We start from the raw sequence: 144,179 nt of genomic DNA, 5'->3' as shown, positions 1-144,179 counted from the left end.
GCGGGCACTTGCAAATACCTATGGACGTCAGGGAAGGATGTCAGATCTCCTGGAGCAGTTGTGAGTCACTCAACATGTGTGGGTATGGTGGACTGAACTCTTGTCCTCTCTATGAGCAGCAAACACTCTTTACTGAACCATCTTTGCAGTCCCTCGAATATTCGTTTAAAAAATATACTCCCTAGGTGTCTTTAATTTACAGCAATGGCTAGCTATCTCTGGCAAAATACTGCTGACAATTGACTTTCTATTGCCAAAATCTGGCAAACAATTGTGCTTTTCTGTAGCCAGAGATTGAATCTCTCCCACCTGCGGGCCTGCAGCTGCTTATAAAGTAAACACACAGTGGCTTATATTAATTACAAACTGTATGGCCTATGGCTCAGGCTTCTTGCTAGCTGGCTCTTACAGCTTAACTTAGCCCATTCCTATTAATCTATGTTTTGCCTCATGGCTTTGTGACTTGCTGGTACTTTCACATCTTCCTTCTTGGGTGACTGGATCGTGTCTCCTCAAACCCCCACCCTTCTTCATCTCCATCTTTAGTTTGAATGTACTGCCTAACCTTATTCTGCCTTGCCATTGGCCAAACAGCTTTATTTATCAACCAAGGAGAGCAACACATGTTCACAGCATACAGAGAGACATGCCACAGCACTTTTCTTTGGAGGTGTCTGCTTGTTCATCTGGCCATAGCCTCCTGCTTCATTTGTGGGACTGTCCCTACCACTTCCTATCCACATGGTTTGAGATGAGTGCATGCCATGATTGCAAGTAAAAGGACTTGTGGGTGTCAGAGAGCATCCATTAAGACCAATCAGATGTCAGGGCCACATACTTGGATTTGTCCCTGGTAGGTCAGAGGAGCTGGGACTAGCCAAGATCCTGACAAAGGAACATGTATCATAAGATAGGACTGAAAGACAGAGAGACTATGATCATTAATATCTCTATCTTATAGTAGACTGAGTTGTTCCAAATTCCAAAGTCTATCAACAGAAGAAAGGAGGTTTACTCAGAAAGGTCAGATATAAAATTAGCTTGAAACAATTTTCTATACATTGCTCACCGTTTTAAGTAACAAATACCTTGAAGTTTCCACCTCTCTGTTCACCTGAGTAGTCATAAGTTTTAATACTAGTAGAGATAGCTAGGCCTGGTAACACAGGCCAGTTACTCCAGATTGCATTCAAGGCCAACCTGGGCCATTTAGTGAGCATTCTGTCTCAAAATTAAACATGTTGGCACAAAAGGATGGAGATACAGTTCAGTGGTAGACTGCTGCTTAGCATGCACAAGCCCCTTGGCTCCCAGCACCAAGAAAATCAACAAGAAACCAACTGGTGTAACTTAGAGTCTGGTGAGAGATTTCTGGTTCTTTAGACAATGCTTATATTCCAGACAACTAATGCCCAATCTCCATTTTCTAGGATAATTCAAGGTTTTTGTCTGGACTGTTTCTTACTTTCAACAAAAAGAATCCATACTATCATAGAAATGTTCATTCCAGGACCTCTATAATGTCATCTCCTGGAGGGTTTCTTTGGATGTGTTCTCAAGGTCTTCAAACATCAATTGCATAGCTGGTAGCAAAAAAATTCTAGAATGCTGTAGAAAGATGAGAAGAAAAAGCAAGAACTTCAAACAGTAAAACACAGACCACACTTGTGTGTGTGTATGTGTGTTTGTGTATGCATTGTTGCACACACAGGTGTGTGCATAGGGGGCAGAAGTCAATCTCCAATTGCTGTTCAGGGGCAGTCCACCGTGAGTTTTGATGCAGTCTCTCACTGGTCTGCATCCTGCTAATTGGCCATCAAACCCCATCATTCTATCTATCTCTGCCTCCCCAAGGTTGGGATGATTACAAGCCTATGCCAAAACACATAGGTTTTTCATTTGGGGTCTGGGGCCTACTTTATCAGCTGAGCCACCCTCCTCTACACATAGCCTTTTAAGCACTGGTGGCTTGGACTTTTGTAGTGCATTCCTGCTGAGGTCCTGGCCTGGTTCTGGAGAGTAGCACCTAGCCCTAATCCTTCCTTTGTTTAACCACACCTTTTGTTTCTCTTACCTTTTGTTTCTCTTATTGCCCTATGTGAATCTTCTGAAAGTCAAGGATCCAAGAGTCCCCCAGGGATCAAAGACCTATGCAAAACTTGGTCCAGGAAACCCGGAAAACTGTGGTACCTGATAAACCAAGTAATTTGTGCTTGGCATTTAGTCTCTGGGAGCTCCTTTTAGGTTGCTTTGAAGGTATGGAAATTAACTGGATAAATTGTAAATAGAGGGTAAATAAAAATGCCTAGGTGAAGGCAAAGTGCTTTAGTTCTTTGAGGCTGGACCCCCCTGCAGCCATGAAAGGCTATATTCATTCTTAAGTTGACTCTGAATCTTCATTCCATGGACCCGCGTAAACCCACATACCCATGTCGAGACACACAGTTACAGACTTTACTAGAGGCATTTCCCTGGAGCCATCACAATAGATTTGCAAAGTAATCCTGATGGACAGATGGACATAGGATGAGTGTGAAAACAAGACATAAGGAAGGAGGCTTATAGAAGGAGAAGGATGGAGGAAGGATATAAATAACACTAAGGATGTTTGAGAAGGCCATAGGGAATCATATTCCTTTCTGTGTACTTAATCATACATGTGTAATGTGTGTGTGTGTGTGTGTGTGTGTGTGTGTGTGTATGTGTGCGTTTTAAATGAAGTTATGCCACTTGAGATGATAAGAGCTATAGACTATCTAAAATCAAGAACTAAAAAATTTCTAGTGCCAGATATGGGAAATATCCCCTTAAGTTATTGGTCTGGTAGCAGAAGCGGGGGATGGGGGAGAGGGAGTAAGGTATGGCCTAAGAGACATTCATAACAATACAGGCATTGCCCTTGATTACTTCCCAGAAACTTATGTTAGACCCATACTTTGGACACAGGATTTGGAGAAACTGAGATGGAACTGACCTGAAAACTCCTCCCTGAGGACTAGCTCTCATAGTATCAGAGGTGCTATGCAAGCTGTCAGTGGAGAAAAGCACTTACAAATCCTACCCAGTTGTAAACCTATGAACCACAGCAGTAGCCAGCCTGGCAAGACAGCCCCAAGGGTACAATAGCAGCACTTATATCTTAAGGTTACCATAGCTGTCTAATTGGGCTTACAATGCACTCAATAGGAGAGGATTCAAACCCAAAGAAATACCCATGGCTGCTGAGGTCATGAACCCTGGAGGAAAATCTACTATTGCCACTTTCACGAGTGCATTAACTGCATTCTCAATACTCATCCTTATACCCACAGATTAAGTGCAGAATTCACCCCTCATCAAAGAAGTTTCTTCTTGCAGCAGACCAAGAACATTACAGAGATCCACAACTCACCATGGGGTGCCCAATGCCAGCTACCACATACATCTGCAACACCAGCCTGACACTTATGGCTCAGGGAACACCATGAAAGAGGGACCAAAAAAGACATGTGCTATGAGGTAGTGTCTTCTAGACATGACAGAGGCACTATACCCGTGATATCTCAACAATATGACAACTTAAATGAGACCCATACAATGACAATACCAGCTAGCATGCCAAAATAAATGGGGGGAAAAATCTCACAAGGCTCTATCCTTAGATGAAGAGCTACAGGCAATTAATGGCTGTTGGGAGAAAAAGAATGAGTCTTCTCTAGGGATGAACCCCTTAAAAGGTTATTCAGCCCCAAGCAGTCAATATTAAACATGTGTAAATACAAGAAACTCTAAATAGGCTTGGCAAGTTGTATTTGTGTGTGTGTGTGTGTGTGTGTGTGTGTGTGTACAACAATAATAATTGAAGAGGTTATGAATTTGAGAGGTAGTGAGAACATTGGAAGGGTTAAAGGGGAAGAGAGGAAGGAGTGGGAATGAAGGAAGTACAGTACTCATGAATGAAGTTCTCAAAACATACCTAACATACCTTGTGGGAAGCCCTGACAATTGAGCAGTGATTGAGTGGCAAACGCAGGATTGGATTGCTACTCATGGTGCTCTCTGTGACTCTCCATAACTAAGAAATGCTCCCTGTCTCCCAGTGGCCACTTCCCTGATAAGCAGAGGCACTAGGGGTTTTAAGACCACAGGTTACCCAGAAGGTTATCACCTGGATTTTCTGTTCTTTGGGTGATGTTTATCAGCCCAACCTGAGAACCACTTGGACATGGAAACAGAGTTGTTCTCAGAGATTAAGACTAAGGCAAGCTCGAATGTTTCTTTAAGTTGGGGAAAAAAATCCAGTTCTGAGAGTTTCCAAGCTTTTGCAGACTCATTGTGTCTAATTCCAGCACAGACTCAGATACAAAGAGAATATTTTGTTTTCTGTCCCAGCAAGTCCTTTATTGGGCTCATCTGGTATTCTATAGGAATAGCCTCCACCTGGGATGATCCTAAGCCCAAACCACTTCAGAGAGGTTGTTATTAAAAGTCAGAGGCAAGTAAAAGCAATAGAATGCACTTACAAAAAAAGAAACCAATTTAATTAACATGGGTAGTCATGGGAAACTTCATACCAGTAGCTGGTCAGTAGAACAGCAGGAAGCCATGGTTAGCCAAGGATGTGGGCAACTCAGACCTGGACTCCAGGGGCCGAGTCTCAATTCCCAGCAGCGAGACTGCTTGATTCTTCAGGTCTAATTGCTGCCATCAGTTTAATCCTTAAAGAATTAAGTCCAATTGGCTTCCATCTGTCTGCATTTGTAAATGTCATTCCACCCAGCATGTGTTATAAAGATTAGCTGTGCCCCTCCGTTTTGTTAGCATGAATCAATACCGTAGACTTCTTGGCTTGCTGGATTTTTAAGTCATGTGAATCGATGTCAGCTATTTGTGCAGCACCCCTTATAACATGCTAATTTGATATTGGATAAAATGCCTAGTTTGGGAAGACAATTATTGAAAATTTTCAGATTCACTTAAAGGTGAGCTGAAGCTCTTGTAGAAAAGAGAGATTGTGCTGGTTTGTTGGTACTCATGCATGCCTGGGTTTCATTCCTAAGGGAGAGAGATTCTGCAAATTGAAGCATGGGTCAGGAAGATGCAGAAGAAATGCCTTCTTGTGGAACCTTTGTGGTAGACCCTGAACATTATCCATTCGTGATTTGAGAGTACTGGGTATGTTCTTGAAAACATGGCAATGATGCTAGGAATCACATCCTAGGTGGAAAACGGGGAGCATAATGCATTTCCTGGAAACTGCATTGTTTCCAGAAAAATGTAATCTCCTTTTTCCTCAGAGTACAAGAAAAGTAAGCAGTACCCATGCAGCAACAAAAGTTACAGCCAGAGTACCTAAGGGCCTGTGTAATGAAATAGCCCAACTCTTTGTCCTCAGCCAGTGGAAATGGACATTGATAGAATGATGTTATTAGTCAGTCAGAGGACCCACAAAATCACTCCATTTCATTAGTTATGAAAAGCAGCAGTAGTCTCTGTTTCTCTGCTTTTCTGTCTCTCTGTCCCTCTCTCTCTCTCTCTCTCTCTCTCTCTCTCTCTCTCTCTCTGTCTCTGCCTGTCTGTCCATCTCTCTCTGTGTGTGTATTACACACATGTGTACATGTTCTTGCATGGGTGAGTGTGATTGTGGGGTACATGGGCACAAGTGTACATGTACAGGTGAGAGGTCAATGTCAGGTGTCTCCATCAATTCTTTTCTACCTTATTTTTAAAGACAGGGTTTCTCGCTTAACCTGGAGCTCCTCCATCCTCAGCACCAGGTTTACAGCTGTGCACCACCATGCTGGCTTTCTATGAGAGTTCCAGAGATCCCGACTCAGGTCTTTGTGCTCATGTAGCAGGCACTTTACTCACTGAGCCATATTCCCAGCCCCCTAAAGCAATGATTTTTCAATTTTACCTACTAAATTAGTAAATACTGAAAATATACCAAAGCTTATACATATTGATTGGTAGGCAGTTAGAAGGTATGAAACCACTGCGCTCTTTCTGACAAGTTTTGATAAAATGTATCTGGTAACTTAAAGCGATCTTACCCTTTGAATTGAGTAAAATCAGTTTTAGAACATTTAAAATGAACAATGTGCATGCTTTAGTATATTTATTGCTGTCTTATTCAAATAACAAAAATGTGAAAAAATCCAAATAGCAAAATAGACAATCAAAATATTTGGAAGATGATTAAAATATTTGGAATCTCTCTATGGTGAGTTCTCTTGGGTTGATTAAAAAAGAATAGAGGGTTTGTAAAGAATGTTTCCTGGGGAACACTTAAATAACAATCCAAGATAATGTAACCAAGAAGCAAGGTTATGTACAGTCCTGTACTGCTGACCAATGGGGAGAGCCTCTGAGAGGTGTGTCCTTAGGCGATCTGTCACTGTGAGGACATTCTAGAGTATATGTCCACAGACTAAGCCAGGTTGTTCAGGCAGACCTACTGTTGCATTTGCACTCCATTGCTGACCAGAATGTCAACATATAACATCCACAGCCCATGACCTCATCCCACCTCTGTAAAAGTACATGTGGGAAGAGCACTGGAGATAACTGTTCAAGGGTGTCTCTTCAATAGTTACTGTCACCAGGCACTGTGTCTTTTCCTGGTGACCTCAAATCTTGATGTTAGCATTGTCTTTTCCTTTTGATTAGTACACAATAAACTGTATACATTTATGGAGTATGCTGTGGCTTTATGTGTCTCTGTGTGGGTATATGTGTATGGGTGCGGGTACATGTGTGGTAACCACAGGAAGGTTCTTCAGGTTTTCTGTTCTATCATCCTCCTTCACAGTATTCCCTTGTGACAGGGTCTCTCACTGGACTTAGAGCTAGGCTGCCAGTCAGCAAGCCCCAGAGATGCCCCCATCTCTGCTCCACCACAGCTCTCGGGTCACAGATGCCCACATCCACACCTTGCTTTTTATGTAGGTCCTAAGGATTTGAACTTGGGTCTTTATAATGTGATCTTACCAGTGTCTTCTGTGAGGTATTGATACATGCATACATGGGTAATAATCATATCAGAGTATTTACCATCTCTGTCACCTCAGACAATGGTTATTTTTTTTTGGAGTGATAGCATTAAAAATATTTTTGGAAACATGTAATATTGCTAACTGTGGCCACTCTGCTATATTGTAGAACACCAGAACTAAATTCTCTAAGTGACTGTAGCTTTGCACTCATTAGCCCATTTTCTCTTCTATAATGTCTCTGCTACATGCCTCTAATATTCACTGTTCTATCCTGTTCTGTGAAATTGGCATTTTTTAAGATTTCATAAAAGGGAGATGTCATTCTGTATCAATTACTGTATGCCTCACTTACTTTACTTGAAGTAATCTGACACATGAGTCCTTCCATGTTTCTTCAAATAACTACAGTAAATCCTTCTGTGGCTGAATGGTTTCCTGCTAAATTACAAATATGTAATATTTTGTCTATATATGTGGAGAGATGGATATATAGCTGTAGATACACACATATTGCATTTCTTGTATCTATTCATCAGTTAATGGGCACTTAGAGAAATTCTGTATTTTATGTATCAAAAATATTTTTGCAATAAATATAGGAGTTCAGATACCTTTTTACCAAATGGATTTCATATCCCTTGGATACATACACAGTATGTATGGATATACATATGGATTTTTGGTAATTTTATTTATAAGTTTTTGAGGAAATTCTATAGGCTAATCTAAGTTGCATTCTTAGCCATGTACCAAGTGACCACTCCTCATCTGCATTTGCCTCTTTTCTTGTCTATTTGATAATACAGGAATTAGTTTCTTCAGCAGCATTCTAGAAATAGATTATAGGAAGGAATAGAATTACTGAAAAAATGAACATAATAATATATCAGGGTGATGTCAGGAGTGAGGGGGTATTGTGGAATTCTTTTAGAGGCAGTGATCTTTAAGTTAATCTAAAGAGAAATAAAAAAATAAAGGTTGTAGCAAGACAAATCATCATAAAGGCAAAGAGAGTTGAAGTGTTCTAGAATATGAAGATCTGAGTGGGGGCCAAGCGGACACAGTCTAAGCAAGCAGGTTCTGAGGGCCAGAAGGAACTCTTGAAATTCCATGAATCTACAATTGAAGTCACTGGAGAGCTTTGAACTGGGCAGCAACTAACTTTACATTAAAAGTCACCGCCCCACTCCCACAATGGTGCCTTTTACATGTTCCCTTTGACTCAGAATCCTGCTGTGGGTATCTTATCATCTGCAGATAATGGCATACATGAGACAACTGTAGAGACAAGGGAATCATGGGTTTACATGAGGCACATGACTAGAAACAACCCAAGTGTCATAGAACAGATTATTGCTTGAATACAAATTTTTATATTGCTGTAACAGAATACTAAACACCGAGATGAGATAGAAGTTCTCATCTCATATCCTATGGGAAGAGATGCCTCTTCAGATGAGAGGTACAGAGAACAGAACAAAATGGAACACAAGGTGATACTTGTACAAAGACTAAGAAGGTGCCATATTGTTTGATTGAATAAAGAATACAAAGGACACCCCACAAATCCTAAAACTTAGTTACCCTGAAATGTGAGGGTGGGGCTTATTGTATTGGATAGGAATGTACATATTTCAACATGGGTTGACTTTTATTTTAAAAACTTTTATTGATTCTTTGTGGATTTTACATCATGTATTCGGATCCCAAGAGAGAGAGAGAGAGAGAGAGAGAGAGAGAGAGAGAGAGAGAGAGAGAGAGAGAGAGAGAGAATATTGTTATGGAAGCTGTAGTATGGTCCATTGATTCACACAGTTTATCTTAGTCCATCTTTACATACGAGTGTTCATTGCCAGGAGTCATTGATCTGGCTCAAGGCCTCTGGCTTCTACTACACCACTGATAAGGGGCTCCTCTTGGATATCCTGTTATTGTCTTGCGTCATGGAGATCCTGCTGTTTTAGATCTGTAGGTTCATCCCCTTCAACAGTTTTTAGATGGGGTGGACATGTTAAGTTGATTTTTGAACAAACATAACCTAGCCACATGTGACTGAAATAGAAACTAGGGATTGACAGAGGTCTGTGGGAGAGATGGAGATTCCAGGGTATTGACCTTGAATGTGGTAGGACATGGATAGAAGCAGGCATGCTTTGTATGTTAATCTGTGAGAGCTGATGCATGGTGGCTAGAATTCTGACTTGAGAAACAAGCTGGTTGTGTTTTCTTCTGTTTGAAGGAAGAACCCCAAGTAGGAGAAAGCCCTGACAGGAAGCCAAGAACCCCTTCTTAAATCTGTTCACAGCAGACTTCAGAGAGGAGACGGGGATGTGAGCAGAGCAGTCTGGAGATCAAGGTGAATGTGAGACCTGAGATCTGAGCTGCAGCGGCTGCATCAGCACGTGGATGGATATGGAGCCCTGAGCTTGGGTAAGATCATCCAACAGGTGAAAATGAAGTTAGGATTTTGATAGGACTAGAGCCCGAGACACTAAATAAATGTCTTAGGCTGAGCAGAAGCAGAGCATCAGAAGATGGGGAACTGCAGCCAAGGTTGCCGAGTGAGGAGGAAATAAGAGCGCTGCAGTATCCCCCTCACTGTACCATCACTGTGAACTAGCTGCCCGACACAGGCAACTCAAGCAGGGCAGGGCTTGTTTTGGCTTGCACTTTCAGATGGGGCCTGTCCATCACGGCAGGGAGAGTAAGGCGGAGCACAGCAGCTCACATCATGACAGACAAGAAACAGAAAGCGGCGCACAGGAGTCAGAGCAGGATATGGTCCTGGCAGCATGATGCCTGCCCAGTGACCTGCTTCCTCCAAGGCCACACCTGTTTTTCAGCACTTTCTGACATTGTCAAAGACCTCAGGGTCTGCGCTTTTCCAGAAATACCCTCATAGACATACACAGAAGCATTCCTCTGTGACCTCTGGGTATCCTTCAGTCCAGTCCAGTGGACAATGGAAGTTAACTGTTAATATCCTGACAACATAGTCAAGAAAAAAAAAGAAATGTGATTAAGGATGAGGGGGGTGGTTATTGATGGCACCATCTCCTGGAAACCAAAGCTGGGGCTCAGAGGTACACATGCAGGATTTACTGATAGGACGGCCACAGGGGCTCAGATAGGGCCACTTGGTGGTGATTAGGTGAAAGAATGTAGACATCCAGATTAAAATGGAGAGAGTGACCACACACACCGCTTTGAAAAAAGAAAGAATGAGGCCATGGTTGAGGACACTGAAGGCCGAGGGCTCTGGTTACTTTGCTATCAGATGAGAAACATTGGACCGTGCTTGTGCCAGTGGGTTGTGTAGTAGAACAAAGGTATCACAATTAGGAAGTGGGAGGAGAGTTGTAGGATTTGACCCGTCAAGTTTCCGAGGCTGCGATGGAGCTTTGGTAGGTGTCCTTCTTCTTCGGGTGGTCGTCATCAGAAGCCAGGCTGCTGGTGTTGCCATCACCTCGGTTTATCAGTGACCTCATCTGATAAATGAAGAGAGATGATACATACCTCAGAAGATGAAGCCAGGAATAGCGCCAGGAAACAGCACTCAGGAAACAGTAGTCATGTTGGTCTTTATGTCCATCGTGTGCCCCTGACCAGATATTCTATATTAAGCATTTGCTCCAACATCTGAAAGGTAGGAGTGCCCTGTCTCTGTTCTCTGTTCAGTGTGAATCGTGGAAAATGGAAGTCACGCAGATGCTCTGCAGTCTGAGATCTCAGGACTAAAAACAGCAAAACTTAGCAGAGAAAACACACACACACACACACACACACACACACACACACACACACACACACACGATTCCAGGTTCCTCTGGGCCTGTCGTTCTCATGAATGCATAAGGGAGAAAGTTTGGACAGACGCTATGGGAAACACCCCTTCTTGTTTGTGAAGTGCAAAGCTCATCCTCTTTACAGTGTCTCTACCACCTGCACGTGGTTAGAACTGTGAGTGTTGCCCTGCCCATTCCTGGTACCCAGTGTGTTTGTATGGGATTAGAGACAAGGGAATAAAGCTCTGGGAAGCAGAATCTGCATTTCTGAGCCAGGCTTATGGGACATCTGTGGTGGGGAGAGAAGGAAGATTATATGGGGATGAGGTCTGGGCCTGAGACCTATCTTTTAATATGTGTTTCATTAGGAGTCAGCTCTGCCCACGTACCTGGCAAACACAATGCCTTCTCCCAGGCCTCCTTGCTCTTTAGTAGCCCCATCAGCAGAGGCAGCTTCACAGCTGTATCTCTTATTAAAAATTACCCATCTGTGACTCTGGGGAAGGGATTAGAAATGCGAAGGTGGAAGCAGAACAGAACCGAGTGTCACTGTGCTCTTGTTTGGTGTCAGGCCATTCCCATGGCTCAGCTTGTTTAGTTCTTTTAGTTACTTGTAAGGTAGGCATCAGCCTTACCCGGACCCCCAAGAAAGCTCAAAGAGGCTCTGAAATTTACCCAAAGCCACACAGCTACTAAATAACCTGCTAACGTGGGAACTCCCGGCTTTCTTCTCGTGTTTAGCTTGTGTTCCTTCCTATGTACCAAGACTTTCCATCCTGGGTACCATCACTATTGCTAGTTAGGTAATTATTGTGCTGCAATTGCACAAAGGAGTGCAGCCCTGTGAGTTATAGGGTATTTAACACACCATCCCGAGGGCAGGATTGTCACCTCCCTGGCTAAGATAACCTCAGATATCTCTGGCTATTGCTGGTTGATCTCAGGGGGCCAAATCTCCCAGGGTACAGAACCACTGGCCCTCATCACATCTTTATATCCACAGCCCAGCAGTTCTTCTAGAACGCCAGATTTGCAGTTGCCTTGTTTATTCATTCTCCCTTACATCCCTTCATTCGTCTCACTGATGGTGTGTCTGCTCTAAGCCGGGCCCTCTGCGGGCATCTGGAGAAAGGAGATGCATGACGCACAGTCTCTGAACCTGAAATATACAGTCCAGAGAGACTGGCAGACACAGAAGGATGCAGCCTGGCAGTTCAACGCCAGCAGCACCTCAGGGCAGGTATTAATGCCAGCCTTGAGATGGAGATTTGGAGAAGGAAGAATCCACTTGGTACCCAGGCTTCAGAACTGATTGAGAAGACAGTCTTGCCCGTGGACTTACACATAGGGATTGGTTATGCTCAATTCTTAGCAAGTGCATTCTTAGTGACCCAGCTGGCAGGATTAGTTCTACATTTTTTATCATATGTATTTAGAGAACAATATGCACGTTTACTTCTTATTGTGTGTATACATGTTTGTGTGTGTGTGAATATGGGCACATGCACAGCAAGTGTGGGGAGGTCGGAGAACCTTCCAACTTGTTTGAAACAGCCTTTTTTGCTTTATGATGCCCATGCCAGACTACCTGGTTCCTGAGCTTCTGGAGATTGTCCTGGCTCTGCCTCTCCTCTTGCTGTAGGTGTCCTGAGGTTACAAATGTGTTTTAGGGAGCTGAATTCAGGTCCTCATGCTTGCACAGCATGTGCTTCCTCTACTGAACCGTGATGCCCCAGCCCCTGTGTGTAATTTTTTAAGTGGAAAACCTAATGAAGTTTTACACATCAGGCCTCTAGAGATGCCATTCAGTGTCACGCTGTAGAGTTTCTTCCCCACCTCTTGGTAGTTAGCATACAACCCTCCACAACAAAACACACAACGCAACTTCTGGTCTTCCAGAGTTTTTCAGCATGACCAGATGCTCCTCAACTTACTGCAGGGTTATGTCTCAGTCAATCCATTCTGCCAGTGAGGTAGTTCAGAGGACAAAAACTTGTCACCAATGCTGACAAGACAACCTGTGTCCAGTCCTTGGAACCCATGCAGTGAAAGGAGAGAACCAATTTCCACAAGTTGTCTTCTGACATCCACATGCACGCAGTGGTACATACATACACCCTTAGCGTGCCTGTGTGCGCGCATATGCACGTGCACGCGCGCACAGCGCAGCGCAGCAGGCGCACACACACACACACACACAGAGAGAGAGAGAGAGAGAGAGAGGAGAGAGAGAGAGAGAGAGAGAGAGACTATTTTTAAAAACCTTAACTTAAAAATTCAAATCAAATCTTATGTCTTTTGTACCATCATGAAGTCAAAAAGTCAGCCAGGCATGGTGATGCACACCTATTATCCCAGCCCTTTGGAAAGCTGAGTCAGGATGATTGTCAGCTCCAGGTCAGCTGGGCCACATAGGGATACTCAGTCTCAGTCAATGAATGAATGAATCAATCAATCAATCAAGTAAACAAGCAATCAATTGATTGATCAATTATTCAATCAATTCAGCATGATCTGGGAAACATTTTCAAACAGAACACACACTGTTGTGTTTTCTGTCTGCTTTGATTTCCTTACCGTTACTATATGGGATGGATCTGTACTATTGACTGAAGCCGTATTTTATTCATTTTTTTTTTTACTGCTGTATAAAATTCCATAGAGTGAATATTGCTGTAATAGATTTATCCATTTCTCAGCTGATGAGCATAAAGGTCACACTTTCTGCCTGTTATTAATAAAGCTATCGTAAACCTTTTAAGTTCTGCATTTGGGTGAACATAAACACTCCTTTCTCCAGAACATGTACCCAAGAGTGGAAATGCTGGGTCACGGGCTCAGTATATATTTGGTTTTAGAAAATACTGTCAGGTATCTTCCCCATAGTTATTTGTAGCCACAGCGGTGGAGTCCCAACTGATGTCCAGCTTCTTAAGACAGCATAGGGTGGTCACTGTCCAAAGGCAAGGTACCCAGCAGGGCTGCACTTGGAAGAAAGGCTGTATTACTTCTGTCTTTCTGTTGTGATCTCTGTCACAGCACCTACATCTGGCCACCCAAATGCAAGGGAAAAAAGACAATTAGCAGACAAACCCCACTGAGGAAGCATTGGACAGCACCACTACCCTGATCAGGGAGTGCTGGTAAGTAACAGCTGGAATATGGGTTGAAGAGAGAAACCGCAGAAACCACACCCACCAGCCCAACCCCCTCTGGTCTGAAAGAGACACCTACAGTTACACGTTCACCTTGACAAAGACACAAAGCTCTTAGGGATACAGTGGGGCTCTACAAACTCCATGGTCATTTCTCAGCCCAGGCAAAGCAAGGATGCCTCTCTCAAGTTCTTTCTTTATTCAAGGTGCCTGCTTGCCTCCCTCCCATGGTGCAAAGTGACCCTAGGATAATATGACCATAAGGAATACCGTTCCTGGAGAGGTGACTGCTTTTCATAGTTGTAGCCTAGTCTTCCTCTTGTTGGCCAAAGACAATGGGCTGTGACATCCCACACAGTGTTGGACAGAACAGGTTAGGAACCAGGACCACCTCAGCTGCTCACAATGGGGAGTTCTGCTTACTTGATCCTCTTTTCTGGTCTTTATAACCTCCATCCATGCAATTACATTTTGGACCAGATCATCTCAGATGCTATTCCAGGGGGTAAGCCAGAGTACAGATGACTTCAGTCAATCCCATCCTTTTCTCAGCCATCTAATAGCTTGGATGGTATTGCACCTTATGAGAAAGATGCTACTCTTATTCCCATCTATCTGTGTGGAAACTGAGGCACAAGGAAGTTAAATAAAATCCATCCAAAGTCTCAGAGGTTGTGAGGTGAGGAGAACGCTCCATCCAGAGTACTTTCCAAGCTACGTTCTTGTGACTATGTACTCTGGCACTTCATCTTACCGCAAGAGGGGCAAACTGCCTTGCCATGTAGTGGCCATGTTAGTGTCATAACCCAGCATGGTTTCAGTTTCTCCAACACTAAAATGAGGATCGAATTTCCATCTCACAGGAATAATGCATAGAGCTAACAGACTGGCTAGCACCACACTGAGGAGCTACTGACTACACTTCTATCACCGTGTAAGCCCAGGTAGAAATAAAGGATGATGTGGGAATGACCTTGCCTTCCATATCTTTTCCACAAGACAATGTTCTTGGAGTTGTGCCAGGCTAAAGGCTGAAACCCTGTGTAATACAACCATTTAGAAAGAAAACATGCGTCAAACTAGACTTTTATTCTTTATTAAATCCCCACACCGTTCCCTCCCCACCATAAAAATAATAACTGCTCATTTTAGGAAATTGGAAAATACAGAAAAAAAGGAAAGTAAAAAAAGTATTGGTGATCTTGGCATCCAAAGCAGTGGCTATTGATATTGCTGCATTTCTTTCCAGTGTGAGTAGATGGGGTCATTTTGGGTATGAAGTTTGTGGTTTGCCTTTTCTCACTAAATAATCCTACATAAGCATTTCCCCAGGATAATGACAATCTCTGCAATCATCATTAAGTGCTGTATAATGCTTCATTGTATCCATCATGATTTAGTTGCTCCCATAATCTTCCTAAATTTCTCAGTATTATGACAACAGTAAAATGACCGCCATTGTGAGCATAAAACTTTTTATTGGAGTTTTGAGCCATTTTCCCTAGATTCGGGCATTTTTCAAAGTTCCTGGTGTAAACTGCCAAATCGCTTTCTAGAACTGTGCAACCACGTGATGCTTTTGCCTAGAGAACAGGATTTCTCACTGCCCTGTGCAACCAGAGCTATAGGGTTTAACATCTACATTAAACCACTGTTAAATAAATGCTATCAGGTTATTTAAATTTACAGTCCTTGGATCCAAAACATTATTGAATGTTTGTTCACATCATCACACAGTTTGGATTTTTCTTTTTATCTGTTTCTTCTTTTTTCTGTTTTTCAATTTTATTGTGATATGTGCCAAGAAGACACACACACACACACACACACACACACACACACACACACAGAGAGAGAGAGAGAGAGAGACAGTCTAGACGACAACATAGTAAACTAATTGTACTACCATCCAGCTCATGAACTAGAATACTCCTATATGGGCTGGGAAGATGGCTCAACTGATAAAGTGACAAGCATGTGAGGACCTGAGTTTGATCCACGGCCGACAAAACAAAAGCGGGTGTATAACGCCTAGCACTGGAGAGGAAGAGAAAGGCAGAGACTGCTAGCCAGTCATCCGAGCAGCAGCAGTCAGCTCCAGGCAACTGAGAGACCCTGTGTCAAAAATAAAGTAGACCGAGACAATGGCTCAGTGGGTCAAGTGCTTGCCACACAAACAGGAAGACTAGCGTTCCATCCTCCAGAACCCGTGTAAAAACTGAGCATGGTGGTGAATGCTGTAATTTCAGTGTTAGACGGGCAGAGACAGGTGGACTCTGAAGACTCACTAATCAGCCAGATTAGCAGAAATGGTGAGCCCCAGGCTCATTGAGGGACCCTATCTCAAAGCACACTGCGGAGAATGGTGGAGGAAGGCATTTAACGTTGACCTCTGGTTTCTCCACACACATACAGAGGTGAGTACACTTGCATACACATGTGCACGCATATGGGATCACACACAATGATAATTTCAAAAATAAGGTATATGGCTTTTTTGAGGAATGATACCTGAAGTTATCTGGCTCACCTCCCTCCCAACACATCACCATCATTTGGATATGCCTCCCATCTTCTCCCTTCTGCTGTAACCACAATTCTGGCATTATTTAATCAAATATCTCTATGGCTTTACCACCCAGTCATGTTTGCCTGAGTAGTTGTGGGTTCTTTTTTCAGTTTTGGAACTTAAAATAGATGGAATATCATTATAAATTTCTTCTGTGACTTACTTCACTCAACCATTGTTACTGAGATCAATCTCTTGTGGTTTGATCCGAAATGTTCCCATTAAAGTATTTTATGTTGAGGACTTGGGTTCCAGCTGATGGTAGTGATGTTGGAAGGTGCTGGAACTTTTAGGAGATTGTGTCTACGTGGCAGAAATAGGTTATTAGCAACATGCCCTTGAAGAAAGAATACTGTGACCCTAGTACCTCTCTCTCCCTCCCTCTATCCTTCTCTTCCTTCTTCTTTCTCTCTTCTTCCTTGGCCATCAGGAGGTAACATTCTCCATGCCATGTGGTCTCACCATAAATTTAAAGGCATCAAAGGCAAATGACCATGGACAAAGAACTCTGAAAGCATGAGCCAAAATGAATCTTTCCACTTGTTAAAATGTTGATCCAGATGTTTTTCTGTCATAGCAACACAAAGCTGATGATCACATCCATGTTGATGTGTGCACTAAAGTTCTTGTGACTTCCCTCCTGAGTAGCATCCTATTGGGCAGACATGCTAAGCCATTTGTGTGTGTACAACCCCACCTTTACTTGATAGTCTGTTGGGTTTTAAGCTTATTTATATTAATTAATTTATTTATATTAATATATTATTTTGGTTCTTAATCATGTTTCTGACCCTTGTGGCAGTTTGAATGAGAATGGCCCTCATAGGCTCATATATTTGAGTATTTGGTTCCCAGTTAGTGGAGCCTTTGGGGAAGGATAAGAAGGTGTGGTCATATTGGAGTAGGTGTGGTCTTGTTGGAAGAGGCGTGTCACTGGGGGGTGGGTTTGAGGTTTTAAGAGTCCATGACAAGCCCAGTGTCACATAGAACCTCTGACTGTCACAACTTGCAGATCAGATGTGAGTGCTCAGCTATTTCTCCAGCACCATGTCTGCCTGCCTGCTGCCATGCTCCCTGCCATGATGGTCATGGACTCATTCTCTGGAACTGAAAGCAAGTCCCCAATTAAATTCTTTGTTTTATAAGTTGTTTTGGTTATGTAGTCTCTTCACAGCAATAGATCAGAAACTAATACAACCCTCTTCACCAGATTCTGTCTATTGGATCTCAGTTCTGTGCCTTTTCTGGTATATGATCCACTTAATAACACAGTGAGATGCCTGAAAACTACATTTCCCAGAATCCTTAGCAATGGGGTGTTAGCTTTTGGCAGTGGAACTGTCACATGAGATTAATGGGTGGGAAAATATAGAAGCTGCTTTTCTGTTCCTGGCAACATCAAAGGGAATTCAGATTCCCAGTCTCTGGATAATATCACCTTCTGCATTTTAATTCTCTGGGGTTGAAGGCAGGCGTTAACTCTGGGAAGTACAATCCTGCCTCTTTGTTCCTCTTGTTTACCAGTGTGTTTATAAACAATCGCCTGAGTTAAGTCCCCTGTGTTGAAACACCTAAGGTGGTTTCTGTTTTCCCAAGTCTATCCTGCTTAATAAGCATTGTTTTCTTAGTTGATTTACAACAATACATTTCCTGTGTACACATGTGTTCATGAAAATGTGTATGTATGAATGCAAAAGGAGAAAAGGGGAGAGATCAAACGAGAGAATGATACCGTTTTCTTTAACGTCATATGCTTTGATTCATTGACCTTTCTATTCATCTTATACACATGTTTCTCTTTGTAACTGCTGCAGCTTGAGCATGCATTTTTCAGGACCTGGCATGGCCAACATTTCCTCACTCCTTTCCCCATGATGCTCGCTGCTCTCACCTGGTCACCATTTTGAGATTTTTATGAAAAAAGTCTTTTCAAGGAGAATAGCTTGTGCTGTGTCTTTTCTGTCTTTTCCTCTGCATCTTGGTGAAGCTGAGAGTATGTAAGATGAGCTGACCTTGCTTCATTGGGGAGTCATGGAACCTCCCCCCATCACCTCTTCCCCTGTGGGTACAGTGGTGATAATGCACAGGTGATGAAACTGCTGTCCCTTCACACTGGTCCTTCCTGCCACTTTAGGGTCATTCTGTTTAGAGAAGGCAGTGCAAACTGTCATCCCGGGATGAATGGGGACCTTGCTTCCTTCCTTCAAGTCACTCCAACTAACCACAGCCAAGGTCAGAAGAAACATTTTGCCCATTACGTTACAATTTCCCAATTATTCTATTTGGACTAGTTGGCTGAACAGGCTGCAAGAAAATGACCACCAGGTCATAATTTTAAACACTCAGGCAATCATGTCAGGGGCCACCCCTGGAACACACACCACCTCTTCCGTGGTAACAACTGCAAGGGGGAGAATTGAGGACAGTGCCTTGTGGCTCCTCTCTTTTTAACCTTTGAGAAGAGACTCTTAGAGTCTGAAAATGCCCTCAGGATCGCCCAACTTGCCTTCTCTTAAGCCTGCTTAGTTTGAAGACAAAGGCTGACCCCATTTTGGAAGTTCAGTCCTGGAGGGAGCCTCTGGCACTTGCCCCCACGTGTATGGCTTTAAGTGTGAACCGCTTTGGAACATGAAAGCTGCACCTTGTGACCCTCAGGGCTAGGTGCCCTGGGGAGTCAGGCAGGTTGAATGTGAGGAGTACAGAAGCTATTTCAGAAGAGCATGAGCATAGGCCCAGGCTCACCTGGCAGAGAAAGCAGAGCAGGGGGGCAGGGTGACTTTGCAAGGCTCAGAGCAGAGGGGACTTTGTCCCTCACTTCCCATACATGAGTCTGAGAGAGTCAGTCATGAGTCTGAGAGCCAGTGTGCCCAGCTTTGAATTTTGCCTGATTCATCTTCAGTTAGGTGGGCATTTTTTGTGCCTCAGTTTCCTACCCTGAAAATACTATAGAGAAAAGTCACTGCCTAAAAGGCTAGATTAAACCAAGTAATCCATAGAAGGGCTATAGAATAGCATTTGGATACCACAAACACCTAATACAACGTAATACCTGACCATCCTTATCCTGTACTCTACTTCTGGCCTTAATTGATTGGTAGTTCCTTATGTTGATACAAAAGCCAGATGACCTAGTTCACACCTTCATTCTGCTGAATCCTAGTTGTGTGGCTTTCAGGGGGGTACCTAATCTCTTGGAGTGTCCCTGGGCTCATCTATACATCATACAGATTGAACAATAGTACATTCTTCTAACACTGTTGTGAGGATTGAATTGACTAATTCATAGCAAAGGATTGGGCTAATGTTTCTCAGTGGGAGGACACACAAGTCGTTTTAAAGGGACCCTTTGGTCACATCTACAGGCATTTTGTTTGTCCCACTAGTGTGTGTGAGTAGTGTGTGGGTAGAGGTCAGGAAGGCTGCTAAACATTCTGAAACGATAGGACAGGCTCACAGCAAAGAATCACCATTCCCAAAGTCACACCTGCCAAGATGTAAATGTTGGCTCTTGTCACCTGGGCAAGTTTTACATACTTGTGCTGTCCCAGGGTCAATTCCCTGAGCTGGGACTGGGAGGATGAATCTCATGTGGATTCCCTATGCCTCTTCAGGCTTGGTCTGGAGGAAGGGGGTGGGGTGGGGATAAGGCTTTGGGATCAGGTTCAGGATTGGGATCAGAGAGAGCATCCAAGCTACACATCAACAAAGACACCTACTTCTTATTTAATTATTCTTCTCATTATCAATGAGCCAAACCCCTGATGAGATAGAGGGAAACAGAGGATTGGACTGTTGATAGTAAAGTGATTCTGATAGTGAACTCAACAGAAGCTAGAATTGCCTAGAAGATAACCCTCAGGGCATGTCTGTGATGGGACTGAGTTAACTGAGGTGGGGATAGCTACCTTAAATGTGGGTGGCAGCATCCTGCGGGCTGGGGTCCCAGACAGAGTAAGAAGGAGGAGAGTTGAGCGTCAGCACTCATCTCTCTCTGCTTCCTGACTGTGGGTTCCATGTGAGTGGCTGCCTGCTCTCTCCCTGCCACGCCTTCCCTGCTGTGATGGACGGCACCCTCAGGCTGTGAGCCGAAACAAACCCCTCCTTCCTCGTCATTGTTGTCAGCTGTGTTGTCACGGCAGTGAGACAGTAACTAGTACAACCCCCATGGTGAAGAGTGGGAGGAGGTAAGGACAGGAATTCCAAAAGGAGGCTACCTCTGCACCTGCCACCTCCTCGTGAGGGATGGAGAGTTAGGGAGCACACGTGGGGGAGAGCAGGGCAGAAGGAACCTCACACTGGGGCTCCTGTACAATTAGTACTATTTTATCAGGCACCTCAGGTGACAGGCCCCATTCAAGAACAGGAAGATAACAGTGAATCAAAATCTACCTCCCGGTGGAAACTCACAGTGAGACGATGAGCAGTTGATGCTTTCCTATAAATAAATAAAGCACAGGGTGTAGACTGATGTTTCTCTGTCCCGCCAGGTCCCACCCAGGCAGCAGTGGTTTTCATAAAATAATCACTCAGAGGCTTAATATTAATTGCAAACTGTTTGGTCTATGGGTCAGGCTTACTGATAGCTAGCTATTTTATCTTAAATTAACCCATTTCTATTAATCTATGTATTACCACATGTCTCGTGGTGCACAGGTTCTACCTGTGTTCTATTACATCTTGCTCCCCAGCAGCCCACAGCAATCTCCCCTGGCTCTGCCTTTCTTCTCCCTGTTATCTCTCTTGGATTTCCTGCCTGGCTCTAACCTGTCTTGCCATAGGCCAAAGCAGCTTCTTTAGTAACCAACGGTAGCAACACATATTCACAGCGTACAGAAAGACCATCCCGCAGCACAGAGGTGGGGCAGAGAATTCCTGAACAAGGGCTACAATGCCAGATGGGAATGTTGAGGAAGGCTTTGCTAACCTTTCCCCAGCAATGGCATAAAGCAAGCCAAGAAGGGAGCCACGTGTACATCTCTCTTCCTTGTTGCGGTGGCTCATGCCACAGTCCCAGGGCTCTCAATCTGAGAAACAGCAAGAAGACAAGTAGGGTAGAGAGAGGAACTGGACTAAATGAGAGCACTAGCCAGGCCAGGCGATTGTTTGGATACCACAGTAAGGAAGGCAGAGTGTCCTCAAGGTTTTGGAGAACCTCTTTAGCTTCAAGGGGAGCCCAGGCGTTTCCATGTGACACTGACTGCCTGGGGTATGTGATGCCTCCTGAGAAAGTAAGTGATTTTTTTATGAGAACTGTGTCCTTTGAGCACTGCTCTGAGTACCCAGGACAAACCCTGGTACCCATAACCTACAAGACATGCTCAGCATCCAACTCTTCATATCCCATTCCTGTCAAGTTTCATGGTGGCATCTGGGCTCCTATTTCCAGTCTCTGTAACAGGGCTTCAGACACATCACCCTGGCCTTTTGAATCTCATTTCTAACTCATGAAGACATCCTGGGATCCACAAATGCTGTGAAGTTCTCTTAAGATGCTTGGGCATGGTGTGTGTGTGTGTGTGTGTGTGTGTGTGTGTGTGTGTGTGTGAGAGAGAGAGAGAGAGAGAGAGAGAGAGAGAGAGAGAGAGAGAGAGAGAGAGAGAATGTATAGTTGTAACTCCTTTACCAAACATTTTAGGAGCTAAGTCAATATGATTGCTTGAATTCTTCTCGGCAAGACCCTGGTAGCACCCTGAAAGGTATTTGATATCCCCATATGACAACACTCTTTTCTCCGAGATGAGGCAACAGAGACAAGAGGGGCTGAGCAGCATGCCTGAAGCCACACAGCTTGCACAAGTCAAACAGACCCATGGCTGTCTGGTTTCCTGTGAGCTTATGGGTAAGGGGAACAGCAAGAGAGAGAAGTTCCCACCTGGCCAGAGAAGGCAAACACTCTGCTTCTTCTGCCCGCAACTCTCTCACCCTGCTCTGTCGATGTACCTCAGGGCTCAGGAAGACCTGGGCAAGGGTCACTGGGGTCTTTCTGACAAGGCCATAGCTAGAGCATTGAATAAGAGCTGTAGTTTTACTGCGAACTCCGTGAAACGACAGCTTTGAGTTGAAACCAGGGGGTTATACATGGGGACACATGGGGCACCCCAGGCCCCAGTTAAGGGTCAAATGGGACCAGCCTTCAGCCCCAGACTCTGAGAGACTCAAACAACAGGACAGAAAACACAGGCTGACATGTTTGCCTTCCTGTGCAGGGTTGCCTAGCAACCACAAGTGACAAGCTGCCAAGCCTGTGATACAATCACAGCAGGCAGATCAGAGTTAGCCAATTAAAAAAAAATTTTTTTTGCATTTTCCTTTTTTGTCCTCATAATTTCATTTAGTCCTGACTGCCCTCAGACATGGATTAAAAAGCCTGCCAGAGGAGGAGCTCACACATACGACACAGTCAGAAGATACACCCTTATCACACACTGGTGATGAGTGGAGTGGAGAGACATTCATTAAATGAAGGTGGGGGGGACCTATCAGAGTTAGCACCTCTCTGAAAGGAAAAACCTGCCCTGGAGTTAGGGTCAAGGTTGATGTCTATCACCAGGTAAGGTAGTACTCAGGATTATGTCTGGCATGGAGGGGACACTCAGTAAGTGACTGAAGAAACAAGTGATCTTGGGGAAAGCATCAAAGCCAACAGCTACATCAGTGAGCCAATATCCCGGGATGATAAGAAGACAAATAAAATTGTAGTAACTTTTTCTTATTTGATCCCCCTCTTCCCTCTCTTCCTCTCTCCTCTATCTCCCTTCTCTCCCCTCCCCTCCTCCCTCTTCTTTTCTCCTCTCCACACCTCTCTTCCTCCTTCCCCCTCTCTTCTCTCATTCATTCTTTTAGACAGGACCTTTCTATGTAGCCCAGGTGGGCTTCAAACCCACGATATTCTTGCCCGAGCTCCTGAGTGCTAGGGATTACAGCCACGCCCTGCTTCTCCACTTTCTTTTGGGTGTTTTCTGCTTTCTCTCCTTAGCTTTCTGGGTGGTTTTTAGTAGCAACAGCCAGAGTCCTGGAATAACGGCTGGTTAATTAGAAAGAATGACCATTCTCTGATCCATAACATTCCCCCCTTTTTCTAAGTCCCTCAATATACTTCCACCAATGGCAAATCTCTCTGGATGTTCTGTCTCCTCCCACTACAGAGACAGAGACAGCAAGACAACAAATCCTGTCTGGAAGATCCCAGTGGTGTGATTCTGTCCAAGCACAACACCTGCTTCAATTCCGAAGTGTCAGCTCCACAGGGATATGAGTAAATGAGACTCTCAGAGACAGAAGCTTGGCTCACACATTTTTTAATGTAAAATGACATGTAAAAAAGTCCTTGTCTGTCTAGCCTCTTTCCTAAAGCCCTGATGCATCTGTTGGGCAGGTCTGAACATCAGGGTCCTTAGGGTGTCAATCATCAGGCTTTGGAAGGTGTGCTTACTCTCTTATCTACAGCCCTTTGTGGTCTAAGAATTTTTTTATTTCATAATTTTTCCCCTTGGAGTTTTACTATTCTAAGTTACTGTGTGTATTAGCACATGTGCACAGAGGGTGTGTGTGTGTGTGTGTGTGTGTGTGTGTGTGTGTGTGTGTGTTTATGTATTAGAAGAAGTCTATGTCTGGTACCTCCAACCTGCCAGGAATCAGCTTTTACCCACTCGAGGATGGAACAGCCTCCTTTGAAAACACAAACTATAAGACAAAAGCTCCCATTTTGGCCTCTAACTTGTGGCACGTAGGCAAACAAAGCTGGCCACTCTGTGCTTTAGAAGGCAGACTTCCTGAAAAGCAGTGAGGAAGGCCTTCCTGATTTCTGAGGACAAGCTCCTTGTTCTAGGTCTGTGGCCCTGCTGCAGAGTTCACCATGGGGCATCCTGGACAGTATCTCCTTTTTATCTATCTGCACTCCAAGTTAAGTACACCTGGCTCACATACAGAGCCTGGTGACTTACCTCATGCCCACTTGACTGGGCTATGGGCTGCCAAGATATCTGCTTGTTACATGACTTCTGAAGAGACATAAAGAACATCATCTATCCATTCTATATGGAGAGGACATAGGAAGACCAAAAACAGGCTTCCATCAGAGACCACATGGTGAGCCAGTACATTTGTTGGGGTTACTTACAGGATCAAGAGCAACTGTGGACCAGATGCACCACCAGAAGTCCCACCCCAGAGTGGGTGACTCATGCGACACTGCTCTGCTGAAGAGTCCACCCTCAGTCAACCTTTCATCTCCTATATAACTCTCATGCCTTCCAAGTCCATGAGTAGCTGGGGTAGGAGGCAGTGGTGACTGAGAAGTCAGGGGAGAGTCTTCTGGGCCTTCCCACCTCCTTCCAGGATGTGATGTTAATAGCCTCTTACCATTACCACAGAGCTGGCTGTCACCTGTGTATTCTGATTTGGGGGATGCTATGACTAAGGACTAAGATCTTCTGTGGGTCACCACAGCTACTCTGCTCTGTGACACTGGTGGTCTCATTACACTCAGATGAATCACTCTATCACCAAGCTCCATCCCCAACTTGTTTTGTATCATTAACACCAACTAAAAATTGTCCTGCATCATCAACAGTGATTGGTTTTTTCTTATTGTTCTTCAAAGGCATAAAATACAATAAAATAAGTTTATACTGCCCTGAGGCATAACATGCTCTGGTTATAGTTGCCAAATAAATTATATATATTTCATTTCACTCTTCTATAATGTGAATTTGCTTACTACCTCTCTTCATCCTTACTGCAGTATCTGAAATAATACAGCAGTAATCAACCATAGCATGTCCTTACCAAACAGTAGCTCTTTCTCATGCAGACCTGGTAGGGCCTACCATAACTCCCTCTTTTGTGGTGTGTGTGTGTGTCTGTGTGTCTGTGAGTGCATGCAAGTTTACATGTGTATACATGGAAGTAAAGAGGACATCTGGAACTGTTCCTCAGATACTGTCTGCTTTCTTTGTCCTTTAAATACAGGATCTGTCACAGGATAGGCTGACTGGCCAGGAAGCCCCAGGGACCCTCTTTCTCCAACTCCCCAGCTCTAGGATTATACCACCATGCCCAATGTTTAAAATGTAGGTTCTGGAGATTGAACTCAAGTCCTTGTGCTTAGAAGACAATCTCTGACCATCTCCTTAATCATCCTCTTATGTGATGAGTTAAGAATGTATTATAAGCTGGGTATTGGTGGTATACACCTAGGCAGGAGGATCTATGAATTCAAGGCCAGCCTGGTCTACAGAGTGGGTTCCAGAACAGCCAGGGCTACACAGAGAAACCCTATCTTAAAAAAAGAGAAAGAAGGGAAGAAGGAAGGAAGGAAGGAAGGAAAAAAAGAAAGAAAAGAAAGAAAGAAAGAAAGAAAGAAAGAAAGAAAGAAAGAAAGAAAGAAAGAAAGAAAGCATTAGATAGCCAGTAGCTTCTTGTTTTCCAGGGAAAGCTCAGAGCTGTGATGACAACCCACCCTGACAAGAGTTGACAAATATCTATCAAGACCATAGGGAGCAGGGAATCTTCTTTGACAACTCTATTATTTTTCTTTATCTCTAAATCTTTGGGGGTCAACCTTCCCTGCAGGGAGATCAAACTCTCCTTCTTTTCCTCACTCTACGTGAGGAAATAGGAAAACACTGGACAATTTGTAAAGATCTTTCCAGGTACAACTCTCTAGACAAGACTGTAAGGCATATGCCATATAAGAAAGTCCTGAAGCCGTCACTTTTTAATTGTGAAACATCCTGCATGCCCACAAACAGACGGCCCTATTAAGGAGTGCTTGCCATTTCTCAATAATTAGATTCCCCATTATCCAAAATTTCTTGGCCAGCTTTCAGTTAGTTGTGGGATATAGATAGCATTGTTTCATATCTAACAATTATACTGAATTTGTTGCTTAGTTACATATGCATTTTAAGCTAGAATGTAGTTTTTAATTTTTAATTGTAATTTGTGGGAGTGGTATGTGTGTTTTGTGTGGAGGCCGGAGCAGATAATTGGGTACCCTGTTTCATCACTGTCTGCCTTATTTCTCTGAAACAGGACCTCTCACTGAACTTGGAGCTGACTGCTTTTTAGCTAGGCTCACAAGTAGTCACCTCCAGCAATCCTCTTATCAGTGTTGTGGTTACAGAAGCATAGGGCCCAGCTGTTTTTGTTGCTGTTGTTGTTAAACATGGGTTCTAGGGATCTGAATTCAGGTCTTCATGCTTGCACAGTATTCTTCTACACACTTAGCTGTCTCCCTAACCCCTGGGGTTATAATTTAACAGTGAGAATATTTAAATTAATTAATTGATTATTTTGTGTGTATTTATGTGTGCACGTGAGTATATGCATGTGCGCCAGATGCCTGTAGGAATCTTCAGGTCAGAAGAGGGGATCAGATTTCCTAAAATTGGAGTTATAGACAATAGCTGCCATGTGGAGGCTGGGAACTGAACCCAGGTTCTGTAGAAGAGCAGCTAGTGTTCTTCACCACTGAGCCATCTCTCCAGCCCTCAATGAGGATTCTTTACATTCACATTTCAAAACATAATTTCATCTAAACTTTCCATATACATTTTCATGATTTTTCTCTAGCAGGGAAATGCCACTTTTTGAAACACTACGCAGTTTTCCTGAGTATATCAGGCTTGCTTCCACCCAAGATCTGAGACTCACTAGCTTTAGAGATCACAGATGATGCCTCAACTAGAAATTTTATTCTAAGTCACTAACAGTAAATCACACAGCTTGGTACATTACTTTATCAAAAAAAAATTTAACAAAACACAGAGATGTGTGTAATGAATATGTGAGTGGTTCAATGGAGAATAATAAAGTGTGACTACCCAAAGGCATAGGATGTTACAGGGTCTCTCAAAGGACAAAACTCTTTTCTCCTCACTAGAGACACCACTGACCTCACTTCCATGTTAAGAAGAGCAAAGGCTCTTGATGCCAAGCTGGACAACCTAAGTTCAGTCTCTATGACCCACATGGGGAAAGCAGAGAGCACGCACACACACACACACACACACACACACACACACCACACACACACACACGCACATACACACAGATGCACACACAGAGAGACACACATACAGGCACACACAGAGACACAGAGACACACACACAGGCACACACACAGAGACACACATAGACATACACACAGGCACATACACAGACATACACAGAGACACACACACAGAGACACTCACAGAGACACACAGGCACACACACAGAGACACACACAGGCATACACTGGGATACACACAGAAAAACACACAGAGAGACATACACAGACACACATACACACAGAGACACAGACACACACACAAAGACACATTGAATAAATGGAGGAGGGAAGGAAGGAAGGGAGGGAGGGAGGGAGGGAGGGAGGGAAGGAGGGAGGGAGGAAGGAAGGAGGGAGGGAGGGAGGAAGGAAGAAGGGAGGGAAGGAAGGAAGGGAGGAAGGAAGGAAGGAAGGAGGAAGGGAGAGGGAGGGAGGGAGGAAGGAAGGGAGGGAGGGAGGGAAGGAGGGAGGGAGGGAGGGGGGGGGAGGGAGGGAGGGGAGGGAGGGAGGGAGGAAGGGAGGGAAGAAGGGAGGAAAATAAAAACAATGGGAGCACGAGCAGGTTTTGGTTCATTTGATCTTTGTTGCTTTAGCAGCGTTTTGCCTATCTGTTCATTGATGATAAAATGTGAGCCCCTCATAAGGTGTGTTGTCAACTGACTTTATAGGTTTTATTTTATAATAATAAATACTTGGCATGTCAAGGCCACACTCCCAGGAATGATGGCTAAACCTGTGTTAAATTTCCTTGTTTACCAATCTGTCATGGAGCCTCAATAAATGCCCACAGCTAGCATAGATTGAGGTCATTTCAGGCTGATCTGTTTTCTCCCAGAAGTAACTTGTTCTTCAAAGAGAAGCAACTGGCTATGGGTCCTATAATTTAAGAGATTACACAATTAGAGGTAGGTAGAGAGCCTTACACTTTTCTCCTTCATAATTTTGACTTGATGTCCTACATGGTTGGCATGCCTCTCTGATAGTTATTTCTTAATTGAAATGTTGTATAATGAGAATATATTTCAAATGCATGAGGTAGAAAGAGTGCAGCACATGGACACACTGTCCACCCTCTTGTACGATAGCAGTGGAAAATAGACTGAGATCCCTGTTGTCTGGACTCAGGTGGTGATGAATGCCAATTTCTCTCTGAATTTGCTGCCGAGAGCTTCAGTGTTTTGCAAAACATTCTATATGGGGGTGGGGGGGAGAAGGTAGAGTCCTCACAATTGGGAACAAGGTTGCTGACCTGAAGACACCCATCTGCTTCTCTTCCGGCAGATGTGAGAATAACTCATTTGTTGCCCTATGAGATGCCTTCAGTATCTTTATTGTCTTATTGTCTTCCCAGGCAGAATAAATAAATAGCATGTGGAACAAAGCCAGGTCCATGTTGGACCCATGACTACCTTTCACCTGTGGGAGACATTACTAATCAATCCTGGAACTTAGCATAGCAGACCTGGCAAGGATTAATCAATCAGAGCTGGCATGTGTGATTGAGTTTTGGGGCAGAAATGACTGCTTGAGGGGAAAAGTCCACTTGATGCTTTGCCTTGGGAATTTTGACTTTGTCCTCAGAACTTCCTTGTAAATATATCTGCTAAAAGTAATAAGGAAAATGTGAATTGTCTCATACCAGAGTTAACATTTTTAAAAGTGAGTGGATGGTTGGTCATATCTCCTCATCAAGCCCACAGCTAACATTTCTGATTTTTTTCCCCATGAAATTCTGTCAACCAGGCTGACTCATTCGTACTACAGCGTGTCAGACTCTATCACCAGTAGATGTGAGTTGACACATGAGGTGAACCTTTGATGACCCCTGCGTCACCAGGCTCTGACTGAACAATATGCCTTCCCTGCATCTGTGCAAGTCTCATCCTTAAAATCAACGGCGACCAATTTTCTCTGAAATAAAAGTGGAGTTATGTGTTCTTATAGATGTTTGAAGAATTTATTCCTTTTTTCTTTAAGTCATCTTCTTAGGAGGGACTTTAAATCACTGGATTTAAAAAGGAAATCTTAGACACATGCTAGAAACAAGCAGAGACAGTGAAGCCTAATTACCTAGGATGACGTCCCCCAACAGGACAGAATAAGACTCAGCACAGAAAGAAATGCACATTGTCACTTCTCAGCAGTGAGGGTAGCAATGTGAAACAGATGTGAGAGGACACAAGACATCTGGAATCTGGGAGAGCTGAGGCTGAGCAAAAAGCTTGCCGATGTTGGGGGCTGAGCATGAATCCTTCTCCAAAGGGAGAGGCTAGCAAAAAAGATGGGCACATCTGGCCACCTTTTGGAACCAGACATCCCTTACACAGGCTGTCTGAGTGAACCTTTGCATTTCCTATGATGTTCACACATCTTGGATTGCTTCTAGAGCATCCTAAGGGAACGAAAGACAAGGGGAAGCATGGGACCCATGGAAAGTGAGGAGATGAAAGCATATACCATCAATGGGCTCTGACTAAGAGCTCAGGAAAGGCAAGCAATATAGGAGGTAAAAGATCATTGGAGATAGTCATTCAGCAAGAGTTGCTTCTGGAAATACTGGACCTGAGTTAAAGGGAAACCACCTATATCCATGCCACCCCAAGGCTATCAAGGACAAGAGGCAGCCAATGGAATTTCCTTAAAGCCTTTATCTTATATCCAGAACTGACAACTCAAAAAGGTCCAGTCTTAGAATTAGATTGAAGCATGGGTTCCTTCTTCTGTTTCTAGTTCCTCCATACTTCATGATGTATTTCTGGAAAAAAAATCCTATTTTAATGATGCCAACTTGTCTCCTTTCAGCACATTAAAAAAGGGAACGATTGGCTAAGGCTGTCACGCTGATGGGAATAATTTTGTCGCTGTGCAATTTGGCTCCTGTTCTAAAGTGAAGCACACATTTTCCTCCAGTGTATTTTAAGCCGGAGACTTCTAAGTAAATGGGAGGTGGCTGATTTTATTTCTGCATGCAGCCAGCCTTCACTGGCATGGGCTCTGATTTGGCCCAATCAATTTTGCATTCATGCTGAGAGGCGAGTTGATCAAGTTCAAGGAACATCTGTATCCATTTATCTGGGGTTGGATGGAAACATGGGAGCGTCTCCTTTCAGAAGGTTTGAATTCTTCCAGGGACTGATGCAAGACTCCTGGACAAATGACCTTTAAAACTTCAGCAACTTCAGGCCTGAGAATGTAACTCAGGTTGGTGAAGCACCAGCCCAACATGCACAAAGTCCTGCATTTCAATCCCCAGCACTGCATAAACCAGGTCTGGTGGTGCATGCCTATAATCCAAGCATCTGGGACATAGAAACAGGAGGTTAAGATTTGGGAAGAAGTTGTCCTTGGCTCCATAGCAAATTCAAGACCAGTATGGGATAAATGAGACCCTGTATCAAAAGACAAAAACTCTAATACAAGCAGTTAGATTTCATCTGAGAAGAGCTCTCCTGAGTCTTTAACACAACCTCATCTTTCTAATTTATAGAGTTTTCTTTAGGAGTCTAGCTTTGCCAAAATGAGGCATTTATTAACTGAATCTTTATTATCCAGTTAAATAGTCTCCAAAGAGTGACCTAACTGAGTACCATGAAGTGTATGAGCCAGAGTGTTTGAGCATCAGGATGCCAACTCATCTATCGAACCAGCCGTTCCTCAGTCACATCTGTCTTGTTCTCTCCACCCCCTCCCCCGCCTTTTTTTTTTTTTAATTTCTGCTTTCCTAGCTAGCTGTCATAAATTTTGTGTGCTGGCAACTCGATGGCTTGGAGAGGGTTGTAAACATTTTCTTGTTCAATTACATCAGGGTTTTTTCCCTTTATGTCAGCAATTAAATTTATGAGGAAAAAAAGAGTTCACTCTCTAAACCTAAGGAGACACAGTCAAGTTCAAAGTAAATAAAAAAAAAAAAGCAGAGCAATCAACTTGCCAGTGGTTAACTATAAACGGGGAAGTGGGTCTCAGAATCCGAGGGATGTGACTCTGAGCCCAAAGCCAGCAGCTGAGCAGCCAATGAACTGGGGTTGAGTCATCTTTACTTGCTAAGCTGTTGTCTTCTGATCTCTACCATGGGGTGACTAGGTGCAGTTGCATTTGTGGGAGCATTAAGGGAGATGAACGGCCAGGTCCTTCTCATGTTTTGCACAGAGAAACAAACTGACTCAGTGTGGGGCCTCTGAGGTATATGTCTTTGTTCTTCCAGACCCTGGAACATGAGGCACTGGATTGTGCTCTTACTCATGGGTTGGACCCACTAAAATCCTAGAATAATGTGGTTGTAGGAGATTATCTACTCTAGAGCAGTTTGATGGACACACGGAATGCACATCAGTCATGGGGACATAATTGAATTACAGAACGCTTAGTCCTACCGAGTCTGAAGCTGTGTGTGTGTGTGTGTGTGTGTGTGGGGGGGGGGGGGGGGGTGTGTGTGTGTGTGTGTGTGTGTGTGTGTGTGTGTGTGAGTATAGAGGCCAGAGGTTATTCTTGAGTATTTTCATTTATTACTCTCCACCTTATTTTTTGAGTCAAGGTCTCTATTGAACTTGGCCTTCATCCATCATGTAAACCTACTGGCCAATGAACCTCAGGGATCCACCTGTTTCCATCTCCCCACTCAGGTCCTCAGGCTTGTGCAGCAGGCACTGTACCCACTGACCCATCTTCCCAGTCTCTGGACACTACCTTTTAATAAGATCCCTAGAGATCCCATGTGTGCATTTAAGATTGAGCACGGCTGCATAGAACTTCAGGATAAAAACAAGAACATAAGTTGATCTCCTACATAAATCTAACCGTCTCTGATAACCATAGATGAACTTCATCTTGTGTTTGGACCTTGAGGAAGCCCAATGTGAGAACATGACTAATCTACAGAAACACGTGCTTTTTACTTGAGAGACTGGAAAAATCCGTCAAGCTCACCACAGACCAACAGCGTCACACTGCGTTTTTCATATTCTGCATGGCAACATCTTTTTAGATAGCACACCAACACCCCAGTCCAGCAGTATGAGCCAGTTATGGAGTTTATGACCACTGTTCACATAACCTTTGTTGCAACCTGGCCAGCAGGTGGGCTCTTGGAGGGTTAGTGGATAGCTAAGTCCACACTACTGGGAAGGAAGGGCTGAGGTTCAAGTTCAGGGTTCTCAGACCCTGAAGTGGTCTCTCTCAGCAGTTCTGCTACTTATTGTTTCTCTCTCTACCCGGGCACCCAGCTGGTGAGCCCTTCCTTCCAGCATACTAGGGAGAGGCTTGCAAAGTGCTTTTCCCACCCTGTTTCTCCCACATGCCAACCTTTGCACTGATCAACCCAGGCTGCACCCCTGGGTACTGGCTCCCTTAGACCAGACAAGTCCTCAAAGCATATCGAAAGTCATGAATCTGGAGACAGGACTGGTTTTAATGAGAAAGTGTTGATACTTATGAGAGGGAGGTGATGGGGGGCAGGGATCAGAACACACTGTACTCATGCATTGAAGTTTCCAGCTACAATATGTTGTCCCTCAGGAGTCATCCACCTTGTTGTTTCTGTTCATTTGAATTCATTTTGTTTTGAAAGAGAGCTTATAAATGGGGTCTGGAACTCACTGATTAGGCTAGGCTGGCCACCAAGAGAGCCCTAGGGACCTACCCATTCACAGCACCAGGGTGATGAGGACATGCCACCATACCCAGTTTTTTATACACAGGCCTGGGCATCGAATGCATGTGCTCATGTTTGTAGAGTAAGCACTTTACCAACGGAGCCATCTCTCCAGCCCTTGATACTAAATGTCTTGAGGCATGGTAGCACACAGCTTTAATCTCAGTGCTTGAGAGGCAGAGGCAGGTGGATCTCTGTGAGTCCAAGGCCAGTCTGGTCTACATAGAGACACTATCAAAATAAAACAACCACCACCAAAAAACTCTAGTAATTATATTTTGTTCCTTATCTTCAAATCCCAGTTGCAAATAGACTTAACACTGTTCACAATATGGTTTTCAGATGAATGAGCTAATGAACAAGGACCTTGGCATTGCCTGTATTGGCTCTTTGCACCAACAAACTTGAACTAAAACTTTCAGGATCGAAAAAAATGTTTGCAAAATTTATCTCCTCAGTACTTCTGATCTCTCTCTCTGATCTTCGCAACACCGGAGTCTTTCTTTTCATCCCTACACTCTCTCGCCCTGCTTGCTGATTAATGATGGTATCGGTGCATTCCTAGCCCACAAACCTCACATTTTCCTAAGTCTGTATAAAAACATGCAATTTAGCCAGATCCTCCCTCTCTCGGGTTAATGTCAGCACAGGCAGGCTGATGCATCCGGAATGTGTCAAGGCAGGTGTGGGGCGGCAGACTCTGGGGCTCCTGAAATAACAGACGCTTCTCGAGCATGTGCGCAGGTATCTCGCTTCACCGAACAGCTGGCCTTTCTTTCTGTCCGTTGCTGCCTCTTTTCATTTTGAAGGGAAGACAGTCTGTCAAAGCAAACCCAGGGAGTTTGGCTGGTTGTGAGCGTTTGAAAGGGCAGAGTTGTTTTTTTTTTTTAAAAAAAAAAATCTTTTTTTTCCTTTGCTTTCTTCTGGCTTCCAGAAGAAACAGAAGTCTTACAGTGTATGGAAATCAGCAACATAAAAGAGTGGTTATGTAGCTTGGAGGTAGGCACAGGCGCACACAGTGGTTTGAAACTCCAGTCTGTACTTTCAGGCACTGCAGTGTTGTTGAATGTTGGGTCTTTGACCTGGAGTTTTCCTTTCTCCTGAACTATCAAGGAATTCTAAGAATAGCAACTTAAAACATTGAAAGTCTACAAGCCCCATTCATCCAGAATGCTCATAAGTCAATCCTGTGATTTTCCAGACATATCAAAGTAGCTATAAGTTGTGTTCAATATCACAACTTTGATTTAAATAGTTGTCCCAGAGCTGAGGCTGTAGCTCCGTGGTAGAGTACATCCTTAGTGTGTATGCAAGCCACCATTCTATTCCCAGCACTGCAGAAGCCAGATAACTCTGCAGCATGGTAACTGCCACATATGTTTTCCAACAGGTGAATGGGTAAGTAATTTATTAAATAAATCTTTTTATAATTGTCTTTTGAGACAGGACCAACAGTTCAGACTTTCCTGGAACTCACTATGGAACCAATGGTGTCTTTGAATTCCAGGTTCTCCTGCTTCCACCTCCTGAGTGCAGGGATGGCAAGCATGTACTACCATACCTGGTTTATGGGGTTTGAGGGAATCAAACTCAGGGCTTCATGCATGCTTCCCATGTCATGCAAGCTGAGTGACATCCCTTGATGAAATAATTTTTATATATGATGAATATCATACTGTCATTCAGGATACACTGAGTTGTGCTGTGATAATAAGCATCTCCATTTCTTTTTAGGAAAGATCCATCAGAATCAGTTGGGAATCTGCTTCTGTCCCCAGGATCCAGGACATGAAGAATCCATCTGGAACTTTCCAGCATCACAGCAGAAGAGAAGCATGCACAGTAAAACCACCCTTCAGCTCAAAAGATTTTCTTTCAGCACTGATGTGATCTTTTTATGCCCATATTTTTTTGAACAGAACATGTCACATGCACAAGACACTGAGAGCAGGATGTCATATAGGCCCTTGGGAAAAATCAGCAACATTTAATGGATGCCTGTGCCTATGAATCTATTAGTCTGGTGTGCCTGTGAGACCTCATACTTATTTCTCCCATGGTTCTGCTATCGTATAGGTACTAGCCTTATATTACCCACCCTCAGATAACTGTATTCCACACACCCTACACACCATTGATAGGGACCAGTGACCCATGAATTGCTCTAGACCTTAAAGAACTGGAGAAGTAGGAAGTGATGTGAGAGTAACACATCGTAGCTATTTCCCTATGCAACAGCTAACACATCTCACCCACACACAGTCACCAGCACTCAGAGAACTCTAGAGAACAATAATAATTCAGCAGAAAATATTCAAATGCAGAGAAGGACAGAATTTGGGCCACAGAGTACTCAGGTTGAGGGAGAGAGAGAGGATCTAAGTTTTAATACTGCAATAGAATATGCTAGAAAGGAAGAGCATCATGCTGTTTTGAGGATATTCTGAAGCAAAGCTTAGAGCTTCAAAATCAAAGCAATCCTCAATCCTGACAGCATAGATGAAAACATCGGGGTCACTCAAGCTGGATCAGGTTGGCTGTCTTAGACACACTCTGATCAGCTTTGCCATCCTCAGCAAGGCAGTAGAGACTGAGATCAAGTTTGGGGACATCTGTTTAATCCCCATAACCTTTACAGGTGCCCACCCCTCTCAGACCTGATCTAGTAAACAGCTCTCTTTGGATGGCATGGTTCACTTTTGTGATTAATGCTGATAAGATCATGGATCTTGGATGAATCAGGTCCTATTCTTGGGTGAACTCTCTCTCTCTCTCTCTCTCTCTCTCTCTCTCTGTGTGTGTGTGTGTGTGTGTGTGTGTGTGTGTGTGTGCAAATGCAAAGCAAATATATACATTTATCTGTGGCTCATATAGGGTTACTTCATTCATTCATTCAATTCATGTTTACCAATTCCTAATTTGGGAAAATGGGTCTCTCAAATCATGAATCTACAGTTTCTATCCATGGCTTGTATCTCCTTCATAGTCTATTTTTGGTTATTCACAATATTGGCAAAATCAGGTGCATGGTTCGTATAGCTTGGACTCTATTATTTCTAATTTTTTTCCATTTTGATAAAATTTATGGGCTGGTAAGATGGTTCAGCCGGTAAAGGTGCTTGCTTCCAAGACCACCTTTGTCAGGTGACCACCGGGGTTTGATTTCCAGAATACACACAGTAGAAGGAGCGAATAAACAGCCAATGGTCATCCTCTAGCCTCCACACAGAAGCTGTGGCATGTGTGTACACTCAGTCTCACAGACATGTACAGGTGATCCAAAGGAGTAGATGGATGTAATAAATAAGCACTATTTAACACCTATAAATAATGAGATTTCTCTAGGTACCAAAGCCATCTTCTGTAATACTCCTCTGGCTTTTTCACTGAAAGTCTGGAGCAGGGAAAGGCCAGAATCTCTAGGGCACCTGCCTACCTCCTCTCCCAACTCTGTCTGCAGCGGGTTCATTTATACCTCTAAGTCTTGTGTTTCACATGGATGGAGGCCCTCCTGGGTTTGTATGTCTCTCCCTTCCCCATCTATCGCGAAGCACAATCAAACATACTCTTGGCAGATGCCTTCAGTGTGTGAGAAACACAGACAGACAAACACTAAATGCCACTTGTGTGGGAGACACTAGAGTAAGCCCCCACTGCATTGTCAACAGCTCCCATCTCAGATTTTCTGGGGGAGTTTCAACTTCAAATAGCCTGTCTCACTGTCCTCAGAGGCACTTGTATCTGGCAGACTGCATGTCCCAATTTCTAGTGTAGGAAATGCTCACATTATATATGCTGTGCACTCAATGGCACTCTGGAGAGGATCCAAAAGCAGCTGGTCACTTTCTTGGTGAGAGGCTTTCTGTCTTCTGAAATTCCATGTGCAAAATTTAAATAAATTTAAGGAAGAATACATGTGAAGGAAATGAATATGAGAGTTTGGCTGAATCGGCCTTCATGTTTTATTTATTTATTATTTATATTTTATGCATATGTGTGTTTTATCTGCATATCTGTCTGTGTGTGTGTAGTTTCAGCAGAAGCCAGGAAAGGGGAGACTCATTCCAGAGAGCTGGTAGCAACCATATGGGTGCTGGAAACAGAGCTGAACCAGGTTTTCTGCAAGAGTAGCAAGTACTCTTAATCTCAGAACCATATCACCAGTCCTACCTTGTTCATTTAATAATTTCCAAATCCTTAGAAACAATCATTCTGCAGGGACTTTGATATGATGTCTTCTTAAAGATGCATGATATTTCTACCTGATTAGTGTCTTTTATTTCAGGCTGATTCACCACTTAAAATATGTATGCTTAATGAGACACCTAGCAGCTAGAATCACCAAGGAATACTGTGTGGTATGTCCTGGCATGGTACACAAGAAATGTTAGTCTAAGGAATGGTGGGTGAATAGATAGCAAAGAATAAAATCAAAGGTAAGTCTTATAGCATGCCATAGCCTCCTTCCTTTACTTCCAATATGACCATTCTCAACTCTTGCTTACTCTTTTTAAAAAGATTGTGTGTGTGTGTGTGTGTGTGTGTGTGTGTGTGTGTGTGTGTGAGAGAGAGAGAGAGAGAGAGAGAGAGAGAGAGAGAGAGAGTTGTGAAATAATCTTTTTGTACACTGTGAAGATGTATTGCTCTCATTGGTTTAGTAAAGAGCTAAATGGCCAATAGCTAGGCAGGAAGAGGTTAGGCAGGACTTGCAGAAAAAGAGAGAGCTCTGAGATGAAGAAGGCACATTGCCAGGAGGTGCAGGGAGAAGCAAGATGAGCATGCAATACTGAGGAAAGGCACAGAGCCATGTGGTAGAGCATAGATAAAAATATAAAAAAATATGGATTAATTTAAGATGTAAGAGCTAGTTAGTAACAAACCTAATCTATCAGATGAGCATTTATAATTAATAATAAGTCTCTGTGTGGTTATTTAGGAGCTGGCTAGTGGGACAGAAAATTACATCTAAGAGAGAGAGAGAGAGAGAGAGGAGAGAGAGAGAGAGAGAGAGAGAGAGAGAGAGAGAATATGAGGGGGCCAGGAGAGGGTATTGGATTACCCTTGAACTGGAATTACAGGAAGTTGTGAGCAGCCCATGTGGGTGCTTGGGTCTTTTGGAAGAGCATCAAACTCTCCCAAGTGCTGAGCTGTATTTCCAGCTCCCATTCTTACTTGTTCTCATTGTTTCAAGACATTTTAAGGGATTGGAGAGATGGCTCAGTAAAACACTGGTTGCTCCTGCAAAGGGCTCAGGTTCAGTTCCCATCCCGTACATGGAGGTTAGCAACCTCCTATAACTCCAGTTCTAGGGAATCTGATAGCCTTTTCTGGCCTCTGTTGGCTTTTTTATGCATATAGTACCCAAACTCAAGCAGGCATACATACATAAATATACAAATGATAAATAAATATTTTTAAAAGGATCTTTAAAACACATTCTTGGGGTTCATGAGGAAATTTGAATTTGGATATTAGGTGTCATGGAATATGCACCTTCTCTTGGGTGTGATAATGATGCTGAGGCTGTATAAATGAGCCACATAAATAAATTTGAATTTATTTCTCTGTTTCCTCTTTGAAAGATTATATTTTATCTACTTATTTGTTGTTCTCTTGTTCTGGAGAAATGTAGTTAGAGGTAAAGAGTCACAGTGTCTTCAAATTTAAGTAGTTTATAAAAATATACAGAAACATACAAATAGATATGATAGATAAAAGCATAGATGATGGAGAAATAGATAGTATTACACTAGACATAATAGACTAGGCGGATGGATAGTGTTATACTAGATATAGTAGATGTATTAATTGATAGAACTGATAGAAAATATTATTTATGTACAGGTAGTTGAGTGAATAATGGATGGGGTGGATACTAGATACACAGATGGTTAGAAAGATAAGTGGATGATAAACATATTTATATATAGAAATAAGATAGATAGATAGATAGATAGATAGATAGATAGATAGATAGATAGATGGATAGACAGACAAACAGATAAACATATGTAGCAATCATACAAAATATGAAGTGTTGAATCTAGGTAGTAGCTGTCCCATCACTTTTACAACTTTTTCTGAATATTTGAGCAGCATTTTCCCGATTTTAACTTGGGGGAAGTAAAGCAGACTGCTACTAGCAACTCCACCTGCTCCCTAGTGTCAGAGATGAGCTGCAGTCCTCTGAGAGTCTGTGCTCTGACATCACCTTATTTACTACCTCTAGCTCCTTGGACATGTGGCAAGGCAGGGGTCCTGCAGATGAGGGTGTACATTTGGACTGCAGGGTCACCATGTCATTCCTTCCTGGAATAGGGACAACCCCAGCTCCCTGTTTGTTTGGGAGTGCTCAGAATTCTACCCTTTGGTACAGACATCTAACTTTCTGTGTTGCCTTAACCATCCGTGCATGTCTCTGTACCATCTGCATCCTGTGGCTGAAGGGTTTTCCTTGCCCCGCCCCCGCGACAGACCTCATATCTTTCAGCTGCCTATATCACAAGCTAGGAAGACTCAGAATCACCTGGACCTTACAGCCTCCACTCTGAATTACCCTTCCTCGCTTCCCCCTGAGGCACAGGAACCAGCTGTGACATTCATCTGTTGATAATATGCTATAAATCTGTCTTACCCAAGCCCCAGGGCAGTGCTGGGTGGCAGGTAAGAGGCGGGCATTGAAGGCTCTTGGAATTGGAAGTTAAGGCCTTGTGTCTGCAACCTGGATAGCTATCATGAATCTTCCTATCAGAAAGCTTTCTCTGAGATTAGGCTGTGTGCCACCAAGCATATGCCTCCCTGCAATGGCTGGATCAAAATCCAGCCAAGCATCCTTTGGAAGCCTCTGGTGTCTGCCATTCAGAATCCTGCTGCTGCCTCTGTCTGGGATCATGGTCACAGGTGCCCCCTATTTCAATAATAATCATTTTAAGATGTTTTCTAGCTCCCTGATTCCCTTCTCACCTGGGAGGTAGCTGTAGCATCCACAGCAAAGGTGAATGCTTACCTGATGGAAGCCATCAGGATGCCAGTGGTACCCCTATCCTAGCTTAGCCAGCAGCCCCACGGCTTTAGATACCATCCAGTAACCTTCATTCTTAGAGGGGACCTAAGCTGGACACAGATGCCTAGAGATCCATAGATGGGGACTAAAGATGGAGTCCCAAACCCAGATTAGAGGGGACAGATCACAGACCCTCCTTACCCAACTAGCTCCAGACACAAGGACCACTAGCCATGAGCAAGACCCCCGGACAGGAGGATGCTGACTGAACATGGGTTGTTGTCTATCTCTGTGGGCAGACAATCAACCCTCCATCTTTCCCATTCCCTCCAGAGCTCCTTCCTGCTGCCTCCCCTTCTCACCCCGCTCCACTGTGCCAGGTGATTCTTGCACCGCTTTTGGCTGCAGGTCACTCCCTGCAAAGCCCAGTCCTTTCCCTCAGCGGGATTCCTCTCTCTCTTGCTGGCATTCCCTTGTGCTCTACAGCATATCCTTCAGTGCACTGACTGTCTCCCACTTACTGTTCTACACACACACACACACACACACACACACACACACACACACACACACACACACCCTGCACTAGGTCTAGAAGACTGTGATTACACCTAGACTCTGTGTACACACGAATTCTCACAGGCTTTCTTTTCCACTTCTGTGAAATGGGGATGATGAGGATGAACTTCATTTCAGTGGGGCTGTATTGCTTACATTCACTGACACCGAAGACCAAGACACCTGCTAGACAGGACTGAAAGGAAGATGGGTTTATTGTGGCTCCTGGTTCCGGAGGGTCCCTCAAGATCCAGGTGTGGCAGGGTTCATGGCTGTGGGAGCATGTAGCAGAGACTCCTCATATCATGGTAAACTGGGAGAAGCAGAGAAAAGTAGACAGAAACAGAAGGCCAAAATGACTGCCAAAGGCTTGTCCTTAGTGACACACTTCTGCCAGCAAGGGCCCACTCTCTACAGGCTCCACAGCCTCCCCAAATCTCACCACAGTTTTGGAGCAAACATGTTCACAACATGAGTTAGAAGGGGGCCTTTCAGATCCAAACTATAACAGCCACTTCCAGGGAAGGGAGAGCTAAACAAGAGGCAAGGTCAGAATAGTAGCCACACTGAGTGCTCACTCATTGGATGCTGAGGAATTGTCTAGGCATGCTCGCCGGCCCATTGAATCTCCATCAGATTTCCTAGAACCGTTATTCCCAGTCTCCTAGGAGAGGAGGTGGAAGCCCGGAGTAGTTAACAGCAAACTTGAGGGCTCCTGGCTGTGGATGGCTCCTTGCTGTGAAAATCTAGGTTCCTCATCAATGCTTCATTTGTTTGTTCATTTGGTTTGGTTTGATTTGATTTTGAGACGGTGGGTGTCTCACTCTTTATCCCCTGCCTCAGCCTCCTGAGTGCAAGGATTCCGAGTGTGTGCTGGCACACCTGGCTCTTGTAGCTGTTTCAGAGAGCTACCACTGTGTCTTACCTACTTTCTTGTGGCTGTAATAAGACACCCTGACAAAAGCCACTTGAGGGAGAAAGAGTATATTCAGGCTTACAGTTCCAAAAGGATACAGTCCATCACGGCAGGGAGGATATGGTATCGGGTGGAGATAGCATGTGACAGGAGCAGGAAGCTGCGTGGCCACATTGCATCCACACAAAGGATGCCGAGTATGGACCGGAAGTGGGCCAGTCTATAAAGCTTGAAGGCCTGCCCCTTACTCTACCTCTTAAAGTTCCACAACTTTTCCAAACAGTGCCACCCACTGGGGACCAGGTGTTCAAACCCAGGAGCCACTTTCAAATCACAGTAGACTATGACTCAGGTTATTTGAGAAAGTTGTTTGAAGGGAGAGTCATCTGGAAAGACTGCTCAAAGGAGGAGCCAGTTGGTTTAAGAGCCCAGTGACAACAAGAACGCAGGGAGAGTGGACCTAGCAGAGTCAGCCCCGTCTGTCTGCTCATGTCAGGGACCCGACGGAAGGTTTTAAAACTGCCATGCTTTGTCCTCACCCCATGGCATTTCACTCCATGCTCTGTGTATGAGCCCAGGATTCAGCGTTTATATAAACCTCCAGGGAGAGCTTGCTGTGTAGTCAAGATAGAGGCGGGCTGATGGAGGGCAGGGTACTTCAGGGTGCGGGGACTCCCCATTTTTTGCTGGGAGCCACATTCCCTGTCTGACTTTCCCTGGTGGCCTCGACTTCCTGTTTTTTAGCAACGCTGTGCTGATACTCTAAAGGAAGACCAGGCTGGAAGGAAATTCTGCTGAGGAGAGAAGGTAAGGGCAGCTTTGCCTCCTGAGGTAAGGGAAAGGCCAGGAGGGGCTGAGTCCATGTCACCTTCAGGCCCCCAGCTGACAAATGACATTCTGAGCCTGTATCTCCTCAGAGGCCCCTAAGCTGACCCTTGCAGATATCTGAGGAAAGACCAAGCTGTCTTCTAAGATTAATGACTCTGAAGGAAGAATGAAGGGAGGAGGAGGGCTGGGCCAGAGTCTGAGAGATACAGGCTGCTTCTAGCCCCGCCCCTCCCCGCACCCCGCACTGACTGTGACTAGGCTACCTGGAGCTGCCCATCAACAACATCACTGTGCAGCTTCCATGCCCCTTGCACTCCTCTCCCCAACCTTGCTGCCATGCTGCCCACTCTTACGTTAGGAAACATTTAGGCAGCTTGTGCACCACCGAATGCTCACAGGCTACCTCCCTCCGTACAGCCTTACTGTGTCTTACTGCCGTTTTCCTAGCTGACTTCTCTTAGCTACAGGGTGCCCTCTAGGTCACCCATGTCTGTCCACTTGCATCTTCCCTGCCCACTGGCCTCCTTTCCTGCTGTGTGTGGGGCTGCTAACTCCGGGCTCCTTTCCGTCTTCCCATCATCATGTTCTGCTGCATCACAGCAACCTGTCTTTCCGTATCTCCTTCAGGGTGTGCACATGGAACTGGGGTTTCTCAGTCTCCATCCCGCCCTGTTGCCTTGTCTGACTGTATATCTGTCCTGGTCTCTCGGCTCACTGCATCTGTCTCATCTTTCTTTCTCTGATATCATGTCCGTGTCTTCCCAGAGGCCCTCTGCTTTCTGACACCCACGCTTCAGCATCCCCTTCTTTCCCTGCATCTTTCCTGAGACTGCATTGCTGTCCGGTCTTCCTCCTCTTTCCCCTTCTTGTCTCTCTGTGCATCCTCCATTTTTTTCTTCTTCCTGCCATGGTTATCATCAACAGTAGCTGTGTCTGTGAGGTATCAAGCGGTAGCCCAGGGCCCTGCTCATCTGCCTGTTGCCTGGTCAGGAGGTACCGGAGTGATGGAATGAGCCCTTCGCCTGCTCCCCTACTCCCCTGCTCCACTGCCCAACCTCTGTAGAACCCATCCCCCCGACTCTTAATTCTGATGTCTTTTTCCCACAGGGTCAGAGGATTCTCCTCATCCTACAACTTTAGTTTGCCCCAGGGTTATTGGGAGGCTGTGTCCACAGTTGAGAAACTGCAAACCATTTCTGAAGCTCATGCACTCATGACTTGATCGCCACAGCTATGATTTAATAAAGCTGCGTGTTCTGCATTCACAATGCATTTCCTAGACATCCTAGAAAGTAGATGTCAACATCCCATTTTCTTCCCAGAGGAGAATCAGAGAAGGAATCCAGGGAGAATAAGACACCTGCCCAAAGTCACACCCCCAGCAAGTAGTAAAGGCTAAATCCATGCCCATTTAGAGCCATGCTAGCCAGTGACACAGGCACTGGTTACTGTAACTATTTCAGTTACTTTAAATGCAGTAACATTGAGAATAGTTTCTGCATTGCAGTAGCCATATTTCAGGCACTCAATAGCCACCTGGGGATAGTAGACACCATATAGGATAGTATAAGGACAGGCTATTACCATCAGTGTGGGGACAGCACTGTGTTAGATTAACACGGTCAGGAGATTCTCCAAACAGCTTTTTAAGGGAAAATGGAAGCATATTGAAATAGCCCTGTGCCTTTGCTGGCTCCAGTCCTGTTACGTCTGCGGTTGCTCCTAAGCCCCCAAACAGCTACAAAGATCCTGTTTCCAAATACCTACAGACAGCCTCCCCTGTAACACACACCTGCCTTTACAACCCAGTTTGTGTCTGAATTACCACCAAGGAATGCTGTATTTTCATTACAGAAGAAGGAGAGTGGATGTATTATTCTAAACAGCAGGGGAAAAAGCACAGTCTTATGTCAGAAATTGAATTTTCTTATTTCATCTGGTATCCAGGGCTTTGAACCCTTCCACAACATGAACAGCTTATCTTGTTCCACTTGATCAAAAACATTTCATAATGCTGGCTCCTTCTACAAGGTCACCTTGAAATCTCTTCCCTGCTCGGAGCTTCCTGAATCTTCCTTAGCCTAATAGAAATATTCTTGAAAACTGAGTGAACTAGACTTGCTCAACCCTCTGCCCTCTCCAAGAAGATGGCATCTCATCTCTCTGTAACAAGCTACCCAAGAGAGGGAAATAACTCATGTGCTACACTCTAGTCAACATCAATACCCCAGCACCCACTGGTCTCACCTACTCATGTTGAAAGAACTGGCTGCATGAAAATTTCTCTGCAGGCAGCTGATTCTTCAGTGGTCTTCCTCAGCTGCTTGGCAATGAGTTCTCTCCCACAGCTTTGTGCCCTCCCAAACTCTTCTACACAGAGTTATTCATCCCTAGTGGTTCCCCGTATCCCACCTCCCACTGAGCTTCTGAAAGCTCCCCTAGTTCTGATGGCTGCCATTCTAAGTCTCTCAATGATCCCAATCACTTACCGTCAAGGATACCATGAAGGCTTAGCTTGGTAAACCATTGGGAGAAACCCAGAGTAGGCTGCAGAGATAGCTCATTTGGTAAAGTGCCTGCTGTACCAGCGTGAGGACTGGAGTTCAACCCCAGGGACCTATACAGGAACTCCAGTGTGGCTGTGTGTGTCTACCGCTGGGAAGTTAGAAACAGGTAAATCCCAGGGCTCCCAACCTAGCCAAACCAACAAGAGACCCTGTCTCTAACCAAAAATATGGACAATGCCTAAGGAACACCACCTGAGGATGACCTTAGGCCTGTATGCACACACACACACACACACACACACACACACACACACACAGAGAGAGAGAGAGAGAGAGAGAGAGAGAGAGAGAGAGAGAGAGAGAGAGAGAGAGAGGCATCCAGGGTGATAATACTGCTTTGTTCAATTAGTTGTCACATGAGACCTGTTCTGTGGGTCTTAACTTTAGCTTGGTGCCATTTGAAACAGCATTAAATAAAAAGAGTGTTTGGGACACTTGTTAAAGACATAAAGAAGAAGGAGGGGCATTAAAATACTGGAGCTTTGTAGTAGCATAGAGATTGGGCTAAACTAGAAATGCAAGAAGAAGTGAGTATTTATAGCCGAAGAACAGAGTGGTAGAAGGCTGGGTGGAAGCTAAGAATAAGCTCAGGTGTCTTGCTGAATGTAGAGCAGGTGACACAGTAATGAGGGTAGGGGATTTTCCAGAAATGGACTCTGCAGGATTCTTCCTGGAACTGGAACAAAAAATCCAGAGAAAGAACAGAGATCAGAGACCAATGTCTAATCAGAAAGAGGAGCTGGGGTTCTTCACTAGAGTGAGGTCAAAGGGGATCTTTGTCAGAGCACAGTATGATCCTAACTCACTTTCTGGTTGGGTGACCTGAGGTAAGATACTTAAACCCCTGTGACTCAGTTTCCTCAACTGTAAGGTGATTTTCTAAGTGCGGAGACCCAGTTAGAATTATTGTTGATGGTCTGGGACTGAGAAGTGCTCTGTCATAGGTTCACCCATAACCATGTTCAGCACTTCTCCAGACATGGATGACTTTGACCTTGATTGTCTGCTCCATCCGGCCTCTTCTGCCACGTAATCTTCCCCCCAGATGCCCCCACCACTTTTCCAGCAATGCCTAGACACATCTCTAGTGTAGCACAGGGGTAGAAGGGATAGTTTAAGTACATAAATTATCAGATCTCAGTCACGTGCTCCCCCCACATTTTAGGATTAGGGGAAATGAGCCTAAGAATTCTGAAGCAACTTGCTCAAGCCATCACAGGTGTTCAGAACACAGTATAGAACACAGCCCCAAGTCTATTTGAGTCCAGCACATTCTCTCCCTAGACCATGGATCTCTCCCTCAACTTGGTGCTGTGATGTGTGATACATCTTGGAATGGAAGCATGAACACACATGGAATTGCCTCAGGCTGTCATCTGTCCTTCTTGGCTGGGTCCTTCCCATCCCAGCCCTTCTCTGTGCATCCAATTTCCTCTGATGCTTGAAGCCCATGCCTACTTTACCTCCCTTCCCAGGTTTCCATCATCCACCAGAGATCTCACCCAGATCCTAGAACTCATATTCTTTTCCAACCTCCACTCCTTCTTGCTTGACATCCATAGGTCCTCATTCCCGCAGTCTGACCTCGGCCACTTGCTCTGGACATGAGAGCAGCATCCATCCTCTCCTAACAGCACAGCTCAGAAAGGGACTCTTGTCCCAGCCTGGCCCAGGGGTTGGAGCAACCAGCTCCATTTCTTTGACTTCTTTCAATTGAGAAGTGACAGTCCAGGCCTGGACACAGGAAGTCAGCTTCCAAAGTGTGCTCCTACCATACAGAGTACTGAGGACCTCATGGAGCTTTAAAATTGTTTTTAATGATAACCTCTAAATCCCTTTCCAGACTAGAGGGAGTCATAACTTTTTGTTTAGTATCTGTTCTCTCTCTCTCTCTCTCTCTCTCTCTCTCTCTCTCTCTCTCTCTCTCTCTCTCTCTCTCGGTTCACTGGCTTCAGACTTATTATCTCACATTTGTCTACATTACTCTGCCTTTCCCACTGACTGCCTGAGTCACCTGCAATAAACCAGGCCAGTTCTGTCTCAGGCCCTCATTGGGATGGTTGTGAGTACACCATGTTCCTAATAGCCTATCAGAGCCATACCCAGGACAAAGGAGAGATTACCACAAATCCCAAGACAGGTTGAGGAGAATAAAGAGGAGATCATTGTTACAGGGACTCTATTTTTCTACTCAAGTCTTGAATGTATAAAATTGGAGTAACCATTCATTAAAAGAGTGATGATGGGTAACTATGAGGAAGGGATAGTCCTAGAACCCTAGGACCCCACCACCACCACACCCACGGATACCAAAATCTGTAGGTGCTCAAATCCCTTAGGCAAAATAGCCTAAGATTTGCATGCAACCTATACAACCTACACTTGTATTCCTGTGTACTTGAAATCACTGATAAGTCACTCATAATGCCTGATACAACATCAGTGCTTTGGATGTAGCTACTGTGCTCTGTTGTTGAGGGAATAACAGCAAGGAAGCGTCTGTACATGTTCAGCACTGACATGGTTTTTATGAATATTCCAATCCGCTGTGGGTTACATCCACAGAGGGCACAAAACACTCACTATCAGCGTGGCTGTTGAGCGAGAAGAGAGACTACAGCCGATGAAGACCTGCCCTGAAATGTAAGAAGCAGCATGCTAATTGCAGCAGAAAAAATACTGTGGAGACTGCTAGGAAATCAGGAGGGTCAGAGTGCCTAGCACAGCTCTGATAAATAGAGAGAACCTGATAAATATTAGTCAAAGGTAGGTATTTCTGAAGGGATGATTAAGTAAAGGTCGACATCTCCTCCTAAACAGAAATCCACTTTCTGCCCAGCCAGACATGTTTTACACTGTTACAAACTCTTTCATTCTTTTACAGAAATGAAGTCACATAGCACACAATGATTTGTGAATTGCTTTTTATTCTCACCTATTTATTCCCATGCTGCTGACAACACTCAGAAGGATGTTTTGTTTCCTGGTTCTCCAGTGTTGGTGACATCAGATCAATGGCAAATTGGTGTTTTAAACACAAAATATTATCAACTGTTTAGTTCAAAGAAAAATACAGAATTTAAATTTTGAAAAGGTCTAGTAATAATAATAATAATAATAATAATAATAATAATAATAATAATGGTGATTATTGTGTATTTGAATTTAGTTATTAGTTTTACACTCACGTGGGCATATATACACACACATTCTCTTGGATATATGTACGAACTCTCATAGGTCCACAGGTAGATGCACATACAGACACTCATACAAACTGATCAAGACATATGCATTAATGCACATTAAGACGCTCCCATTCACATTCCTATGACTAAACATATACAGAGACTCACACTTACTCACATATACCTACCTAAGCCAATATTTCTGAACATAATGCATGTACACTCACTCTTCCAAATAAGCATGCCCATATTCGTAGTCCTAGGAGCATCACAATCTCATGCATCCTCTCTGTCACAGGTGCACACACATGCACACAGCCTTCTCTCCCCCTTATGCCTAGTGCCACTGTCCTATTTATTTCAATTCTCTAAATGTGCCACACTCTTGCTCCAAACCACATCCTTTCATCTGCCTGGGTGCTTTTCCTTTTACCTAGGCGTCAGAGTGATTTCTTCTCAATGCCTTTCCCAGTTCCCTGGACCACGTGGGAGTCTCTTGCCAGCGCTCCTCGATCCATTTCCCATCCATTCCATGACAGCATCTATGACTTTCTATAATTATTCTACAAGAGACATGTTTCCTGCAGTGTCTCCAAAACCCAAGAAGCACCTAGTATGCAGCAGGTGCACAAGCATATTTATTCAAGGAATCAATCAACTGAAATTCTGGGTGACTACAAGTATGGCCAATGAGCCACAGCAGCAGGGTTTGAATCCCCTGCCCTGACTCGATGTCCACATTCTTTATATACTCCCTCACTGAACCTTGCCTTTCCAGTTATTTCTTTGTCTGACTATAAATACACGTGTGTACACACATATACATCAGTCATGGGAAAGGTACTATGTGACCTTCCAGCTTGGAATTCCTTCGTTTAACAAATCTGTTAGTCCAAATCCCCCATGGACAAAAGGGACATTTTACCCTACACTGTGCCAGGCTCATAGCATCTGAAGTGTCAGGCAGTCAAAAGCATTTATGAATGGACAGAGGAAGCTGTTCAGTGAGCATCTGCCAAATATCTACATCCCACTAGGAGCCTGGAAGAAGTGCTAACGGGACCACCGAATAGATAACACCAGCCCTTGACCTCTAGTCTCTTCTTGTCGTGTTGGGGAAAACTAGTAAATAAATCTGTGCCATAAGAGATGTACATACAGTCTAGGTTTTTCCTGACTCGCCCTCTTGTGTACACACACAGCAAACAAATGCACATACATTTGCCTGTGTGTGTGATGGGAACACACCAAACAGGCAAGTTTCTAGGTGCCCTGAACTCAGGCTCCTATGCATCAAGGCCTCCAAGTTCAAGGTAAACAGGTTGTTGCAGTTAATGAGCAGTTGCATAATGCAGAAAAATATGAAGAAAATGACTTCATATTCACTAACAACAAAGGAACCCTCTGAGCTCAAAGGGGTTTATTAATTTGAGCTTCTTCATGGGAAATTTCCAAAGGCTTCCACAGGCGATTCCATAGCAACCATTAGAGGAGGAAGGAGCTAACCTTGGGAACCTGATGCTCAAGCTCCATGTCCCCCTTAGCACACTGGCAGTGATTAGTGGAATCTCTGAAACTGAGAGCAGCTGCCCTGGCCAGTGGTCAGGTCTTGGGTGTGGTGTGGGGGATGCTTCCTTCTTATGCCAAGGACCTCTGCCCTGTGTGGCTGATGCACAGTAAAGTGAGCCTGCTGTCAGCTGGTGTGTGAGCTGGAAGTGGACAAAAGGGCTGAAGTGAGGTGGGAATTGGCCTCTCCACTGCCCTCAAGCTGCAGGCTGAACTTTCTGAAATTGCCAAAAGGTCTCACTGTGGGTCCAGCTGCCTCCAAGTTGACCTTTTCAGTACAGAGAAAAGTGTTTAGTGCCTCCCATTTGGGTCCATAATGGATTAGTTCTTCAAGCCAGTCATCTATTTCTACTTTGCTCCTGACCTTGGGGAAACCACTCCTGTGTCCCTATTCCAATCTTATACATGAGATGATAAATTTATCCAGAAAGTACTTCTCAGCTAGGGTGGGATGTTGCATGAGCTACTTTTCCTGTTGATGTGACCAAATATTCAACCAAAGGGTAACATAGGGGAACAAGAAAGGGATCGCCTCAGCTCATGGTCCAGAGAAATGCATCCCATGGTGGAGGAGGTGGCGGTGACAACATCTTATATAGAAAATAGTATGAACCAGAAACCACAAAAGGAGAATGAGTGTTCATCTAGCCTTCCACTTTCCCCCCTTTTTATTCAGTTCATGTATACAACAACTCAGAAAATGGTGTCATCCAGGTTCAGGGTAGGTCTTCCCTTTTTAGTAATCTCTGGACACACTCTCACAAGTATGCCCACAGTATATATCTTAGGTGATCCCAAATCTAGTCAAGTTGACAATGGAGATTTACCATCACAGAAGCCTCCAGGATGCTGCCTGGGTGGAGAGAAATTGCCACAGATTCTGCTCCTGAAAGATACTTGATGGAGAGGAGAGCTTGAGGAAATTCGTAATGGATCGAAGAAGCTATGTCCATCTAATATCTGTTGTTCATCTCTAGTTGAATTTGTCTGCACTAAGCCTCATTTCTTCATTGACAGATGAAGAACGTAAAGGGCCATGCGTTATGTATCCTTTGGAGAGATGTGAGAAAATCACATGTGAGTGTGTTTAGATTTTGGGCTTACATGCACACATAAGTATGTGGCCCCTCTTCAAGAGGTTCCCACTGCCACCAAGGTACGTGGGAGCTACTAGCACCTGTTTGCCAGAGGCCAGAGTTTCTTGCTCAGTAGACTGGAGCCCATTTGTTCTCTTTGTCTTCTAGCCTCCTGTATGGACCCATGATAGACACTGATCCAGATGAAGTCTGCCCTGGGGGGCTCTGAGTTCATTACATCAGACAGATGAGCAAACACTGTCATGAGACAATGGAGGGAAAGGCACATTCTGCAAAGAAGGGCAGGGAATCTTCCCCAAAGAGACAGCATTAACATTGACCAGAAGTATGGCAATTAGTTGTACTAGGAGAAGAGTGTATTTCCCACAGTGCAGCATCTCTCGAGTGCAGCCAGTTTTGCCCCAGGGGACCTTTGAAGTATCTAGAGACATTTTGTCTTCTCATAAGTGGGGGCAGGTGCTGTTTGTATCTAAATAAACCAGGGATGGCACTGATATCCTATAATGTTAGTCCTTTCTCCAACAAATGCTCATTTCCAAATATTAAGGTAGAAAGTCCCTGCTAGTGGTAAAATACACCAGTTGAGATACAGTGGAAATGAGTACAGAGAATTCTCAAAAAAAAAGAAAGAAAAGAAAGAAAGAAAGAAAGAAAGAAAGAAAAGAAAACTTATAAATGCACTTATCATATGACCCAGATATACCCTGCAAGAATATTTGTCCAGAAAATGCCACGTCAACACAGGCAGTGACATAATGCAGAATATATATGAAGGGAATGACTACCACATCACTAACACCAAAGGAACTTCCATCCTGTGGTGCCACTTAACTAACAACAAAGGGATGCTTATCTGACAGTGACTTTCATTCACTTAACAGTGGGTATCTTCCCACAACACACTGAAAAGTATGATTCATTTTCATATATGCAAAACTAAGGGCCAGAGAAGACTCAAACACCAGAAGTAAGGCTCACAATTCATTGAACCCACACAATTCCACAAAACAGGGCAATCATCCTCAGGGAAGGTTTTAATTTGACTACACAGAACTTGTTTTATCATTACAGTACAAACTACTTGCCTCTGTGTACTAGAGACCTGGGACATTACTAATCATCCTACAATGCACAGGACAGCCCCAGTTACCCTAGGAACTTCTCACCCCATATGCCAGTTGTGGTGGAGTGTAGAATTCTGGACTCTACTTCAGAATCCCTTACTGAGCCATTCTGCTCAGAGCCAATTACCTCCTCAGCATGTGATAGGACTGACAATTCCTAAACTATGTTGAGTAAATGTTTATTTAAAAGTTTCCTACAGACACAGAATGCCTTGGCTCATAGCTTAAAGTATAAAGGAACAGCTTGAAAGTAAAAAAAAAAATCCATTTTTGATTCACTCTGACAACAGGATGACTTTTGTGACAAAATTCTTGAAAAAGCCAGGGCTGTGTGCATTGCAAACCCACCTGTTTATGCCAGGTGATGGAATTTTTTTTTTTATATAAGATGGAAATTGGGAAGGCTAGCAGTGCATCCTTGTGAAATATTCATGACCCCATCTAATTTCTAATTCAATTAAAAGGTGCTAATGTAGTTAACTGTGACAACAATTATTTTTGTTAATGAATATATTTAAATGCTTATCAGCAAAGGTGATAAGGAGTGCCCACAAGACCCAGGCACAAACTTGAATTTCAATTGGTTTCCAGAGTATGAAGGTTTTTTGACAAAGCTGTGGACTAAATTCTGAATTTACAAAATGGATAATTTCAGGATTAGCTGTTCAGTTACAACACTAGCCCTCTATTTTCTTGAGGATTCAAGATGGGATTCTTTTAAAGGAAAGTGCTTCAATTGCATTTGAAAACAGCGTTTGATTTATAAAGATTCAAATTATACTGACTTTGCAAAAACCCAAAGACAGGAAAGTGGGAAATTCCAATGTTTGTTGTTAAGTAGACAGCAGCATCTCTGAGGCTGAGATGTCAAAAGATTGTTCCAGAACATAAATTTATGTACTGGAAGCCCTTTGTAACAGACATCAAATAAAGTTTCTTCCTAAAACCTCATTTCTTCCCTGGATAGATGGTTGAACAGCATACAAAGTGTTAGAGCTGGTATACCAGATGTCTAGACATTGTCTCCTGTCCTTACACTGATATTTAAGTCAAGGTTTGGTAGTGCCCTATTTCAAACTCTGCCATTAAAATGTGAAATTACCTACTTTAAATTTTACAGTGTTTGCATGACTTTCAAAAAAATGGCTTTCTAGCTTGTGGATGAATAATGTCTCTTTTCATGTTCTTGAATCTGAATCTTTCTCTCTTCCATTAGCAATGAATAGCTGCAATGCTGAGTGTGAGCCCATTGTTCTAAGCATGTCTTGTTTTAACTCTTCACTCAACTACTTGTAAACAGAGGTTTGGGGAAAGTCATTTAATTTTATTGAATCAATTTCTTCATCTTTGAAGGGAGAGTTTTAATATCTTGCATAATTCATTAGGGTAGGCAATTAGACAAGTAACACATCTAATAGTAGCTTAATGTACATATGGTGATGGTTTGGAAATAGTAGTAACTATTGTTGTAGTAATTAGTTCCTAAATGCTTTAATCTTAAAATATCCTACAGAGTTAGTAACACTTTTTTATTTTTAAACTATTTATTTTTAATCTCTTTTGCAATTTTTAAACATTGCTTAAGAATTTCATACAGGCATATGTGTGTTTTGATCAGGTTCACCTCCCATTTCCTCCCCTACAATTCCTCCCTATACCTCCCACTACCTTTCCTTCTAACCCGATGTGCTATGTTTTTCCCCTTTTATTAACAATAGATTATTTTCTCATACAGTGTGTCCTGATAACAGTTTCCCCTCCTCTACTCCTCCCAGTTCCCCCTCTACCTAGTCCTTCATCTGCTTCCACTCTCTTTCTATCTCTCATTAGAAAAGAACAGGCTTCTAAGTGATAAAAACAAAGCATAACAAAATAAAATATAATAAGATAAAGCAAAGCCAATCACATCTAAGTTGAACAAGGCAAATCAATAGAAGGAAAAGAGCTCCAAGAGAAGGCACAAAAATCAGAGATCCACACACTCCCATAAAAATACTAAACTGAAAGCCATGCTGTGTACACAGGAGACCTGGTGCAGTTCTGTTTTTGAGCCCCTGATTCCACTCAGTGTTGGCTCTATGTGTATGGGTGTAGAACCATCTACTGGTACATAAATAGCTTCTTAGGGACCACATCACTGAAGAAAAATTGACCCTTCTTCTTCCAGAAGCTGCCAGTTGCCACCATCTCCTCAACTAGAGGTGGAACTTCATGAGTCTCCTCCAATCCATGCCAGGATTTTGACTGGCTTGATATCATACAGGTCTGGTGTGTGTAATCTGGGTGTTGTGAGTTCATGTGTACAGTGACCTTGCCATGTCTTGTAAACACTGTTTAACTACAGACATCCTCTGTGTCTGGTTCATGCAATATTGCTGCTTCTCTTCTGAGATGATCCCTGAGCCTTGGTAGGAAAGTGTATAGTATAAATATCCCATTTAAAGCTGAGTACTTATCACTCTCTTATTTTCTGCATAGTGACTAATTGTGAGTCTCTGTATTAATCATCACTTATTGCAAAAATAAATTTGGGTTCTTTATTTGTTTGTTTTGTTTTTTGAGACAGGGTTTCTCTGTGTAGCCCTGGACATCATGGAACACCCTCTGTAGGTCAGGCTGGCCTTGAACTCAGAGATTCTCCTGCCTCTGCCTCATGCATGCTGGGATTAAAGGTGTGGGCCACCCCTGCCCAGCAAAAATATGTTTCTTGATGAGGATTGAGATATGTACTTATTTAAGGGTATAAAGATAAGAACTTAGGGGCCAGTTTATTACTATACACACTTAGCAGAATAACAGTGTTAGATTCTTTCTAGAGGCTATGGCCTAACTAGTCAAGGTTTTTTTGATCCAGTACCAGGAATAAGCAACATATTGCAGAACTGTCTTAATTATTACCAATGCTCTTAATTACCCTCCAGAACTTGATGGTAAGACTGTATTGCTGAAGACACCACATACACTAGAGTTATAGAACATGGAGAAATCAAGTTGGTACTTACCTAGAAGCTTCATCTCTACTGATTAGCTTTCGTGTACTGGAATGTCCCATACGTACCACTAGGGGGCAATAGATTTGCCCAGCACTCTAAAACAATATATCCACTGGTATAATAGTGCCACAAATGCTGAGGGAGTAACTAACTGCTTTCTGTTTATTTATGTTGAATTTTTTAATTGAAAAGTTTTGGTTTGTGTGTGTTTGTGAGTGTATATTTGTTGTGTATGCACCTATGTGTATGAGTGTGTGTGTGTGTGTGTGTGTGTGTGTGTGTGTGTGTGTGAGTGAGAGAGAGAGAGAGAGAGAGAGAGAGAGAGAGAGAGAGAGAGAGAGAAAGAGAGAACATGTATTTTTGGTATATGAATCTGTGTGTATGAGTGTGTATTTGTGGTGTATGTGTGTGTGAGAGAGGGTGTGTATTTGTGGTGTATGTACCTGTGCACAAGTGTGCATGTTCCTGTTCCTGTGTGTGTGTTTATAGGTGACATATTGGTGCACACACCCAGAAACCAAAGAATAAGGTCTGGTATCCTGCTCTATCATGCTTTGCCTTATTCTCTAGAGACAGGGCCTCACACTGGCCCTGGAGCTAGGCTAATTGTCAGCAAGCCCCAGAAATCCTCTTGTCTCTGCCCTCTATAGGTCTAGGATTACAAGCCCCCAGACAACCAGGCCTAGTATTTTATGGAGAAGACGAGAGATATAAACTCAAGTTTTCAAGTGCTTTTATCCACTGAGCTATGGTACTGTCTTCTTAGCATTGTTTGATGTTTTGCTGGTGAGGAGACTGAACTTCTAGGAAGCTTGGTTACTTGCCTGCCATCATGCAGACAGATAGAAAGCTCTTCTCACACCTTGCAATGAATGTTACTTCAAGTCACTTGTGGGTTCTTAACAGACATCATTTGTTAGTGACTCGTTACCTCTGTTGCTTCAAGTAAAATTCACTCATTCCCTGTATTTTCTCTTCACATATTGCATAAAAACAGTACAAAATTTGTGATATTCATCAATAAGCATGCCCTTCTGGCTGTTTGGAGAGAGACTGGAGACACAAGCTTCCACGGATCTAGCTATCACTCTAATCAGAAAGAAGCTTTTGGATACCTGAGGTAACTGACTCTATTCTCAAGACTAAAAAGTTCTAAGTCCCTGAGATGAAAAATGGGCAGATTCAAATATTTGGCTGGTGGCCTCAGTTCTGTAAATCAAATAAGCCAACCTTAGCCAGACAGGATGCTGCTGGTGTCCTTTACCATGCCAAAGGAAGGCTCCAGTCATCAATTTGAAGAATTTTGCTACAGTAACCTGAGAGAGAGAGGGGACAGGGGAGAGAGAAAGAGAGAACACACTTTTTAAAAGACATTACAATCTCAACCTATGGATCCTAAAAATGTGCTAAATGAATGAAGTCAGTTGGAAAAAAAATTGACATTTTATGATGAAACCCCTGTAGACAGAAAGTAGTTTGTTGGATCCTTAGGGCAAGGAAATGGGAGAATGATAGCTGGAATACAGGCTTCTTTTCAAGGTCATGAAGTACTCTAAAATTGGCTGTGGTGGTAGTGGCACATGTTTGAAAAATTACAAACAGTACTGAACTATACATTTTAAATGTGAAACTTGTATGGTGTGTGAATGACATTGTCAAAGAGCTGTTACAGAAATAAATCCCAACAGCCCACTCAGATAATCAATTGCCAAGAGTAGATCTGGGCTCCTGCTCTCAATGTCCACACACCCAGTGTTTCCTCAAGGCTCTGTGTGGCCTTGCCTTCCCTTATCTTGCCATTCCTAGGCAAATTGATGGCATCCATATGGTCCCTGAGTGCACAATGATAAAGATCTTGGAAGCCAAAGAGCTTCTCTCTCTCTTTTTTTTTTTTTTTTTAAGAGCGTGCTGACTTTCTGATCACGCTAATTTGTTTTTGTATATTCAGGGTATACATTTGAAAGGAATTTATACATCACTACCACCCAACAACCATCTGCTCCCATGCGTTTTAGCCTACTCTGGAAGTGGCTGGAAGTTGGGAAAGGAAGTTATTTCAGCTTTCTGTTGAACTTCCTACTCAGAACCCTCAAGAGAGAATAGAATCCTACAGGTCCCAGGGGGGTTCATTCTGTAATGGAACTCAGATATTACCACCTATGAGATCTGAAGTAAATGGCTTAACCTTCCTTAAACCTATTTTCATATCTTAGACGGAAGATAATCATAATTGTGGTACCTACTGGGCTCATTGAGGAAATGAAATAAGAGAATGTCTCTAAATCACTTATCTTGACACACAGCATGCACTCTGTGGATCAGAGCTATTTATTATAATGGCTATGATTACATTACAATTGATTTGTGTGGATAGACTTTGGAAGATCAATCTTTTGTCTCTCCTAGGACCTCCACCCTAGAGAATGCCCTAAAAATACCCATCTTCCTGTAAATCCCCTATTACTTGAAGTGATTGCTATTCTAGCCATGACTAGGATGTAGGCTATAGCAGTTTCTCTGGTATAAATTAAATCCTGGTGTCCAGAGGGTGATATCCTTGTGTCATGGCTAGTTTTATGTCAACCTGATACAAGCTAGAGACATTAGAAAAAAGGTAACCTCAATTGATAAATGTTTCCAAAGCTGTAAAGCATTTTCTTAATTGGTAATTGAGGGCCCATGGTGGGTGGTGCCATCCCTGGAGTGGCGGTCCTGAGTTCTATAAAAATGCAGACCCAGCAAAGCCGTGGAAGCAAGCCAGTAAGCAGCACCCCTCCATGGCCTCTGCATCAGCTCCTGCCTCCAGGTTCCTGCCTTGTTTGAGCTCCTGTCCTGACTTCAATGGTGGATAGAGCTGTGGAAATGTAAGCCAAATGAACTCTTTCCTCTTCTACTTGTGTTTGGGTCATGGTATTTCATTGCAGTAATAGAAACTCTAACCCAGATACCTGGCATCTGACACCATACTTGAACCGTCTGTCTCTGCTTAGGTTCTCCAGATCCTCTGATCACTTGGCATCCCCTTTCATCTCTGAATCTTGACAGTGATTTCTAGAACAAACTGGGATTCTCTAAGGAGAAGAAATCGGGGAGGGGGGATTGACACACGAGTGTGTTACACACATAAGTGTCTCTGGGCACTAACTTGTTCACCAGTGGAAGTGAAGGGTCATACTTTTCCTGGTATCTGGTGTTCTGATGACCCTGGAAGGACCAAGTGCATATTTCTGCAGGGACTTAAGTGTCTGTCCCTTTAATAGGAGTGGGCCTGCTCAGGTCACTGTCACTGCCTTTACTGATGACTGACTTATGCTCAATGTCTCCACCGGAGTTTTGGGGCTCCGAGCTCAGCCTCTGTGACCCGCAGGAACAAACTGCTCCTACTAGAAGAGATGTCAATAGGCCTTATGGGTGTGCCTAGAAAACTATAACCCACAAGACCAGGCATAGCGATTAGAGGATTTTCTCCTGAATGCCATAGAAAAGAAACCCCTAGCTAGTGTTGAAAAAACCTTCTCAGAACCCCATGCTGGAGCTTATGGGGAAGTGTCTCCCTGCAGCAGCCGTGGCTATGCAGGTGCACAGCACGTTTCCAAGGCCCTCTCCCCTCTCCAATCCAGAAGCACAACAGGCTTCTAGAATCCCAAACAAGAGAACAAATGAGGTTTATGAACCATTAACCTTGGGCTACTTTTCTAAAGTCTCCAGAACACTTTAGAACAATTAATTACCGTCTTCACTGGAAGCAGACGTGATCAGTGCAATTAGGGAGATGCAGGGTTGGGAGGAGCTGAAACGGTCAGTGTGCTCCCACCCCAAAATTTTCTGGGGATACAAGAAGCATAGTTCTCACAGCCACCTGCCCCTGAAGTGCCCCAGCCATTCCTGGGAAGGAACCAGGGTATTTCTAGACTTCTTTCCATTATTTTATCATGTGACTCTTATATAGTTTGGAGAGAAAAAAAACAACAAACAAACAAACAAACAAACAAAACACCTGCATGAGCTAAGAGGAAGATTCCCCTTGGTTACACTGGCTTCTGTTGACAATTTCTTTCAGGACTATGAGTTCTTCCTCTGTCATTTTGTACTGGGAGAAGGGGGAGCAGAGCGCGATTACAGAAGAGCCGCCGCTGTGGTTTGGATGTGGTAAACGTCTTTCCCCTGGCATTTAAGGTATTTTACCCTGAAGCAAGTGAAGAAGGTTCAGCTGTGTGTTGTAAGCTTGGCTGATGTTGTGAGGCAGTAAGAACTTGAAGGATGCAGCTCAGGGTTGGGGAGTCAGTTCACTGTATAAGTGCTTGTCTTCTGAGCATGAGCTCAGTCCTCAGAACTGTTTTTAAAAAGCTGGGTGTGGCACTTACAATACCAATGCTGGGGACACTGGCTAGCCAGCCTGTTCTACATGGGGACACTTAAGGAATTGTAGGACTTAGTTACAGTAGACAAGGTGGACAGCCTTCACAAGTAACCCAACATTGACCTGTAGTGTCTATTCACACTTGTACATATAGGTGCCTCTCACACACAAACACACATACACAACTCAAAAATGAAGCCCAGGGAAAGGGGATTGAGTGCCTAGGAGTGAGGCTTTTAGAAAGAACTGATAGAATTATCGATGAACCCTCATCAGTGAGAAGAGAGTTCTCATGAGAGAGTATTAGCAACCTTCCTGCTCCCTGGCTTCCTGTCTTATTGTGGGATTTCCCTTTCTTGTAAACCCCCACCATGTGTTACAGATGGGTGGGTCCTGTGCTGTTTAAACTCTCAGTCCCCAAACCTGGGGGCTTGTTGTATGATTTTTTCCCCTGGGGGGATGAAAACAAAACAAAACACCACTGAAAAATTAAACAAAACAAAACAAAAAGGCCCAGCTACTCATCTCTGCGGGAGCCCAGCTACACAGGGCAAAGACAGACTTGCACTCTAGTCCACCTTGTGGAGCTGATGAGTTTGCTCAGGTCATGAGCACATGGGTGGCTTACAAGTATCTGCCACACTGAAAAGTCCTACTCATCTTGGGTGAGAACTCAGAAAAGCTGTACACTGAGGAGTCCAGGGTACCTACTGTTCCGGATCAGTGGTGTGTCTGGTCTGAACCTGAGTCCTTGTTCTCACTTCTAAGGGTTCATGGAGCCAAAGGTAAAGGTCTGAGCCCAGCTTGGGCAGTGAGCAACTCCCTGTTTATGTCCTGGCTTTGCAATTAGCATGCCATGAAGTCACTTCCCAATATGAATCTTATTCAGCTATAAAATGTATGGATTGGATAGATATCAGATTTCCTTTCGTGTGTGTGTGTGTGTGTGTGTGTGTGTGTGTGTGTGTGTGTGTATGTGTGTACTTGTGGAGGCCAATAGAGTTCCACATTAGGTGTCTTCCTCAGCTGTATTCCACTATGTTTTTCAAGGCAGAGTTTTTCACTGGAACTGTAGCTCATAGACTGACTAGCCAATGAGCTCCAGGGATCCAGTTCCCCTTCCAACACCGTACTACTGTACCTGACTTACACTTCAATAGTCAAGTCATTGAACAGTTAGGGTATGAACCTAAGGCAGGAATCTGGAAGCAGGATCTGAAGCAGAGGCCATAGAGGAACGCTGCTTACTGCCTTGGTTTGCTTTCTCTCTGGCTCATGCTCAGCTTTCTTATACAACCCAGGTCCCCGATGGGATGCATCCTCCTACATTAATGAACAACCAAGAAAATTCCACACAGACATACCCATGGATCTATCTGATGAAGGCAATTCTTCAACTGGGAGTCCATTTTCCCAGGTGCGTCAAGTTGAGTACCAAGATCACCATCACAGTGGCCCAGGAGAGAGAGCTGAGCACCTGCTCCTAGAAACTTGCTCTGACCACAGTTGGGGCAGAGCAGCATGACTCCTGAAGCTGTCCACAGCATGAGTGGTGCCCACATGTATGTGGCTCTTCTCTACTCAAGGCAGCTGCTACATACATGCAGGAAAATCATTTTGGTTGCCAAAATGACTCAGTCTAAATCAACAGTCCCTGGTGATGAATGTTCTCTAACTCTGTCTTGTCCAATATCATAGTTTCTGGCCATGGAAGCTCCTGGGTCCTTGAAATGTGGCCAGTGCACTGGAGAAACCAAATTACAATTTCATTTCATTTGGATTAATTTAAATTGAAAAGAGGATCACCAGAAAAGGCTAGCTGCTACATGTGGCTGATTAGATAGCTTCCATATTGGAGGGTACAAGCCTCCCTGCACTCTTCTTTATAAACAGCCACATCACAGAATATCTGAGCGAAGTAAATGCCATGGAAAGAGAGACATGAAGCCGAGCAGGCTGTGATCTTAAACCCTGCTCAAACTTAATGCAAGACACAGGAGATGGCTTGACGGAATACTAATTAGTAGTTTCAGAGCTAAGAGAATGCACCATGGGTACACAAACCTGGAGGGATTAAACGGAATACTTTAATAATGCAAAAGAAACCGTGGAAATTAAAATATGATTGGCAACATTAAAAACTAAATAGAAGCGCTGAGTGACAGAATTAAAACTTAAATGAAAAAATTGACTTTGTGATCTTGAATTATCTAGCCCAGGTATTCTCCCAATTCACAGAGCAATAACATAAAAATTACAACAGAGAAGCTGCCACATGAAGGGAGATCCAAGAAATACTAGGTTCATCAAAGGAGGAGTCTTCAGAGAACTTACTGGAGCTAAATGAGAGCCCAAGAAAGTACGGGGGAAAATTTAGTCATCGCTTACGATGCTGGACCAAACTTTCAATGCAGCTGTCAAATAAGGGTTAATTAAATAGAATAAACATAAGATCTTAAATGTCATAAGGCTCACTCATGTGTGAAATATTGACCTGACACTGAATTTTTATTTAATAAAATCTGGAACAGAGAGCAGAGGGTGGAGGAATGACATTATCCTACAAGGGTTGCCTTTTCCGAAAAGAGGCCTTAAGCGCTGGAATGATTCAAGGGCTGGTGAGATGGCTCAGTGGATAAAGGTGTTTGACACGGAACCTGACATCTGAGTTTGATCCCCAGGACCCACAGGGTGGGAGAAGAGAACTGACCTCTGCAGGTTGTTTTCTGACCTCCACATATACACAGTCGGAGGCGAACACACACACACACACACACACACACACACACACACACACACACACACGGAAAAAGAAAAGTATTTTAAATATATTGCTTGTAAAACTCTTACATACAAAGTAAAGAAAGAAGACACATGTGCTTCCCGAAGGATGAATACTTGATCAGCTAAAATCTTAAAAATCAAACACTTAAGAGATGAAAATAAGCACTCTATGAAAAGTTAAGATGAATGTTGGCTGGGAGATCCACAGCCATCCAGAACTTAGGAGGCTGAAGCATGAGGATCATGAGTTCAAGGCCAGTCTGAACTATATAATGAGAGTCTGTCTCAAAATAAAGCTAATAGGAATAAAGATGACACCCAATTACAGTAAACAAAGGAAACTTAATTACCTATTAGAAATAAACACTTTGGCTGAGGAAACGGCTCTGGTTAAGAATAAAGATTATTCTTGCAAAAGATCCAGGGTTCCCAGCACTTACATGGGGAGGTTCACAATTGCTTGTAACTACAACCCCAAGGATGTGTGATGTGCTCTTCTGGTCCCTAGAGGTGATTATATTCACATCTACACACATATAACTAAAAGTTAAGTTAAACTAAACTCTTTTAAAAATACTATTAGAGATTTCCTTCAGGGAAACTTGAGTATACATTGAGCAGAGACAGCAGATTCAGGCTAGACATGAAGAGCAAAGTATAAATGGTGAAGAAGGTTGACAACGATCTTTTCTAAGGAAGGATTTTCTTTGCTTAAAGATTATGTCTCATTGTATTTTATTCCTATTCTATTAAAATACTCTTGTTTTATGAAATGTTAACCTTAGGTCAGTTGCAAATTATTTTGAAAATTTCACTTCTGTTAAAAAAAATGTAGTCTAGCCTTGGGACATTTGAGTTAGCAAGATCAGATATAAAGCTCTTATCAGGAATTTTAGCAATTATAATATCTATGGTTCCAGAACTGTAATTACATTTAACCCAAATTTTTATATCACTCTTTTTTATATTAAAAAGTCAAACTTGATGGTTGAAAGAAATTCAAATGATTAAGGCTCTGTAAAACATATGGCACATGAACACACACACACACACACACACACACACACACACACACACACACACCTATTTGCCTCCAAACACTACAATGGTGAGTTGAAGCAGGTGCCCATGTCTCTTTCTAGAAGGAGTTTGTGATCCATTGTTTATGCTCTACCTACTTTCCCTGGATTTAGGCAATTCTGTCCATTTCCTCCTTTAAAATCCTGTGTTTAAAACAACAATACAGTGAACTACCCTAGAATACCCAAACTAAAGCCCCTGTTTCATCCAGCAACCGTACTTACCTCAGAAGTGAGGAAACATAGATTAGGACAGATAAAGAGGTTTTCCAAAGTCATGGTTGCCTCTTGGTGGGCTTGAAACAAAACTCGAGTGTAGAACTCTTGTTTTTTCCAGATGTTGGAAAACTGAAACCAAACTGTCCTGGACTCCCAGCAGTGAGAGCGGAAGGATGGGTGCCAGGCCTGGGTGTCATCAGAATAGAGTCTGCCTTCACTTGTTAAAACACCTTCTTCCCTGTTGGCTTTCTTCTTGACTCCCTGTGGTGGAAAAAGAGCATCTAGTCACCATGGTTAATAAGGACAGTTCAAATCTCACCATAGTGAAGCTGGACCTCTTTCATCCTTAGCATAAAGGAGCTCCTTGGCTCAGCTGGAGTTGTATGTCCCTCCCTGCACCATTTGCAATAAACATAGCAATGCATACTTCCTTATGGATGGTCTGAGCCTAGTGTCCATCCCCAGCACAAGAAGTGGATTTGACTCTGCCCAAAGCACTTGGCCTATGACCTGGAGAGAAATTAAGTAGAAAAATCTAGGTACTCCAAATGAGAAAAGGACAAATGTTCACTTATTGACCAATCCCAGCCTCTTGCCTTCTGATCTGATAAAAACACACATCATTGAAATGTGATCGGTCTTCCCTGTCCAAAGGTAACTACCAAAGCCTAACCTTCCTGTTCCATTGGGCAGGAGAACTTGGGTGCATTTTTTAATTTAAAAAAGATTTTTTTGTTTGAATGTTGCCTAAAAGGCCATGGCTGCCTGAATGACAACAGCAAAGTCACTGTTCTCTCTTCTGTCATCATTTATGGCACATTCCCCACCGACAAAAGCAGCCACCGCCTGGAGTGACAGCCTTTGATAAACGGAAGCCTTCCAGGTTCCCATGTGCTGACCCTGTTGCAATCATTGATTGTGAAAAATCAATGGGGACTCTGAGACCAGAGACAATAATCTCAACTCTGCACTCTTGCTGAATTGGCTAACTCTAAGCACTAAATTCAGGCTGTTGGGAGTGTGCTGCTGCCTTATGGAAGCCTTTAGGCCCATCTGGGAGAGATCAATCAGAAAGCTAAAGAAAGGATGCCCAACCTTTCTTGAACTTGGAATATAGCAGGGATTATGATACTCAAGGTGAAAATCTCAGCTCTGCACACTTTTAGAAGTAGCCAGGGCATCCAGTTCAGAAAGCTGCCGTCCCCGAAGATGTCACTAATGAGAAGTGTCACTAATGAGACATCTGGGTAGCACACTTGAGGAAGCTATATGGGAAGTTTAACATTTATGTGAGGTACCCTAGTCTTTCTTGGATGCAATACTGCAGTAGATTTCAATAATTCTGAAGACTGGACACTGAAGACTGTCATCTTCTAGGGAAAAAAAATCCTCTCCCATCACATGCTTTACAAGATTTATTTTTCCTGGACTACAACCTATGTAATTTATTTTTTCATTTTTTAATGAAATGTTTTTTCATTAAATGTTTTTTATTAAATTTTAATAAAATGTTACTTTGTTGATTTTGGATAATATTTGCATATTGCATTAATTGCTCTTCTTGTTACTGTGGCAAACTCCCTAACAAAAGCAACTTAAAGAATTAAGAGTTTGTCTTGCCTCCTGGTTTGAGGGGATACCATTCATAAAGCCAGGGAATGTGAGGATGCTGGTCATACTGTGTCCCAAATCAGGAAGCAAAGAGGTGAATGCTGATGCTCATCTAGCTTCCTCCTTGGTTTTGCCTCTTTTGTTCTGTCTGGGACCCCAGCCAGTAGCATGGTGCCACCCAACATTCAGGATGGGTGCTCCCCTCTCAATTAGACCTCCCTGGGAAAGAGCTTCACTCCATGCCCATTGGTGTGTCTCCTAGGCGATTCTGAATCCAATCACATTGACAGTGAAGATTAACGTCACAGGTCTATTATGCAATGCAATGTGATTTTTCTTTTCAGTGTATATATATGTCATGAAAAAGTTTTAAAAGCCTCTACCATGTATTTTAGGTGAACTTGAGTGGAATCACATCTTGGCTACCAAATAGGATCCAAGGTTGGACCACAATAAATTTCCATTCTTCCATGTCATGAGGATCAGATCCAAATGGAGCCAACTAAAATTGAATCCTAGGGTTTGTATATGGAACTCTGGTAAAAATATTAATATTTTTTCTCTTCAGAAATGAGTTTGCAGATACCTGTATCCACAGATTTTATTTACTTGTGGGGGTGGAAAGAGGGACAAGAACAACAAAGCAAGAAACAGTAGCATGATGCAAAGCATGTAGTTGAAGAACATGGGCACAGGTTTAAAAAGCTGCAAATTTCAAGAAGAGAATGTTTGTAAAATCTTTCACTATAGGTGGCTGAAGAGATGATTCAATGGTTAAGGGCACCTACTGCTTTTACAGAAGACCCCAAGCTTGATTATCCATGACTGGTTGCTCACACCGGCCTAGAACGCCCTCTTCTGGTCTATAAGGGTACTGCACACATATACACATGTTATTAACAATAAAACAGTTCTCTAAAAGATTCTTCAGTTATAGATTGGACTGCAACATCGGTTGTTAAATTCTGACTAATATCAAAGGAAGAGGTTATTTTATCTTTTACAATGTAGCTTATAATATAGTTTTAAAATTGGGGGAAATGCAAACTGGCAATTTTGAAAAATAATCTTTGAGTTATTCTTTCACCATTTCATATGTATATATGGGACTTTGATCACATTTACCCCGTTCCTGCCTCTCATCCTGCTATGGCCATTCTTCTAGGGGAAGCATGTTGAAGAACAGATTCTTGTCCCTAAAGAGCAAAGCTCTTCCTGTGAATGCAGGAGGGGCCACACTAAAGGGAGTTGCTGCCAGGAACCACCAGAGGGAGATTTTAAGTAGAGTCTCCAACTTTTTCTTCCTCTCTTTTTCTCTCCCATACTGAATGGCATAGCCATGCAACACCTTCAAAACCCACAAAGCTTCCCCCTGCTCCAGCAAACACCCTATAGAAACGAAACCTCCAGCTGATGGCTGTCACTGAAAATAACTCAAACCCTGAGGCCCAGTGAATTCAGAAACTCGGCCAATTAAAACTGTCTTCAGTCATGTCTTTGATTATCGTTTCGGTGCTAATCATTCAAATATTTTCTCCAGCAATTGTTCACATTTTTGGATGTTCTGTTCACCATCTGCTCATGTCCTTGTCATCAATTTTGCTGTTTACAGTCTAGTACAGCCTGTCCTTCTCCAGCATTCCTGATTCCATTTCTCCACGCTGTCAGTCTAGGGCGCTGCAACTTCAAATGTGATTTCAATTCTGCTCATGTGATTTTTACCATCTGCATTGTCTTTCTTTTAACTCATGGTGTCATTTGGTGTAACTTACTCTCTCCAAGCAATGCTTTACTTCTGCTTTGGTGATGTGGTTTTGTCAAATCGTTTATATGTTTCTGCTTTTCTTTCTGTAATAAACCCCATTAAAAAATACCTATAATTTTCTTCCACTTCCAAGCATTGGGTAGACATTTTCTTCTCTTTGTTCTCCACTGTTTTTATGGATCCACTGTTGGGTTTTCTTCATTTTACTTTCACTTGAACAGGAGACAACTTTCCACACTTAATGTTCGAAAACAGAGAATAATAGGAAGGCTTTCTGTGGGCGCTTTCTCTGGATGTGGGTGTTTTTCCTGAGAAGAAAGAACTACAGCTCTCTCTCTCTCTCTCTCTCTCTCTCTCTCTCTCTCTCTCTCTCTCTCTCTCTGTGTGTGTGTGTGTGTGTGTGTGTGTGTGTGTGTGTGCGTGCGCGCGCGCCGTGCATGCATGCATGTGGAGGCCAGCCTCAGATGTCATGACTCAAGGATCTGCCTGTCTCTGCCACCTCAGCACTAGGATTACAGGTGTTTGTTTTTGTTACTTTACACATGGGTTCTTGGGGTGGAATGCATGTTCTTATGCTTGCAAGCCCATACTCCTCACCCCTATTTCAATACTTCTAAAACATGTTACTGAAGTCACCTGGAGAGAAGCCCTCCAGCAACAGAGACACCCTTAGAAGGCAGGTTTCCAGGAAGTTCCCATCCAGCACGGCTGCTGTGGGGCAACACCTAGAGACGAGTGCTCTAACAGAATCTCTGACTCTCTGACATGTTGCAACAGGACCCATAAGAGGATAGATAACACAAGTAAGATGGCGTGGGGGACAAAGATCAACATGCCTGTCTGAGGCTCTCTGCCCCGGCCTGGAAGAGAAAACACCCGCCAGCCTAGCGCCTTGAAGGTCTTCATTATGGTAAGCAAATATATGGTGGGGTATGGAAGAGAGAGAGAGAGACAGAATGGTTTATGTCCTGTGGCGAGAGGCAAATCCAAAGAGGTGAAGGCAGTGAGGAATGGGCTGAGATGGGCCGGTTGCCTACCACTCGGGGCCACGGTGCCTGCTGTCCAGGCCTGAGCTTTGACCAAGGGCCATATTTAGGTCCATGGCCCTGTGCAGCGGTGATCTGTGCTAATGTCTGTGGCTCCTGTTATCACCAGATGTGGGTGAGCTGGCCCCGAGGGCATGAGAGCAGGAGAACTGGCCTCAACCCATGCTTCTTACTACATAGGGTGATCTAGCCAAGACAGTGCTGGAGAGCTCACCTTGGTGGTGTGGATGAGGGAGAGCTGGTGGGCTGACCAACCCAGCAACTGCCTAGGCCCAGAACCAGGGCTGTGAGTTGGCCCATCCCATCATCCACTTCATCTATGATCTGCTGGAGCATGTGAAGGAGCCAGTCTTGCAGACCCAAAGTTACAGGATCTCCATGACACAGGACAACAACAGGATATCCGAGAGGAGCCCCAATGAAGGCTCAATATCAGTGATGTAGCAAAAACCAGAGACCTTGAACTAAATCAATGACTCATTGCAATGAACACTAATGATATATGGACTCACTGTGGCCCACTATAGCTTCTATTACAAAAATTTTCTCTCTTTTCTTTTTTTTCTTTTAAATTTGACTTTGTTTTATCCCGGGGGGAGGTTGCAAGAGTAGAGGGTGGGTGGGAGGGAAGATACAGGGAGATGAGTGGGATAGAGATGCATGTTGTGAATTCCACAGTCAATAAAAAGTTAAGTTGGAAAAAACAAAGAGGATGACACAATTCCCAACATGCACTGCTGCAATGGATTGATAGCTCTGTGGTGTCTATATGTAGATGTACATGTGTGTATGCCTGTCTGTATGTACATGTGAATGTGCATATGTGTGTATGTATATGAGTATGTGTATATGTGCCTATGTGAATGTGTTTCTTTGTGTGTTTGTGTATGTGGGGTGTGTGTGTGTGTGTGTTGACAGCTCTTAAGGTGTCTCTGTTCTCATTTCCTGGCCAATATTTTCCTTGGAGCTGGATTCTGAGTTGTTGGAGGTAGGCTGGGTGATAACACAGCAATGCTTGTATTCAGTAGTGACCCTGTCTTAGTTCTCTGGTGCAGAGGTAAGAGTGTAGACTAGATGTGCAGGAGAATTCTGGTGCTTCTAGTGAGGGATCAACATTACATTTCCCATTTTTATTCATGAACCTTGTTAGTAGAAGCAACCACCTGGCTCTGGCAGGAGGTTGGTGTTAAGTCCTCATGGACTAAGGGGAGTCACCAAAGCAGACTTTTCCTGTCTTTAGCTGAAAGACCTGCCAGCTGCTCTTCATCATAGTGGAGGGAAGGGCAGTTTCCAGCATCTGTCTGTTCTGTGTTTTATGCAGGTAGATAATGAGCCCACCCTGGGATGGAAGCTGTGAGGAGGTTTTGGGGTTGGGGTTGGAACAGCCACCTACCTACTCCTCCTTGTTTACCAAAAGAGAGAGAGAGAGAGAGAGAGAGAGAGAGAGAGAGAGAGAGAGAGAGAGAGAGAGAGACTGGCACTAACTTTCCCATTGCTATGCCCCTGAGTGTACTTACAGAGGTCTATTGGAGAGGATTTGGAGTGGTGGGGGGGGGGGAGATCAGAGAATAGTCATGGAATATCCTATTATGAGAGATCCTGGACCCATTATCATTTCCTGCCTCTGACCTAGAAATAGAAAGGAGAAGCTAACAGTAGTTCCAGAGTCCTGAGCTGCCCAGACCTTAGTCAGGCTTCTCCAGTCAGTCTGAGGTTAATTTCTATCAGAAAGGAGCTAGATGTCAGCTGGTTGGTAGGACCAACACAGTGCACATGTTTATAGGAGATGGGCACAGAAGTATATACCTGTAATACCAGAATCAGGAGGCTAATGCAGGATGATCTCAAGTTCAAAACCAGCCAGGGTTACATAACAATATCCTATCTTTAAACAATGTGGAAGGGGACATCTCCCTGTGGCTTCATCATTGTTACAGAAAGCAAGCATCCATACACCTGGAACTTGGCCTCTATTAGATGCCTAGGATCTTCAGTTTGATAGTAATCCGAGAGTCCATCCAAGTGACAAGGCCCAGTGTGAAGACACATATAACTAAATATACAGGGGGAGGCTGGTGGTAGGTAAGGGAATTTAGGTCAGAGAACATGATGCTCTGTTCCTGATTGCATAACACGGTCCCTTTAAGTCCCATTCCATTATTCCAAGAGCAATGCTTGTTAAAATTCCCTAATGCGAACACCATGCTTTGCAGGGTCATTGGCTTCTATCTGAAGGCAGTGTCTAAATATGTGAATGAAATTGCTAGGGGAAAGGCTCTTGTGGGTGATGGCTGGCTGTGCCTGTGCCCTGTGAGCATGCCCCCTGTATATGGTGGCTGCACTGTGTTGGTGTCCTGTGTACATGGATCCTGTGGGCGATGGCTGCATTGTGTGGATACTCTGCGAGCATGGCTTCTGTATGTAAGGGCCCAGAGAAGAATGAAGGACCCTGCAGGCTTTGATTAGCAGGGGACTTTCCTCACCCCTCCTGCTCCCTCTCTCCTTCCCTCCTTTCATCTTCTTTTCTTCTTTTAGTAGCTGTAAAGGCAGGATGAGATTGCCCGTAAGACCCACAGAGATTAATTTAGGAGCTGGTGTTTACCCCTTAAGATCGCTTTCCTGTCCTCTTCCCATTTGGGGAACTAAACCTCCAGAGTGATTTTTATTCTAGTGTTACTAATGAAGGCAGCTAGAGTTTGAACCCTGAATCCTTTGAAGGTAACTTGTTAGCTTCTGCATTTCTCTAAATTTTTCTCTTGGTATTTTGTGTTCTACCCTCTCACTCTGATATATTAGAACAAGGCTTTCTAAACTTTTTCCACTCAAGACTCCTTTTCACTTCAATTTTTTTTACATGACCCTGTATATGTAAATGTATAAAACAGAATTATAAAATTGAACATTGACAGTCATAAATAAATTTATTTTAAAATAATCTTGTGGTATATGTATGATTTTGTCATTTGTTAAAGGCTAAGGAAAATTTGTATGCTAATGAGATGGATTGCTCACTTATTTCTATTTTAAAATTAAATTTTGACTGATTATTTGATATTACAGGATATAAGGCATCTTCAGTTATTTTCAGAGTTGATCTCTATTTTGACTTTATAACTGTTAATGCTGAGAATGCCACCTCACATAAAAGTGCTTTTCACAACAGCGAAATATATTTAGGGCATTTCAAAAATTGGTAGAAATTCTGTCCAAATGCCATCCTATCCCCAAACTCATTAAACTGCTTTAAAAAAAAATGAAACCAGCAACTCATATAGAAAACTTTAAGCATCAAATAATGTGATAGAATGCAATCCAAAGATGTCCTCATCTAAGGAGTGATGGTAGGAATATATTAAAAGTCTTTGTTTCTGCATGAGCAAGATGCAGGATCAGCACAGAGGATGTTCTCAGACCTCCGCTGAGCAGTCTCAGGCACAGTCCAGTGGTGTCATGTCAGGTGACGTCATGCAAAGTGGAAACTGCACTTGGTGTGTGTTCAGCACTGTTCTGATTAGATGTCAGACATTCTCCATCCATTGGTCATGTTCCTCAGCTGCTCTTTTAATATGTCTTGCCTCCCAATTCCTATAATTCTTTTTCATGTTTGTTTAAATTGCTGTTGAGACTGTTGATATGTTTTAAAACCAATCATTATATTTATATAATGAACTTATTGACGGGTTTTAATCTAAATGATGCTTGCTAGTTTATTATGATTGTTTTAAGAAATAAAACAATAGATTTGAAAACACAGATACAGAAAAACCACAACAACAAATTGTATGGCATACTTAACTTTTAAAAGATGAACATCATTCATGGAAAAGAATAAAATGAAAACTTTGAACTGAGCATGCGGCTATAGCATGCGGCTATACCATGAACTGGCTACAGCAGAAACAGAACAATGGTAACAACAAAACCTCCTTGGCCGTTCTTCCTAAGAGCTGTCCCATGTGCCCTGTTCCTCTTGGTCCTTCGTCTTTCTCCAAACACCAACCATCCTGTTTCCTTTCATTGTTTTCTTCAGTAATAGCTCCCTAGAGTTATCTTTTCACAGTTTGCCAGATAATGCCTATCTGAATTATAGGCACTGATTTCCCACAAATATTAAAACTTCATATACCGTTTAAGTATCTCTACTGCTATAGCTTCCTTCTCCATCCCTCCCCTCCTTTGTAACTTACCTGGTGCGGAACCCAAGCTGTTTGGCTTGCAGATTCTTCCACAGTCTGGAGAATCTATGGTTACTCTTGATAGAATCCAGGATTTTCTGTCTTTTGTATTTCCTACTATTAGAGGCAATCTCAAGGCTCATATGGATCTGATTCATAGCCTTGGTGGAGATGCCAGATGTAGGTGGAGTTCGACAAGATTAGGAAAGATGTGAAATACCTGGGTGAGCTCATTTTGTCAGATCAACAAGAGTTGATGGTTAACAGTTGGTACTATTATTGTTTATTAATATTATTATTAATTATTATTAGCATGGAAGCTCATCTTGTTCCCTTCCAGCTAGCCAGCCAGCATGCAATACACACACACACAAGCACACGTATCAGTATCAGTAGCTGTTGGTGATGAGTTGCCACAAAGCATGTAGTTTAAGACATCAAGAGTCATTCTCTTAAGCTCAAGATGGTTCCACAGCTTGAAATAAGGAATTAGTGGCCTCATGTTTTCAGGGAGAAACGTGTCTTCTGGCCTTTGCTAGGATCTGGAGCTCCAACACTTGTATAATGCTCCTCCTTCCATCCTCCAACGCTGCTTCCATTTTCATTCTGTCTTCCCCCTCCCCCTGGAAGGCTCCCCAAATCAAATCCCATCCATCAGAGAGCTCAAGAGACCCTCCCACATCAGTTGTTTGTGCATGTATGGTATGTGGTAAGGATCAAACCCAGGGTCTGAAGCATCCTGAGCACACATTCTGTCCCTGGACTGTACCAATTCCAGCACTTAAACAGATATGAAAGTCCTTTCCTTATCATGTACAGCTGCATTCCCTAATCTAGAGATTAAGGTATCGAACTTTGGGGGACTGTCATTCAGCTTAGCACCATGATGTCCTAATATTTTTGTTTGCTCTTTATTGTCCATCAATAACACTTTGATAATGAAACAACTTCATCTGCTGTGTGATCACCAAGATATTCACAAGGGGAGAGATGAAATAGGTGATTGTTTTAATTTATTTCCCAGTTTTCAATATAATGAACTGGTTTCCTGAAATGCCCAGAAGGTGGCCATTTTTAAAACATCATTATAAAATCATAGGCTTAAACATATTTGCATTTTAATCCAATGCAATTATTATCATCATTATTATTACTATCGAAGCTCATCTTACTCCCTCCCAGCCAGTGTATGACTGTTCACGTTTGCTTCTGTGACCCTCCTGATCTTGGACATCTCTGTTGCTGTATCTGGATAATGATAATGAGGAGGTCGTTTTCATTATTGTTAATGAAAACAGGAACAGTTTATATCACATGCTGCAGATGAAATGTGAGGTGCCTCCAGAGGCTCCCATGTTTGAATCCATGTTCCCCAGCCAGAGGTACTGCTTTGGAAGATTACAGAAGCTTTTGGAAGCGAAGCCTTGCTAGAGGAGAAAGTTCCTGGGCCTTGAGATTTCGTGACCTGGCCCCCGCTTCTCTGCTTCCTGGCTGCAGATCCACTGTGACCAGCTGCCTGTTCTCTGGCCGCTGTGGTGGACTGGAGCCCTTCTTAAACCCTGAGTGGAAATAAACCTTCCTTCCTTAAGCTGTTTTAGTCGGCTAGTCTGTCGCAGCAAGAAAAGTTACTAACAGAGTGCTCTTCACACCCCCTTCCCTTTCCAAGTTTATTGAGATAAAATTTACCTTTAGCAAAAGTACCCATTGTAAGTATACAAACACATGAATTTTAATATTATAAAGATCCTACACTTTCAATAGTTGTATTGATGTTATTCACATAAAACTGCTATATTACATACATATTAGCCATTTCACAGTGTTTTCTGCTTCTCTTCATTTTTCCCTTGTTCTGTTTGTCCCTGTAGCTATTTATTTGATGCTCATTAGTGGTCATTATGTCATTGACCCTGCAATTACTTTATTGTCTGCAACTCATTCCACAGTAGATTGCTCAGAAAAGGGCTTGTGGGAACAATATTGTTTGCGTTCATGTGGTTCAATAAGTTTATCTGTGGCCTTTGTACTTAAAAATCATTTTTTAACTGGATGTAAAATCTTTGATGTTCTCTCCCCTCCAATCTCTTAAATATGTTACTCAATGCCTGGTAGTAATCTAACTCTTACTCTTAAAGTCACACGCTCTGTTTTGCTAGACGCTGAAAGAGTGTGTTGTAGTAGAATCTATCTTGACATGGATTATTCTTGTCAACATTCATATGAACTCACTGTACTTTTTCTAAACATAATCTTGTTTTTCTTCTTTATAATAGCTTTCAGGAGTGAGGTGGAAGAGACAACTGAGTAGTTAGGAACACTTGCTGATCTTGTAGAGGACTTGGGTTACTTCCCAGCACTCATGTCAAGAGGCTCAGCCATTTTTAACTCCAGCTCCAGGAGATCAGACTCCCCTTGTGGCTTCCACAGGCTCCCGCATTCACACCCATGGACTGCCCCCACCACACAAATAAATCTGAATAAAATGATGCAGGAATGTTTTACTGCCTTCTGTTCCCTTCGTCTCTCTGTGCTTTTGCTTTTAACTGAAAAGAGGGACATTGGCATTTCTTCTGTCCCCTGGCTTTTATTTCCATCTTCAAAAATCCCTGGTATCTGTGTACTCCATCTTTTCTGACAACTGTTAATACTTGTCACTCTCTCAAAATTTTCCCTCTAATTCTTCATTATGTTTTAGAATTTTATTTTATTTTTTTAAAGATTTATTTATTTATTATGTATACAGAAGAGGGCGCCAGATCTCATTACAGATGGTTGTGAGCCACCATGTGGTTACTAGGAATTGAACTCAGGACCTCTGGAAGAGCAGTTGGTGCTCTTAACCTCTGAGCCATCTCTCCAGCCCCTAGAATTTTATTTTTAAGTGGGCTAAAATATGTACAACATAAAAATTGCCATTTATACCATATATTCTTTTTATTATTATTGATTATTATTATTTGTTCTTTTTATTATTATTGAATTTCATATGATTACAATCTATTTTAGCAAATCCACCCTTCTTTCCCCATCTCAATCTTTCTGTGTCCCATACACATCTTCCTCCCAAATTCATGTTCTGTTCATATATCTGCATGTTTTATATCTATACATATATGTATATAAATTGTGTGTGTGTGTGTGTGTGTGTGTGTGTGTGTGTGTGTAAAATCTTACTGTGTTCAATTAGTGTTGGTTGTATGTATATGGTATGGGTCTGACCACCTGGGCATGGGAAACCTACTGGGCACCTCACCCCTGAAGCCTGCAAATTAGTTACACTGATTAATGGCTTGGAGTTTTTAGACCTCGTGGGTACATCAGCTTGCATGTGACCCTTTGTGATCATTGAGGTTCTTATAGGAGGTGATGTCTTTCCAGCTTGGTCATCACTGAAACATTTTTCTTGAGACCTGGGAATGGAGCTGGCTGTGCTGTCCTTAGTTCTCATCACACTGATGTTTTCACTCTTGGAGTCCTTTATTCTAAGTGTCTTATGTTTAACATTTCACTCTGGTACAGCCTGGGTTTAGCATTTTCACCATGTGTCTTTAAAGATGTGGAAACTGAATCCTGTGCCATCAGCACTGGGAAAACACTTTCCAGAAATCTACATACCACCATGGATTTCTGCATTTCCTCTGATTGAGAACAGTAATTCCCCAGCCTCTGCATTTTAGGTGGAAGTTTGGTTTCCATCTGTCTAGAAATGGAAGTCTACCAGACCCTTTCCTATGTAGTTTTTGTAGACATGCTTTCATATTCTGTCGTAATGAGAACTATTCCCCATTCACTCAATTGCAGGTGCTCCTCAACTGGTGATGAGGTCATGTTCTGATGAACACATCTGTATTGGCTGGTTTGGTGTGTCAACTTGACACAAGTAGAGTTATCAGAGGAAGAGCCTCAGTAGAGGAAATGCCTCCTTGAAATCTGGTTGTAAGGCATTTTATCATTTAGTGATTGATGGGAGAGGGCCCAGACTATGGTGGGTGATGGCATCTCTGGGCTGGTGGTCTTGGGTTCTATAAGAAAGGAGGATGAGCAAGCCATGAGAAGCAAGCCAGTAAGCAGATCTCCTCCTGCAACAGCTTCTGCCTCCAGTATCCTGCCCTGTTTGAGTTCCTGTCCTGACCTCCTTCAGTGGTGAATAGCAATGCTGAAGTGTGAGCCAAATGAACCCTTTTCTCCCCAGTTTGCTTTTTGGCCATGGTGTTTCATCCCAGCAATAGAAACCCTAACTAAGACACCATCCTAAGTTATAAATATTCTAAGCTCAAAATGTGGTTTATATAGCGAACTGGCTGAGCACTGTAGTTTATCCACACAGTGCAGGGTGGAGCATCAGTTGCTCAACCCTATGGTCCAGTGCCCAGCATCATGAAAATGCTTCATTCCTCATGTCACTAGACTGAGAAAAATATCATAATTCAAAATCTGAAATATGGCAGCATGTCACTTTTGCACCATCACGAAGTTGAAAGATTGTGAGTCAAGCCCTCATAAGCTGGAACCCTCTGTAAATATTAAGTGCTATGTTAGGAAGGGTTGGTTACCTCACTCAAGTTGGTGTCCAGACCAGCTGTGGGCACTTAGGATTTCACAAGGCTCAAGGAAGCCAGTGTCTGCTAGAGCTCAGGGTCTACACACAGGGCAAGCCACCCTGAAACAACAATGCTTCCTGTTTTTCCTCTCATATACAGACTCTGACCACAGTGTCTGAGTTGGTAGAAAGTGGTCTTTTCTCTGCTTGTGGGACCTGAAATCAGACTGCTTGAATTTGAATCTTGGCTTCCTGTTTAAAGAATTGAGAAGTTGGGCATGTAATTTATTCTCAAATCTTCTTCTCTCATTAAAAAAAATAATTTGTTTATCTGTGTGGTGGGGAGAGGGAGGGAGGGAGGGAGGGAGGGAGGGAGGGAGGGAGGGAGGGAGGGAGGGAGACAAAGTGTGTGCCAGAGCATGCATGATGCATGTAGAGGTCAGAGGGCAACTTTCAGGAGTTGGTTCTCTCCCTCTGTCATGCGTGTCCTGGGGTTGAAACTCGGGTCACTGGACTTGATTGCTGGTGTCTTTACCCCCTGAACCTTCTTGTCAGCCTCACTGCTCTCATTTTTAATGACGATAAAAATAGTATGAATATCACTGAGATGTCCTAGAATTGTGATGTTGTGATCAACAGGCTGCCTCGTACATCTATAATCCCTTAGGAAGTAGTGGTAGTCTTTACATCCTCTGATGGGGACATTTCATGGCGCTCTTTTTTCTTTCTGACTCAGACTCCTCTGCCCACCCCACTTCTTCCCAGAGTGCCTGTTTAGCACACTTTCTCTCTGAAATAATAAAAATCCTGAACCAAGCTTAGGAATGGAAGTGGGAAATGGATGGGGAACTATGAGGATGAAGGGCAAAACTGAGCAAAGAATCCATACTACAGCGACCAGGATCCTCAGTGTCCATAAAAATGATGGCAGCCAGTGATGGAGGGGCCAGACGAGTGCAAGAAAGACCTGGGCACCTGGGAGACCAGACTGCTGGTTGATTAACAGTGTGGTGCCTTGGGAGGTGAAGTTCCATGTTTACTGTGCTATTAATTGCAAGGGCAGCCTGCAGGGAACCAGTCTGAATTTGTCTCTGTGTTTTCAGAGTTCTTAAAGTTCCCTTTGAGCTTTCTCCCAGTGTGTGTGTGTGTGTGTGTGTGTGTGTGTGTGTGTGTGTGTGTGTGTGTGTGTGTGTAGGCCAGAGATGGATGTTGAGTGTCTTCCTCAATCACACTCAACCTTACTTTTTGAAGCGTGGTCTCTTAGTGAATCAGAAGCTGGATGACAGTTTGTCTGGAGCTGACACAGATCTTACTGTCTCTATTTGCCCAACACTGAGATTACAGGTCTGTGTTGCTGTGCTGGCTTTTTTGTGAGTTCTGAGAGTTGAACTCAGGGCTTCATACTTTCCTGATGAGCACTTACTGGCTGTCCTAGCTACTTTCCTCTTGCTGTGTTTAAAAAAAGGAGACTTACTTGGCTCACTGGCTACCATCTTATTAAAAAAGGACCTATTTGCTTTACTGGCTACCATCCAGCAGCTCCATCCTTGAGGGCAGCGGAGCTGGAGGAGGCCAGGCTGGAGGAGTGCTGACCACTGGCTTGCTTCCAAGGCTTGCTCTGCTCACCTTGCTCAGTTTGCTTTCTTATATCACTAGGACCACCTGCCCAGTGGTAGAAACACTCTCAGTGGACTGGGTCCTCCCGCATTAACCATTAACTAGGAAAATACCCCACAGACTTACCCACGGGCCAATCTGATAGAAGCGATTTCTTCAATCGAGAGTCCTCCCAGGTGACTCTGGTTCGTGTCAAGTTGACAGACTAACTGCTACCCCCACGGAGTCATCTCCCCAGCCAACTCTCTGCTCTTGTTACCTTGCTGTAGGGCTCCAGAGTCCTTTGGGTAGCACTGTGGTAAAACTAAAAAGACCGCTTACTTCTGAGTTCTCTGTCCTCATTAAAAACTCTGTCTGCTCTGTGGTCTGCTATTTCCCAATGTTCACTGTGTTACAAGTCTATCCATTCCCGAATCATTCAGTTCTCCTCCATCTAGAAACATTTTCATGAGAATTTTCTAGAAATCTCAATTCTTTGGCCCAAGGATAGATAGCACATTGCCTGTAAGTCCCAATCCATGCTGGTAAGGATGTTAGGAAACAAGATCATTCACACATTGCTAATGGGAATGTGAAGAGACACAGCCACTCCAAAACAGTTTGGCAGTTCCCTAAATCATAAAACATGCAGATATCTTCTAACTCAGCAACCTCATTCCTTGACACTTATAAATGAAAACTTAGATTTACATGAGAAAAGTCAATCAAAAAGTGTTGGTATTTTTATTCATACTTCCAAACTGGAAATGACCCATACGTCCTTCACAGAGCAAGGTTAAATAAAATGTGATACTGCCTGCAAGCAGGTACAGCAAGAAACCACTGAACATAGCCACTCTGTGAGGAGAAAAGTTTAATGAAACAACAAGAAGAAAAACAAAACAAACAATAAATTGTCCAGCTGCCTCAGACAGCAGAGGCCAGCAATAGCTGCAGAATCTTTCTTTTTAGCCTTTATATGGATGACAGGGTGGGGCAGGGGGGCGGGGGATGCTGTAAAACTGAACAGCCATGAAGTTAGCTTGGGGACTTTTTCAGATAGACGGGGTGCTGACAGTTGAGGTTAGTGTATTCAGCCAGTTTTTAAGGGCTTCTGAGAAATGCTTTAGGTTTCTGTTTCCTGATAAAAGCTAGCTCTGGTTGAGGTCCAGCTGATAACCTAAAACATTTCCATCAGCACTGCCATTTAGGGACCAGCTTTGTGGATCTAACACTACACCTAGATCATAGAATACTATTTAGTGATGAAAAAGAGAAAAGTGCTGATGAATGCAGAATTTGAACAGATCTCTATAGTACTATGGATCTCTATAGTACTATGCTGAGTCGGGGGAGAGGGATGTCATTTTGGGGCCTGCTTTGGGGACCTAACATTCCAGCTGCTTATTGATGATCAGTGGTGGTGGTAGTTAAGGGGTGGTGGTAGTCTGCTCAAGCTACTTCTTTCTGAGTAGGGATGTTGGAAAAGCGAGGGCTTGGAAGGCTGGTCCAAACAGGGGCTTAACTGGCAGGCAATCATACGAGACCTGAGGGAGTTCTGTCAGAAGCAGCTGGTTCACTAACTGTAGGGTCAGCTCATTAATTCTTTCTGAAAAAAAAAAAAATCTAAAGACGTGGTGAGAAATCATTACTCTGAGGAAGATAAAGATCAGAAGGTTGACAAGAGACTAAGCCATAAGCCCACATGAGACCACAGTAAGAGTACAGTATTGAAGTTAGCTCCCAGGTCGGATTCTGCATGCCACCTTGTGTAGGTTTTTAATCCACTCTTACCTGGCCAGATTTATTTATACAGTAGCAGCATTCTTCTTTGAGAAAGAAACAAGTGCCTCTTTTCTTAGAAGTCAGCAAGTCAAGGGCCTTTTGGTTTATAGGACCACCTAGGCTAGCGAGGTGGGCTGATTTCAAGCAATTGTAGAGCTGAGGTTGATTCCTGAATGATGTCTGTCAGCTGAGTGGAAATCTTCTGCGACAGATATAGACTAGGAACAGAAGGTAAAGTTAAGGAGCTGAGGGGGATTGTTATCTTTAATATATCATCAGGACCACTATCCATAATCTGTACTGAAATCTTCATTGTAGAGAAAGCCATTAAATGCCTGTAAACAGCATGAACCTTGAGCCATAGCAAAACTAAAGGCTGAGAAGTTACTGCCATGATAGAAGCATGAACATGCATCTGTAATAAGTCAAAAATTTGCCAGCAGGAAAGAGAACACAGGGGAAGAAGAGCTTGAGGACCCAGAAGATGGTTCTGGGATAAAAGCATGAACACTCTTTCCTTTTGGGCAGACAACTGGATTAATATAAATTGGACATGGATTTCCCCAGCACAGTAAGAAGCATTTTTGAAGTCTATATTTAGAAAACAACTAAAGGAAATTTTAAAATTTGAGCTTGTGACTATGTTGTCATTCAAATTAATTTTTAATAATTAGACACTGTCTGCATGACCAGGAACCTGGATAGCCCAGAGACCTAGGTTTAAAAAAAATCAATAAAGTGATCCTAATGATATTCTGCTATACTCCTAGACCAATACCTATCCCAATTGTCATTGCAGAGGCTTCCTCCAGCAGCTGAGGGGGGCAAAGGCAGAGACCCATACCCAAACATTAGGTGGAGAGAGAGTCCAAATTCGGTATCTCCATAGGGTCCCTCCACTTGGAGCTCTGGAATCCCACAGAAGAGGGGGAGAAAGGATTGTAGGAGCCAGATAGGTCGAGATCACCAGGAGAACAGGACCCACAGAACAAATTAAGCAGGGCTCATAGCAGCTCACAGAGACTGAAGCAGCAAGCATGAAGTCTGCATGCCTCCGTGCTAGGTCCTCTGCATATGTTATAGTCGTTTTTTTTTTTTTTTTTTTTTTTTGTGGGATCCCTAACAGTGGGAGCTGGGGGGGGGGGGGTGTCTCTGATTCTTTCACTTGCTCTTGGGGCCCTTTTCTCCTACTGGTTTGCCTTGCCCAGCCTTGATATGAGGGTTTGTGTCTTGTCTTGTTGTATCTTGTGATGCTATGTTCTGAAAAGAAATGGAGGAGGAGCAGATCTAAGGAGAGGGAAGGTGAGGGACTGGGAGGAGTGGAGGGAGGGGAAAATGCAGTTGGGATGTATTGTATGAGAGAGGAATTTTTAAAAAAGCTTTAGTAGCCAATGCTTATATATAACTGTTACCAAGACTAGATTAATATAATAAATTATCAGAATTCCATTGATTAATATGTTAAACTTTGAAATTTTAATATCATATGTATCATCTTTAAATCTCCTTTGTACATATTTTAAATTGCTTTCTCAGACCTTTACAACTTGCGTAAACCTTTTTTTTTTCTTTTATTCTGGAAACATTTAATCATTTACCATGAGACATAGGTTCTTAATTATTGAGAATAGTCATTGAAAAGCAAGTTCTTTTAGAAATCATAATTGGAGCATAAAGGATAGTAAAAAGCAATTTTTAAGTCAGTAACAACAGCATGGTAGTTTTGAGAGGTTTTTTTATTGAAACATTTTTGTGAGTTCACCTATCTCAGCAGGAAGCCTGTTAGCTCTAGGAAAAAGCACGGCCTGACTTTTATACTTGAAACCAATTTAGGCTGGCAGGTAATTAACCTCAGTTTTGAAGCTTTTTCATTTAAGAGAGTCGGGTAATTTAAACTTGCCTTTAAAGCTCTCAAATGTGTACCATCAGCAAGCAACATGTCCATCCTTTGCACCCAAAGTTATTGCAAAGCCAGAATGTTTTGAAGGTGAAAGCAGACTTTTAACTTCAACAAATGAAGCACCAGAAGACTCTGTCTGTCAAAACATCCCTGAGGTTTGTCCACATGATTGGAATGATTTATTGACTTGATATAAAACAGGAAATATATTTAATTTGTATTTAAAAGAAAGTTGAACCAGAGGGGTTTAGTCCTTGGAGACTAGGAGAGGAAGAAATTCAGGAAGGAGTTCAATAAAAGAAAAGGGAAAATGTAATTTGGTCATGATATCTCTACCCAATAATGGGGCTGGGCAACTGGGCATAAAGAAAAAGGAGTGAACGGTCAGGTGGCCCCAGAGGGAACAAAGGAGAGAACCTGTAGCCCCATGTTGGTGGGACTAGATGGCAACACCCACCACAGAAATCTGAGAAGGATAAGTTTTATAAGAGTGAGCAGGAAGTATACACCAAGCAGTGTCTGTATCAACTGAAAATGATAGACACTTACTCAGCATCTGGACAGTCACCTCAGGCTCCTCCACAGTAATATTGATGGTTTTGTTGGGTATTAATGTCCCAGGGTAAGGACAGTCTTTGGCCACCAGGCCCAGAAGATCTGAGAGATTTTCCTGTGGAGGAAGCTTGGAGGAGGAACTTGGGGGACTGACAGACCTTGCTGAGGTAAGAGGGGCAGTCGTTCCTCTAATGCACTGCCTATCCACAGTTTAGGCAGGGCTCCTAGCCGCGGGTGAGGTAAAGGGCAGTCTCTGCCCAGTGACTGGTCTTGGCACATTTGAAGCAGGTCCTAGGTGGAGTCCTTTGGTCTCATATTTTCTTTGGAGGTGGCCTTGGGGCTACTGCCAGAAGCTGGTATTTCTGTCAGTCATGGAAAGCCCTTTCTGCCCCTTCCTGTTCCTCCCTCCACAAGATACCATAAATGCTGTGTCCATCAGATCTCTCTGAGAGGGACATTATCTACCTGCTTTTGAATATTATTTTACATTAAATGAACCTTATTTGCTTTAGCTACTTGTTTCAGGCTTAACTTTGACAACATATACAGAAGGCTAAAGCTTGTCCCTGTAAAGGAACCACATTTGTACTTAGCATGACCACAAACACAGTTTGGAGTATATTGAAGAATTTGATCCTTTATAAGGTGACTGGCAATTAACTTGTATGTCTTGATTATCTTTATCAGTTTATAATCATTTGATATCTTTTATAAAATTAAAGCTTGAGCCTAAAGATATATACATTTTAAAAAGGAAGGTATTTTAGTACCAAAATAAAATTTAAACTATAAATACAGTCCATAGAGAAACTAGAAACTTCATTTCTCTGATCCTTTTATAGTGTAATTTTACAGATTATCATAGTTTTTGTATGGCTCAGTTTTTCCAAATAGTTAAAGTCTAACCAAGTTAGCAACAACATAAGGGTTAAAATTATTAAATCAGTTTCTGTTAGCCTGAATAGACCCCTTTAGCCTAGGAAATTTAATCATCTACATACATTGCTAGTAAATTCTATTTTCAATAAAAAAGAATTAAATCCAAGTTATATATGTGATATTCTGTACCAAATTAAGATTACTTATACACATAGATTTTTAACTATCAACTCTTTTGTTACAAGTTTTAATCTAACATTTTTTTCATTTGCTTGTTTGTTTGAGATCTTACAGTTAGTTAGTTAGTTAATTAGCTAGTTAGTTAGTTAGTTTGAGACAGGATTTCCCTCTGTAGCCCTGGCTGTCCTAGAACTCACTCTGTAGACAGGCTGGCTCTGAACTTAGAGACCCATCTACCTCTGCCTCCCAAGTTCTGGGCTTAAGGCATGTGCCACCATGCCTGGTGTACAGATTATTGTTTTAACCACTCCCCAATGGATTTAAAAATCCTGAGATAAAGAAAGTTTACATTTCAATAAATGTTTTAAAGATAGTAAATAAACTAGGGGGTGGGGGACTTAGAGAGTCAAACATCTGGTATTATACTTTGTGATTTGTAATCTCTATTAGAAACAGTTTACCTCTTAGCTGTTCTCAATGGCAAACTGCCTTTTTTCCCCAGGTTGTTATATTTTGTTCTTTATCCCTGTCACAGAGTCAGGTGGACAGTCTGATTCAGGACAGAGGCTTTGGAGGAAACCTTTAAACATGCTTGGGTCTAGAGTGGGCAGACCAAATCCCATCTCAACAGCTGGATTTTTTTTTTAATAAAGTAGAATTGTATCTGATAATATTTTAATATTATCCACATCCAAAAGACATTCAAATCTCTTTAAGACTTTAAGTAGGAGGGATGAGAGTAGAGAGCAAAGAGGTCTTAGAGATAAGGGAATTTTGGTTCATCTATCTGTATGATAGCAGAAGTTGTCACAATCTTGGAGAATTTGGAAATAAAATGTACCATCTTTTGACCATTGAGGCTGGTTATCAAATTTCACTGAAGCCAAGTTAAAAGAAAATAAAATGTCTATCATGGAATCCAAGAGAGGAAAGAGAATTGAGGAGTGGCGGAAGTCAGGCTTGAACTGAGAGGAACCTGCAGTTAATGAGTTGAAGAAGTCATAGAAATGGGGGTGAAAGAAAAGGTAACCCAGCATTGGGGAAAAGGTAGGTAGAAAAGAGTTAGGAAAAATCTTTTCTTCCAAGTCCAGATACTGGAGACTGTAACCATAAGACCTTCCAGAAGGAGGTGACTAAGACCATATACAAGCATAAGAAGATAGAGATTGTAGGTTATAAGATTGCAGAATGAGCAAAGAGTGAGCCAGTGGGAGGGAGGGAACCACTGGACAGAAACTCCATCCAGAGGGTGTCCCCAAGTGACTGGGATTCATCAAGAGAATGCCCAGATCACAAGGCACAGACTTCCCTAACCAAGCGATGAGTGGGCACCAGGGAGAGTGTGAGAAACTGCCTGGCATGCAAGCATGACTTTCTGACCAGAGAAAAACTAAAATTGATCAGGCAGTTCTGAGAGCAGGGAATGTACCCCAGTCAGTGAGGAGAGGTGAGTAGGATGTGTAAGAGAGAGAAGAGTGAAGAGACAGACTGGGAATCTGGAGTCAAATATGATGGAAGGCAGAAGCCAGCAGGGGCAAATAATCCATACAACAGCAGGAATAAGAAGGCAGTTTTGGTTTGGGGGAGGGACCAGGTCCCCAAAGGAGGACCCAGATGTCCTTTCTGGGTTTCAGCACTAAATGTAAGTGGGTGCAGAAAGAAACTACTGAACACAACCATTCTCTATAGAGAGAAGAACAGTTTAATAATAATAGTGACAATAATAATAATAATAATCAAAACTATCCAGCTGCTTCAAACAGTAGAGGGCAGCAATAGTTGCAAAAGCTTTTTGGGTTTTACATGTGTAGACAACAGGAGGAGTCTTCTTGAAAACTGAAACAACAATGACAATTAGCTTGGGGATGTTTTCAGATAGATGAGATAATGACAATTGAGGTTAGTGTGATGGTTTGAAACAAAATGACCCCTAAAGGGAGTATTACTCTCAGGAGGCATGGCTTTGTTGGAGTGGGTCTGTCATTGTTGGAGGAAGTGTGTCACTGTGGAGGCAGGCTTTGAGGTCTCATGTATGCTCAAGCACACCCAATGAGACAGACTGCTTCCTGTTGCCTGCAAGATGTAGGACTCTCAGCTACCTCGCCAGCACCATTTCTACCTCCATGCCTCCATGTGCCACCATGATGATAATGGACTGAACCTTTGAAGTATAAGCAAGCCACTTCAATGAAATTTTTTCCTTGATAAGAATTGCTGTGGTCATAGTGTCTCTTCACAGCAATAGAAACCCCAACTAAGACAGAAGTTGGTACCAGGGACTGGGAGATTGCTATAATAGGCCTGACCACTTTTTTGTTTGGAGGAATTTGGACGTTGGGAGTTCAGATTAGGAAAGCAGTGGAATGATTTAAGCACTGATTAATGGGCCTTACCAGTAGGAGCATGGAAGACAGTGGTACTAAGACTGATTTGAACTGGCTCAAGAGGTTTCAGTGGAGAGGAATTTTAATATGTTGCCTAGAGATCATTCATGTGATATTTTGATGAAGAATGTGGCTGATTTTTGTCCCTGTCTGAAGAATCTGCCTGAGGCTAAAGTGAAGAGTTTAACTGTGAAAGAATAAAGTGAAGGATAATTCTGTTGGCAGAGGAAATCTCAAAATAGCCCAGTATAGACTCTGTTGTGTGGTTATTACTGGTCACTCTTATACAGATATATAATGAAAAGGAGCAAGAAAATGTAAAATTTGAGGAGAAAAAGAGCTAAAAGAGAGAAAAAGAGAAAAAAGGAAGTGGAATGGAGCTAAATCCATTCCTGTGTTCAAGGAAATAAACAGATTAATAAATGGAATAAAGGGACCTGAGGGCAAGATCCCACCCAACTAAGTTTCCAACTTGTGAAAAGGAATGAAAGAAAAGTTTGGAGCCAGGTGTAGTGGTCTACATCTTTAATTCTAACACTCAGGAGTCAGAGACCGGAGGATCTCTGAGTTTGAGGCCAGCCTGATCTACAGAGCAAGTTCCAGAACAGCCAAACCTAGTCAGTGAAGGAAACCTTTGAAAACAGAAAGCTGGTGAAGATGTAGTTGAACAAGAGTGTTGTGGAATATTATTTTAAGATGTGTTACTTTCATTTATGCTATGGAATATTTGTTTAATGATGCATAGATGTGTTGCATTCTTTTATGTTGCATTTCTTTAACTCTATGAAACTGTGTTACTTTGCTTGTCTAAAATACCTGATTGGTCTATTAAAGAACAGAACGGCCAATAGCTAGGCAGGAAAAAGGATAGGTGGGGCTGGCAGGCAGAGAGAATAAATAGGAGGAGAAATCTGGGGAGAGAGATCAGGGAGCAAAAGGAGAAGGAGAAGAGAACTCTAGGGGCCAGCCACCCAGCTACACAGCAAGCCACAGAGTAAGAAGTAAAGAAAGGTATATAGAAAAGTAAAAGCCCAGAGGCAAAAGAGAGATGGGATAATTTAAGAAAAGCTGGCTAGAAATAAGCCAAGCTAAGGTTGAGCATTTCTAAGTAAGAAAAAGTCTCCATTTGGGAGCTGGGTAAGAGGCCCCCCCAAAAAGCAAAGAGTAAAAAAGTAAAAACAAACAAACAAACAAAACCCCCAGAACCAACTGTACAAGGGGCCATGTTCCAGCCCCAGTAAACAGCAGGACTTGGCAGCTTTGGCCACATAGTTCTGGCTTTAGAGTCGATGATAAAAGAAAAGTATTATGGAATCTTCCTGCCTGACTAAGGAAAGCCACTGTGGTCAGGCATGTGTCAGGGGTGTCCCTGAATGGAGGTCTAGAGAGAATATTGTGTTATTGTGTGAAGCTGTGAAGGTGAAGCCTGGATTACCTTGGAGCCCCCAAGATGTTAGAAATGCCAGAGTCATGGGATACCTGCTGAGAAGAGCTGCTAACAGGGAGTGGAACCACACCAGGAGAAAAAAGTGTGTTGCAGTCAACAAAGCTGAAAGGAGTTGGAGATCTGAAGAACAGTTGGACATCAGGAATGGAGTTTGCCCAGCTGGTTTTTGATCTTGCTTTGATACAGTATTTCTTCACTATGCTCCCTTCCCTACATTTGGAACGGTTAATATATACCCTGTGCCATTATATGTTGGAAGTATGTGATCTGCTTTCTGATTTTGATTTTATAGGGGATTACAGTTAAGAGATTGCATGAATCTCAAAAGACACTTTGAACTTTAGACTTTTAGATAAGTTTAAGACTGTTATAGACTATTGGGACTTTTGAAGTTGGACTGAATGTGTTTTGCATTATGATAGGACTACAAGCCTAAAAACACAAGGTGGTTTAAAAGAAAACAGCCCCCAAAGGGAGTGACACTCTTAGGAGATGTGGCTTTGTTGGTTTGGGTGTATCTTTGTTGAAGGAAGTAAGTCACTGTGGAGGCAGGCTTTGAGTCTCATATATGCTCAAGCCACACCCAGCAAAACAGACCGCTTCCTGCTGTCTGCAAGATGTAGGGTTCTCAGCTACCTCTCCAGCACCATGGCTACCTACATGCTTCCATGTCCCACCATGATGATCATGAACTAAACCTTTGAACTATAAGCAAGCCACCACAGTGAAATATTTTCCTTTATCAGAGTTGCCAAGAGTCATGGTATCTTTTCACAGCAAAAGAAACCCTAAGATAGTTAGCAATGTTTAAGCAGCTACTAGGGACTTCTGAGAAATGCTTTAAGTTTCTGTTTCCCAGCAAAATCCAGCTCAGCTGTCAGTTAAGCTGTTACCCTAAAACATTACTATCAGCACTGATATTTTGGGGCATGCTTTAGGGACCTAACACTACACTCATATCATGGAATACTATTTAGTGGGGGAAAAGAGAAAACTGTTAGTGAATGCAAAATTTGGACAGATTTCTAGAGTACTATGCTGAATGGAAAAAATAAAAAACTCAATCTCAAAACATTACATACTGTAAATTCTATTTAGATAGAATTCTTGAAATGGAAAATTCTAGAAATATGAACTTGTTATTGACAATCCAGGGTTGCGATACGATTGGGGTGGGAAGGAAGTGGGTGTGACTGTACGAAAGAAGAGGAGACATCTTTGTGGTGTTAGGAATGTTCTGTAACTTGACTGTTTTGATGTCATGCTATTGTGTTAGAGTTTTGCCACACCTTCTGATTGGTGGAAATTAAACAAGGAGTATATGGCTTTCTCTATCATATCCTACAATGTGAATCTATATTTACCTCGTAATAAAAAGTCAATTTTATTTTCAAAACAAGGGTTCTCTGTGTAGCTTTGGAGCCTGTCCTGGGACTTGCTCTGTAGACCAGGCTGGCCTCGAACTCACAGAGATCCACTTGCCTCTGCCTCCCAAGTGCTGGAATTAAAGGTGTGTGCCACCACCGCCCAGTGAGGTCAATGTTTTTAAAATGCTAACATACACCAAGTGCTTGCAACAATGATTGGCATAAGGCAAAAAAAATTAAGGCTTTGCTATTATCAATAATAGCATATTAATTTGCCAGTCTTGTCTTCCACTCCCATGCAAGATGGGAAGTAAGGTCAGAGGACAGAGTCCCTTCCCTTCTCCTTGTGGGTCTTGGAGACACAGTGCAAACCAGCTATTTGTTTTCTTCCCTCTTTGGCTCAGGTCAGTTTGGGGTGTGGGGGTCCTGCAAGCCCCAATCTTGAAGGGTATCACCTCAATTTTCACTTCTTAAACTTACTGTGAGATATGGTTAACCCTCAGAGTCTCGGTTAATCTTTAAAAGCAACAGAGGAGGCTTATGTGGTGCTCTCCCCCAAATCCAAACCTAAATGTTAGACATACTTGCTCCTATCAAAGCCTCTGGCTATGCTGTCATTGGGAAATATCTTTGCCTCCTCCCTGCCCAGACCTCACCATTCTCTTTGTGTGCCTCTCTCTGAATATCTCAGCTCAGCTTTCTTCCCTTTACCCCACTAACCCTGTTAGTCAGAGATAGAGGGTTTCTACTGATGGGGCTATTCTTCTTCAAGAATCTTCCTCACACACAGTAGGACAAGGCATTTTCCTAATTAAAGTATTTACCTAAGAGGGTCTCTGGTGACAGATTAATGAAATTTCTTCTAATTCTACAATATGTAGAAATGTAGAGGCTCTGGATTGAGGCCACCATGGAAGGTTCTGTACGTTGCATACTGCGCAAAGATGTCTAAGGAAGAAGGTAGATAGATACAACAAAATATAATCAGTTCCTCAATGTCTGAGATACATTTTCAGATTCATCAAAAAGGCACTTTTGTCCAAGTGAGTATAAGGTAAGAAGAGCTTAGTTTTTGCTTGAATTGGGAGGGTGGTGGTCATGGTGGTTTTCTCATGGTGGAGGGTGGTGGTCATGGTGGTTTCCTCGGAGTGGAGGGTGGTGGTCATGGTGGTTTTCTCATGGTGGAGGGTGGTGGTCATGGTGGTTTCCTCGGAGTGGAGGGTGGTGGTCATGGTGGTTTTCTCATGGTGGAGGGTGGTGGTCATGGTGGTTTTCTCATGGTGGAGGGTGGTGGTCATGGTGGTTTCCTCGGAGTGGAGGGTGGTGGTCATGGTGGTTTCCTCGGAGTGGGAGGGGTCACAGTGTTTTCTTCAGTTTTTCTTTTTAGAAGGAGGACCACCTTCTACTTGTCATGCAGGCATCATGTGCATTTACTGTGGCCTTGCTTGAAGCATTGACAATCAAAGAGTGTATCAGAGCTCTAAACAGCCGTAATAGTGTCAGTCACTGAGTGGGAACAGCAGCAGGGTTGTGTCATTATAAGAAAAGACATCAGCAGTCCTCCAGCTGTCACTGGGAGACATCATCTGCATATCAAACAAATATTTAAAATTAGTCATGCAGCAAGCAATCACTAACATGGCTCCTTCAGAGTGACAGCGGGACCCGAATGTGCCTCTAGGTGTGCTCATCTGGATGGCAGCCATGTGTCTGAAGCTGTGAACAGCTTCTACAGTGGGAAAGTTCTGCTGGGGTCAGGAAATGGGAAGAGACTAGAATAAAACAGAGCAGAGCAGACAAATAGGACAAGACAGGATAGACCAGACTAGACTAGCAGAGACTAGAAGAGTGCCTTGGGGTAGCAATGTAGCTCAGCTGGAGTGCTTGGCTGGCCAGCACACAGAAGGCCCTGGGTTTCATCCGAGGCACTGCATAAAGTTAGGTGTTGTGCTGATGTAGGTCAGTAACTCCAGAACTCAGGGTGCAGGTGGTGGAGGCAGGATGATCAGGAGTTAAAGGTCGTGTTCAGTTGAGTAGTAAGTGTGAGGTCAGACTGGGCTACATGAGACCCTGTCTCAAAAAGGAAGAAAGGGGAGAGTAAGGAAGGGAGGGAAGGAAGAAAAGAAATTGCTTTTATCTCTATGTAAAGGGAGATTAGAATGGTGACCGACCACACTAATAACTCAGTCATGTGAGATATAACCTCTCTCCTGGAGTGGCAGCCAAAGCATCCACATACTGTCCCATCAGATCAGATGTCAGCTGTAGACAGCATAGCAGTGTTTGGACCTGATTTTCCTCCCTTAGTCAGAATGTATATATTATTATCATTATCCTAGTAATAGCCTGCTGTGTTTGGACCAGGTTGAGGGCTTTGCATGCTTTGTTTTATTTTATTTAATCCTTCTGAGAACCACATTAGCCACTTATTACCTCAGGGAATGAAACAGGAGAGTTTAAGGTGGTTTGACGAAAGGTTGGAAGATCTGCATGCTGGCTGCAGGTTTTGGAACCAGACTGGAGTTCGTGTGTCCTCCACTTCAAGGCTGCTCAAAGAGAACAAAGGACACCTGCAGCTTCCTCCAATGAGAAGCCCTGGACATACCTACATGATCAGATGTTTTTAACCACTTTAAGCTTTTCTTGTTTTCTAACTGCTCTATATTTGTAAGGATGTTTTCATATTTTAAACATAATTTTTCTTTATTCTCGAGGAGTCTATTTATGTATACAGTGAAATCATATCCATCCCATCTCCCTCCTCCAACTCTCCCTATAAACCCCAACATGTCTCCCTTCCAACTTTTCTTCTTCCTTCTTCTCCTTCTTCTCCTTCTTCTTCTCCTTCTTCTCCTCCTTCTCCTCCTTCTTCTCCTTCTTCTCCTTCTTTCTTCTCCTTCTTCTCCTCTTTCTCCTCCTCCTCCTCCTCCTTCTTCTTCTTTGTAGCAATAATACCTGCACTACTACCACCCGTTCACTATGTTTGAGCAGCGAGAGGCTGTGGATCAAAAAACAGAGACAAAAGACAGCGGTCACTCGCCTCAGCAGAATGCCAAATGCCATTTATTGAAAGTGGGAGGAAACCTTAAATACAGGCTTACAGCACAATGGGAGAACCCTGGAGGGCAGAAGTTTGCTACTGATGTTTACAATCTTGCATCTAAGCTGTTAACACCGAATATGCAGGATACACAAAGAATGCAGGATACACAAAGAACTTCCCTTAAGCATTCAGGAGGGTGGAAACAGCAGGGAATTAGCATAGGGAGGACATCTGGTCAAAGCTGGCAAGCAGGCAACAGCTACCCAAATTGGGAAGGCCAGGGCCCTACTCTTCTTCTTCTTCTTCTTCTTCTTCTTCTTCTTCTTCTTCTTCTTCTTCTTCTTCTTCTTCTTCTTCTTCTTCCTCATAAATCACTGAATAAAGTTAGTGCCACTCATATGTGTGTGGGACCATCTGCTGGAGCATGGAAAGCCTACCAGTGGTTACACCCTCAGAGAAGACCGATTCTCCTTCCCCCAGGATTCATAAACCACCGAAAACTCCTTAATAAGGAGGGGGCACTGGAGAGAAACTCCCCATCTAGGTTAGAATGTTGACTGCTTGATCTTGTACAGGTCTTGTGCAGGCAACCACAGCTGCTGAGTTCATGGGTGTGACAGTCACACTGTGTACAGAAGACAGCTGTAAGACGTGTGTAACTGGAAAGAGAGTGTCACATAATATAAACATTAGTAAAACTGGGAGGAGTTTTACTTAATTCTTTAATCAAAGCCTCCTACCAACCTGACATATGCCACCAATTAGAATGCCTTCTCTGTTAAGTCCATTGCACATATATGAGGTCATTTTTTTTTCTCATAGGGTAACTGAGGGGAGGGGGCTTATAGTCATATTTGAATGAGACTGTGGCACTCCAGAGGAAAATGGAGGCAGAGGGCACTCTGACAGGCTTGTTACTCACGTGTGCAGTCATCAAGGCCCTGTGTTCAGGGCACTCTCTCTGTAAGAGAACAGGCAGATATAACCCCACCCCTGAAGCTGCTACCCATCCCTCTTCTGACCAGAGAAGGAATTTGCTCTGCTTTAGTGGCTGAAGAAGATGCAGGCATGCTCACTGGCATGAGACTTAGTGCAACGATGGATCCCACGTGGCCACTTTCAGGCTTCCCTCTCTTTCCACTGAGCACTGAGTAGGAAGCTGGAGTAGGGAGGAATAGACTCAACACTTCCTCTGGACCAAGGCCATGGCCAGCAGTTCAGAATCACGGTCTCCTGTGATCCTTAAAGTCATCATCATCAACATCATTTGACAAAGAAGTGAACCCAAGACTCAAGAGTTTAAATCAAATGGCAGCACCAGAGTTCAGATCCATCCCAGGGCCTGTCCACTTAGCTAGCAAATGAACGATCATGAGCAATCAAGACGACAAACTGCTGTGTCACAATCACTGAGGACTTGGAAATAGATGTTCCATGACCTGCCTCAGAATCACAGGATCAGAGTCAGAATCTATTTTTTTCCTGCCAAGTATTGGGGGCTGTTTCTGGTGTACAAAGACATCTTTAGCTAACTTTCAAGCGATGAGCACCCACATGGTTGGCTAAGGTTTTTTTTTTTTCCCCAATATTGAAATGCCTCCACTCTGACTATTCTCCCACATATTTCCACCTCCTCACTTCCTGCACCATCCTATCCATTCACTCAAGACTTCCTGTCAATAAGATCACTGGATCTTTATAGGTCTGGGACTGAAGCCATTGTCTGTTCTGATTTCCTCCATCTTTTTATTAGTATATATTAATTGAACATAGTGGAATTCACTGTGATACTTTTATACATGTATATAATATATTTCAGGCATACCCCTATCCCTGTCTCTTGTTTCCTTGTTAATTTCCTTCCTTTTATAGCTAATCATTTTTCTATGTTCAAGTCTTTTTAAAAACGAATCAGTGAATTTCACTAGGGTCGCTAGCAGGAGCATGGGCTCCTTACCAGTGGCTAAGGGGAAAAAAATCCCCTTCTTCCAACCATCATTAACTGCATACAAATACTCAGGAAAGGGTGGGGTTCTCGTGAGCCCTTTCCACTTCCAGGACACAATGTTGATGGGTCCAATCACGTGCAGGCCTTGTGCAGGTGGAGGACATGATGACATACCCTGTCAAGAACTTTGAATATCCATATATCACCCTCATTAGAGTGTCCTCTCCAGAAGACAGAAAGAACAACTATATTTACATTGTCAACACAGAAAAATGTTCATAGAATTGAAACTAGGAATGTATCTCGGTTGATAGTGTTTGCCTAGTATAAATAATGAAGCCCTGAGAGTCATTCTTAACACTGGGTAAATTGGGTGTGGTGAGGCCTATAGCCCAGCATTCAGGAGGTAAAGCCAGGAGAATCAAGAAGCTTAAGGGTCTTCCTTGGCTGGATATTGAGTTCAAGACCAGCCTGGGATACTTAAAACTTTGTCAAAAAAAAAAAAAAAAAAAAAAAAAAAAAAAAAAAAAAAACCCAAAACAAAACAAAAAAACAAAAAAAAACAAACAAACAAAAAAAACAAGTCAGGGCTAAAGTGATGGCTCATAGGTTAACAGTGCTTGCTGCTCTTGCAAAAGACCTAGCACCCATGACAGGGGGCTCACAACTAACTGCCTATAGTTCTGGCTCCTATAGATCCAGTGCCTGCTTCTGGCCCCTAATGGGGCCACGTGGCACATACAAACATACAGGTGCATGCAAATGAAGAAACTTTTCAAAAGCATGTTCATTAAATTCACTTGTTTTCAGTCGTGATGATGATATTTTAAATAACTTCACTAATTTCCAATTTTTATTTTATGTGCATGGATATCTTGCCTGTGGGAGTGGCTATGCACCATGTGGGTGCCTAGTGCCTGTGGAGGCTAGAAGGGTGCATCAGATACTGGAGTTACAGAAAATTGTGAATGACTGTGGGGGAGGGGGGTACTTAGGACTGAATCCACGTCTTCTGTAAGAGTAGCCAGTGTTCTTAACTCCTGAGCCTTCTCTCCAGCCCTATGACTACAAAGATTTTGATTCATGTGTATTGTATGGGGAGCCCATGAAGAATGAGCTTCCATCAGGAAAAAATGCAGAGCTGATTCTGGGAGGCTGAGCATCAATGTGAACTTGAGAATTCTAGGATAGAAATCTGCAACAGTCCAAGCTTTGAGAGACTCCAAAGTCCTGACAAGGCTTCAGGAGGAAATGGGACATTCAGAAAGCAATGGCTTCTCAAAGAGACACTTACTCAACATGAGGTGAGTTAACCTAACAGGAGGATTGCTACAGGCTCACTTATCACATCGTCTAAAGAGAGGAAAGGGACCCACGGGTAGCAGTAAGTCAGTTTCAATTCCATTGTAGGCAAGGCATGCAGAAAAGACATTAATGTCTCAGGAAGGAACCCATTAGGCCAAATAAACGTCACAGTAGCCAAACATTATTGGCTCCCTGATGACCCAGACACTTTAGAGAGTTATTTGCTTAGATGAGAACCACAGCCAGGCATTTTCAATGGAAATAAATTGCACAACCACTAATATGCTCGAGAAAAATGAAATATTTTGACACTCCATTCCAGTAACAGATAACAGAGTCATCTGTTGAGTAAATCAGCAACATGTAACAATACCCTTCATTACATAAAGGCTCTTCCTCCTTTCCCAAACTTCCCGTTCTGGAATCTCATTTCTCTCATGCTTCTCAAAAACGTTATTGTAAATGCATCTTGTCAAGGAGCTGGGTCTGTAGCTCTGGTATGCCCACCAGCTTCCTTAGCAGCTAGTCAAGTTTGTTCACCGAGTTCGCACAGGAGAATCTGAGGATGCCTAATTAACCTCTTGACTGGGGTTTAAATAAAAAGGGCTTAAATAAAAACTATAATAGAGAAGAATGTGCCAATGCTGCATTTGGAAGATGTAGGAGGAAAAAAAAAAAAAAACCTAGCGTCACAGCTGACAGACTCAGAATGGGGCAGAAATCAGGGCAGGGGACAGAAATCAGGGCAGAACACAGATAGATGAGCAGACCATGATCTGCTCTCAGTCACAGGATTGCTAAATTCACGTCAACTGTTCAAAGAAACCCATATGACCATTCATAAGCTTCCTGCCAGGAAATAAAGGCAACATAATCTATTACTGTTGAAAGATTACTAAATGAGCTTGGGTTGGGGTTGGAATGGAGGTGGGGATGGGGTAGCAGCCTCTGACCCTCAAGGAAAAGCAGCTGTGGCAGAAAAAGGGGGCCATTATCCACATCTCTGCCCCTTAGGTTCTGATTCCTACTCCTTAGTGGAAAACAAATAAGGCCACAGACTTTTGTTTGGACAAAAAAGACATTCTTGACAGCAGTCAACTCAATATTTCCATCCTCTATCCAAGTGTGTTGTTACTAGACAGTGAATCACTGGATTTGCTAATAACTAAAGGTAAAAAGAAATGCCAATGATTTCACTGTTATTCCTCATCCTGTTTCTCTATGTCATAGTATTCTATCTTATAATCTCAGCTCATCAGTTTAGGTTTAGAAGGCCTTGATTCAAACACTAGCTCTATCCACCTATCTGAGTAGTGCTAAACAAACCCTTGAATCTGCATGGTCTCAAGCTTGAAAGTATCAGTGTGTGTGAGATGACCATTGCTGACTAATGATGTTCTCAGGTCTTCAGTGAGATGGAAGATAAGATTCTCTCCAGATTACCATAACTTTTATCATCTGTTCCTAAGGCAACTCTGAGAACTCCCAATGCTTATAATATCCCTCAGGGCAACACAGTTGTGGTCTTCCAGCAACACAAGACAGGAATAGTTCAGGGGGGTAAGAGAAGGGTGATATCATGCAGTCCCATCCAAACAGTGGTCTTTTGTTCCTTGCATTTGATTCAATGGTGTACCTGTCCTCTGATCTTCTCCCCAGTTCTTAAAAAATAATCTCTGCCTAAATCAAAAGATGTGCACAAATTTCTGACAAGAAAGAGCAGCATGCATCATTTCAGGTCTAAGCATGGTTGTCCAAGATTTGCTGACCCTGTCACCACCACCACCACCACCATCATCATCATAACCATCATCATCACTATCATCATGATTGCTCTCATTATCACCCTCACTGCCAGTACCACCACCATCATCAACATCATCACCACCATTATCACTGTTCCTATCATCACTGTTGTCATCATTACTTACTATTAATTATATGACTGGGGTGTAGGTCAAAATAGAAAACCTCTCAAGTATATTTCAAGATGACTACTCAAAGGGACTGCAAACAGGAGAATCCGAAATGTCATTCTCCTGGGGAACATTTACATCTGTTCTAGAAGTAAACAACAGATATAAACAAATTTCCTCTGGGGCTTCAGATTGGCCTCATATAGATCCACCCAGAGATTATCACAGGATGTCACAAGCAGTTCTGAAGTTATTACTGATAAGATTTTGTCTTCATAAAAAGACAACTTCTGTTCATGGTACATTTTCCTCCCCTCAATCTTACATCATTTTTATCAGCCCCTTACTCAACAGCCTAATCCCCATTTCTTTCTGTAGCTCAAAATTCTATTTAAACATCAAATGTCTGGAAGTTTCTTTGAGCTTCATCCTTTGTTTATGGCTCCCATGTTTGTGAACAATAATAGATGTGTATAGTTTTCTCATGGTAATCTGTATCTGTCCATTTATTTCCCAGACTAAAGTTATCAAAACTTCAGAAGGGAAATTTGAACTACCCTATGACTAAAAAGGTGAGTTTCTGCCTGTCTTGTGGCTAGAAGACTTTTAAGACAACAAAAAAAATGTGATTTTCAGATCCTTAGCATAAGTTACATACTTGAAAACTGAAGCCAGAGTGAACATGAACATATTTTATGTTTTCACAGTCAATTTTATAAAAAGAATCACCAGACCCACATAGCACCATGTGAATAAACAGGACAGTTGGGAATAGCATTTTTTTTAAATACTTGGTTACACATTAGAAATACCTGCAGAGCTTAAAAAATAATGCCCAGGTTGCCTCTCCACTTTGGGAAGCTCATTCCATTACTGTGGGGGAAGCCCTGGGCACCTGTGACACTCAAGTTCCCAACAGGATATACCTTCAGTCAGGGTTGAGAGCCACTCTCCAAAACGGTCCATGGGCTTTACTGGATATGCTACCACATGATGTCCATGCAGCTTTCCAACTCCCATGTCCACTGGCAGCTAACACGTGTCCTAGCCCCTAAGGACCACAGCACACTCCTGAAGAGTCACAGAAGCAAATCCATGTAGACACAGGCATTTAACACAGGCAGAGTCTCTGGGTTCCTTCGGCAGAGTGGGAACCAGCCTGTCCATGGCTGTGTGTTCTGGTGGAAAGAGGCTCCTTCAAGGTGTGTGTGTGTGTGTGTGTGTGTGTGTGTGTGTGTGTGTGTGTGTGGTGTATGTGTGGTAGGTGGCAAGGGAACAGATCACTCTGAGCTGTCATATGCCATAAAAATGCAGCAGAGAGAACTTCTGAAGCAAACAGAACCATCTCTTGGGCTGGCTAGTTTAGGTTTAATATAAGGTAAACTGAGACTCTTTCCTGAAATGAAAGATATCTGAACATCCCTTTGTAAGCTCTAACCTCACACCTTGATTGTTTTGTAGCTGCCTGAGCAGTTTGGCTGGATATACCTCCTCACTAAGCTGTCTTAGAAACAGCCATGTTCATCTGTCTGTCCTTCCAGGTTGGGGATGGGGATCAGCTCCTCCATTGTTGGTTAGCTACTCTTCCCACTACGCGTTGTCTAACAGAAACAACTTGAAGAAAAACATTATTTTGGCTCACAGTCCAGAGACTTCAGTCCACCCTAGAAGGAGGGGTTTGGGGAGGAAAGGATTCATGTTAATACAGGCAGGAAGTGGAGGGTGGGGAATAATGGTTCTTGGCTGGCTTTATCCTTCTCCTTCTCTTCCACCCAGCTCTCCTTGTTCTGGATATGGCACTACTCTCGGGGTGGATCCACACCACATTAACCCTCTGGCTGTGTCCTCACTGATATCCCCAGAGGTAAGCTTCAATCATATGGGTAATTGTAAAGCCAGTCAACCTGATGGTGAGGACCAACCACCCAAGTTGTCTTTGTTGCGTTTTGTACCTCTGTGTTCTCTTCCCTGTTTCCTTCCTCCTGCGTAAAAAACACAGTCTCACACCATCCCTCCTTCTCTGTAGCATCTCCTCCCATCATTATAAACCAGGCTAAGTTTATCTTTCAAGTCCTTGGTGGGTTTAATTTTTGCTCATAGTTTCTCCCATTGCTGTGCTATAGCCTCAGGCTCACAATGTTCTGACTCCAAGGGCACTGGGCCATGTGTCTTAGTTACTACTAATCATCAACTTGATATAAATCTAGAGTCACTGAAGAAGGGAGTCTCAGTTGAGGAACTGCCCAAATAAGATCAGTTTGTGGGAATGTCTGTCTTAATTGTTAATTGATATGGGAGGGCTCAGTCCATTGTGGGCCATGCCATCCCCTGGGCAGGTGCTCCAGGGATGTATAAGGATGTATAAGACTTATGCTAGCTGAGCATAAGTCTAAGAGAGAGTGCCACCAAGCAGAGCTCCGTCACAGTTTCTGTTTCAAGCTCCTACATAAGGTTCTGCCATGACTTTCCTCAATGAGAGACTGTGACCTGGAATTATGACCAAACAAATTCCTTCCCCATATAGGTTGTTTTGGGTCAGAGTGTTTGATCAGAGCAACGGGAAGGAAAACTGAACACCACGTGAGTTGCTTTGGCTTATGGGACACTCACCGACAAGAAATGAATGGAGGCTTAATACATTTATATAATTCACCCTGCTGTTGTCATTGACAGGACATAAATCTGCCTGGGCCTGATAGTCCAGAGAGAAGGAAGACATGTAGAGATGACCAGAACAAAGCTTGCTGCTTGAAGAGGGTGTAGCCTATTCACCCAAAGTCCAACTGTTCCACACATCTATGCACAAGGTCAATTCTTGTATATTGTTCAACTGTGGCATAGCTCTTCACATCACATTGCTGTGACACCTAGTGGAGACCCTTTATCTGTGTGCCTAGCTTTTAAGTAGGAGCTATTCTTAATTTAATACATGAAGACCACCCTTCAGCGCCTTGTATCGGCCTCAGTTCTGATCTGGTGTCTTGTACCTGCTCCTTCCACTGGCTCATGTGCTCATGTAGCCTGATCACTAATAACTGGCTATTGATGACCTCATCTTGCTCTGTGGACAGAGTGCCGTTCACTATGTCTTGATTCTGCTGTCTGTTCCCTTTCAAGCACAAGCTGAATTTGGTTTCCTCTCTTGTGCTTATATTGTTTAAGCATCTTTTCCTTGTGGAAACTTTATATATTAGTCAGGGTTCATTAAAGGAACAGAATCAATAGGATGCATATATATTATGTAAAATTTTATTGTGTAATGTTATATATGTGTATTTGTATGTATTACAAATATATAATATTTCTATAATATATTAAATATATTTGTTAGATAGGCTTAAGGTCTGTATAGTTCAGAGTGACTGCTGATCTTACAGAGAACTGGAACTGAATTCTCGTCACCTACATTGGGTGGTTCTCAACAACATTCTGGGGATATGGTGCTCTCTTTTGAACTCTGTTGACATCTGAACATACATATGCACACACATACACACACACACACACACACACACACACACACACACACACATACACACATACACACACCTGCATGCATGAGTAACAAAATAAACCTTGAGAAATAAAAAATAAATTATATAGTTATTGCTAACCAGATAGCCAATTGATTCTTAACCTAATGATCTTGATTTTCACAAAGGTCTTATGTGGACAGTTAATTTGACAAAATCCAACTACAATACAAACTTGATTTTAAGTGTAGTTCCAATGTAAATGTGGGCTGACACTTTCACCTATATTAATGACAAGATGAAAGTGACACAGAGATGACACGTGTTAATATGTCACTCACTCAACCATCAGAGTTTTTTCTTTGTTGAATCAGAGAAAATATTTCAAATGTTGAAAGCACTCAATTTTTATGTTATTCATATTTTAGTAGATACGAGTGCGACATAATTCAGTTTAGGTGGTGTGAGTAAAATGCTCTCTGTTAAATGTTTAACTAGACAGCTATGAGAACTTAATCCATGCTATGAAAAGTACCACCATGATCAACATGCAGTCATTATGCACAGAGTGGAGCAGGGCCTGCAGTAGCAGCCTGTTTGATACATAGTTACCAAACCACACATGGGCACTTGAGAAATACAAGCAGTAATTAAATGTAGTGAAATGAAATAGTGATGAGCACCTATGCTATATTACCTTTATAAGTTGCATAAATTAATTAAGTGTACATAATGTTGAATAATGATGGTAGTATAATATTGAATAACAACCAGATTTCAAAATTCCTCAACATCTGACAGCTGGGTTTTGCTGAACCTGGACAAGCCACGTCATCACATCCATGTGCTCTCTCCAGTATATTTCTCTGCAAGTGAGCATCACTGGAGTATGAAAATAGACCAAGATCTTGTCAGAATGCACGGGAGAGGATGCCGAGAGTGGACTCACTTGGCATGCAAGGAAAAGTAGAAATGATACCCATGGTGGAAGGATCCAGAATCAGAGCACACCTAGTAGAAGCAGGAGTTCAGAGCCCACAGATGAACTGAGAGCGTAAGTACCCTGCCCCCATCACACAAGCCCTAGCAGAGACTTGTAGAGAGCTTTAAAAATGCCCCTGGGCCTCTGGTGAGACTACAGCTGCTTTAGTTCCTATGTCAGGCCTTCTGGGTGCAGCCAATACCTAGGATACATGTGTACAGGTGCATGCATTTTACACGTAAATGTGTGTATATGGTTTAGTTGGAATGGAGTCTAAATTACATCAGTCTTTAAGATAAATAAGATTTCAAATCAGTTCCCCATGGGAAGCAGCCAGAGTCAGAATCCCCAACAATTCAGGAGGGCATGTCATTCTGTTCTGTTATGTGGGACACAGAGTACATCTTCTTCTTCTTTGAAAATATATGTTTTTCATCTAGGCTTAATAGTTTAACCAGATGGTTTCCATGCCTTTCTAGTTATCAGAATCTCCTGGGTGGAATGTGAGAAACAGATTTGAGGATATGGGTTGTATCGGTTCTGAGTCAGTAGTTCTAGACAAGATTTTTATTTATTTTTTGAATCTTTCCAACTCCTCCAAGTTTATTTAAGTCAGGTCTGGAGTTATTTTCCCAATCTCAGTGTCGTCACTATATTGACTCCTTAATTTCTTTAGTCTGCTTCACGGCCCGGCTCAGGCCCCCCACTCCCACACTTGCTGGGGACGGCTCACGCATAACCAGTCACAGGATGCTGAACCTTACTGGGAGTTCAGGATTCCCTATAGCAAGTTGGCAAACTCCACACACAAGTACAGTCTACATAGCAAGGGAAGTGACCAGAGATGACTTCCCACCCCAGAATTCATCTTGTCGACGTACAGTATTTCACATATCACCCAACAGATCAAAGATAATAACAGCAACCACTCTCCAGATCCCCTACCAGTACAACCCACCACACAGTGTATGTATAGCCAAACCCATTCCCAATTTGTTAAATATGGTGTGAGCCTGCAATTAGGAGATAGCAAATCTCCATGAGCTGGAGAGTTCCTGGACACTTGGCAGCCAGGAGTGGAAGGTGCCCCAAGGGTTTCTAGTGCCCATGGTCCTGGAGTGTGGCCCAGGAAGTAAGAGCTGGACCAGCAACAAGGGAGGTAGAATCAAGAGGGCTCAGCTCAGGGAGCTCTCTTCGTATCTCAGCTTTGGGACTCAACAGCAACAATGCCTGTCCAAAGTTGCTGCCTAGACCAGACATGCTAGAGATGTGCAGTAGCTTCCACAAGGATCCCAAGAAATCGATGAGACTCCCCTTTCCCTGCTTAGACCCAGAGTCTGAGACAGACCACATTGGCCTCCAGAACCCATCTAGCATCAGACAGTGTCTTGAGCTTTTGACTGAGCCAGGATATGAGACTTTTTAAAGGGCAGGAGCACTTTCTTTCTAGCCCCAGCTTCTCTGGTGCTTGTGTGAGTAACTGCTTGTTGAGACAGGACATTGAAGTGGAAACTCCCACACTCTGATGTGGACCCTGGGCTGGTGAGCAGAAGCCAGTCCTTTTTCTGGATCCTGTGGGTTTCACCACATACTAAGAGAATCTTCAAAACCCACTCCAGAGGACAGGGTCTGAAGTGGGGAGAGAAATCACTACTGTCACTTCCCATGCTTTGAAGGCTCCCAGTTCTGTTACTCACACTGCTGCTTGAAGTCCTGCACCTCACTGGACCAGAGACTCCAGAGCTCTCAGGCCAGTTCATTCTGTCATCCTGCCCAGCAGACCCACTCCACGTCCATTAGTGTAAAGCCACAGCCTCCCAGAATCTCACTGCCACAAGTGGTCCCTAGTAACAGACTCCTCGTGGAAAACCCAGGCCTTTTTATCTTCTTCACAGCTTTCAGGATTTACAGACAGTAACCAGGTCCCAGCACCTGTGGAGAACTGTTTCCCTGCACCCACATGCCTCCTGTGAGGTAGTAGGGATGGCTTATTATGCTTCTAAGCAAGCCATCAATCCACAGGAAGCCTAGATAGTCCTGCTCATAGCAAGGACAGGGCACGGGGTAGAGGGGGCAATACTGGCTGTGGGATGACCCCTGCAAGGAGATAGACCATGGCTAGGGTGGCAAGTCCTGGGTCAGGCTGTACTCCACGCTCACAGAGTGGTCTAATTCTTCCAGCTCTGCTGGCAGTGGCATGGCCAGCTCTCCCATGTACAGAGACAGTGCCTCAAAGGAGTCCTCCAGCTTTGAGAATACCATCTGCTCTGTGTAGCTGAAGTTTTCTCCAGCCCCTCCTGGGCCTGCAGCTGCTCAGACCCAAATAAACACACAGAGACTTATATTAATTACAAACTGTATGGCCTAATGACACAGGCTTCTTGCTAGATACATCTTTTTTTTTTTTTTTTTTTTACGAGACAGGGTTTCTCTGTGTAGCTTTGCACCTTTCCTGGAACTCACTTGGTAGTCCAGGCTGGCCTCGAATTCACAGAGATCCACCTGGCTCTGCCTCCTGAGTGCTGGGATTAAAGGCATGTGCCACCACCGCCCAGCACTAGATACATCTTTAATTTACCCATTTCTATAAATCTATACCTTGCCATGTAGCTTGTGGCTTACCGGTATCTTTACATCTTGCTTCTCATGGTGGCAGCTGGTAGCTTCTCCTGACCCAGCCTTCCTCTTCCCAGAATTCTCCTCTCTGCTTATCCTGCCTATACTATACTTCCTGCCTGACTACTGGTCAATCAGCGTTTTATTTATCAACCAAATCAGAGCAACACATTCACAGAATACAGAGCAATATCCGCAGCAGTTCTGGGCTCTATCTAGTTCACAGCAGATAGCAGCCAGGGGAAGAAGGCTGGAGGTGAGAGGCGGGAGGGGGAATCTGTTGGGACAAATGTCTCCCAGAAAAGCTTTACATTGAGGCCAAAGTCCAATAGGCGGGGCATCAGCATACACCTGCCCAATGATCTCACAGAGGATGATTCCAAACGAGAAGACATCCACCGTCCCATCGTAGCTCTTGCTGTTCAGCATCTCAGGGGCCGTCCAGCAGGGACTTCCCACCTCAGTGTAGTGCTTCTTGGGTCACTCTTGCATAAGGTGCATTTCTTGATGGTGGCCTTCTCTGCTGGGAGCCTTTTCCTCTCTTCTACTATAAAATGTGACAGCCCAAAGTCTGCTACCACCACAGTCTTGTTCAACTTGATGAGACTGTTGTGTGAGTTCAGATCCCAGTGGATGATGCACACAGAGTGCAAATATGACACTTCAGAGGAGATGTCTTTGGCAAACTGATGTTCTGTTGCCAGGGGAACGGGTCTACATCATGCAGAAAGTCCTTCAGTGTGCCCCCCTCGGTGTACTCTGTCAGCAGATTCAGCTTCTTGTCCTTGTACAGTACACCCACGAACTGGAGCACATTGGGGTGGTCTAGGCTTTGCATCACTCTTACCTCAGTCAGGAAAGTCTTCTGTGTTTCCCCATAGCAACAGATTAACTCCTTCATGGCCATCACTTTACCTGTGCCTTTGTGAGTCACCTTGATGGCCTGCCCAAGGAGCCTTTCCCCAGGACCTCCCCATGGTCACAGGGCCAGAAGATCTGCTTCAAGTAGTTGCTGGAGCAGCTTAGGGATTCCAAATTGCTAATGTCATGGCTGAGGAGCAGGGGCTCCTTGCGGGAGCTGGGCCCAGGAGACACTGTCTCCTCAGTGTCTACTGCTGATTCTCCTTGGTGTCCAGGGTGCTAAGCATGTGAGGGTGTCCAGTATTTCACATGTAGGTAGAAAAGCAGGTATCTAGCTGCAGCTAGTCCAGGCACTGGGGGACAGGGTCATGTTCAATCAGCAGTTGAAGTGTCTGGCTTGTCTGGTTAATCACATCCTCCACCTCCTCCACTCAGAGAGTGCAGACAGGGGTCCCATTGATCTCCAGGACGCAGTCCCCAGGGTCGATGGCACAGCAGTTGTTCAAACTGATGTACATTTGGTTGATCTCTTTCTCTTGCACAGTGGTGGCATAGTTAGAAGAGGCACTTTCCACAGACATGGAGAAGCCACATCTGTACTCAGTGGTGGCCAGCATGGAGATGAGTGTGACAGAATAGGGCAGTCACTCCAGGACAGACTCTATAGACGGCCTTTCAAACATGGGTGTCAGCATCAGCTCATTGTGGTGTTTCCCACAGTACAGTGTAACATGCTGCACCAAGGCATATGCATCCCCGTCCTCAATGATTACCTTGTAACTCCTGCAGGCAAAGCACTCTGGGCGGCAGGCCCTGTCATCAGCAGGGAGCACCTGTGGTAGAATTCTCCAAACTTGGTCCAGTAGTCTTTGTGGCAATACAGCTTCCCATCCTTCTGGGAGAACCAGTTGTGAGGGATTCCTAGCATTCTGAACACCTAAAGGGGTCTCTGGAGGCAAAGTAAGCCGAGACAGACAAGTAACTCCCCATCTTCTTCTCACACCAGATAAACAAGCTCAGCTGCAACCCTGTCTGGGAGTACCTCAGGCTGGCTGCAGAAGGCTACTGTGACAGGCAGGGTTCCTGGCATCTCTAGTTGGAGCTGGCCTCCCAGTGCTCACCTCTGCCTGGAGGGCAGCCAGGCCCCTGGCTCCCTGGCACATTCCTGCAGGAGCACATGGCTGATGTGTCTCCTCCCTAGATCTCAGGAGCTCCGTGGACCCTCAGGGCTGCAGGAGAAGTACCTCTCTTCAGAGGCTATACACACACAGGCATTCTGAGGGAGGGGCCAGAGATTGACTTCAGATTTTTTTAAGACTATGCTTATTCCAGTAGCTGGGCCATATGTGGTAGGAAGGAGAGCCTAGGGTCTGGATGAGAGGCACAGTCCTGTTCTGTAGTGTGTCACCTAGAGGAAGGCCACACCTCTTCCTGGAATAGTTTTATATTTAAAGCTATGACCTGTGTCCTGTGTCATGGTGATGAGGGTAAGAGGACCTGTCACAGTGTTCTGGAAATCTTCCTACTTTCCCAACAACTTAGCCTACACAGCTGGATTCTGTCCAACAGGGAGACGGATCTAATTCCCATTCTACAGTGAGATGTCTTGGTTGGAATAGATTCTTCAAATTTCCTTCTCAGAAGAAAAACTCTTGCTTTTATCTAATTCACCTGGACCAGAAGCCCCTGCAACCTAGACTGCCATCCAGATTGGGAAAGGAAATTGGTGTGAACTTTTAAATCAGTTTAAGGGGGTGCTGATGATGAATCTGTTCCATGGGACCAACACACTTTGGCTGAAGGCAAAGAGAGTGAGGGAGCCCCGAGTATCTAATCTAACACACCTGGAAATTCCCAAGGATGATAATAGCATGCACAGAAGACATATTGAGGGTGGTAAGAAAGAGTTTAATAAAAATGTAAATGGAAAAGGCCATAAAATCCAAATGAGCCTCGTTCCCTAGGTCATAATGAGTTCTGTGCACAGACCTTGTTAATGGCTTTTTTTTTTTAAAAAAAAAATAATTTTATTGTAGCTTCTATTTTTTCAGTCGGTGTAATTAGAACCTAATTAATTCCTCCCTAAAGGGGAAAGAGAGGACAAAACGGTGTTTGATCTGAGTCACACACAGCGGGCAAAGCAATCAGGTTCACAAGTTAGCTTCCCTCACCTTTCTTCCGGCTGCAGCTTCTGGAAGATAGATGGGAACTGTTGGTGTTCCCCCTGGGTTAGAAAACAAGTTGGCCAGCTGCAGTGGTGTCAAAGGGCTTTACCAAGTCAGAGATCACACACATGTTAAAAATTGAAGGAAAGAAGAGAAACCATACCAGTCAAAGCCTCCCGCTCCATTCCTCAGGCGGTAACAAGTTAGTTAAACTTTGGATATAAAAAAAAAAACAGTTCAAAGTATTAGAAGCATAGTTTATGTAGAGATGCCATGGGTAGTTATTAGTCAGGGGGTAAGTCCTAGATTTAGCACCACAGTGGTATGAGCTTATTTTTCTATCTAGAAAGGGGAATGGCAGGGGCTGGGGAGGGGCTTAGTCAGGAAAGTGCTTGCCACGGGAGCAGGAGGAACTGAGTTTGGGCCCAAGCACTCATATAAAAAGCTGAGATAATGATGCAAAATTGTAACCCCAGTGCCTAGAGACAGAGGCAGGAGGATCGCTGAGTCTCTGGTGCTAGTGAGAAAGCCTGTCTCAGAAGACAAGGGGTGGATGGCTCTCAAGGGATGACACGTGGGGTTAACTTTTGAACTCCACATGTAAGTGTACACACACACACATACACACATACACACCACACACACACACACCACACACATCAAACACCACACATCAAACACCACACACACACACACCACACACACACACACACCACACACAACACACACCACACACACCACACCACACACATCAACACACACACACACACACACACACACACACACACACACACAACACACACACCACACATCAAACACCACACACCACACACACAACACCACACACATCAAACACCACACACACACCACACACACACACCACACACACACCACACACACACATACCACACACACCACACACACACACAAACCACACACACACCACACACACACCACATGCCACATGCCACACACACACCACACACACCACACACACATACCACACACACACACACCACACACCACACATGCACACACATGCACACACACATACACACACACAGACACACACACACACACATGACACACACACATACATACATGTGTGTGGTATTGTGTTCCCAAATATTGTGTACTCTAATAAATTTATCTGGGGTCAGAGAACAGACAGCCACTAGATACAAAGGCTAGGAAATGGTGGCACTCACACTTTTAATCCTAGCATTCCAGAGATAGAAATCCTCTGGATCTCTGTGAGTTCAAGGCACATTGGAACAGCAGGCATGGTGACTCACGCTTTAATCCAGGAAGCAAGGCTTTAATCCTAGGGAGTGATGGTAGAAAGCATAAATGTATATAAGGCGTGAGGACCAGAAACTAGAAGCATTTGGCTGGTCAAGCTTTTGGCTGGTTAAGCATGTGGCTGGTTAAGCTTCAGGCTTGCCAGCAGCAGTTCAGCTGAGATTCATTCCGGATGAGGACTCAGAGGCTTCCAGTCTGAGGAGACAAGACCAGTGAGGATCTGGCGAGGTGAGATAACTGTGGCTTGTTCTGTCTCTCTGATCTACCAGCATTACCCCAATAGCTGGCCTCGGGTTTGATTTTATTAATAAGTACTTTTAAGATTTATGCAACATACATGCACTCACATAGGAGAAAACTAAATAGAAAAAACTTTTTCAAGTTATGCTAATTTGGAAAAAGTAAATGAGGCCATATTACAAAGATTGAAATGATATATGAAGTTATCAGGTAGTACTGTGCTACCAGGTAGTACTGTGTATGTAAGGGTACCAGTTAGTACTGTGTATGCAAAGGCTACCAGGTAGTACTATGTATGTAAGGGAGTACCAGGTAGTACTGTGTATGTAAGGGGTACCAGTTAGTACTGTGTATGTAAAGGCTACCAGGTAGTACTATGTATGTAAGGGTACCAGGTAGTACTGTGTATATAAGGGTACCAGGTAGTACTGTGTATATAAGGGTACCAGGTAGTACTGTGTATATAAGGGTACCAGGTAGTACTGTGTATGTAAAGGGTACCAGGTAGTACTATGATTTTAGTTCATTTTACCCTAGATTCAAAGTATAGTCTGGCAGAATTAGTTCTGAACAGTTGCCTCCACCCCTATGTGAGAATAAATTACCTCCAGCTTGCATAGTAAAGACTTAGGACACTAGCATGTTGATGTGACCTCAGGCAGCCCCCACTCAGGAGAAGCCACTGGCAATGAAGGTGCACAGGACAATTATACAAGATACGGTGTACTCAGGAAAGTCCAATTCATATGCTGGACTCCAAAGAATGACACGTGAAAAGCCAGGTACCGTGGACACCTACCAAGAGGCAGGAAGGGCTCGGGCAGTGAAGGCAGGGTCACATTCACAGCAAGAAGTAAGCAGCCATTCTAATGTCTCCAGCATGGTGCCTGAGGCTGCAAGACTGTGGTAGGAACACGGGCAAGAGGGAAGCTTATGCATGTCTACCTGCCTTCATGTCACATATAGTTCATGACATCCTCTTCCTCCTCTGCTCTCACAAGCCTCCTTCTGCTTTCGTGTCCTACACACGTGTACATAGATGTGTATGTTTGTGCATGCATGTAGGTGTATTTACTTCCTCCAACTATAAGTATCCCAGAGCCAGGTGTGGCTCACACCTGTTACCTCAGCACTCAGAAAGCTGAGGCAGGAGGACTGCTGAGAGTTCAAGGCCAGCCTAAGCTACAGAGTAAGACTGTCTCATGAACAGAAATTCTTCAGGTAGACTTACACACATCTCCATGTCTGCTCCCAGGGCCTCTCCCTGCCTCAGATCAACAGATACCTGAGCAGAGGTGCTTAGAGCAAACGTGAGAGAAAGCTGGTCTCCAGGTTGACTCCTTGGCTGCTGTGGTTTGTGTCTTCGACCACATGCTCTTGAAGGCAGCTTTCTGCTGGAACCCCGGCAACCAGTCCAGCACTCAGCTGCTGTAAATCAGCGCTCCATTGCCGTAAAGCAGCGGCTGTGTCTCCTGCTGTATGGAAGGAAGAAATGGGATCTGGGGCTTCAGGTTTAGTCCTGCTCATGACCGCTTTGCTTGGAAGCCACACTTACACCTCTGAGAGAGTACCTCTGAGACAGTTATGCCTTGTGGTCTATTTCTGACTATGTTTTGAACACTCACTACCAGTTCTTTGGAGGTGATGGAATAACAGCTGCTGGCTTTAACATCAGAGCAGCCTGAGCTAACAGCAGAGCTAACAGCGGAGCCAGCCATGACATAGGCATTGATAGCTGTGCAGACAGTGGGCAGCAAAGAGCAAGAGACCCCTGAGGAATGAGAGACAAATGGAACTCTCTGTGGCTGCCCCCAGATCACAGCCTAGAGAGAACCTTCCAGCTGTAGTAAGGCAGGACAGAAAGACAGGTGGTCTATAGGACATGGGGAGGGAAAAGAACCCTACCCAGAGTCTAGTTGAAGCCTCTTGCTAGCAGAGAACCAAGAATTTTAACATAATTAACAACTTCAGATTAGATCTGGCCCAGATTAGATCTGGATTAAAGGTATGTCTTCCTACCACAAAAATCCAGATTAGCAGTAGATGTTCTTACTTCAAATTAAGCAGAAATCCCTTATAGGTGTGCCCTCCATTTTTAGGTTTTAGTTAATTTCAGATGTAGTCAAGTTGACAACCAACAGCCATCATTTTTCTCCTTCTCAGATATAGGTACAAGGACACATCCTAAGGCCAGAGTGACTTCTTATGTTATCTTTTCAGATTATAATCCCACCCTGTAATCTCCTTTATCAAAAAGAAAAAGGACTGGATAGGTTCCTTAGCAGCTCTTTAAGATATAACTTGAAAACTACCAAAATGGTGTCTGCTTATTGCTGAGACTCTTATCTGTGGCTTTCCTTAGGAAGTTCACAACTGGGCAGGCCTGATGCTTTCCTTGAACACTGTTCTCTCTGTCTTCCTGATTCTTTCCCCAACTGCCTTTCTTCTTGCGTCTAAAGAAGCTGACTCTGCTGTATGCTGGCTCCTCCTGTGATTCCTTTCTGTCTCGATTCTGTGAACCCCCATGGCCTGAGTGAAAGGCTCTGAAGAGAACTCCTAGGGCCATTGCTAGTGAGAGTGTGGAACTGAGCCGAGTCCCTGCTGCTACTGAAAGATGCACACAAAGGAAGAACCCAGACAAGACCCATTGAGTCCTGGAGATGAAGATACTCCTGAAAACTTAAAACTTCTGAGAATTTATGAAGGGCCAAGAGTCACCAGACAGAGCATTAAAAAAGACACAAGTTCAAAGAGAACCTGGAATACCTGCAGAGGATCACCACTAACTGTGAATAGAGTCCTGACCTGTACCTGCATGTGAAGAAATTGCCTGAGGCTGAGAGAAGAATCTCAGTTCACAGAGTACTCAGTAGAGGGCCTAGATGGGTTTTGCCTCAGTGGTAAGCAGTATTGGCCCTAGATAAAATACTACCCTGGCCCCAACTAGCAAATTTTCAATACAAGACCCAAGAGGTTCAAACTCCTCAAAATATAACTACTTTCTAGAAGAAAATTCCAGAATGTTCATAGAACCAAATATATCCATTACCAACAAAGATGAAGTACACAGTGACTGATAGCCATCATAAATTATCAGGAGGGGGTGGAGAGACAGATCAGTGATCAGTAGTTGAGAGCACTTTCTATGCAAGCATGACAGCTGCTGTTCATTGACATAATAGGTATTGCCCTCAGCAATAGAGCCTTACTATTAGGTTGTGGAAAGTATCCAATAGCCTGTAATGTTTGGTGGTGGAGTCTATGGGACCCCTTTGACCAATGACTCAACAAGGTGTAACCAATTTCTGGTATGAGAGGTTTTACCTGGTGTTGTAAAATGTCTAATTGGGGCACTGTCTCCATAATAGGTTTCTCTAGAATAACAGAACAAATTAATCTCTCTCTCTCTCCATCTCCCTCTCTCCCCCTCTCCATTTATATGTTATATACTATATATCAAATATCATATATCACATATCACATACCACATATATCATATTATATATTACATATTGCATATTACATATTGTATATTGTATATTATATATTATATATAATGGAAATGTATTAGAATGACTTATAGTCTGTGGTCCAGCTAATCCTGCAATGGCTGGCTATGAACAGAAAGTTCAGGAATCCAGTAGTTGCTCAGTGCATGAGGTTGGATGTCTCAGCTGGTCTTCATTGTATACTGAAATTTCAAAGAAGTAGGCTCTAATGCCAGTGAAGGAATGGACTTGCTAGCAAGGTGAGAGCAAACAGGCAGATAGCAAACACTTCCTTCTTCAGTGTCCTTTTATGGGCTTCCAGCAGAAGTTGTGGCCCAGATTAGATCTGGATTAAAGGTATGTCTTCCTACCACAAAAATCCAGATTAGCAGTAGATGTTCTTACTTCAAATTAAGCAGAAATCCCTCATAGGTGTGCCCTCCATTTTTAGGTTTTAGTTAATTTCAGATGTAGTCAAGTTGACAACCAACAGCCATCACAGTCTCCCCCATTATGTAATGCTTCTACGTCAGTAGGTTTCCATGTAGCTTTTCAAAATGTCATCAGCTGATAAACATCTACACTGTTTCAAATTTCTGATGTCCAACTAGAAGTTTTATCCCTACCAATCAACATACATTGCAGGTACTTTGCAGGCTACCAGAGGAGGAAAGTAATCATTAATATCACCTAGATACAAACCCTGTGACCTACAACAGTAACCTGCCTGCAAGATATATCTACTGGTGCAATAGTGGGGTGAATGTTATGAGAATAATCAACCACCATCCATAGCTGAAAGTTTTCTTGTATCCCGCCCAGTCCGCAGATACTCAGACCCAAATAAACACACAGAGGCTTATGTTATTTTTTTAACTATATGGCCTAATGGCTCAGGCTTTTTGCTAGGTAGCTCTTACATCTTAAATTAACTCATTTATATAAAATCTATGATTTGCCATGTGGCTTGTGGCTTACTGGCACTTCACATTTTGCTTCTTCTTCTGACAAAGCAAGCAGCATCTCCTCTGATCTGCCTTTCTCCTTCTCTCTCTCTCTCTCTGGTTGGAATGTCCTGACTAACCTTATTCTGCCTCACCATTGGCCAAACAGCTTTATTTATCAACCAATCAAAGCAACACATTCACAGCATATAGAATGATATTAGCCATCAACCATCTGATTGGATTAAGGCCCACTCCATGAGATGGAACCCATGCCTTACACTGATAAAGTGGCCAAGGACCTGAGTCTAGATGGGTCATGGGCCTAGAAGAAAACCCAATACTTATAGTTCAACTAAAGGAACATGGAAATGATGACTTGTAGGGGCATGTTGCTCTACCCATTGATCAAAGTACTGTTCAGCCCTCATTAGAGAACCTTCTTCTTGTAGTACATGGTAATTAATACAAAGACCCACAACTGGACAATGTACAGTGAGCAAGTTTTGGAACACTCAGTCCTAATGAGATATCTTCATCAATTCAAGCCCCTCCCTCAGGGCTCAGATCTTTGCAGGAGTGGAGGCAGAGTGACTGTAATAGCCATAGATGATGGATGACCCTAAGGAAACAGTATCATCCAGATTCAATAGGACGGATGCACGTAAGAACTAGAGAGGCTGTGACAGCACACACAAGATCTGCACAGCTTCAAACCAGATAAAACCCCAGCACAGAGAAGGGGAAGTGGATCTAAAGTCCCACCCCTAACCAGGAAGATATTTGTAACTAATACCTGCTGGAAAAGGGACAATCAGTTTTTTCAATGGGGTATCATTAGGTATATCAAATATACTCCAGAGCAGGCTCTGTGCCTGGGAGTCGTTGGCCAACACAGACAAATTCCATGTTTGCATACACATGTGTGCCCATGATTTTTGTTTTGTTTAGTTTGGTTTGGTACTTTTTTTGTCTAATTGTCTTTTTTGTTGTTTCCTTTGATTTTGAATTTGGGGGTTAATTTTTAGAGAGAGAAAGAGCATGAAGTTTTATGGGTAGGGATGTGAGAGGATCTGGGAGGAGTTGAGAGAAGGGAAAGATATGGTCAAAATACATTGTATCAAAACTTTTTAAAATACTAGGTAGGTAGGTAGATTGATAGATAGATAGATAGATACATAGATACATAGATACATAGATACATAGATACATAGATACATAGATACATAGATAGATAAAAAATACTGGTTTGGATTCCAGCATAAATATATGCACTAAATATGGTCCCCAGAACACCTACATACCCAACACTGAGGTGAGCAGAGACAGGGGATTACTAGATCATGATTGCTGCCAGCATAGCCAAAAAACATGAGCTTCAGGCTCAGGAAGAGAATCTGCCTCAAAAGAACAAGGTAGACAATGTCAGAGGAGGACACCCAGCACCTTCTTCAGGGTTCTACATGCCTATCCTCCCTACAATGCATATATACCATACACTCATATATACATCCATACACACACACAAATAATATATATATATATATATATATATATATGACACACACATATACATACACAGCACAAACATATGCACATGTGCAAATAAGAAAACAAAATTACCAGGAAGCAGAAAAATATATCTTTAATAAGCATAAAAATTAGTTAATATTGGCTTCAAAATGGCACAGATGTTAGAATTCATAGGCAAATACATTACAATAAAATCAAAACTGTATTCTACATGTTCAAAAAGTGGTAATATGGAAGATATAAAATTTCCAAGTTACATTTTAGAAATGAAAATTCTAACACATTAGCCAGAACTGGTGGAATATTAGACACCCCAGAAAAAGCAAATAAATGCAAGTATGCTTTTAAAATAAAGAGTAGAAATGGTCTAAGATCAAACATGAAGAAGGACAATAAAAAGATCATTTGTAACCAGCATCTTGGTTTCTATCATGAGTCCCTGAAGAGAAGCTCTGAAAAAATATTTAAGTAATGACTGAAATGATTCCAAGCTAGAGGAAAATTATAATTTACACATTCATTAAATCACACGAAAATGAGATATTATGATGGCATCACCAAGTCACAACATAAGCAGATGGCTCGGCATCAGTGTAAAGAGCCAATCTTAAAAGCACACAGAGAAGTAACTCGTGTTTTACAGTGACTACTAAAGAAAAACAGGGGGAGGAAAGAATGTGGCCTGGAATATGGGTTCAATGAGATGATTCAGTCTGAGGCATGGACAGAAAAGGGGGCAAAAGAGGAAAAGAGATGAAAAGACCCCTGGGAGTCCATTGAATGTGCAAAAACTGAACTAGTGATATTTCCATACTCAAAAAGGAGGCACCAAGAATATTTAAATAAACAGTGTTCCTATTGCCCCAAATTCACGCAGATAGTGACTTCCCCATTCAGAAAGGTCATGGGCTCTAAGTGGGTGAGACAGAGAGAGCCAGAGCCAATCCCAAGTACAGTAGAGAAACAGGTCATCACTTCCGGGAATCCTCAATAAGAGCAACAGTTTACTTCTTACCCAAACCATGTGATCCTGAAGGCAATGGGCTAATGAACTCTAAAAGCTGAAACAAAAAGACTTTCTACCATGAATTCTGCTCCTGTATAAAATTCCAAAAACAAGATGTATGTTAGCAAATAGAAGGATTCTCCATCCAGCAAAAACTGTCCTTTGAAAATGGAGAAATGAGAGGTCCCAAGAGCAATGAAAACCGGAGGTCTTGGTACTCTCAGACCTGCCTTACAGGAAACACTACAGCGAGCTTGGGGTGGAAATAAAACTACGTCGGACGGTGTTTTGAGTCTTCAGGGAGAAAGAACACAGATTAGAGCAGCTACAAAGACAGCAGGAACACATTGCTCCTGTGTCTTTATTTGCAAAGCCCTTTTCTTGGTGTTCAGCTTCACACCCAGCATGGTGCACCACCCTGGGCTGAGATTCACTCCACCCTATTTTTTCATATTCACTTTATGAGGTAACTTCATAGAGGAGCCGTTGCAGAGTGCACCGACAGGCATGCACTGTGCGAAGGTGGAGTCAGTACATCACTTAGAGAGGGGAAAACAAAGCTACAGAGGAACAAAAGGTTCCCACGCTGCTGTAACACATCAAGAGCCACCGGAACATCTTTGCGGGAGTCTTGCTCTGTTCTTGAGGATCTAAAGGTCTAACTCTGTTCTTACCAACATCCCAGCCAGATTATGTTTTTATAAAACTAATGAGGTGATTTTAAAATTCATATGACTCAGAATAACCATAGTAAGCTTGGTAAGAACAAAGCTGGATTTATACTTATTGATTTAAATTTACTTAAAAGTTATGGTAATTAAGAAAAAGTAGATGACAGACCAGTACTTGTGTGTGTGTGTGTGTGTGTGTGTGTGTGTGTGTATGCATAGATTATAGATAGATGGTAGACCAAAACTGAAAGTCTAAAAATTAACCCTTACATGTACATACAGATAATTTCAATAAAGGTGCCAAGATAATCCAATAGAAAAAGAATAATATTTTTAATAATCTGTGTGATAGTGGGGTGTTCAGAGGTGAAAGAATGAAGCCAGATCCCTGTACTGAAAATTATCTCAAATGTGCCATCCATAATGGAAGAGTTCACACACTGAACTCATAGAAAAATACTAAGTACATATTTGTGATGCTTTATGGGCAACACTTTTCCTAATACAATACCCAAACACAAGTGGCAGAAGGAAAATGACTAAATTGAACTTCATGTCTGAGCATCATGGCGCTTTGATAAACACTGTCAAAAACTAAAACCAGCAAACAGAATGAGAGATATCATTTTCAAGTCCATAAAGACAGAAAGGAGAATAATGGTTTCAGGCTGGAAGATGGCTTGTTGGTTCAAGCCTGTGCTGTACAGGTGTGAAAACCAGAGTTCTGGCCCACAGTACCCATGTAAATGTCAGGCTAGCATCACAATCCAACTGAAATCCTAGGACTCAGACTGCTGAGATAGGGAATCCCTGGACTAAGCTGGCTAGCTGAATCAGCAAGCTCTGGGTACAAGTGAGAAAGCCTGTCTAAACATACTACATGAAGAAAGATTGAAGAAAACACCTGCCATTAACCTTTGGCCTCTACACCTGTGTATAAATATGTACATACACCGATGCACACATACATGAACTGCACACATACACCAGAGAGAGAGAGAGAGAGAGAGAGAGAGAGAGAGAGAGAGAGAGAGAGAGAGAAGAGAGGAGGAGGAGGAGGAGGAGAGGAGGAGGAGGAGGAGGAGGAGGAGGAGGAGGAGGAGGGGAGGAGGCTGGGGCCTGAATAGAAGAGGAAGATGGCCCTGGCTACTTGGTGAACTCTCTTTTTCATGACGGATGTGTGCAGAGTCAGACAGAAGTGGTAGGTGAACAACTCCGAATTTAGTAAAAACCCACTAACCTGTGCACTTGAAACAGCTGGTTTAAAGGTATGCGGTGACATCTCAGTAAAGCTGCTACTTGTGTAAAGTTGAAACTATACAAAGAATAGATTAATCTAACAAAAGGAAGACAGAGATGAAAGGACAAAGAAGAAACACATCTAATTAAAAAAACAAATAGAAAGTTGACAGAGATGAATCTATTAACAATCACACATTCAAATGGTGGAAATGTACCTTATAAAAGGTGTGATATTTTTATTTATTTGTAAGTTTTATAATAAAGTTTATAAAAATTTGAGCAATAATCTCAGTTTAGACTTTTACTTTATTTATTTATTTATTTATTATATATACAGTGTTCTGTCTGCATGGATACCTTCATGTCAGAAGAGGGCATCAGATCCCACAATAGATGGTTGTGAGCCATCATGCAGTTGCTGATAATTGAACTCAGGGCCTCTGGAAGAGCAGCCAGTGATCTTAACCTCTGAGCCATCTCTCTAGCCTTACTTTATTTATTTATTTAATTAATTAATTCCAGCCAAATCACAGTTTCCCTTCCCTCCTCTCCTCCCAGTCCCTCTTCCCACCCTCCTGTTCCCACCCCTGTCTGCTCCTCCTTTCTCTTCAGAAAAGGACAGTCCTTTTATGTATACCAGACAGTCATGGCATATCAAATTGCAGTAAGATTAGGCACCTCCTCTCCTATAAAGGCTAGATGAGTCAACCCAGCAGGTGAAAAGGGTCCCAAAAGCAGGTAACAAAGTCAGAGACAGCCCTTGTTCCTCCTGTTAGGAGTCCCACAAGAAGACCAAGCTACACAACTGTAACATATGTGCAGATGGCCTGGGTCAGTCCCATGCAGACTCCCTGGTTGGCAGTTCAGTCTCTGTGAGCCCCTATGAGCCCGAGTTAGTTGATTCTGTGGGTTTTCCTTGATCCTCACTGGCTACCATAATCCTTCCTTCCCCTTTTCCATCAGATTCCCTAATGTCCGCCTTAAGTTTGGCTGTGGGTCTCTGCATCTGTTTTCATCAGTTGCTGGATGAAGCCTCTCTGATGACAATTGGGCTAGGTACCAATCTATGAGTATAGCAAAATATCATTAGGAATCATTTCACCAGCCATGGTTGGTTCTATTCTAGGTCCCTAGGCTGTCTAGTCTCTGAGTTCTGCCCCTCCAGGCAGTGTCAAGGGTGGGCTCCCTCTCATGGTATTATTAGGTCATGCTTCAAAAACCTGTACTCAACAAAACTGGAAAATCTAAAAGAAATGGACAGTTTTCTTGATAGATACCACCTATCAAAGTTAAATCAAGACCCGATAAACAATTAAAATAGACCTGTAACCCCTAAGGAAATAAAAGCAGTTATTAAGATCTCCCAACCAAAAAAAAAAAAAAAAAAAAAAAAAAAAAGCCCAGGGCCAGCTTGTTTGAGTGCAGAATTCTACAAGACCTTCTAAGAAGAGCTAATACCAGTACTTCTCAAATTATTCCACAAAATAGAATAGTAAACAGAATAGTAATAGAATAGTAAAAGTAAACTGAAGGAACATTGCCAAATTCATTTTATGAGGTCACAGTCACCCTAATACCCAAACCACACAAAGACTCAACAAAGAAAGAGAATTACAGAACAATTTCCCTCATGAACATTGATGCAAAGATACTCCATTAAATACTGGCAAACCAAAGTCAATTAAGATTTTTTTAAAGCTAGTCCCAACTATATATTGCCTGCAATTCTTTTGTAGTGACAGAGATGGAGCCTAAGGCCTCGTGCATGCTAGGAAATTGTTCTGTCCTTAACCCATACCTCCAACCTAAGAAACAGACATTAAATGCACAAATAGGCTGAGCCTGCATGAGCACGAAACTGTATTTCACGCTAATAATACATTTACAGAAGACTGGAGTGGACATGTGCACAGCCAAGAAAGTGACTTCAGAGCAAAGACAAAGATGATTGTTTCAAAACAACAAAGGGGTCAGCTGCTGAAGAGAATGTGCATGTGCCTGAGAGCAGCTTGGAAAGGTATGAAGCAAAAATGGATAGAAATGTGAAGATAGATAGATAGATAGATAGATAGATAGATAGATAGATAGATAGATAGATAGATAGAAAGAGAGACTATCACAGTCATAATCAGAGATGCCAAGTGTCTCTGTGGTAGCTGGGAGAATATATCAATGCAAAGCCAGCCTGGAAACAGAGAGCTCAGTACCATGGCAATGCTGAGAGCTAGTTCCACTGAGCCAAGTCACAGGACACTCAGCAGCAACGGGTACACATTCTCCTCAGTGGGTTTTGTATGTTTACCAGCATAGACTGTATTCTAGGCCAAATACAAATATCAGTCTAGTTAAGAGGATTTAGTTGTCGCCAATTGTTTTCTGATAATCATAGAAAAATTGGAAATGAATAACAACTAATCCAAACTATTTAGGGGCCTATGGGAACCCCAGGTATGTAGGATAGAAAATCCCATTTCTAAATGGATGATGAGTCAGAGCAGAAGTCCAAAGGAAACTAGAGGCTACAGTTTACTAAGTAAAAATAAAAATGCAATGTATCGTAGATATGGGGTGCCATGAAAGCCATGCATAGGGAGACATTTCTGTGATAAGTGTTTACACTAGAAAATCTTGGAGTCTCAACTCAGTGACCTCACTGTCAACTTTAGGAAAAAGAAAAATGGTGAAGAAGCCCTGGTGTAATCCTGTAATCCAAGTCACTCAGCAGCTGAGGCAGGAGAATCACATGTTCAGGAGATTCTGTGTCAAAATAAGAAATTATAAAAAGGGCTGGGGCTATAGCTCAGTGATGGAACACTTGCCTGGTTGTGCAGGCTCTCAGTTCAAGCCTCTGTACTGAAAAACAACAAGCAAATGAAACTCAAAGGAAGCAAATGAATGGTTACATCAGACATCAGACACCAAACCAGAAGCGATTCAAACAAGGAACAGAGGCAGTCACATAAAAGCAGGTTCTCTAAGGTCAACAGAGTTGATGCGCATCTAGCCAGACTGGACAGGAAGAAAGGAAACACCAGCATCTGCAGTTCTCAGATGGATGCTGAGAAGGTAGCAGGAAGGATGCTCTACACCCTTGATGCCTGTTGACCAAGAACATGGGAGAGTCAAAGTTCTCCGAAAGACGCAGTGTGGAAGTTTACGCAGTTAGATTGCCAAGGTGGCACCTTGTTAAAGAAAATAAAATCCTACCTTAAAATTTTCCCACAAAAAAAACTTCATAGTCATATTATTCACTGGGAAATTCTTCAACATGCTCATGTTAATTCTTCATAAATTCTTCCAGAACACCAAAGAGGGGACAGGAGTTGTCAATTTGTAGTATGAATCCAGTGTTAGTTTGATACCAAAATCAATGACAGGTATGGCAAGAAACTGGAGAAATGGGTTTGGGTCAGACTCAAGGGAGTGTGTGGGCACACCAACATGGAGAAGGAGCTAGATGAACAATCTCCCCACCTTCCCCCCTCAACTCCCTCCCCCAGCTTGTCAGCTTCCTGTTACTTCCTTACAGTGCTTGAAGAAAACAACCTAAAGAGAAGAGGCTTATTTCCACCCATGTTTTCAGAGGTTTCAGTTCTCCATGGTCGTTTGTCTCTGTTATTTCTAGACTAGGGTGAGGGAGAAAGTCACAGACAAACAGTAGCAGAGGCTTACATTGTGGTGGGAGAAGAGAGAGGGGGAGATGGGGAAGACCAAGCAGTGGAAGAAATGAGTGGAGACATGGCTCAGATGACTGGAAAAGGGCTTGCCACACAAGCATTGGAACCTGAGTTCAGATCCCCAAAACCCACATAAAATTCCAGGCACAGTGGCACCTCCACACTAGTGCTGGGGAAAAAGCCACAGGAGGATCCGGGGACTCACTGGCTAGCCAGCCTGGAAAATCAGTGAACTCCAGCTCCAGTAAGAGACCCTGTCTCAGAAAATATGTTGGGAAGAGATTGAAGAAAACGCCAATATTAACATCTAGCCTTCATGTGTAGATGTTCATGTGTTATATACACACACACACACACACACACACACACACACACACCACATCCTCAGTGACACACTTCCTTTCACTAGGCCCCACCTCACAATCAGCCCTTTCACCATTAACATTCTCATAGTCCAATCCCTCCTCAAGAGAATCACCAGTGGAGACTAATCGCTTTGAGAATGAGTTTTTGCGAACAGTTTATATCAAACCATAGCAACAAGGAGAGATGATTTAGCCCACTGATTCTCAGCTCCAAATTCCTACTCTGACACTGTCAGCTGTGTGATCTTTGGCAAGCAGCTTTACCTCTCTGACCCTTGGTTTTGTATATAAAGTAAAGGCACTAGCTGTACCCAACAGCTGGGTGTTTAAGTGAAGACGAAATTGGAAGATGTATTTACAATGTTCTTAAACAGTGCCTGAGCACAGGCGGTTCAATAACTATTAACTGTAACAAGATAATATTGTTGTTAAGAGAAAGGAGCATCTACCTTTTGTGGTATGAATAAATGTTTGTAGCCAGCAGTTATTCTTTGATCAATGAAGCAATTTAGAAATTATTATTTTTTTCTTTGCATTTAAAGAGAGAAATCAAGCCATCATGGACTACTTGCATAGCTTACCTCGTGAGCAACCAACAGAAGTCTTTCTTTCCTTGTTTGTTTTCTATTATGGAAAGAAGAGAAAATGTTCTGCTCCAATCCAAAAATTCCTTCCTGCCATTTATATTCCTGTTGACCAAGGACTTATCTCCCCTCGGGGGCTGTCACTCAGTTAAAGCAGAGAAAGGATCCAAAGAAGTTTTACTTCCAGAACTTACTGGCTTCCTCAGGCCCTTGTGGCTCAGAGCCCAAGGGAGTGAAGCATGTTTGGAGAAGAGCTTTCAGGAGCTTTAAGAAAGTACTCTCCCCAGAGACTGGGAAATAAAAAACAAGAACCTATAAGAAAACAAGTAATGCTTATCCCTGTTGAAGTATGCCTCGTGCTCAAGTTAAGCAAGATTTTGGTGAGCAAATCACACCAAAGCACATAGAGCAGGTGTGGAGTTCGTGTGGCTAGAAACTCAAAGCCAGGCTATCATGGTCAGCAAGAGGCAGCCATCTCCACTCTGGTCCCCAGTACGGCTACCCGGCTTATTATTTTCAGTGTATGCATGGCAATTGAAGGGAAGGAAGAAGCCTTGCTGTGCCTGAGGACAGATAAAACAGAAGAAGAAGATGGCCTGCACTCACTCTGTGTTCTAACCTCTGGAAACACAAAGACCTTGTTTATTAACATTTATTAAGGCACCCTGACAATGGTCACAACTCTCCTATGGAAGGATCCAGAAAACTAATGGAAAAGGAGACCAAACTTACTGCATATTGCTTTCTCCTCTTTGCATGTAAAACAGGCTTGTCTTATGCAACTTTACTAATATTTTAGAACAAAAAATCCTTCATTGTGAGAAATTGCCTTGTGTGTTATGGGCTGCCCTGTATATTATGGGTTGTCTTACATGTTGTGAAATGCCCTGTGTGTTGTGGGCTGCCCTGGGTACCATTAACTGTTTTGTATCATTCATAGCCTTTCCTCACTAGATACCACTAACAGCCCCTTTCCAAGATGTCACAAATGTGTCACCTCCAACAATACCAGTGTCCCTTGTGTCGGGACAAAGTCCCCTGGGTTTGGAAACTGTTGATCAACACAGAAACACAAGTAGAATGTTATCTCGGTGTCACTGTGTTGCTTATCTAATAAGGAGAGAGAGAGCTCAATCCATAAAGTGTGTACAATGAACAGTGGGAGGAGACTTGGGATATCAAGTGTTACTCGGGCTGACAGCTACCTTTCAAATGGAAGATAATGTCCAAGCAGAAAACAAAGCATGACTGTATATAGCTAGAAAATAACAAGACTTGTTTTGCAGGGCATCCTGGCTGGAGCTGTCTTAGAGGATGCATGGTCACTGAACACTAAGTAATCTATGCTTCCCATCACTTCCGTTGACAGAAAACACAACTTTTGCTTCAATAAGAATAAAAGAAGTTACACAGGTGACAATGAACTAGAAACATGGGTTCAGGTGGGGACATCAGTAGGCAGGTGCAAAGTGTATGGAGTGTGTATGTGTGGGTGGGAGGTGTTTTCTATAGGTCTCAGACGCTAGCTAAGGGCATTCTTGGCTTTCCAGTGGGTGAAAGTTAGTGGTCTGTAAAGACATTCCAAGCATTTTTATCTGATAATGAATGGTTGTGAGGTCAGTCACAGAGGTGGGCGGCAAATGGCTATTGAGGAATGTAAAGACAACTTAATACTATTTTGATCCTTGATCTTCAACATTCCAACTCTCCTTCCGGGAACTTTAGTTTATACTTCCTCTCCTCAGATGTAGGGGAACAGGAAAGTAATTCAGACTCATCAGACATGGGGCTCATAAATCAGAAAAGAATTGCAATAAAAACATTTAAAAAAAATTTTGGAATCTCCAGTATCTTTTGTTATTTATGATGAGTAGCCTACATTTATGCTAATGAAATGACTTATAGTAGAACCTTGGAGAATTTCCAAGGAGGGCTAGTAAGCCCATGCTTGGAGGGTTGGAGTTTTCAGCTTTGCATGACTTCTGCCTGGGAGAGGAGAGGGACTAGAGACTGGGTTTAGTTGTGTGACCAGTGAACCTGCCTGTTGGTAAAACTCAACCAAAACAAAAAGGTTCAGAGAGCTTCCTGGCTGCTGAGCGTGTTGATGGACAGGGAGGGTGGGACACCCTTATTCCATTGTCACGGAACACTCGCACAGGGGTGGGATGGGGAGGGCATCCAGACCGCAGCCCAATAACATAGTATCTTTGTTCATTTGTTTCCTTTACAATAAAACAGCAATTACAGAAAATTGACCCTCTTGAAACATGGATTCAATGAACAACAGGTCAAAAGCATTTTCAAAAGCACAATCACTCCTGTACCTAAAATGTACACTTTTTCATCTTGTATTCCACAAACAATGTAGCATGGTGATTACTTAGGGAGTGTTGACATTACATGGGCTTCCATAATCTACAGGCATTTGAAGCATCCAGGAAAATCTGCACTTCTGTAATTTTTACCCGAGTTCCAAAGGTCATTCCAGCAAATCAATGAACCTGAAGGATGCCCAGACTGATGTCCAAGTTGACCAGTTAGAGGCACTCTGGCTTTGTAATGTATGTCAACCAGATGGTGGTCTTATGGTGAATATATTAGGCTCCTGAATGCAAATATATACAGGTGTGTTACTTATTTTATGTGTACATAATTTATTTTGGTTCATTTTACATATATACACATATATGTATGTGTGTGTATATATATATGTGTGTATGCATATATTTATAGTTATATGCTGAGTTCCTTTCAAACCTACATTTTTGTGCCGTGGAAACCTTTATGGAGGACCCAGGGCTTTGTCCATTTGCCAGGAAATCATTGACTTGGGTCATTCAGCATCCCTTCTCCTCCCAGGAAGATCTATTACTCACTTTCTGCATCTAATATAGAAAGATCTGATTTCCCCACGGCTCTGGATGCTTCTTCAGGAGCCTTGACTCTCCTCCAGCAATGACTGCTGATTAAGTAAGTATGCCTGTTGGGTTGTAAATGAGACCCCAGTCCTACTGAGGTCCTCAGCACAGTCCATAAGGTCAACTGTGTGTGGTCACCAAGCCCAGGTCTTGATAATCAGAAATGAAATAAGTTCCCTCACCTCTTTCCTCCAGATGCCAGGCAGCAGGAGACACTAGCCTTGTCTCTGGTAATATCGGGTTTATAAGCACAGTTTCTCACTTTTATTCATTTGAGAATTGAATTAGTTTTCACATTTGCCTCCACAGCTTCAAAGAACATCTCCCAGCCATCATTTACCACACTATTAAATTGAGAAGCATCTTGTCGGTACATCTGATAATTTGATTCTGAGTGATGTTTGTGTTGTTGCTAAGCATTTTAGCCAGCAACAATAACGTTAAAAATGTGTGGCTGGGCCTTTAACTACCAACTCAAAGGAGATTTTTGACAACAGGATGTAGCACTGGTAATGAAGAGACCAGATTACTTCTCGAGTTATTATGTTTCAATAGGGAGAATTGGATTCAATTTAAAGATATGCCCAGCTCCGGCCAAAGTAACATCTTCAGTTTCTCAGATGAAACTAGGTAAATCTATGATGCTGAAGCAAACTGGAAATTTCCGAGTGCTGCATAGTGAGCCCAGAGTTATCAGCCTGAAGTTTCAGGTACTGAGGCTAAGCCCTGTAAGGAGTTATAGAAAAGAGGTTAGAAGTACAGTGTTTAGACCCCAAAGAGCACAATGCTCTGGATAGTACTCAAACAAATTACATATACCTCAGTTTCCTCTCCTGTAAAATCAAGATGGTGGTGGTGGTGGTGGTGGTGGTGGTGGTGGTTGGTGGTGGTTGGTGGTGGTGGTGGCAGTGGCGGCGATGGTGGTGGTGATGGTGGTAACGCTGGTGACGATGATTATGCTGGTTAGTTTTTATTTCCAACTTATGAAAACCTTGGAAGTCACCTGGGAAGAAAGAATCTTAGTTGAAGAATTGTCTCCATTAGATTGGTTCAAGGCCATGTCTGAGAGATTGTCTTGACAATGATTGCTCTAGGAGGGCCCAGCACTGTACCTGGGTAGGTAGTCCTGGAGTGTGTAGGAAAACTCCCTGAGCATGAGCTAGAGAACCAAGTCCCATGATTTGTGATTCAGTTTCTGCCTTGACTTTCCTCAGTGATTGCTGCCTGGAAGTGCGAGCCAAATCATCCCTTTCATCCCCTCCGGTCAATGTTTCATCACAGCAACAGAGGTCAAACTAGAAAAATGATGATAATGGTAATTGTGGTAATGGTGATGATGGTGGTGGTGATGATGATAGTGATAGTGGTGGTGATAATGATAAAGCTATAGAAATGATTAACTTGGCATTTTCCATTATTAGCCTTAATGAAGCTGGGGCCTGGGTTGTTGTCTTTCCAACTGCCCAGAGTTCTGGAGGATATTTATCAGAAGCCATTATCCCATAGATACCAGCTGCAAGTCTTCCAGGGTGCCAACGAAAATTGTTTCTAAACATTGCCAGGTATCCTTTGCGGGACGAAGTCAGTTTTAATCAAGAAACACTGCTTGTGGTAACATTTGAAAAGCTCAGATACACGTGCTGAGCAAGGATTTAGTAACTGGTACCTGTTATGAGATTAAAATAATAAGGTTTAAAATAAAAGAATGTGAGCAGTCAGAACTGTTTCCATTTGGTGCTGCATTGGGCACACGGGCCTGGACCTTCTGCAATGCCTGCAGACCTCCTGCAATGACTCATTTCTAAGATGTAGGTGGCGTTGCTAGGACCTCACATCCTTAAATCTGTGTCCTTCAGTTTCACAGTGCAGATGTCAACAGAATTACAGTGTGTGTGTGTGTGTGTGTGTGTGTGTGTGTGTGTGTGTGTGTGTGTGTGTGTGTGTGTGCTGTGTCTGCTGAAGGACTGGGATGATCTACCCCATAGTTTGCCCATTTCCTGGTGTTTCAAAGGCTGTCTGTCTTTCACCAGGAGCTCTTAGTGCTGCGAAGTGGTCCAGGAGCATTTGCACATGCTGGATGGGCTGAGTGCCTCTCCAGTGGAGGCACCGATAGCAGAGGGTGGATAAGTGGCAGGGTGCTTTAGAAGAGTGTCAACTGTAGGAAAGAGGGACTTTGCTCCGTGTTAAACCTGGCAAATGACAGATACTCTTCAGAGAGTGATATTTGAATGACTGAAACCAGTGAGGAGGAAACAAATGAACAAAGAGAGAAAATAAGGAAGTCAAAATGTTAGGGTTGGAGAGATGGCTCTGTGGTTAAGAGCACTTACTGCTCTTGCAGAGGACCCAGGTTCAGTTCCTATATCAGGGAACTCACAGCTACCTGTAACTCCAGCTTCCTGGGATCTGACGACCTCTTCTGGCCTCCAGGAGCATCTGCACTCACATGTACAACCCCCATACATACAAATTTTAAAACCTTAAAAGTGAGACGAGTCGCTTGTTCCCTGCTCAGATGGAGGTGTCATGCTCCCTCGTGGTTTCATCCAGCCTGGAAATTATTTTTCCACCTGCAACTTCTGGCTGGTTTTCTTTTGAGAGACCATTTCCTCAAATGAGCCTGTGTCATCTAGACAGTGCTGATGGATCCAGAAGCAAGCATCTGATCCACAGTGGATTAGAGTAGTACCCTCCTATGCTTTGGAAGAAGCTCATTCGCCCCTGGGCTGGGCTTCTGAACTAAACTAAGCCAATGAGTCTCTTTATAGGAATTTTGGACCTGGCTTTGAGAAAATGAACCCTGAGTACTGACTCCATACCGTGAGCACTGGCAAGTCCGTTACTAATGACAGAGTAGAGGACACAAGCCGATGACTGAAACAAGAAAGGGGGAGGGGGTCTCAATTCTTGCTGTCCCGGTCCCTCCCTTTGATTTCATGGTATTTCTCATGTTTCCTTTAAGTTCATGTTTCCTTATTTTGAATGGAGCCCTTGTCACTTGCAGTCTGAAGAGTTCCAACTAAGCACACAAGGCCAGGCTTCATGATAAGTCAAATTTCTCTGCCCAGTCTCTGCTCTGTGAGCAATATCAGACAGGCACCCACATCTTTATAGTAAATCATAAACACAAGGCTTGGCCTGCAATAAGCTAATATTTTCCTTCAAAGATATTCAGATCAGCTCCTAGGATGGTCAGAATGAACTAAGAGACACAATTTCCGGAGTGGACAGTACCACCTGGCAGTGGCTCATGTCAGAGTTCTGAGGGGGAAGCCCTGCTGAGTGCTTTCCTGACTTCCCTCTTGCTGGTGGGTGTATCTGTGCTGCTGCTGCTCCTGCAGCCATCCTTAGTTACATTGAAAGCCAACTTTTTCAACCTTCCTACGAGGCCTAGAGAACAGCATCTCCCCAGGAATCCTGGAGGCAGCCAGCAGCAGACTGAACTGCTGGAGCACCCACCCTCAGTAAATGAGCCCCTAACCAGTTCTCACCTTCTCCAGGGGCAGACAGCCATTGTTGGAATTCGTAGTCCATTTGTGCAAGCCCATCTAATAAATCCTCTTTGTAGTCTATACTCATTTTATTGGTTTTATTCCTCTAGAGAACCCTGGCTAGCCCAGCTTCCATAAGAAATAGATCAGAAGTTGCTTCATAACGAAGATGCCGATACTATAGAAACTGAAGATGGAGAATTTACTGGAGCAAGAAGAGTGATCTTTCAACTGATGTACTCAAATATTTCTATTACCTCAAGTCCCAGTTTCCCCCTCTAGTCTATGAACATTCAACTGAAGCCCTCAAGCAAATGAGAGAGCAATTTGATTAAGCCTTCACTACCTGTGCCATATTAAGTTGACACTACATTGTGAACATGTCTGCTCACTGCATATTAACTTGTAGTGACAATAGACTGAAATGCAGGAGATGGGTGAAGATGGAAATCAACATTTTAAGAAAAAAAGACATAAAAAGAAAGAACCAGTAAGACACATTTTCTCTCATATGTGAAATCTAGATGCATTGCATGCATGTATTTGTGTGCATACATATGACATAAAAGCTAAAGATTTTGACAAAGCTTATAGTCATGATGGAAGCACACCTCTAGTGGGTCTGTGAGAGCATTTATAGGAAGGGTTTATTGAGGAGGGGAGACCCACCCTGAATGTGGGCAGCACCATCCCATGAGTTAGGGTCTTCACCTAAATAAAAAGGAAAGACAGCTGAGTACCAGCATCCATCTGACTCCTCCTCTGCTCCTCCTCTTCCTCTTCTTCTTCTCCTTCTCCTTCTCTCAGACAACACATCCTGAACTTGCTCTATTTCTTAACAATAAAAAAAAATCTCATGTTCTTGCCACCATGACATCCCTACCATAATGGGCTGTACCCTCAGACTGTGAGACAAAACAAGGAAACCCTCCTTCTTTATGCTGCTTCTGGTAGGTGTTTTGTCGAAGGAGCAAGAAAATCAATTACCTCAGGGATTGCTGAGGAGGGCCCAGACAATGGGAGGTGGGGAGACTGAGAGGGGAATAGGAAACCAGTGTGAGCAAAGTACATAACACAAATGTATAAAGGTGTCATAAGAAAACCCAGTATTTTTAAAGCTAATTAAAATTTTCAGGAGAGATATTTAGGGGTTGTTGGAATATGCTCTATCCAAACCTTGAACTTCTTGATATCTATTTTTTTTTAAGACAGAGTCTCACAGATTCTAATTTGACCTTCAACTTGATACTAGCAGAAGATGACTTCGAACTTCTGATCCTCCTGCCTCAGCCTCTTGAGAGCTAGGATGGCAGGCATGTGCCACCATGCTCAGTTAACACAGTGCTAAGGATGGGTGCCTAGATCCATGCACGTTAGGTAAGCATTCTGGCCACTGAGTCACATCTCCTGCCCTCTTCAGTGTCGAGATGTTTAATGGCACCATTTCTGAGCTGAAATTCTTCCTCCTGTGTACTTGGAAATGTACCAGTCTGAAACCTTAAGATTCTTACTGAAAATGTGCTAATCGTTCTTTAAGCCCCAAGCCAAACAACCCCCTCCTGCCTCCTCTCCACCTCAGCCGTGCCACTGCCTTTGAGTCCTGATGCTCCCTACACCTTTGGAACAAGCTTTTGCTTGTGATATTCTGTTTGTACACATCGGCTTTATCTTCCTTGCAAAATGGAAAGGTACTTGACAGATGAAATCTGTCTTACTCATCTTTATTTTCCCCACGACACTTGGACACATTTTTCTAGATATTTAGTCAGTCAGTGTTTAGTGACAAAAACCAGAAACCTGCCCAGACTAACTTAACGGTTTCTTTAGAGACTGGGGATTGACAGATGGTCCCTTACTGCCTGCCCAGCATCCATTTTCTCTTAACAGCATCCTGCTGTTCCTTTGGGACTGTCTTTATGCTTGTTCCTAGTCCTTATGGTTTGGCTGCGGCTGAGTACACTATGAGTTGGGAGGGTGGGTAGAGTTTCAACTGATGGGACCCAGTATTTGGTTCATAGGTGAACATGTGACACAAACCATTTGGTAAGTGTTAGTCTCTCATTTTCCCGAAACTTAATGTGTATGAAGGATGTTTTCTCCACTGTGATTACTAATCTAGAACATACTCTCCCCCCCTCTCTCTCTGAGTGTTTTTGTGTAGAAGCCAGAAGCAAGGTTTTTCACTGAACCTAGAACCAAGCTGATGGCCAGTAAGCCTCAGTAATCCTATTGTCTCTGGCCCCATCTCGTTACAGCTCTGGCTTTATAATCTCACAGGCAGCCGTACACAGGGTTTTACATGGGTTCTGTGGACTCAAAACCTGTCCTCCTGCCTGCACAGTGGCTGTGCTTTGATACTGAGCCACATCCAGGCCTACTCAGCCATAACTGCTAGAGAGCTTTGTGGGGAGTCTGAAAATGAGACCAATCCAAAAGAAGGCACATAAGAGACCTGTAGGAATTTAGAAGACCACAATAATACCGTGCCCTCCCCCACCAGTCACTAATGAAGAAAATGCCCTGCAGCTGGATCTTATGGAGGCATTTTCTCAATTGAGGTTCTCTCCTTTCAGATGACTCTAGCTTGTGCCAAGTCAACATAAAACTAGCCGAGACACAGGTGGAAAGTAGCTGCTTTGGAGATGGCTCAGTCAGCAATTCTCAGGCCATGCAAACAAGAGGACCTGATTTTAATCCTCAGCACCCATGTACAAAGCAAAGCAAAGTGACACACTCTTATAAATCACAGTGTTGTAGTGACGGGGACAGGCAGGTTCCCTGAGGCTCACTGGTAAGCCATTCTAAACATATCAATAAACCTCAAGCCAATAAGGAACCCTGTCTCCAAAAACTGGATGGATGCTGCCTGAGGAGAAACACTGAAGTTCACCTCTGGCCCCTATAGGTGCACACATGCATATGTGCATGAATCCTACACACATGTGCCTGCACACCCACGCAAGACAGTAAGTACAGGTGGAATGCTCATGGAGTCACCAGCTCCAGCCCTGGCTGAGCTCCTCACGGGATTATTACAGAACTCTTCCAGCAATCAGAGAGCTGTCCTGACACTTGGATTTCCAGTGGACCAAAATTATGTCTGTAGTAAAATCCAGTCATAACTTCTGGTTGCCTTAATTGGGACACAAAGTAGAAAGTCCCCCTTCTGTCTACAGAGATCAGTGTAAGGGGAGAAGCCACCAGCCAGGGTGCTAATCATGTCCTTAGACAGACCCCATCCAGGTCTCCTACCTCCCACTAAAAATGTACCCAAGTGAGAGGTGATTAGAACACAGTGGTATTGACCTTGGGAGAGTTTAATGTTGATCTGAAGGAGTCGCTTCGCACAAAAGCAGATTGTTATGAAGCAGCAAGACTGACCCCTTGGATATATTCTGGCTTCCAGTCTCTCCATGAAGACTCCTCTTGTACTGGCTCCTGCCATGTTGATATCCACCATCTTGTATCACCAATTAAGGCTCCCATACTGGGATAGGACACAGAGTACCACCTTGATGGATGTTTGGCCTTTAAACTGAGAGCTTCGTTAAGTCTCTCTGCTTTACACAGTACTCAAATTTCTGTCGTTTGTTATAACAACAGAAAATAGTCTAGTGTAGGGTTCGACAGCTTTAAATAAAAAATCCACAAGGACACAAAGTAGACTCTTAGGTACTCAAGATGATGGGAAGGAGAAGGACTGACTGTCTAACCAGCAGAGTATTACTTTTAGAGTGGTGAACTAGTCTTGAAACTAGATAGAGACGTGGTTATGAGACACTTCAATGTACTAAAGACTATCGAATCAACATTCAGAAAGATGAACTGATGTTATGAATTTTACCTCAATGTCTAAATATTTCTTTCATATATTCATGTGTGTGCATGAGCCTATGCAAGTGTGTGGGCACCTGAGCAGGCCAGAAGAAGGTGTTAGATTCCCAGGAGCTAAAGTGACAGACAATTGTGAGCCTCCGCGTGGATTCTGGGAACCAAGCTCATGTCAGCAAACACTCAACTGCTGGTCCATCTTCCAGGCCTTCTCCTCATTTATGTTTTATAACAAAAGCATCTTTGAGGAGAGCTTACCAGTGATCAGGAGGACAGGTTCGAACACATGGTCATCACGGAAGTCATCTGCTAGCTTTGAGGGTCACTTCTCAGCCTGAGTGTGGCCATCTGCAAAGGACAGACTAATTGTGGTACCCATATCTTGGTCTTAATGTGAAGCTTAAATAAGGAAATGATTCAGAAGTCTCAAGTAAATGAAAACGACCTTCCATGAAGCCCCCTTTGGTAGGAATTCTTGAAGGCCTTGCCCTGCCTGGATGGACCACTGGAAGCACTCCTGGGTCTTAGCAGAAAAGGATGTGATGCTATGTCTAATTCTCACTAGGCACTACGAATTTTCTTGCCCTTTTATTTCTCTCTTCCCACTGAGTCACTCTGGGAACCCAGCATGCATGAGCCAAATTTTTCTTTCCCAGCCTGCTTCACAGACTGCCAAAAAATCCTGATGGAGGGAGACAGAGTCCGGGATGGATTGCTGCTCTCTGCAGTCAATACCTGTTCCGAGGCTACCCTGAAAGTGAGTGATTACTGACTGGGATAGCTTGCTGAAATGGGCTGATGAATTGGGACCTGAACAGTCACAATAAAGATTGCCACACTGTTAGGAGACCAGATTAGATTTTTCTGGACTGCAATGGGCTGCAATCATCTTGTTATGTCAGCGTGTTTATTGTTTGGAGCTCAGACTTACTTTCTTTGTGCAAGATGCATACAAAATCACTGCTGGGCACACTAAAATAATTTGGGTAGGCATTCATTTAATCCCAATGGTGTCCCCCATTAATTAGCAGAACAGGTTGCTCTGCTAGGGGTGGATGATGGTTTCCCTGGATCTTTCCAGAATACTATATCTCGGTGGAAATTTCACACCCAGTAAATTGCTAATGAAAATGTCATTTTCCTGCTGAGTTTACCTGACATACTATTTATCTTGGCCCTGCCATTAGAGATAGAATTACTGTCAGATTTACTACAAAAAAGACTGAATTGATTTTTAATTATGGTTTCTGGAACTAAAGGTTAAAGATGGTTTAAGGGGAAGGAGCTGTGGTTTTCTTTTTAAGTATCCCTGTGCTTGCTGGGTACTGCATAGTCAGACTGGAAGTCAGGGCTGCCTTTTGTACCAAGGGTGCATCCCAGCTATCCCTTCAAATTTTCCTCAGAAGAGGAAGGTCACACCAACGCCCCTATATCCCTGCCTCCACCCCTTTAGCAAGCCCAGGGTGTCAGGGCGTCAAAGTGGAACAGATTGCTTTGGTTTGTGTAACAAGGGTCGCTAAAAATTGCAATCTTACCTTCGCAGGCGACTCGGGGAATAGTCGGATAACTTCACACAGGCATTTCATACACAGGCAATTATAGGGAGATAGATTGGGGTGTCCAGAGGAATCATAAGTTTCCTCTGCCTGATTTATAAGCCATATCCTTATTTTTTTCATAATACCATTTATAATATCAGCCCCATCTAGACAGCTGTCTGTGGGAGTTGTTTTCTCCAAAGCCCATGTAGGCAGCTGCTGGCAAGGGCCAGAAGCTGGACATAAACTGCCAGGCAGAGCTAGTCCACAGGGAGACGATGAGCTCAGATTCTAGGCTCAAGCCTAAGTGCGAGGCCCTGTTCTACCGCTCATGAGCTCTGAGGTGACAGGCAACTGTCTTAACTTCTCCGACTTTAACAAGAGTTTGCTGTGGAGCTGTCTTCCATAACTGGGTCTTGTAAATGGAAGGATACTGCCTTTGCATGTAGTGTGCATTTGATAAATTGTTCATTATTAGAAGGACTGGGGATAGTGGCAGTACCCAGAATTATATATCCTGGATGTACCCACATGTATAGTGTCCCTAGACTATTTAGATACATACTAAGTCCCCTTTGCCACTGTGCAAAAACCAGTTTCTATTGCCCAGCTCCTTCTTGGCTCCCCACTACTCAGGCTCTTTCTACTTGGTCATTCTCAGCATGTTCTTCTCACTCTGATATTTCAACCACCATAGAGCCCAGAGTCTCTGCTATGTCTTGCCTTCATCTCTAGTTTAGGATAAAGAAGAGGAGAAACAGGAAGACAAGCAGCACTCAGCACCTTACACTTGGAGTTGGAGGCACTGAGGTCCTGAAAGGAGCTCCATTCTGTCCCTTGCCTTGCTTCCCATAGGGAGCCATGCCTCAGCCCTCCTGATACGTTCTTTCTGCCTCAAACAAAAGAGATTATTGGAAGGAAGAACATGAGTGTCTCACAGTGATATTTTGGTACTAAAGGATGTCTTAAAATAGCATCCTCACACTTTTCAGTGGGGCAGGAAGGACCTGAGCAGAGAGAGAACATTAAGTCTGGAAAAGCCAAAATGATTGCTAGGCATTATCTTCCCCTGATGGGTAAGAGGGCTCTTGGCAAGAAGGAGCGGTGCACTCCAACTGATGGGCTGCTGGGAGAAGAGCGGAGCCTTGTGATTAAGTGAAGGCTGGCATGCCCCACAAAAGCCGGCATGGGGGAGACCCAGCAGGGAGGGCAGTAGTAAGGAAGGGGGGGACCAGTGAGCCTGAAACCTTGCACACAGAACGCAGGGAGTCTGTAAGTGGTCCTACCAGGGCTTCAGCCATTGAGGTCAGCACAGGCCTAGCACAGATTCCCTGGAGGGAGATAGAGGAGGGCCATTACCTAGCATATCCCATCCTTGGCAATTAGCTCAGTCGGTAGAGTTATTGCACACCAGGCACAAACCCTCTTGTGACCACAGACCTGGGGAGGTGGAAGCAGGAGGATCAAGAATTTCAGTTCTTCCTAGGTTATACAGTGAGTTGGAGGCCAGATACCTCAGATACTCGAGACCCCGTCTCAACACAATACAAAGTAAAAACTCCATACTCAATATGCCCTTCCCCCAGCCTTCATCCAAGGCGCCCTTCTGTCTTCTTCTGTATTGGGAATCAGCACACCTACCCATGAGTGGCCATATGTGGAAGATATTTAAGGTATAGCCATCCAGGAAGCAAAATGGAAGATGCTGCGCAGGCACTTACGTAAGCATCTAAAATATAGTGATTTAAAACTGAAAGAAGTTGCATTTGGCCAAAGGACTCCGGCTTGCTGTCCTCTGCCCTCTGTAGTTCTCACATTTTTTTTCACTGTTAACATCCACAGGGTTAAGACCCTGCATTCTGGCCTGTTGTGTCCCTCAGCCTAGCCCAGTCCCCACAAATTGACTCTACAAGAAACAGTTTAGGGTCTGCAAAGAGTTAACAAGTGCAAACCGGTTTGAAATGACCAGCGTTGAGAACAGCTATTTTTTTCCTGTTATACAAGGAATGATTGGGGACATTGGTGAAAAAGAATTTCTGCCCATGAGTCAGTGAAAGTAGATCATGTTTCAAAGTGAGGGTAATGCCTCTTGGTCTGTTCTGGAGCTGGGCTGGTGATTTGTGGAGGAGGGCAAGACTTACTAATGCTATATACATGTTTGTGTCCAGATTGGCTGCAAGGTATATACATCCATGGGGTAAGATAAGGTGCCTGCATGCCAGGCTTATTTTTCTTCAGAAACCTCCCACCATAAACTATCTAGCCAGCCAACTGCAGAGAAGTCTGGATTTCTTCAGACATGGCCATCAACAGCAGATCAGTGATCTTTCATTTATTCATTTGTTCAGTATATACCATTTGTTATAGTCCATCTTTGGAGATTAAACACATGCATCCTGGGCTGAGGAAATGGCTCCATTTGTCAAGTACCTACTGTGCTTTTAAGTTTGAGTCTCAGACATACAAAATGGCCAGGAATAATGATGGCGCATGCCTATGAGCCCACCAACCAAGATGCAGAATCAGGAAGATCCCTGAGTCTTGCTAGCCAGCCTAACTGAATCAGTAAGCTCCAGGTCACAGCGAGGGACACTGTTTCAAAGTCAGGTGAACAGCATTCCTAAGGAGTGCTTAGACACACAATACATCTGAGGGTTCAATTCTCTATGTAGAAAAACAGTTGCATAAATAGATCAATACTGAATAGTCTCCTGAGTACTCAGGTAATGAGCTACCCAGATGAGACTGGGAATGGAGAAGAGGCCCCTGTGCTCAGCCTGGAGGTGATAGAGAGGGCCTTCACAGCAGGGGAGACAGTAAGTCTAAGAATTTCAAAAGGCAGAGACAGGTCACCAGCAAGCATAAAAAGCAGAAGAAAACACAGCACATGAGAGAGCTGTCTTTAGAGCTAAACAATTGTGTGTAGGTGTCGGTGTGGTGTGTTTTTGTGAATCTCTGTGTGTGCATGTGCATTTGTACATGTGTGTCTGAGTGCATGCAAGTGTCTCTCCACTTCTGTGTCTCTTTGTGCATGCGTGTGTGTGTGTGTGTGTGTGTGTCTATGTGTATGTATGTCTCTGTGTCTCTCTGTGTGCCTGTGTCTGTGCATGCAAGTGCCCTGAGTGGAACAACACTGAAGGAGAAGGGCAGAGGATTAGGCTTAGCATCTAGGCAGCAGGAGGAAATAGAAAGCCATCTCTGCTCCCCTGGTGTCTGTCCTTTAAGCTTAATGCTACAGGAGTCCATTGGGAAGCAGAATGATGTGTTCATACTTTGCATGTTAGAGATGGGTCCTGTTGCCCCTATGGTTTGCAGCTTGAGTCCTTCTAAATTTGGCTCCAGGTTCCTTTTAAATGAAATTCAACTCCTGAGGATGTATTTTTCCCCTTTCTTTTCTATTAATTCTTTGAGAATTTTATACAATGAGTTTTGATACTATTCCTCCTCCTCCCCCACCCCCAGATCCACCCTCTCCTTTCGTACCCTTCCAGCTTTGTGTTCTCTTTTTTCTTTTTTCATCTATCAAGTCCAATTTGCTCTGCCTATATATTCATGGTTGTGTGGCCTTCCAATGGAGCATGGTCAACCTACCAGGTCCAACATTCTTAAAGAAAACTGACTTTGCCTCCCCCAGAAGCTATCAACTGTCAACAGCTCTTTGGTTGGGGGTAGGGCTTCATGCCCACCTTCTATCTCCATGCTGGATTTGGTTTGGCTTGAGCTATATGGGACATAACTCCTGTGAGGACATGACACATGAGCAGTTACTCCTCTGTTTCTGGAGGACACTGTTTAAGTTGGTGCTGACCTGGAAACTTCACTCTTCCTCATTGCTTACAGTGTTGGAGGCTGCTAAGCATGCTGCTGGGAGAAGTAATTCTCAGTCTTACTCAGCCATGAACTCTGTGGTAAAGACCCACCTGGCAAGCCACTCCCAATGAGCATGCGTTTAAGCTGACACTTTCCTGCTTCTCCAATTCCCCACCTTTACATCCCTGTCTCCTCTCTCTGTCACATACTCAATGACCCAGCCAGTCTGTAGAATTTGATTCTTCCCTTAGTACATCACTCAGTTTGTATCAGTCATCTATTGTTGTACAACAAATACCGCCAATTTAGTAGATTAAAATTCAAACATTGACTATGTTGCCAAAGGTCAGGGATCCAGGAATCCAAGGGTCATTCCAGCTCAGGGTAGAGACCATTAAAAGTTGGATGAGGACATCAGCCATCTGAAGGCATAACTAGAGATGGAGTGCTTACTCTCAAGATGAAGTACTATATAGCATTGGATGCCAGGTCTCAGCTCTTCACTAGCTGTAGGCAAGAGGCTCCAGCTCCTCATTGGTTATGGGCAGGAGGCCTCAGCTTCTCATTGGCTGTGAGCAGAAGGCCTCAGTTTCTTACTAATTATGGACAGGAAAACTCAGTTCCTACCATGTAGACCCATATTTAGTGGAATAGGAATTTAGCTCCAACTTTTTAAATCTGAGTTTCAAGATGTCTTTTTAAGACAATTCATAATTTAATGGCAATACCCATTTATCTAAGCCAATGGCTCTAAGCTGGGGAGGTTTTGTCCTTCTCCCTGGAAGTAACTTTTTGTAGTCACAAGCAGACCAGGGTGTGCTACTGGCATCTGGTAGTTCAAAGCCTTGGGCTATGTATAAGCATCTAAGAAGGCACAAGACTCCCTGGACACTCCCAACCTCCACCCCTCACCCCACTCACAGTCATTTTATCCTACCCCACACAACCACACCCCACCCACCCCAGCCACAGAGAGTAATCCAGCTCAACCTCAGTAAGGCATAGACCAAGAAACGCTTATCTAAGCTGCTGTGACTGTCTGGGTTTAGGAAAATGAGGCTTGCTCTCTCTCAAGCCCATGTTTTCTGCTGTCGAATAGCAAATGGCCAAGTTCAGTGGTGAATGTCTGTAGTCCCAGTTTTTAGGCGGCTGAGGATCATGAGTAGGAGAATGACCTGAGGTACTTAGTGAGACCCTACCAAAACCAAAACAGAGCACATAAAACACTTACACAGTCATGCAAAGGAATGTGTCCCTGTACTCGGACCTATGTGCCAATGGCATCTGCCTGAGTTTTAATTTGACAGACATAAGCCATTGTTGCACTGGTCTGAGGAAACTGTGGAGATTGGTTCTCTCCACACGCCCAGTCTACCTCAGTGCCTGGCATGCTCAGGACTGACAAGATAGCCCATCACCACTTGTTGAGTTGAATCCCACTAGCTTTGTTCTTAAAAGAAGCACGTTTTATGTGATATTAAGGTACTTTAGACTACAAAAATTTATACTCAGGGTGATTACAGCTTTCAATTTGGGCCAAAGGGTTTGTAGAAAACACACTATTAACTGTTTTCTTGAATTGAGAAGCATTGCAAATTTGAGGAGCTATGGCACTGCCATTTGTATCTGCTCTACCATCTCTGAGCAGGAGAAGGCAGCTTGCCAGTTCCTCTATCTGTCTCCTATAGATGTGGTTTAAGTGTCCATGCATTAGCTGGTTGCTTTACTTTGGTATCTCCAATATAACCAGCTTAAACAACTCAAATACATTATCTGGATGATTAGACCACAGTTCATCAGGAATCTTACCAGGGTTAAATTGGGATTTTGGATGGGGCTTCATTCTTTCTGAAGGTTTTTAAAGGAGAACCAGTGGGCTTTACCAGTTTAGGGGTCACCTACCTTCCCTGCCTCATGGGCCCTTCTTCCACCAAAGGTCCACCTGGCAATGGAAGGTCTCATTCTAGGTTGCTCCAGCCAGACCTCTATGATCCTCTCTGTGGCACAGAATTTCTGCTTCTTCCTTCTACAGTTAAGGAATTACAAGGAGATTGAGTACCTGGAGAATCCAGGCTAATCTTGGTGTTTTAGTAGTAGGTGCTTATTAGTTCAATTTCAGCTCACCTCACATAGTCACAGACCCTGGATTCAAATGTGGTGTGTGTGTGTGTGTGTGTGTGTGTGTGTGTGTGTGTGTGTGTGTACGCACATGTGTAATCATGTGGATGTGTGCACATGTGGATGTGGGTGAGTGTGTGCACATGCATTTGGAGGCCAGAGATCAATGTCAGGCGTCTTCATCAACCACTCTCCATCTTACTTTTTGAGACAGGATCTCTCACTGAACCTGGAGCTCACTGATTTGACCAGCCTGGCTGCCTGATGAACTTCAGGAATCTGCCTGTCTGCATCTTCCCAGTGCTAAGATTACAGATGCATGCCACTGCACCTGGCTTTATTATGTGGCTGCTGGGGATCTGAACCCAGGTCCTTGTGATTGTATGACAAGCACTTTACTCACTGAGTCATCTCCCCAGTCCCCAGACATGGGCATCATTGTAAAGGAGGGTGTTGATCTTCCTGCGGTATTAGGAACAGTGAAAAAAGATAATTAAAGCCCTCTGGTCCTGCAGAGGTTCCTTATATCACATCTCATGACATAGAGAATGAGTCACACAAACTATATCATCAAGTCAGAGGGATGGATCCAGCCACTGCTCCCAGACGTGGGATCCAGAGTGGCTGTTACCCCATGCTTTTGTTCCTGGCTGAAGTGAAACTTCCTCTTTCTCTATCAGCAAGTGGAGCCCCTACACCTCCACCTAACAGCTCCACAACCCACATATCATGTCGCCCAGAATGTGGCTCTTCAGAAATCTATTCTGTGACAAGCCCAGTGGTTTATGACACAAATATTGTATTTTGCACACTTCATTTGCAGTTAAATTATTGAACAGCTGACAACATGGGCTATGTTCTGTTTCTTAGTGAAAATCCATTAGAGAGCATTTTTTTTAGTTGTTGCTGTTAAATTAGGGCTTTAACGTTTCCAGACATGAAGAGTGAATTTATTTTACAATGATTAAAAATCATTTGGTAATTAGATTTGAATGACTGAGAGTTATTGGAAGAGCCAAGCCTCACGTTTTGCTTCCAAAGACATGACTCTGGGGCTCACATTTTGATGATATTTGCTCATGTGTCACTTGGCAATTTCATAAAACAAGGTATTGAGTCCAAAGAGGAAATAGCCAATGAGGACTGAGACCCAGGAAACAAGTCTCAGATTTTCATTTTTATTCAGTTCTGAGATGTTTCAGGGCTGGAATCTGAGGAATGAGTCACCCCACCTTCTTAGGAATTGGACTATGGGTTGCCTATGACAGGTCATGGCATTAAAGCATTAATGATAGGCAACCAGTGGAAACAAGACAAGTGAGTTTGGTGTATTAAGGAGGAGTGGGGACTGTGGAAAATGTGAGAGCCTTGCCCTGCTTAACTAAGTAACTGCCACTCAGTTCCAAATGAATTTTTCCAAAAGTGGATAGGAAGGCAATCTTGACAGATTTTCCAACTTCTCCTAAGAAATCAAATTTCTTTCATTTCTGGTAAAATTTCAAGATTTTAAAATTTAAAATGTAATGTTAATACAACATTTTAAAAATTCAGATCAAGCCAAACCTACATATATTCGAGTGTAGCTCAGAAGCTATTCACTTGGGATTCTTGGTTGCCTGGAAGAACGTGTACTGTGTGGCTCATGCAATGCTAAGTTATGCTCCTCAAAATCTGGATGTAAACACACGGCAAGGTGTATTTACAGAGTAGATCCTTAGTCTGTTAGTCAATTGCCCACCTCACCTGAGCTTGTGCATCGGCTAGTGTTAATGGCCTTGGCCAAGTTACTAACCATCTTTGTCTATATATAGGATTTCATCTTTGTGACAGTTTGAGTATAAGATGCCCCCCACATGGGGGGCATGTGTTTGGGCACTTGTTACCCAGCTGATGGCATTGTTTAGAGAGGCTGTGGAACTTCTAAGAGATGGGCCCTCACTGGAGGAAGGGGGACTGCTGGGAGACAGCCCTTCTTACAGTCTAAGCTCTCTGCTTTATGATCCCTGAGATGTAGTCAAGCAGCCTCATGCCCCTGCTGTCACAGACAGGTGCAGCAGCTAAGCCTTCCCCACCATGATGGACTCTGTCTCCTGAACCATGTATAAGTTCTTTTCTGTGACCCCACAATGGGGAAAGTATTAATATGATCTTCCATTACCTTGTAAACAGTACGTCTTACAAGGCCATTATAAAGGTTGAGAATTGATTCCTGCTGTAGTCCCATAATCACTGGCTGCTGGAAGAGCTTGTACTGTTGTGTCTGACTAGAAAAGAAGATAACTCCCTGCCAGTGTTCAGATGACCTAGACAGAGGTCACATGTTAGGACATATAACTCCATACTTGCCCGTGTGCATTTCTGCTGGAGAAACTTGTCTATGATTGTCTCAAAATTGATTTAAGAGCAGGACCAAAAAATGAGATCTATGATGTGGGCATTAAGATGCCAGCAGCCTATTCCATTAACACTTGATAAACATGTTCACTAATACAAATGAATGTCCTGAGCCTCTGAGTCAGCTCAATGGCTTACTTTGCCGTTGGAGTTTAGAGCAAGATTACAAACACAGTCAGGCTGTTTACCATTCTTCAGTGGCTCCTATTGCCCTTGGGATAACTCTAGATGGTTTAGTATGGCATTGAGGGATTCTGGCACCTGGTTCCACCCCATCCCTTCTTTGCATGAGAGCCTTCATCCCAGTCCTTATGAGTTCTGCAATCTCAGTACGTCCTGTGCTGTTTTGCATCTAGAACTTGCACATTATTCCCCCTGCATGAGCTACTTTCTTTCTCCTTATCTTTTTAATTGATTACCTGTTTGTTTAGTGGATCTCAGAGGCACAGAGCTGAAGTTGGCGTATTTCCTGATCCACAGCATGTCATCAATGGCCAATGGTGGTCTTACTTGGTTATTTATCTATTTTGTTGCTCATCCATTTTGTCCCACAAATGATCTCCCTTCCTCAATAGGTGCCCTTTCTCGTGTGTGTGTGTGTGTGTGTGTGTGTGTGTGTGTGTGTGTGTGTGTGTGATGTACAGGTAAATGTGAAAAACACAATCATTTTGATTTTTAACATTTCTATCAGTATGCATCGTATCATACTGTGAGCTCACCCTGGGGCTTTCCTCACTCAGCACTGTCTTTTCCCCATCCATATTGCTTTCTGTACATTAGCTCACACACCCCATGCTGGCTGATTTTGTATAATGCACAACTATACTAGCCTGCTTATTTAGTCCCCTGATGAACCTCCAAATAGCCTCCAACTTCTTAAATCTTCACATAAACCTGAAGCCACAAGCTTTGGACATGTGAAAATCCCCATGAGATAAATACCTAGTAGAAATGAATAGGTGATGTTTAAATTGATCCAAGCCTACTGGGGCGGTTATCTGAATGGTGTTGCCAGTTCATCCTCCTGTCAGAAGAGGGTGTGGCTTCCAGGTTCATGGTTCTTGGCATGTCTTCTTGGGTACAAAGCACTATCTCATCCTCTAGACTGAGGTTTTGTTTTGTTTTCTGCTTATAAAAAGAGGTTGAATTAGGCCAAGAGAGAGCCCAGGTTGGAGAGCTCTGTCTAGTTTCTCCCCCTTGGGGCTCGGGAACCTCAAAGAAAGAGAGGAGGAGGAATTGTGGGAGCCAGAGGGGTTGAAGATACCAGGAGAGCATGGCTCCTGGAATCGACTCATCGAGGCTCACAGAGACTGAAGCAACAATCAAGGAGCCTGCATGGGTCTGCGCCAGGTCTTCTGTGTATATGTTATGGTTGGCTGGGCGGTGGTGGCACACGCCTTTAATCTCAGCACTTGGGAGGCAGAGCCAGGCAGATCTCTGTGAGTTTGAGGCCAGCCTGGTCTTTAGAGCGACATCCAGGACAGGCACCAAAACTACACAGAGAAACTCTGTCTCAAAAAAACAAACAAAAATATGTTGTGGTTGTTAGCTTGGAGTTTGGGGGGACTCCTGACAGTGGGACTGGAGGTGTCTCAGACTCTTTTGCCTACTCTTAGGACTCCTTTCCATCTACTGGGTTGCCTCATCCAGCTTTGATGTGAGGGTTTGTGCCTCTTCTTATTGTATCTTGTTGTGCTGTGTTCGGTTCATATCCCTGGGAGGCTGGCTCTTTTCTTGGGGGACATGGGGAGGTCTGGAGGAGAGGGAAGGGGAGGGGAACTGGCAGAAGTGGAGGGAAGGGAAGCTGTGTTCAGGATATATTATATAAGAGAATAATAATTTTTTTTTAAAAAAAAAAGAGTTTGCCATCTGCTTGTATATTGTGGAGGTACTTGTATTTCTACATATCTAAATTACCTCTCTGTGAGGATTTTCTTTTCTCGCCTTTCCACTGGGTTCATAAGAAGTTGTTCATATTTTCTAGATTTCAACCCTTGTTGTCTCTGGTTGTTGTAAAGATGTC

General features: G+C 43.2%; 1 long non-coding RNA gene and 1 pseudogene across 1 annotated transcript; one reads left to right on the top strand and one right to left on the bottom strand.

Moving 5' to 3' along the window:
• Nucleotides 1-67,604: 67,604 nt before the first annotated feature.
• On the top strand, nucleotides 67,605-124,052 carry LOC119089145. The gene is made up of 7 exons (XR_005092986.1): nucleotides 67,605-67,751; nucleotides 97,425-97,479; nucleotides 98,684-98,771; nucleotides 99,432-99,487; nucleotides 99,581-99,714; nucleotides 101,182-101,434; nucleotides 122,015-124,052. It is a non-coding gene; the product is annotated as an uncharacterized LOC119089145 (long non-coding RNA).
• LOC114692233 lies at nucleotides 103,464-105,882 on the bottom strand (annotated as a pseudogene).
• Nucleotides 124,053-144,179: the final 20,127 nt, after the last annotated feature.

This window comes from Peromyscus leucopus, chromosome 1 (assembly GCF_004664715.2).
Source record: "Peromyscus leucopus breed LL Stock chromosome 1, UCI_PerLeu_2.1, whole genome shotgun sequence".
Lineage (NCBI taxonomy): Eukaryota > Metazoa > Chordata > Mammalia > Rodentia > Cricetidae > Peromyscus > Peromyscus leucopus.
Note: the sequence above shows the minus strand (reverse complement) of the source record. Positions and strands in the feature narration are given on the sequence as shown.